This window comes from Hetaerina americana, unplaced genomic scaffold (assembly GCF_022747635.1).
Source record: "Hetaerina americana unplaced genomic scaffold, ioHetAmer1.1.p SCAF_10, whole genome shotgun sequence".
NCBI classification, from domain to species: Eukaryota; Metazoa; Arthropoda; class Insecta; order Odonata; family Calopterygidae; genus Hetaerina; species Hetaerina americana.
In genome coordinates this window covers 73,151,004-73,295,182 of record NW_027286070.1, presented here as the reverse complement: position 1 = coordinate 73,295,182, position 144,179 = coordinate 73,151,004, and the positions used below count along the sequence as shown (strand labels likewise).

At 40.8% G+C, this 144,179-nt stretch overlaps 1 protein-coding gene across 1 annotated transcript; it reads right to left on the bottom strand.

The window, feature by feature from the left end:
• Positions 1-33,495: 33,495 nt before the first annotated feature.
• On the bottom strand, positions 33,496-123,571 carry LOC139699204 (ATP-binding cassette sub-family G member 1-like). The gene is made up of 12 exons (XM_071598166.1): positions 123,266-123,571; positions 64,365-64,482; positions 61,503-61,692; positions 59,634-59,779; positions 57,893-58,131; positions 55,536-55,751; positions 53,599-53,786; positions 49,866-50,034; positions 49,566-49,666; positions 41,559-41,714; positions 35,847-35,990; positions 33,496-34,508 (listed from the first exon to the last, which is right to left on the bottom strand). Exons 1-12 carry the CDS (start codon positions 123,345-123,347, stop codon positions 34,308-34,310), a joined length of 1,950 nt encoding a protein of 649 aa, XP_071454267.1. The 5' UTR covers positions 123,348-123,571; the 3' UTR covers positions 33,496-34,307.
• Positions 123,572-144,179: the final 20,608 nt, after the last annotated feature.

The window sequence follows — 144,179 nt, the reverse complement described above, 5'->3', positions numbered from 1 at the left end:
TTTGTATTTGACTTTCGCGTCTTTGGCCACAAGTTGTTCATGACTTCGTTTCTTAGACAAAGCTTGTTATTTAAATATATAATATGCTCCCAACTCAAAATGTTCCTACATAATCATTGAGCACTCTTTAGAATAAACTTTCAGTTAACTATCGAATGTCGCAATTACACGAAACAGTTTTCTCTGACCCATTGTATTTAATTAAATCTCTGTCAGAAAATAGGCTTAACAAGAGACCCACTGAAACCCTCAGGGAATCGATTGGATTTGGGAGGCTCACGCACGGGTTATTCTGTGGCTCCGGAGCTAGCGGAAGAAAACACCTTCAGCCTCCCGACCTAATTTTATGACTAATTCCTCGGAAGAAAAGAGCTACCAAGTAAGCTCAAACATCTTGTCAGGTACTTCTGGCTCCCAAACCTATGCTGTAAGAGCCACAAAGTATGCCGTAGTCGGTTCTTCAATTACATACCAGCCTCCCGCAGTTTTCTTCGGTGGATCTCATGTCCATTGGGGGAATAATTACTTCATTTTTTTCTGAAATTACGATCTTATTTATTTTCATGGAGTTGATGTAAAATATTTAACTTATTATTGCGTGTGGTTTCATGCAATGAGACGTTTCTAATGTGGAACTATTTACTGCCACGTTAAGGTTGACCTCAGGTGTACTGCGAGTCCAACGATCGGGAAAGACAAAAGGTGAAAAAAACCGGGAAAAGTCAAGGAGCGAGTCTAATTTAGAATCAAATCGACGAAGTGGTGTAGAGAGCCTATACTTAAAATATTCATTGCAAAAAACTAAAGATCAGTTCCGGGAGTGAGACAATAGAACAAATTATAGGCATAATTCACAACGCATTGCTTCTTCTCATTGGAATTAATGTGTTAATCACGATTTTATGTGCTCGAACACGGTGCTGAGAAAATTTATGATTAAAATTTGAGCATAATGGTTTATATGTTGTCTCTATTAACGTTAGGTTTGTAAATTATGATCTTGTCCTGATTCCACCCCACTAAAAGATTCAGCATTTCGCGAATGTTCTTATTTCAGCGCATTTGCACCAAAGAAATAATGCGAATCCTTAGAACTGATGTTAGTGATTAAATAACGTTGAAAACTACTTCATTTGATGAAATGCTGTCATCTTCTAAAATAAACTATCAACTATTATTGCATCCAGTCCCCGCGGTAATTCCATCAACGGCGCTCATTGCAATAATTGCATTTGTTATCAGAGGCATCAAAATGTTTAAGTTCAGAGTGGATATGGTCGCCTCGGTAACTGAGTTGGCTAAAGCACTCGGCCGGACATCCGAGGGCTGCGGCTCAAGGTTTTGTGATTAGTACAACTCTAAACGATTGCATTGCATCGCTCAGGAACGGATGACTCCGTCAAAGTTATTTTCAGGGCATGCATTGCAGTTTCATTGAATTATATTATTAAGTACTCATTATTTACCTATGATAAATATTAATGAACAGCTCAAGGAATTTGTTAGTCCGACGTTGGTAAATTAGGATAGTGGAAAGTAATGACTCCAACATATAAGGCAACATTACCGATGGACAAATTAATAATATCAGTAAAATTTGCAATTAAATGCGAGTGAAAACATGCAAAATTCACTGAAATATATTCCGGTAGCTAACTGTTGTGGTGACGGACGGGGATGACTTCGACAGTGGCGGTGGTCAGTGCTTGACCTCATTTGGATTGCTTTTAGTTTTCCCTTCTTGTTGAGAGAACTCATGACTTTAATTCGGTCGATTATGATTGTGCATGTGTTTATGCCTGTTGGTTAATTACGTATTGCATCTTTTGATTTCTCACGCTGTGCAGAGATCACAGAAAGGTTGAATTTTTAAAGCTTACGTTCTTTCCTACTTACGAGATGTAACTATAATGAAGCCTGGCCACGAATCCCGGACAAAATGTGCAAGGATCCAAAGGGTGTCAAGTAAATCGCATATTACTACAATAATAAAACTTTAAATGATCCATGTCAAAATTTTGGTAAAGGATCAAAACGGCATAATCCCTGTATTGTCGAAACTTGCCTGCTCTTCCCGCAACTGCGTGCCCGGAGTACGAAGTGCAGAAAGAAGCGAAGAATTTTACGGTCTTCCATCTTGCTCATGGAATTCACCATAGTCTCCCGGAGGGGATTCAACATTTTTACAATCTGGTTCGAAGGAGTGAGTAAGTGAGAATACGGTTAGTGACACAAGTATTATAATAATTAGTAAAGTACTTCGTTTTGTAGTTAATTATGGGAGAGAGCTGAAGCTCAACGAATTTATCATAGTATAACACCCTGGTGTGTTTCATTCTTGGCACCTAAAATGTCCGGGCACCATCGAGGGATCGAATACAGTGAGCCGAGGACGTCGCGGCGTCTGTTCTGACTTCAGGCGATATATATCGAATGAATTGATCTCCACATTATGCAATTCCACCATATAAATTTAAAGTCATGCGGGCATTGCGCACATGCGTGGCAGTCCAGTGGGCAGATCACAGGGATACTGATGGGTTGTAAGGGACGGGTAAGGGACGGGTTGTATTCCATCTGGGCACCCACTCTGTGTGATGTTGCGGGCACCAGACCTTCCTGCTCTACCCTCACCATTCAAACCAGCCTCCAGGTTGATCTTCATGGTAATGGTACCCTAGAAATTTTCTCTTCGTCTCGTGTCAAAGGTCAGGAAGTACGGAATCCGAAAACAATGGACCCCAAACCATAAACCATAAACACAGTAATCAACCCGAAGGTCGGTTTGGTAGGTGATGGCAGAGTTCACCCAGTACTAAGCCCGACGGCGTGTAAAATTCAAACATCAGGGTAGGGGGGCCAGTTCCTTTCCCTGTGTCGGTTATGGTTGCCCAGGAAGACCTGGTACTCGAAAAGTCACATAGATTGGGTGGAGCTGTAGGTGCCCAGAGTGCCTTGCCCGGGAATCGAACCCGGGACCCTCCGGTCAGCAGTCCAACGCTCTACCCCCTGGACTACCGAGACCCACCAATGGACACCGTTTCACAAGAATCTGAGAGAATTCCCAGTGAAATGCCCCACTATTTAATCGCCCAAATAGAATTATTCCTCACATATGAGGAGGAGTTATTCTGTAGAATCATGTAAAATGTAATTTTTGTGCAAAAATATTTCCAAAGAATTCTCGCGAATAAATTTTGGCGCTTCCTGTGATGATTAATCATTTTTTATCGCCAATAGTTATTTCGTGCTCCAAACAAAGCTAACTAAACCGAGGTACACCTGAAAATAAACCTTGCTCAAAGCTTTACTTCAATCAATGATGCGTAATTCCTAAATTTTTCTGATCATATTTTCCACCACATGCCAAACATCACATAATAAGTTTGAAATAGTGATTGGGCCTGAAATTTCGATATAGTTCATATTATAATCGAGCACTTTGGATGCAACTCATGTTAAAATACTTCGGGGTGCCGTAATCATGTGAAGTTCGGTAAAAAGTACTCTCTTCTCCATTAATTGCACGATAGAGGAATTGAGATGTCAGGCAAATGCCAGGACTGCATGGAGATGGAGCTGCTCCACCAGCGACGGTAATGATGAGAATTCCATTCGATGCGAATAAACTAGTCCAGAACTTTGAAATTTATACTTCAAAGGCACACATTTTACAAACCAATTCACCCAGAATAAATAAATTTAGCATGGGAACAATGCTAAAACTCATAAAAAGTGAAAAAGTCTAAGTTTATACAGAAGAGTATGGAATATGGGATGACTTGAATTGCAAAGAATGGGCTAAAATGACTCAGAATGATTCCAGTGCTCATTGCGTTAAGGGGAATGATGCCTCGTTTCCTCTTGTCTTTCGATAGGCTCTAAATACAGTCACTGAAACCCAGTGGCACAATAAAGCTTATCGAGTGTAAAATTGTTGCTAATCATTCTTTATTATGTTCGATTTCCACGACACCAGGCCTGAATCTGCTCAATTTGTTCGTTTAAAAGGACTTGCTCACATGCAATCCAGTCTCTAATTATCAGGTTGCATTTTTTTCATGTACGATTGGCTATTGACAAATATGTACATAATCTCTACAACCTTATTTTCTCGACACACTGCACTAAGGCGCGTGGCAGGGGTTGGCGCTAGGACACCAACCAAACAGATACGAAATAAAGCGGCCGCAATAAGGTCGCAATTGGCACCGATTATCCGACAAAACGCCACCCCTAAGGAAATAAAAATTCTAATATACTCGGCAATAATAAGACCAACATTGACCTACGCAGCCCCTGCGTGGATGGGACTACTCAGTAGATCCCTAATGGACAAATTAAATAGCACAGAAAGGAAGACCCTGAGGCTGGCTTTTGGGCTCCCCCCCCTGGGAAGAAAATGAGAATGTATACCAAAAAACAGGCATAGAAAAACTCTCAGATCTCCTACTAACAAGGTGTAAATCATACTATGATAAGTTAAAAGAAAACCCAAATAGGGCTATGACATACACAAAAATAAATAAAATAGGCCCCTATGATAAATATAAGAGACCTAATAATATCACACTCCAATAATAATACGGAAAATAATTAAAAAAATATAAAAAGGGCAAAACAACGATGCTGGTGGTGCTCCAGAAAGAAAAAGGAATTATATACTGAGACACAGAGCATAAGCCCAACTAGGCGACCTCTGATAAACAAAGCCGCCTAAAAACGGCAAGGCAAGTCGTACGTGAAGTGAGATGAGGAGGAATGTATAACTTTTACGCTCCCAACCATGTTCACTTGCACTCACCCCTTTCTGTCTCCATTGTTTCTCCCTTGAGTGGCTGTCGCGAGTAGAGCACGGAAAAAACGAATGCTTGATTCTCTCCGCTCGGCAGTCCATCTCTCTTGTTTTGTGATAATTGCGCATCCAATCTATGTAACTGGGAGGCTGAATTACTTCTTGCATGTTGGATGCAAAGCCACACGATTCCTATCTACGCAAAAGGTTTAATTTGCTTTGAGTGTTCGATGACTCAGAAGTTCTCGTCACAGATATTGCGGAATATGTGTTCTTTCGTACGATTTTTTCACGAATGTGGTGTACTTTCTCTGTACCATGCTCAATTCTGCCATCATATTATTTTTTTAAAGATGGATGCATGCTCTCCGCATACTCTTCCGTGTGGGTGTCTAAATAAAGAAAACTAGTTCGTCTCCTTCACTTTTTCATCGCTACAATTTCCAAATCTATCCTTTCGGCCCCTCCGCAAATTGTGCCTTTGTGTTTTCTCCATCTTAGATCCGATGCGATGGTGGCTCCCTAGTATTTTACGTGGCCTTCCCGTGTATTTCCTAACTTAACATGTACATTACGGTACATTATTTAGGATTTCATTCCAAACCCCATCTGGACAACGTTTTTGAATGTCGCTTAAGTCATCGTTGAGTATTTGATGATCGATCGCTCTTTCCCTGCGAATGACAGCGTCGTCAGCAAAGCGTCATTCGTTGCTTTTTAATATCATTATTATAAGTGAGAAAGTGTAACGGCCTGAGTATGACTAATGGCCTGAGACGCCGGACGCCGGATGTTACTTGTACAGAATCAAAACTTGATAAATCTATTGTTACCTTTTGTATGAGGCTGTTAAGGGAGCCCTGAATACAGTTCATTTCTTATTCCGTGCCCTTGAAACCGGTGCATATATTAAATGGTGGGTTGAACTATATTAAAGGCCTTTCCTAAATCCAATAAAATTACATCCACTTTTTGGCTTTATATAACGCCATTATAGTTATAGTTATAACGCCATTTGTCTGTCCGCAGGGTCTGGCAGGGCCTTCACCGGACATGATTGTGTCGTAAGTATAGACGCTTCGAAAGAAATTATTAAGAAGATTCGCTTTTTGTGTGCTGTCTCTAAATATGAAAGGGACTCTTTTATATGCTTCGACGTTTTCCTTGCAATTCCCTAAAGTACTAGAATGACCAGGAAGCCTTTGGGTAATCCTCAAAGTAATTGCAAAAACATTTTCTTTTTAAGTTCGTTAGAGTCGCTTTCGAGATTCTTTTTGTTTCCTTACAACTTGTTACGTATATTTGCCTTGTACTTGGCGTTTATTAGTTGCCGGTTATTAACGTATTTTTGCATTTCCAATGCAATTTTATTTGTTGCGCAAAAGCTATTCTAACTTCACCGTTGTACCTATAGGGTTCATTGCTTTCGTCGTCTATTTTGCTAGGAATATTATTATTATTATTAGGTAATCTACTGGTTAAGGAAGGCTTTTGGATGGACGCAACTGCCAAATAAATATTTTGGTCCAAACAAAACAAAACACAATCCAGCGACCTACTCTACATCAGGCCCCTCTTCATCCCTGAGTACTTTCTTCCTCCCTTCATCCCATCCAGCATCCCTATCCTGTTCCTGCCCTTTCCTCGTTTGCCCAACATTCTTCCCTCTATTACAGTCTTCAGCATCACACTACCGATCCCTTCATCCATTTTTCCTGTCTTCTTCTGATTTCTCCCACCAAACCCCTCTCCTCGCTCTTATAATGTGGCTATTTAAACGCATGAAATACTTCCATTTGGTTTCGGTCCCAGCGTTGCGCGTTTTCGTAATGAATAGGTTTTTCTTAGGAGAGTCATCGAAATCCTTGAAGATCCCTTTCTCGATATTGCATTCCCCCCGAGCATTGTTTCATGTCTCCGGAAGTGCATTCCTTCCTCGTTCAGCAGCCTGCGATTGTTCGCTGTTGCTTTGGACCCGTCAGGTTGCACCCCGGGGGAGGGTGACGGGACCCGCACGGTTTCTTCGATACATCGCGCCGTGCGACATGGGGGACCAATCCCGTCCAGGGGCGTCGCGTCGGCTTTTTCAACAGCCTCCGGCCGCGCTTCCGAGGGACCTTTGCTTCCGAGAACGTAATCCTAATCACCTCTCCCTCCCCGATCCCCCCGCCCTAATTCACGGCAAAGCCGCTTCCTTAGAAATAAATCATCGAGCTTCCATTTCCAGGGACGAGGGGACCTTTCTGTCGGACTCGCGGGGTTGATCGTGCAGTTGGCCTTGCGTCACCAAGAGCGACGTGTCGTCACAAATTGAATGCGGGTGCGCGAACAAAACACAAGGTTCTCATTTCCTGTCGCAGGCTTTTGGACTTCGGCATCATCAAAACATGAAGATGACTCCGAACCGCGGTCTGGTGGGTTGATTAAATATTTTTCAAGATAAATCTTCCAACTCAGTCAAACAGTTGCCCAGTGGGCTGAATCAGATTCTCGTATGTACGGTCGGAATGGCTCCAGAGAGTGAGTGATTAGTGTCAGATGTGTATCAGAGATTGAAAGGAAAGATTGAGAGAGACTCGGCGGAGTAGCCTCAGGGTTTCTCTCGATCCATTCCATGGGAAACGGTTCTCCACGTGATAATTTGAATCCTAATCATCACAGAAGTGATCTACCATCTCGATCTTGATCTCTTGCTGTTGGCCGATGAAGTCGAGTTTAATACTTCAAACCCTGGCGAAGATGTATTAATTTATCTAGGAAACGATCACATGCTGTTCCTCAATTTTCTTCGGCGATTCATGGCGTTCGCATTTTTGCGAGTGGGAAGCGTTCGTATGTGCACCAGTTGAGTCGAGGACTGCGTGACAGGCTGGTCAACTTCAATACAACACCAGCATCTTTTGTGAAAATGCCAGAATAGAGTCAGCAGCCCTGACTCAGGGGCGTTATTCGAGGTGGAGTGTGGGGAAGGGGAGGCGTTGCTACACATAAAAGGGGATATTAGACTGTCATATTAACCGTTTTGATATGTAAAACATTTTAGTTAAACTGTTTTTTGGTATTTTTATGTGTTGTTATGACCACGACTGATGTCTTTCACTTGTCTATCACTGTCATACAATAATTGTAATATTTATTTAATGACTTTATTGGGGCGAGATTTTGACTTCATAGTCCCTTCTTCCACCCAATCCCTGTACACTACATTGAGGACAATAACGAACACCCAAGACCTAGGTGGAGGATAACCTCCCTAGGCGGGATTCGAACCCACGATTTCTGGGTTGATAGGCGAGGACGTTATATCCGCCGCCACCGGAGCCGGCGGAGATGACATTTCCTTAAATTGTACTACGATAATTATGTGATTCAATGAACTCCTTCGTGTTGGCATCAGAGTTAAGGTTGTCAGAGGTTGTTCTGTGAGAAAAAGGTCCCGCAGGAGTCCTTGAGCAATCTATATCTAGTAACCGGTTGTGGCCCACGTGTACCTCAATTACGAGCAATGCAAAATTAATGAATAAAGAAACAAACTAACAAATACTCGATCACTAGAGTGTGTAATAATCTTTCTCGTGAATCGCAATCACACACCCGCGCTCAAGGTTTGCAAGGATATCTCCTATGCCAGGGACCCATTGTACTCACTCAGGAATGAAAAACAAATTTAAATAAAAATAAAAAAAAGGCCCAAGTTAACGCTCGCAACGACTCAATCACCTAGGTGGTAAGTTAGACCTTTTTAATCCCACTCACTCACTTGTTCAGGGTTTGCAAGGAATCCTCCGAGGCCAGTGACCCGTCAATCACACAGATGAACAAACATTGATTGAGGTGAGGAAACACACCCAAGTGATCCATTGTGTGTGTGTGTGTGTTTCCTATCCTCCCCTTCCTTACTTGTAACTTTGTTTTAACCTCTTCCTCCCATCTTTCGACAAACCTAGTGCAAATCAAGTTTAACGTCTCGGCTATTACGTTTTCCGTTGCCTCACGACTGTGGGTACATTCATTTTAAATTAACACAATAAGTGATTAACCAAGTAATTTTATTGATCCGTCATATGTGCACTGCGCCAACACCTGGCATTCACGTTTTGGTGATTACCTTTACAGAAGCTATTCCATTAATTAATCATAGGAAGGCCATTTTAGCGATCCCGCCTTGCAATGTGAACTCATTTGCGCGGAGTATATTTCACGAACTTGAATAGTCACCACACACATCTCCCAGTTTGTCCGTGGCATTTCCATACACTGTGTGCATGGAGGAACCACTACGCTAAGTCAACTACACTACAATTCAATACTTTTAACATACGATCGTATCTTTCATATCCTCCTTTGAAAACTTCAGGGTGAGGAAAATAATTACTATGCGCACCACTCGGTGGTGGACCTCTTATGAGTGCGAGCCCTCCCTTGCCTTACTTACCCGCCTTCCTGCTCCGCTGATCCGTCAAACCCCGAAGAGTAGATGCTGGGCATCAACGGTTCCTTCCTCTGCCATCATCATGAAGCCTATAAAACATGGTCATATTAACGTAATAAGCGTGTAATCTAAGGGTGGAGAGTCATCATTCATACCCGTTGGTTCGTGCCTTTGCTACGTGCAACTTCTGAACAAAGAACTCAAAGGAAGTACCTTTTTACGTTCACAATTAGTGAAAAATAAATTTAACATATAACCTACGTTTACCTAGTGCCCATCTAGCCAACATGGCGACGAGTGGCTGTTAGGGAATCATTGTTGATGTTAATAGGATGGAATGTCAATTGCTAATAATAGAAATGGATGACATTTAGGTTCTTCGACTTTTGTTGCAGGTCCACTAAGCCTTGCTTTTGATGTGGTAGCAAATCGTGCTCTGGAGAAAGCGTACGAATTATCATAGAGATGTGGCCAATTGAAAATTCCTGCTGTATCCCCTGCTGTTCATGCTCCTTCTATGCTATAATCTTCCATAATTTCCAATTCGATGAGCTCCGTGGCACACGTGTCTATCCTTTGATAAATGTCTTGTTTCTTGCTCAAGAAAGCCGGTGTGTAGGTAGCATACAAAGTCAGAGGATTGATTTGGTCCATAGGAGCAGTCATCAGCCATCCTTATTGAATTCTTGCTGACAAAACATTTATCCTTAGAGATTCGTTGGATAATCACCAAAGATTTCAAGCCGAAAGATTTCATCAACTGTCCATATGTTCGATCCCATGAATTTAAATTGATTTTTGATGTTGCGTTCTACAAGCGTTCGCCTCAGTCTATTTTTTCATATCATTAATGCCACCTCACTAATACTTTTTCAGTAAAATTGATTGGTAATAGACTTTTTGTTCACTGAAGTCCTTGGTGCCATTTCGTAATATTTCGTCATCTCTTCGTGCGTTCAACATGTGTTTTGAAGAGGACGGCTCCGATCGGCATTCCATTGTTTTGGCCTTTTGCCGGGAGAACGAGTACCCGATCAATTGAAAGTTTGGTCGCAGCGTCGGCAATGATAGATTCTGGCGTTGTAAAAAGCCGCTTAAAGCATCGCTTTTTTTATGAAATGGACCCCAAGTCGTACAATGCTTTGTTCTCCCAGGTATCAAAGATACATCATTCGAAAAGAGGCATGGCGTCCTTTGTCCAATTCTGACCTTGAACTTGGTCACTCTCTCTCTCTCTTGCGACTTCGCGCCGTGGGCAATGTCCTTGATTCCGACGAAACTCTTCGTCTTTCATAACAACGAACCATCTTTGTGATTTCCCATCCAGCAAAGCGTCTCTGCGAAATTCAAAGTGTGAGCAAAGTTGAGGAGGGGAAACCTCGGAGTAAAAGAACGACAAAAATTCAGCGACTTCGATTATGAGGGATGAGTGAATTTCTTCAATTTTATTGAGTAACGCCAAATACGAAAATCAAGTCTTTTCTAGTCAATTTTAGCCATCTTATGATGTGGATCAAAGTGAATAGCATGAACACGCTCACGATTCAATAACTCACTTGCCCATATGAATTAGTATGTTGAGTTGGATGGAGAACCAATATATACTTTGAGATGCACGTTCAATCTCTCACGATTCAATAACTCACTTGCCCATATGAATTAGTATGTTGAGTTGGATGGAGAACCAATATATACTTTGAGATGCACGTCATCTCAAAGTATATATTGGTATAAGCTATGGATCGCAACAAACCAATTTGTACTTTGGGCGTCGGCTTGAGCACGAAGCCGACGCCCAAAGTGTATCCCAGAGAATAAATATCGAGCTGCGAAACAAGTACTTATATCCAGGAATCGCATTAGTAAACTAATGGACCGAAACGTTCTTCCAAGTCTTCGTAATTTAAATACAAACTCCATCTATTATTATTCGACACATCTCAAGTTTATTTTCGTTATTTCCTTGACACAAAGCTCCGGCGAGAGCAGAATGCAGTCGGCGTGTTTTATCCCGAAAAAATGATGCCGCTTCGCACCGGAAGCATATACAAATGCTATTCCAGTGCAACACAGTGCTTATCTGTGTTGGGATCCGAACTCGGCACCTTCGTTCTGCGTCCACCGACCGGACTGAGAGTGTCCGGGCTCCCTAACTGGGGGTTGGCCCAATTAGTTAAAAATAGATTTTATTCAAAAGAAAATAAGTCGCCAACCCTCTCACATCCTCATTCAGGAAGAGACGAATCGCACATTTTATGCAAAAATATTGATTTCGGAATTTAGTGTCGTACATAGGCAACATCAGAGAATGGGGGAAATAAATTTGAGATCCCCTTGGCATTGCCATCTAGCACCGGTACTGGCGCTTCGGCCCTCGTGAACTGCACCTTGGGAAACCCGCGTTCCCGCTCGATGAGTCGCGGGTTTTCCTTTTTCCATGACTCCGTCACCTTGATTTGACTCGAGTGGCCTTGGATGTTTTTTATCGAATTCCCGCACAAGCTGGAGAGTTACTCCTTGGCTAATCTCGAGTTTCTCGCCAGCATCTTTAAATTTTACTGATTTTTAACGAGTGGCTTACGATAGTTTCATTTCACATTCGGACTAATCTGCAATATATTTCATCTCCTTGGGGAGGAATTTTTTATAATTGACAGGATTGAAATCTACAACTTCTGGGTAACTAAGCTTCCCCATTGACTAATATTCCAGCCCGTTTGGTCACAAATGTGAAATTTTACGTTTAGGATACGATCAACGATTAGGATTGCATTAGAAATAGTAAAATGAGGATGTGAAATTTCTTATTGCGAAATACTGTTGAGAATCAGAAGCGGACCCCGTGAAATATTTGCAATGGCTCGATATTCTTGTATTAGATTGACATGCCATTTAGGTTTTATTCAAATCTCACTTCGGGAATCCGTTTCTGCATAAACTGCAAAAAACCTACTCGGGGGTGTGTGGCAGGAGGTGGCAATTCATCAGACGTCAGGGTAATCGGTGATTTTTTAACGTTGGTAAACATTTTGTTCTCGGGCATTTCGTATTGTCACGCGTTGTTTTCCGTTATTGTTATTCCACGCAGGCTGGTGGGTGACCTCCCACGATTTAGGTCATAGTTACTCCAAACGTCGACTTCAAAAATCTCTGTATCCAGGCGACTTCATAAGTCAAAGAAACGAAGGGTTGGCATGGTCACCGCCTGCCAAACATGCCTCCCGCCCCACTCGCGAACTTTGATGAGATCATTGGCCTCGCAGTCCGTTCGTTTCTTGTGTGTGTCGGTAGATGACTGCATCTTCAAATCAACCTGTAGTTGTCGATTGTTTAAGAATTAATGCCATTGATGTAAATGGATGAGTGTACCGATCACACTTCCCAGGGATGACGTCAGAGGTTACTTTCATGTAATGTAACTGGATCTATTTAAATATAGACGTTTCAGGCGTGACATGTCGGAATGCCATTTTCAATTAAAAATTGGCAATTTTCCACAAAATAAATTAATTGGAAAATTGCCAATTTACTAATTGAAAATGGATCTAATTTCGTCAATTATTATTTTCCGTTTGCGCCCCTAGAGAAAATATAGAAAGTAGTTTACTTCTTGTCACTAATTCCATATAATGGCAGTTAACCATCTTATGTAGTAGCTAGATAGAATTCTTTTTTTAAGTCCAAGATTAGAGTCTACTTCATTTCCCGGATTTTAGCATTTATCGTTGACGAGTTCTCTCTCGCAAGTTGCACTATTCCGTAACACATGTCTCTTTCTTGTGAATAAACTTGTCCATCTAAGAAGTCCATCACGTTACCCATAGTTGTATTCTCAGGAAATGTTATGATACCGACGCATGTTATTGGTATCGGTTGTTTAATGCTCCCATAAATAAGAGTGGCGTGGTCTTAGATTCCAACATTGCGACCTTCCGGCTAGAATTTATTGGTTATGTTTTCTGAGAATTCATCTTTTTTGTGATTTATCCTGTTTTACTTCGGCTATTCAAACCATCATATTCGGTGGCAGCAGAATGAACTCCCGGACAAATTATAATTATTAGGTAATCTACCGGTTAAGGTAGGTTTTTGGATGGACACAACTACTAAATAAATATTTTGTGACTCCTAGCAAAACATCTACATCAGGTCCCTATTCAGCTCTGAGTACTTTCTTCCTCCCTTCATCCCGTCCAACATCCCTATCCTGTTCCTTCCCTTTCCTCGTTTGCCTAACATTCTCCCCTCAATTACAGTCTTCTATATCCCGCTGCCGGTCAATACCCCCTTCATCCACTTTTCCTGCCTCCATAGGATTGCTCCCAACAAACCCCTCTATTCGCCCACCATACCAAGTACTTCCTCATTTGTTTTCTTCTCTGTCCATTTCACCTTCTCCATTCTTCTCCACACCCACATTTCAAAAGCCTCCAATCTACGTCTATTCTCCTCCTTCAGTGGCCACGTTTCCGCACCGTACATAGCTACGCTCCATATCAAAGTTTTTACGAGTCTCTTCTAAACATCCTTACTCAACGTCCCTGTCATCAACTCCCTCCTCCTTGTGAAAGCCTCTTTGCCTAGCGCAATTCTTCTCCTTACGTCCCTACTACTTTGACCGCATTTCCCGACCAAATAAATAGTATCAAATCTATGTAAACGTTATTTTCGCAAAAAAATGATAGGATATACCTCTTTATCTAGTTTTTGTGTGTCATTTCGGTTTATGTATAAAGTGCCTGAAAAGCTTGCACACATTAGGATGTTAGGAACACCAGATCCCACCCTTCTGGGCCATGGATGTTCTTAACACGGATCCTACCTGACTGGACCCATTGCACGGCCTCCGAAATTAAACCCGGGTTAACGCAAGGAAGTTGATATGGTGGATCGCATCAAGCATACGCTTATATTATTAATAATTCATTTTTATGGAGACTTAAAGTTTTTATATTACCTGGATAAATTATCTGAAATGATGTATCAATATCGGTGTAAAAATTGAAAAGTATGGCCGTGAAATTCACTATATAGGTCTGGAAAGTCTTGTAACAGTTGGGGAATCCTGTGTGTCAGGCTGAGTGGCCATTGTGGTACGAGGCTTTAGATTTAGATGAAGAAATCGCCTCTCTTCATTTACTGCTGACTCATTGAAGCGAGCCATGCTGTTGAATATTCACTTAGTTTCTAGGCAGGGGATGGATGCATTTCGCATCAACCGGATTTTATCAAGCGGAAAGGATTGAACGCTCTGCAAGAATAATCATATATTCTCCGTAATGGAGACCGCGTCTTACTTAACCTTACCTTGACCTCTTTGCGTTCTTGTTGACGAGTGGAAATGGCTAAATCAGGGGATTCATATAGATGTGTCTTCAAAGAACTGGCTCTTTCTCTTGCTAACCAATTTGCTGTTAGGAAAACTAGTTAATTTTTCGATGATACGTTCATGAATATTTAAAAAAACTTTGCCTGTTGTATAGATATGATAGGAGGCATTGATTAATTTAGCTCGGCTGTTCATTCGCACAAGTTATTATTTATCTGCCGAAATCGTGACAAAATTACGGTTTACTTTGTGGCTTTGAACATTTCATTTTGTTCTTAGCCACAGAATACCGTAATACCAATATTTAACTGAGATTGACGCCTCTAAGTATTTTGCACGTAATAGGCACGTTTACTTTTTTTAAACCATAAGATAAGAGATAGGAGGAAGTAGAAGTGAGTCCTATGACGTAAAATTCCAGCCCAAACCCGTATGCTATATGACGTTAATGACTATGCAAAAACAATAGTGTTTATATAAAGACAGTGGCCATCTGTGGCAATGGTTTCATAGATAGATAGAGGTCTTTATTTGGGCGAAATTGAGACCAAATGGTCCCTTCTTCCATTTAACCCACCGTCGTAAACATATTATATTAGGCATTAAACTTATAGTTACATTCATATGTACACATAAATACACATAGACAGACATAAATTCATTTAGCACAGATTTTCGTATCGAAAAGAAAAAAGTATATTTCTATATATATACACACACACACACATACATACACATACATACATACACACACATATACATACATATATGCATACACATACCTACACATATACATACATATCCACACACACATACATATACACATAAACATACATGCATGCATACACATACATAAATACATACATAATTACACACATATACACCCATACATACATAAATATACATATTTAATTAAGAATACACCTACATATACTCAAATTAAATGACAGTTAAGATAGAGTACAATATAATGAGGAAAGTCTAAGCAAAGAATGAGGTTTGTGGGAAAAGCTAGGGAGAGCGTGGCATTTCTCAACTAGTAAGTAGTATTCATATGTATTGAATGAATGAAGGTTTTTTTTTAAATGTGGAATTCATTGGGACATATTCGAGATGGTACTGGCATATGAATCCTGAAACCACTTCCTGTCTTACGAGGTGCTGCGCATAGCTGATCTTAGACGGCGATACGTCTTTCCTCAGTGTGCATTGATTCTTAATTTTTAACATTCCTCCTTGTTCATTCTATGGCCGCAGAATTGAAATGCGAATCCATCACCGGTTGGTACATGTGAATATGTCCTGCTTAAGTGAGGAGTTTAACCACTTGAGGACATTTTCAATATTTGAGGAGGTAATGAAGACTTTGGTTTGTCGCTTTAATTATCGTTTCTTGTCATAAACAGAGAACGGTGAGGTCTGTGATTAAACCAGTACATCGACCCTTCGACACAGAAAAATAATCAATTCCATGATTCCGCGCCGCCCTATAATATAGTACAGGCAATTACGCAAAGAATAGTCAAGCTTAACATAATAGAAGGACTGTTTTGGACGTTGGTGATCGGATTCGAGGCAGGTCACTCGCCGATGGCGTGCATAGGAAGAGGAGCGTTTAAAAAAGCACTTGCCGGCTTATTCGAAGGTTCGACTCTCCCTTCAGATATAGATTTTGGGTAATTAGGAGAGGGAGGGCTTCAAATCGAGTTTATATTGCAATGGTCCATCGCAGTTTGAGAGCCAAAAATGTTCAAATGACAGTATTCGTTTCAAAAACAGAATTCAGAAGCATTAGTCCCGTTTCAATGTTGCCATTAATCTCTCGAAGCCATTACCGCTATGGGATATCATTTCCCAGAAGGGTTACAGCTCATTTCATATAAATCATTATACTAATTCATTAAAAGTTCCATGAGTGAGTAATTCCAAGATTAATACCAACGATCGCCGAGTGGAAGTTGCCGCTTACCCCGCGAGCCTTCCTCCACTTTTCTTTTTCTCAGGGGTCTTCTCTGGAGCATCTCTGCCTTAATGTCTTGGAATTATCGCCCGTCCAGGCATTGTGAGACAATTTGTCCACCCCAATTACCCCCAAACACCGATGCAATCCTGGCCGTTTCCATGACGATTAGCAATTTTTGTTTGTTTATCCCGCTCAGCCAGTTGCCAAAGGTATGATAATAGGTCAGTGATTTTTATGAGTGTTTTTCTCCCCGTTCTTTCGAAGAAATCTTTTTATTTCGCAGTTTCCTCCCAACCGTGAAAGTGTGGAAGGAGAAATATGGACTATGCGCCTTGTATCCTGATGCCTTTTCTCTTTTTAATTCATTAAAAGTTTGTTCTTCAGACGACAATATTTTGCCTCAAATATTTTTTATTCGAGCCAATTGTCTTATTTAGATTGGTGACATATTTTTGTTATGTTATTCTCATTATAAATACGTCAAAAAACCCTTAAGATTATATTAATAGTTTTCGTGTAAACATTGCCCTTTCCCATAGGATCAATAACTTTTTTCAAAGCCGTAACTCTTCTGTAACTACGCTTTCACTTCGGGCTGAAATTATCTTTTTGCAATCAATAGTTGTGTCTGTGTGGATTAACGATTCTAATGAAGAGGCAGGTATGAAAACCGCCTTCTGAATAATATGTCAACTGGTACTTGCTACTAAATATTGCAATTATTCACAGGAAAAGCCACAACTCAAATTTTAGGGAATGATCCAATTATATTTTTTATGTGATTCAATTATGCATACGTAAATACTCGCATTCGGTTGTGAATGATAAAATATAAATATTCAGTTCAATTATGCCTCGATTCTTATAATAGAATATTAAATAAACGTAGCCAGAAATAGATACAACTTAGGAATAATACTCACAGAAAACCTTAAAAACGCCAAAATTTCTATCGCCGGAGCCAAGGAATGCCTTCGTTAATCGACATTGGGAGGAGAAACCATGGAGCAATCCAATTTTTATTTTAAATGTTTTCTTTTCTTTACTTTTAAATATTTATTCCATTTTTTACGACACGCAGAGCTCGTATCTAGTTATCTTTTGAAATATTTAAGGTTAAATATGAAGGTGAAGTCCCATATTATTTGCATAATATAGTAGAAGAAGTTTGTAGTAATTGAGTCCGGCCTGGAAGGCTCAATTGCCAAATCCCGTCAAGCACACGAAGAAATAGAAATCGTTGAATAATCATCGAGGGAACGTCACACAAATAGAATGGCATCATTGATATCAGTGCCCCCTCTCCTGTAGTTAGGCTTACTTGTAGTACTGAAGACTGCGAATGTTGCCTCCAAGCGACACCATTCCGGTGATATACCGCAATTAATGATAGTTTACGAGGAATAGTTCTGAATAACTGACCTTGCAAAATTTCCGCTCAAGTAAATAGCTATCATCTGTCCACGTGCATCACATTATTATAATTTAGTTTACTCTCGACATTCGATTAACTTTTAACCCTTTCATCATTATCCGTATTTGGACGTTGCTGGAAAACCTGTGCATTTCTCGAAAACCACCGGCAGGGTGCAACCGAAAATAGAAGCCGTTATTGTGATTCGATATCAGCCTTCGCCCCCTCCAAATGCATTATCATTTTCGCCATGGTGGGACGCCGACAGGTGATTTCGCCACAACACTCGTGGTCAGGCGGAGGTCGAACCATATCTCTCGCGGCCCTCCCAGCGCTCGCAGGAAGCGAGCAAAATGAACAGTCCTGGTGTGGTGTGCTTCGATGGAGACTAGCGGACCCAGCGACCGTGGCGCTCCGGCCTCGCCGTGCTCCGGAGTCACGAACGCTTTGGCGGACACATCTCTCGCATCGGCAGATGTCTTCGGGCCAAAAGAGGCGCCTCCCCCACGCCCTCCCCACCCGCACCGCGCGCACGCAAGGCCGCGTACGCTCCTCCGGTGGCGCACGCGTTGGATTATGAGAGAGAGAGTGGGGGGGGTCCCTCCCCGTGAATGGGGAGCGCGGTTGGCGCGGAGGGTGGCTCCCCCCACCCCCACCCCAACCACAACGCCGAGTCGCTTTGCAAAACACATTCTGTCCGTGGCCGACATTCCCATTGCGGGGAGCGTGATTCCCCGTGACATGCCCTGCGGTCACGTATGCGTGTACCGTCTTTGCTTACCTACGCGTCCCTAAAAAAAACTTAGGTGCGAACATTCGCGTTTTCCAAGATATAATTTTTCGCAGGTGTAGGCCTTAATGAAGGTGAATACGCACGAGCTATTTAGAATGGGTCAGCCTAATTACCAAATCCACCAGGGCATGAGTTATTCATTGATGTGGGTATTTCCCCCGTTATGAAGATTAACCTGCTTCGGAAAAAATATGTTTCTATTGGACCGATAGGTTTTTAAAGACTTTTTGACCTCCGGCAAAATAACAAATTGGCATGTTTGGCTTCTTTTGCTAACAAAATTATTGAGGTTGGCGAATATTTTCAAACTACGCTCCCTACATAGCCTTAGTGAAATAAAAAACCATAAAACGCAGGACTCAATCCCGAAGGTCGGTTTGGTAGGTGATGGTAGAGATCACCCAGTACTAAGCCCTAAACGGCGTGTGACATCCACACACTAGCAGGGTAATAAGGGGGGCCAGTTCCTTTCCCTGTGCCGGTTATGGGTTTCCCAGGAAGATCTGGTACCCGAAAAATCACATTCTTTGGGTGGAGCTGCAGGTGCCCAGAGTGCCTTGCCTGGGAATCGAATCCTGGATCCTCCAGTCAGTAGTCCAACTCTCTTACCCCCTGGACTACCGCGACCCACCTTGGTGAAGTACCCGCCATACTTTGGCCGCGCTAATTTACGGTGGGTAGCTAAATAATAAAATGTTCAAAGGGTAGTAATGCTTGACCCATTCCGATGTTAAAAGGACGAACACATTGCCATCGTTGTCGCATGGCTAAGTCCCCTTTGGGTGAGAGGATAAATGCTCAAAGTGGTAAGGAGAAGAATAGCGCTGGGAAAAGAGGATTTCACAAGGATGATGAGAGGGAGGTTGAGTGAGGATTTAGCATCCTAAGAGAAAAGACTCGTAAAAACTTTGATATGGAGCGTAGCTAGGTACGGCGCGGAAACGTGGTTATTGAAGCAGGAGGATAGACGTAGACTGGAGGCTTTTGAAATGTGGGTGTGGAGAAGAATGGAGAAGGTGAAATGGACAGAGAAGAAAACAAACGAGGAAGTACTTGGTATGGTGGGCGAAGAGAGGGGTTTGTTGGAAGAAATCCTATAGAGGTAGGAAAAGTGGATGAAGGGGGTATTGACCGACAGTGTGACGTTGAAGACTGTAATAGAGGGGAGAATGTTGGGCAAACGAGGAAAGGGCAGGAACAGGATAGGGATGTTGGATGGGATGAAGGGAGGAAGAAAGTACTCAGAGAGGAAGAGGGACCTGATGTAGAGTAGGTTGCTAGATTTTGTGTTTTGTCTGGAGTCACAAAATATTTATTTGGTAGTTGTGTCCATCCAAAAACCTACTTTAACCGGTAGATTGCCTAATAATAATAATAATAATAATTGCTCTTCGACACATTAGTATGTAATGCAATTATCTCTCAAAATAAGCTGGAGCACATAAATGAGTGAAATTTCCATTGGAAATTAAATTAAATTCTGTCCGATCAAACAATACTAATTTAAAATGAAAAAAGTTTTCTTTGTGTATTTGACCAAGATTCGGGTTCATCCTAATTTCTTATCACTTAAGGTAAGACAGAGGCGAAATTTCAACTGAATATTGTTTTATTGCGAGTCGGTTTTATGTTGTATGTTTTTTTTAAAATGAGATCTTATTCTTTGAAGATTTTGCATAGGTAGAGTGAAGAGTTTCGGGTGAACTTAACGCATCATTTTAGATTCGAGTATCCCCGCGAGACCTAAAGTGAATTTGCCGTCGCGTCGACTTAACGCGACGCCACTTTTCCCGACGTGATCTGCGCTCTTTTTTTTGCTATAGCGTTCACTCCGATCGACCGACCAAATCCTAAATTAGGGTCTTCCGTTCTCCTTTATTTAAGGGTCCGATGAACCCATCCAAATAAATACGAACAGGACGACAGTTTGACGACGGTAACGCGTCGCGAGTTTTACCAGAAGAGCGATGGAGTCATGGATCGAGGAGTTCTGGGTAGAAAATCATGCATGCAATATCATTCAATCCATCAAAACATCGTCCCTGACTAATCTTTCTAACAATTCTGGATTCTTGAAAAGTGGCTTTCTTGAGAGAATTAAGCGTGTTCATTTCCATGGAAAATCAAATGGTGTTAATTCTTCGTTTGCACCAAAGGCTTTATGGTGGTTTTGTGGGTGTCAGTAGTTACCCCATCATTCTAAATACAAATGCAGACGGTTTGTAGGATATTGATGGTCCAAAGTGTCAAAGAATTGAGAGCCACTAGTTACCGCATGAACGCGACAGCAACCACAGAGTCGAAATCAGCGAGTGCACTATCCGCATTAGATAGTATGGGCGCATGCCTCCTCTTCAACTGTTCGTTAATATCTTGAAGTACCTACCTACACCTGTTGTACTCAATTTGTCGTCTCCGTTAATTATACTTACCATCGTTGAATCTGCAACGAAGTGTTTCATTTACATATATTATTGCTACGGTGGAAATTTAAAATTGATAGTTTTAAATTGTAGTTTCATTTCATTTTAATGTTAGCTTCAATGGTGGCTTTTGATACATTTCGTTCGTTTAACTTTCCCGTTGGAAAACATTACTTATCAGTTTTCGCAATAGAATTTGTTATATTCTTCAATTATTCGTAGTTTGTGGGTAATTCTCTTGAGATTGTTCCAATTAGCTTGTGCACGCGGGGTAAAGGATAAACTTCATGCGGCTGTGTATTTAAGTCTCGACACAAAACGATTCTCAATTGTCGTCGATTCGATTCTTCGAGTATGAAGAAGGTAGAGGCGTCCTTGAGCGGATCATAACTCGTAAAATCACTTGGTGACCCGTCTCCATTAATGCAAAATCGGCTTGGACGCCGGGAACGTCTAATTGAAATTCACTCAACGTTTAATTTTGGCATCAACATTATTTTGTCACCTGCATTCCTTTAGAAGTCCTGGCGCTTACATCGCCTGCTTCTCATAATTCATCCTTGGCCTTCCACTATAATTCTTCCTCTCCTTCAATTGGGGCCTTCAGTAAAACTCTCTTAACCGAGGATGCATCCAATTAGTTTATTGGCTTAATTATATAAGCGAAGAGGAATGATGATAGCGGCGTGATGCCACGAGCTAGCAAACGGGGGACCTAATTTCGTGGCAGCCGAGGCCGACTGGTGGCTCAGGGCAGCTGGCGCCCTCTCTATTTCGGGCTGGAAGGTACATGATCGATTCCTATCGCCTGGGCACTTTATGCTGGCTATTAGAATTGCCATGGGGCCTTGGAAACTTCGTGTGTGCGATACTATTAGGTCCTGCGCCACTCCGCTGGCGGTACCACTTGTCACGATCGTAATTGATCGTAAAACTTTATCGTAAAAAACATATTTGACGCCCGTGAGCCAGAGTTAATGAGAAGGAGGCTGTTTGAGGTTGAGGCTTTTTGACTCTGTCGAAAAGGGGAACGGACGGTACAGGTTAATCACAGAACGGCGGGTGAATTATGGTGTGAATGCGAAAACCTAAACGGGAAATAAGACGTTAGCGGAGATTGGTGTGGCATGAAGAGCACCTGCGGGTGTTACGCCCCCTGTGTTGAAGTCGTTAAACCTCGTGAAAGATCCAAGAAAAAAGTTAAACAAAAGTGTACCGCAAATATCCCAACTCAAGTATACCCCAAAGATAATCTTTGCTGCTGTGTTAGTTAATTTTTAGGTTTCCAGTTTTAAAACCTTCTGACGCATGACATTACTTAAGCAGTGACCTTTTCCTATCAGTGGGCCACACCGATGATCTTTTCCGAACTTGCGGCCCACATTAGGAAAGCTGCAGTGAATATAGAAATTGATTCGTGAATTTGAAATATTTGATTGCATCATTAGGTCCATGAGGTAAGCGAAAAAAAGGTATTTTTATTTAAATTAAAAAATTTAAAATTACAGGAACTTAACGGCATTGTAATGTGAAATTTCGAGTCTCGTTAGATTTAAAAGGAATCCACATCTGCGTCTGAAGGCTGTTTTGTCGACCACTAATTTAAACTACCGTAAAAATGTGAAAGTATAGATGAGATACTACATTTTTCGTAGATAGATTTAGATACTTATAGCGTTTTTTTTGCGCCTTTTCTACCATTGCCAAGTGCCTGCTTTCCCCGGCTGGTATTTACTTTGCCTCTATTCCGGCTTAATTCGCAGATTGGAAAATATAACATTTAACACATTGTCAATCGGTCAGCGTCATTTTTTTCCTTTCCAAATAATAATTTTAAATAAAAACAACAGAGCTTACTTATATTTATTTCGTGCACAATTAAAATTGCCCGTAATTAATATTTTACAGATTGAAAATATTTTACAGATTGAAAATATTTTACAGATTGAAGCTCTTGGATAAATTTGAAGGGCGTCTCTTTGGCGGCGATGTTGAAGATGTATTATTGCTCCCATCGTACGACGGTAGGAGAGATTATGTTAAAAAAGTAAGAGAGATTAGGTGTATAACGGATATATTTAAGATGTTATTTTTTCCACGAACAGTAGGGGATCATAATAACAGTGTCCGACCGTGGTAGGGTCATGTCCGGGTGAAAATTAGTCTGGGGTGTATTCACCCCCTGACACACACCCTAGCGGTGGCTTGAAGGTTACATACATAAATAAATATTTGTCATTTATCGTAATCAACAGAGAGCACTCCAGCAGAAAATGAACAGTCCCAAAGAGAGCTTGCGTACAAAAAACAATGTATGATCTAAAAAAAAGTGTTGTCTCAGGCGTAACTTTATGGATCTTGCATAACATATTGAAATGAAATGAAATAATTTACTCTGTGATTCCACGCACTTTATTTTAAAAAAAAACACGACCCAGGTTTCGACGTTGACCGTCATCGTTGAACGTCGACGTTGAGCAATATATACCAAGTTTGCTTCTTTGAGGAGCCACTGAAGATGACGTTCAACGTCGAAACCTCAGTCGCGTTTTTTAAAATAAACTGTGTGGATTTACAAAGTAAATTATTTCATTTCATTTCAAGATATATGATCTGTTTAATGACGAGCGGCGAAATTGCTGCGGAAAAGTAATCCCAGAATTGCCTACCGTGATGCTGATGATGAGGTGATCCAAGGCGTGACACCCGTATCATTGCAAACCCGGAAAACCATGAATAAAGCGGGAATTTCGTACATACCGTTACTATTATTACTAGTACTACGTTACCGGTATTAACACCTTTACCACCTGTGGGAAACTGGAAATGCGGATAATTTTCGCCAATATTTCTGTATTTGAAGGTCGCATAGACTCAACTGTGATGAGTCTCGTTCCAGATTCCAAACGAGTAGTGTAGGAAGTATATTTTCAAAATTATCGCCCGACTGCGATGGGTTTACTAGGAAAACCTAAAGAAATTGTCGTTCTTGAAACACGCCATCTTGCTTATGTGGAATGATGTATTGGTTGACATCGTTGCCATGGATACAGCTCGTACCTCCTTCCATGGGCCCATTTCTCAATGCTACAAGTCTTTGCAGGGCTCATAATCTTGAAATGCGACTACATTCCCAACCGGCTTGCGTCTAATTTTAACTGCGAACGGTATGAAAATAAAATAAGCCATTTAATTTTAATCTACTTCCAACATTAATATTTGAGAATAGAGACATGGCGCTGAGTAGTTGAAATGTTTTAAATATCACTAAAAACCTACTTTTCTCGGCATACTATATGTGGTTTTTAACGTATTTTTCACTCATAATCTCTCGCCTCTTAGAGGACTCCTCTGAGGTTTCAAAACTTTAGGAAATGGGCTTCCAGATATTAAGAATTATTAAAAGTTGTTTATCTGAAAATCAAAGAAATGAGGAAGATAATATTTGGCGAGAGAGAAAGTGACAAATGCTTCTTTATGGCGTAGAAAACGGTGGCCACAGGAAATTCCATCGCTCTGATACCTCTCTTAATTAGCTTTTTATTTCACTCACTGCTTTAGCCTTTTCTCCTCTGTGCATTTGGGATACTTCACTTTTATCTTTTCATCGGTTTTTGGAAGCAGCAAGGAAATGGAATTCAAGGGAAACGTCCAACGACCGATTGAAATCTTAGGGGATATTACGGTTGGTGTCATTGACAGCGCAATAATGTTTGTCATAAGTTTCAACAGACACTTGGAGAGTCCAATTACGTAAATCTCTGGGTGACATGACGGCATTCAAATTTCGCACTTTCATTCAACGCGGACGTTTGGAATTTCGCGGTAAATTTGTAAGTGCGATTAGTCTCTTATTGGGAAGGGATGTTGCAGAAAAATACTAAGAATATGACTAACTTCTTGCAGTCGTTTTAGGTTCAACATTTTTGGACTTGGCGTCTAAGAAATTTGCCTCGAGTGACAAAAGCATTAGACTTTCTTAAACAAGTTTTTCTGCGTTGAAAGGAGAACGTTAGAAAAAAACGGGCTCAACTCGTCTAATCTTTTGCTCGGTTCCACCAAAAAATGGCATCAACCCTAATTACATGGGCCTTTTGATTTTGCAGATTTGAGCCGAGGAAAAAACAGGAATTGGTGCCAAATGGTGCACTCTGTTCACCAGAACTTACCCACTTCTCTCTACTCTTCCGTTTCATCCTCCAGGAACGAAATGAATTGAAAAGGACGGGATTGCGATGACATTGGCAACGTCACTAAGAATGCGCTAATTTTCAAACAGTAATTAATAGGCCAATATGCCGGAAGTTACGTTTCCCAAAACAAGTGAGACATTGCTACGAATAAGCGATTATTATCGGCGGAGAAATACTCGGGGAGAGAGTACACTTGGTATCCGTGTGTAATTGAATTTTCCCCGTCATGAATTCCGAATATCTATCATCGGCCACCGTATAAGGGGTCTGTCTCCCTCGGTGGTGTGGGCATTCGATTCCCGCGGCCCCACGCACTTCCGCCGCTGCTTCGTTCGCTGCAACGCCGACCTCCCGCCCTCGCTTGCCCGCCCTTCTTCCCCGTCGCGCCGAGAGCGGGTCGGCGCCGGACGAAGCCTGCCTTTCCGGCAAAGAGCGGTGAAAGCAGGTGCGTGGTGAGGGTTGTTGCGATGGCGGAGATAAAGCAGCCAAGATGGTGGAGATAGAGGAAGGTCATTTTTCCTTAGGAAACAATCCGAGATCGGGCGAGGAACAAGAAAATTAGCGGGATACGTACAGTCAGAGATCTCCGGTCATTGTTCCGAATGCGTGGCAGTGTTCGTATCAGGTCATTGTAGATCTAGTAGCCCCGCACCATCCGATGCTATTTTCCCTTCGTGGCCTAAGGTGGAAGTTATTATTCCCTGCACTCTTCTCATGCTTTCGTTTTTCTATATTTATCGACACTTGCCCTCAGTCTGTACTGACTGCACGTAGCCATTTCAGGTACTGAAGCATTTCCGGAAAGATATTTTATTCTATCACTTGTTGTGCAGACTGTATGGAGAACAGCGATGTTTTTAATATTAAAAAAAATAAAACTTCAATAATAATAATAAGGATATTTCGATTAATCAATCATATTTTCACTCTTCGACGGTTTTAGCAGTCTATATAAGCGCTCCTAGAAGGCATCTGCGAAATATTTACGTAATGCTATAATTCAAACTGAGGAACCTAATGCCTTTCTTAGCGCGCGAAGTGAAACTTTCTATTCGCAAAACCATTAGAGGGAAAAATATATCATGGAGTGAAAAGCATAAGAAATTTCACCAAGGTTTAATCTGTGCAATCTTTAAGTCTTAAGCTGTAGATTTATGATTTTACTTTTCTCGATGATTGCAGTTTGGGAGAATGAAGAAATAGTCGAGGGACACGCTCAAATTGGTTACTGAACGTGAATGCACTTTGCATAATGAAGCGCTTTGTCAAACATATAAATATATTATTATATATTATGCAATATTGTTTCCTCTCAATGAATTTGTTCAATGACTATCCTACTTATCAAGAATATTAGAATGAAATCATGGAAGTGTGCAGGTCGCTGAAAATCCTTTGTTTGTGTGATAACCCTTTGAGAATATTGCAAGCTATCTCCTAAAACATATTTATTTATTATTTACGCAATTACGTTGCAATTAGGCAAATTTCCTGGTGGCAACGGTCAGGTTAGGTCAAAGATAACTACTAACAACGAAAATTACATACGAACACATAAAAACAGATTAGAGACAAAATATTTTTACATAATGACATTTCCACATCACATACAAACAAACTTCCACATCACATACAAACAAACTTCCACATCACATACAAAATGCCGTCCACATCACATTCAAACAATATTTTCATGACTACAATGAAGTTTATTACCCAGTGGCTGCTTTACATTTCAACTTAAAACTTCTAAAATTGGATGGAAAGGGCTCAAACAAACCTCCACCATACCAGACCAACAAACCTCCATATGCCAGACTAAAAATAGTCCGTATGGAGGGTTTCGACGGCGTGGTGACGGACTCATAATATTTGAATATTTTCCGATGATGCTTGACCTTGCATGTATTTATGTAAATAGCATTATAGGGCGCGATAACAAAAGTAATTTAGGTGTCCCGAGTCAAATTTTCAACATTAACGCCGACCCCGGTGGCGGCGAGGTAACGTCCTCGGCTGCTATTCCAAGGGTCGCGGGTTCGATTCCCGCCTGGGTGAGTTTTCCTCCACCTAGGGCTTGGGTGTTTGTAAATGTGACCATTGTTATCGTTGTTAATAGTTCGATGTAAAGGCCAGAATGTGCTGTTTTCGGACTTATACTGAATAAATAAATAAAATAAAATAAATAACAAGAGTATAAGTGATTTTGGGTAGAAAGCAACCAACAAGGAGTTACATTACGCCGACTGAAATGTCCCCGTGAATACCTTACATTAATTAATGCAAAACCTGAAAAAGATTTATTCGTGATTTACATCATTATTATTTTATTTGAATGTCGTAAACACATAGGAAGTATACACTGACATTAAATGACTGTCAATGACGTATGACATTGCGTTGCTCGACGGTGCGCTCCATGCTGGCGAGACGACACCACAAACAATCACACGTCACAAAAATCCACCTCCTGTCTCAACGCATGCCCGGAGGCGACTGAACTAAAGTGCGTCTGAGTGGTGGGGGACCCCTTTACCGAGCCGACCGGTCGGACCCCCATCCACCGCTCCGTTGAGGCTACAGCGACCCAGTCACGATACGTATTGTACGGACCCTGTATTGTGTGCAACGTGTACTGCTTCCTCCCTATGACTGCATGTTCTCTTAAATTACTACTAGATTGACCGGGCCTGCTTTTCATTTCCACTAATAAGATTCTATCACTCACCTTTCCCACATTCACAACCACTCGCCCCAGTTTCCCATTCAGTGTTATGGCTGTTCCAATGTTGACTCTCTTCCCTCCGCTCCAAATGAACCAACGGTCTTTCCAACGATCTCCGGTATCTTTCCACGTCACATCATGAGGCCTAACATGTCTAAATTTCCTCTCTTCATCTCTCGCTTGACGTTTGCTAACTTCCCAGAGCTCCAAATCGTCGCGACATCCCAAGTCCTTAATTTCACTTTGCTTGTACTTCTCCGTCCTCCGTTCTGCTACTGTCCACTCGGCTGTGCAAGTCTTGTCTATCCTGTGCTGACGGCCGCTGAGACCACCTTCCTCTTCCATTGCAGGCCCCTAGTTGTCAGTACCTACTTTCTCATATGTATTTCGGTTCACTATTGCTTCTTGGGATAAATAATTGAAGTAGTCTCCCGTTGACTTCATCATTGATGTTTTCAACGTGGCAACATCATTCAAGTGTCAGCCCCACTTGGGTCAGACGCCTTTACGGACACCTCAAATGAGGAATAGACACTACCTTATGGTCTCGCGAAAACCCTTCTGCCCCTCTGGCATGGGTGACCCCGCCAGAAGCATTGCCGCTGCCTGTGCAGCTGTAGGGGTCAGCGGAACTCCAAAAAGCCCTCCCACCACGTCTAGCTCATGGTTCAGGGTCATAGTAAGCGGATGTAACTTGGTTGAAGATTGCCTGCACCCACAATCACGCCCTGCACGAATGCCGAGTGGTCACGAAGATGAATGCCGCTGGCGTGCTTTCCCCGGTGCAGTCGAAACGCCGCGGCGTGGATATCAGACGGGTGGAGGAAACCAGCGTCATCTCCAATGCTTCCCTTCACTTTAGTTTTCCCCGCTTCTCATTGAAGTGTGGAGGACGGGCATATCTGCAAGGAGAATTTGGCTGCGGATTCCTGGTCGGCATGTTTAATGTCTTGGCAATGGCTTCCATTTTGTCTCATCCGCCCGCCACCACTGTTGCTCCTCCTCCAAACTTGATTTCAAGTCGCCATGTCTGCTTCATTTTACATTTCCGTTTTGCCATTTTCTACAAATGAGACATTTCTTGAGATATTCATGTGATTTTTTAACTAAACAATTACTATCCCATCCGATTAATTTGTCATCGAATACCTCTTCTCGTTTCGTGCCATGAAGACCGAGTGTTTATTTGATTCGAATTGTTTCCCGATCTTATAAATCCATAACAAAAGTTATGTGCGATAAAGATGTGACAAAGAGATTGTTAGACTTTTTAAGAACTTCAAAACTTAAATTACTTGAGACTCATTTTGACCTTTCAACAAACTTGCTTTTATGCCTTTCGTTTCATTTAAAATTGATTATTTACTGAGTCGTTTGTGCATCATTTTATGAAAACCCTTTTCTCTACAGGACAAATTGTATTTCATATTTACATTTCCTTGACCGGTACTCGAACGGCGGACCTTCGACGTGCCGGGCCGATCCTCCCTCTTTATTTACATCCATAAACTGGCGCTTATGCCGGGAATAGCCGAATTACATCTGCACGGACCAATTCATCCGTAGAGCTGTAATTGGAATCATTCGTATTATAGGCTTCTTTATTACGTGTGCAAGGTAAAATATAATTCTTGATAAAGTAATTGATTTTGTTAATATTCAACATAATTCTGATATACTGTTTTGTAAACAAATATCAATGTATGCAACTTGATAGTCATTTTATCCAGTTGTATATGCTATGTTATTTGATCAGGAATTCTGGCATAGTAGCTAATACTGATCTGACGAAGTCTTCTGGCTTAATTACTCCCTCATTATTGCTACGAGTTAGTCCACAAAAATTCTATCTCCCACGTTTTCCTAAACCCTCGATTAGGCCCGCGGGAATGTTATTCTCCATCACTGCCTCATTTCATTTAAATTTCCAATATGTTCTTCCGTGATCTCGCTATCAAGTATGCCTGGACCTAAGCTAGCCCCTTTCCCATCATATTATCTTTCTATATCGAATCTTGCTGGCCTTAAACAATATCACCTATATATCATTATAGGCCTCTATATATCACGACCTCGTGTTTCCATCTCTGTTGAATTTTTTCTGGCTCAGTTAATAAAATAATGTTCTGATGTAACTTTGATCTTTATGGATTTCTCTTCCTTACATTGACTGTGCTTCACCTTTCTGAATATATTTTTTTGCACTCGTGATTTGCTTGATTCCGCCTTCCCCACCACTCCTATGTTCCTCCTTTATGTGTGTTCTTATCCCTTTTCCTTGCATCTATTGTCATGCGAATGAATATTTTTTCGCCATACGGCGGGTTTTTTCGTATTTGAATGTGTTTTGGCCAATGCGGCTCATCTCTTTCTTCTGGCTATGCTTGCCACGAGACGCACTGTTCCTATCCTTTATGATGTGCATGATTGCTTTACCTACTCTCCTTTCTCCTTTGTTCGTCCATCTCTCCTTTGGTGAGTGAAATAGCTCCCTAACGCCATCTCTTGGCCAAGGAATCGGGGCACTTGGTTAAATAACCTTCCCGCAGATTTCAGTGTAATTTACGTTTCCTCGATACCTAGGACGTGCGTGTTTCTACCGAGTGTCTATTTTCGCCCGAGACCGAGGCATCGGCCGCCGGGATTTGGAGGGCGGCACTGCCGGACTCTCTTGGAGAGCGAGGTTCCGATCCTGTTTATTTCGAGCAGCGGTTGACCATCTTGATCTTCTAGAAGTTTTGAGGTTTCACGCTTGTCTTTCTCCCTCCGGGCACAGGCCTTGCTTTCGCTTTGCTTGCCGGTTCAAGATTGACGTTATCTCCTGGTTTAGATCCTAGGCTACTTTTTGTTTGCGGCCGCCGGGTGCGTGTGGTAAGTAGGAGGAGTGAAAGCGAGTGTGTTTTCTCTCTCTCTCTCTTTGAAGTGCTCGCTCTCTTGATACGCCTTTCCTCGTCACGCAGGCGTGCTCAATTTGATTTTTTCAAAATGGTTTTACGTCGCGTGAACACGATCGCCTTGCAAGTTGACGAGAAGGCGAAGTCCCTTATCCCGTTGGAGGTCCACCTCTTCACGCTAGAGTCACTGGGCCTCACACCCGAAGAGAAAGTGGCGATCCAATTTGGATGCAATCGCAATTTGGAATTCTTGCAGTTGCCGACCGAAGCTACAATGAATAGGATTGAAGATAATATTCCGCCAAAATTACCGTATCCGTCCATAAGTGACCCTTGGACGACAATTACTGTCGGCGAGGCTTCCGGCAGCCCTTGTAATGTCAGGGTTCTTTGTCTCCCCGTGGAGACCCCGTTGCAAGACAGCAGAAGAGCTTCAACGGTTTGGAAAAATCCATCGCTCGTGGGAGAAGAGGCGGGAGGGAGACAAGGTGGCGCTTGCGGGATAAATAATGCCACCTCGCCGCCCATTCCCGTCGGTAGGAACTCCGTTGGGCAGGGTTTCCCGCTGTCAATGCTGCTGTTCGCCATTGCTTTTGACCCCCTACTCAGACGACTGCAGAGCAGTGGAATCGGGGTACGCCGTCACGGCGCAGTTTTCCTGGGCGTCGCATACGCTGACAGCATAACCCTCTTCATAGACGACCCATCCCACATGGCTGTAGCCCACGACATCCTGACGTCATATGAGCAGGGTGGTCTCTTCCTCAACAACAGGAAGGTTGGTCAGGCCCTCACAATCTTAGGGTTCTGATGGGAGAAGGGGTTGGCTCCCACGATTGAGCGAAACTGGGGAATTATAGAGCACCACGTAAAATGGAGTGTTGGAAAATGTTCACTCCCTTCCCTCCCGATCGTGACCCACGTCCGTCTCCTCAACCAGGTTGTTTTCTGTGGCCTTTACCCGCAAAATGTAATGCTTATTTTGTTAGAGCGACCAACCAAATGATCTGGAGCGGCTACGTGGAGAAAGTGTCTCCGCATTTGAAGAGACGAAAAAGGTCGCCTCTCTCCTGCGGGATAGAGAAACAATTAGGGTCAAGACCCTGTAGGGTCTCAGAATGCTTGCCGAGTAGCGTGAAAAGGCATCTCTCCCGCGAGGGACGACGTCTTGGAAAAACTGGGTGACCGGCAGGGCGAAATATGAGGCAGGTAGTCGCATGTTCGACGTAATCGCGAACACGGCCATGCCGAGGGAAGTGAAGGCTAGCCGATTCGCCCCTCTGTCCGGCACGCGGTCAAATAGACGTCGCGCATCTGATTCTTGGCTGCGACGATAACCTGGGAAGCTCTGACAAAAAGAGCTATTAAACCTGGGACGTGTTCGGTGGTGGTGCCATTACAGACATAAATCTGATCACTCTGAACTTTCGGCTCTCTCAGAGCTTCAAGTCTCTCGTAATGCCCACCCTAATCGTGGATTTCATGCAATTAAGAACTGCGAATAAACATTCTGCTAAAGGCATGAAAGCATTGGTGGAACGGATGTGGCTGCCCCCGGTGCCGGACACACTTCGCCCGCGGTTGAAGAGTTGTTTTGCAGAATGACTTTGCTTCAAACCTATCGATAATTCTTATCATATGTAATGTTCCGTTTCTGATCCAAATTTTCTTACTGTATCTTGTGAACCCTGCCTTCATATGAATGTATGCGTATGTACATATGTATGTCTATGTATATTTATATGCATATGTATGTATATGTTCATGTATGTGTACGTATATACACACACACATATATTTATAAAAGAAAAAATATGCTGAAACATTAATCTGTAAGCTGGCATTATGTATGATGTAAACACTAGCAGTAGTATTTAAGGGAGGCGACCGACTGCTGAGGTCATTTGCGCCATTGGGGATAGACAGGAAAGGATGAAGGGCGGAGAGAAACCCGGCGTCGGCATTAACCCAGTCTTATCGAAAGGCGACTAGGGGTCACACAGTTAAACGCCCCTTTCGACGGACAGCGTACTCACTCAAAGTGCCCTCCACAAAGCACCAAGTATGGATCGAGATACCTCTGAAAAATGTTCAACACCGCCGGGATTTGAACCCGCACCCTCTGGTGGATATGCGACAGAGATAGGTTTTTCGGGTAATGTGGGAAGGGTGGAGAGAAATCCGCAAGATCCTGCCCCAAACGAAAGGCGTCGAGGGGTCCACAATTCGCCGTGCCATTCGAAGAACGGTGCACCCCATTTCAAGTGTTCATTCCATGTATGACCCCAAGGAGGGGTCGTGATACCACAGAAAAATCCTGCCACCCTCGGATTTCGAACACGGGTCCTCGGGGTGGAAAGCCAGTTACCATTACTCATCGCGCCAACCCGATCCTCCGGTGCGATTGGCTGGTCCAGGTTAGACGTGATCACCCATTCAAATTCGTAATTTGAATGAACAGGAGTGCTGTTTCAATTTTATGAAATAATTTAATTCGCAGGATTTGAATACAAGTTTTTTTATTGATGCGAAAATATATCATATTTAAGTATATTTACACATATACACAAGTATATACAAGTACCAACGTAAACTATTTAACCTTACAGCAAGTTTACATGCACGTTCCCAATGTCTGTAAATGAGGAACTTGACAGGTAAAAGGTAAAAAAAACATTTAAAATGGGAATGTTGAGACAATCTTTGAATCATACATTTACTCACTGATAAAAATAAATCGACTCAATGATGAGAGAGGAAAAATCAATCTGGAAATGGCGGGTGACTGGCTGGACCAAAAATATAATACCAGTGCTGGCTAAGTTTAGGGCGCAAGAAGAGCTATACGAGGACATTTTCCCCGAGTCCAGATTTCCACATTTTGATGATCCTTTAGAGCTGAATTGACCTTGGGGACATCGCTGTTCTAGAACGAGCGAAACGAAATCTCACGATTTTCCGACGAAGTCGTTGCCTTGAAAAGGAAAAAAAAACCGCCACAGGAAGAGACACTGCACAAGAGATGACGCAGCACCTTTAAATGCTCACCGAAGGGAATACACTTTCGCTCATGAAATACCAGCGACTCTGTCATCCACGAAATATTGTTTTGTGCACAGTATTCCGTCCGTCTTCCGTACATATGTATCGTGAGAGAGAATCACACGATATACTTTAATATCATAAAATGTACAAATCATTTATTTTGAAAAAAAATACAACGAGTGGAAAAGACCAATGGCGACACCAGTGCCAGAAAATGACCACTTTGGGGTTCAGTGGGGAAGGCGTGCCTTCAGGCTAGCTTGTGGACACTTTCGCGAGGTCAAAGGAATGGAAGAGCAGGTCATTGCTTCATGGACACCTTCCACCGAAGAATAAAATAGAGTACTGCTTTGATGACGAACACGAAGGCGACGATGGCTCCGAGATCCACCCAGTAGCTCACTTCGCCCATGTTCATGTCGTTGAGCAGTTTCTCCGGATGCCTGAAGTGACAGTATGGTTCGGTGCACGTCAGAGCGGACCTGTTGAATCCATATATGGACTGTTTCGGGAGAAATGGAACGAGGAACAAACTGCGATTTAGCGTACAATAGAGAAGGAAATCGGAGGAGAAATACTTAGTGCTCTTACTTATTTTCACGCGGACAAAATAGAAAATTTGACCCGATATTTTTCATGTCTAACGCGAGACTCCGGATAGGGGATATATTGACTTAATCCGTAAAAATGATATTTGTAAGTTTTTGAGGCCAGAAATATTTCATTTTACCATCGAGCGTCCGAACAACCTGGTTTTGCATGCATTCTCGAAGCAACACTGTCTAAAGGGAAAATGTTATTGCGTCTTTGTCTTATCACTTATCAAAATGTTCAAGGCTCTTCCTCAAAGGCTCTTTCTTAATCGCTAACCGTTTCATTAAATTCGAAGCGAAATGGGTTCAGGCACGTAATGTGGGAGAAATCTAAGATCTGTTTCAGATCAAAAGAAGTTGGAAAAATAAAGACACAAAAAGGGTTTCAGAAATGTTGTAAACGAAGAATTTTTTTAACATATTAAACTTCAGAAATTTAACTAAATTTAATGAAGCGCATAGAATCTTGACGCATCATAGATATTTATTTCTTCCTTGACCGCTTATTCTTCATTGAATACAGCATAAGGTTTTTAAGTTCAAAACATGATTGGCCAATGGTAAATGATTTTTTTATTGCGTGTATTCAGCATTCAAGGTCGTTAGTCGATTGTAGTGGAGTCAGAATGCTGCTGCTGTTATGGGTCGACCTTTTCGAGCATTATATATTATGAGCTTGTTTAAGGAATTCGGGATCGTACAGGCTCATAATAAATAAACATTTAATGAAGAATTACATTTATAAACACTTTACGTGCATATATTGCAATTTCCAATGTCTCTGCTGTGAATGGGTGTCTCGTCAAAATTTCCTATCGAGATTAAAAGTCTTTTACAACACTTCGGCAACATTAGCTGGATACTCTCGCTGTGCATACCTTAGAGTTTCATTGTTAAACACGGAGGTGTTTTCATCAATTCATATTTTCTTAAATCGTGCTCCGGATCTTATGTTTCATATTAACTCCATTTAGCTACTCATTTGTAATTTTCCAAACGGTGGAGATTCACTTGGATTGAATCCATCCATGGTCTTAGACGAACGTGCCAATGCACCGTCTACTATGGTATTTCAACAAGGATTCCGCAATTCACAAGAATCACGTGTTTTCATTGAAGTTGCCCACTCACAACCTTTCTATTGGCCAGGAGTGAAATTATCAGTGCTTTATTTGAAATCATTTGAAACACTGAAAAAGTAAATTTGCCCAGACATATGTAGTTCCAGGCCGCGAAGCGTTTCTTACCTGCATCATGCCCTCGTACATGTAACGGGCGTGACTGACGTATGAAATGGCGGACACGTAGGTGGAAACATCGCCCAGGTGAACGAAGAACCCGGAGAAGAGCAGCATGGGGATGGTGGTCAGCGGGACAAGGAACACGGCGAACTGAAAGTCAAAAAGCGGAGGGGAGGAAACGTTTTAAAAATAGTTTCAATCGCAAGACATATGTGCATTGTGCTTTGAGGAATGAAATGGACCTCAATTTGCGGGCATGCCTTGAAAAACCATCTCTCAACATACAATCGCAAGGTTCTTCCTCGTATTTTTGGAGTCCGCTCTTTCATTGAGGGCTGGGCGATACGAAGGACGACATCGCACTCGAAATATACCATAAAATTCCAATGACGTCGCATTTACCTACTACACACATCTATGCGATGTCATGTATCTATGCAATCTTATGACATTTTACGCTTATTTATTAGGAATCCCTCGAATTCGTTCGGGTACACAGATTTCTGCACGCAGGATGCTTTTGATATCAAAACATCACGATATCCGCGTTCTAAGTCAACCTCGATATCTTATTTCTGGGGTAGAGATTGGAAACAGGTGATATGCAACCGAAATCCAGATCCCATTAGTTAGCCAATCTATTTCGCAGTAGGTTATCACATTGATCGACGCAAGTATTAACATATTCAACGCCAATTTCCAACACGCGAATCCATCTTAATCTTGCCGTAATATTTACCCTCACCGCGGAAAAAAACAGTGAAATGAATCAATTTCAATTGACCTCTTGATGATAATTCCTACTGCTGATCATTTTCCCCCCCAGATGTAAACGGTAACTATGTTTTTTTTCGTTCAAGCGTCCATATTCCTCCATTTTTTACCAATTTGATTACGCAAAGTATCAGATATTGATATTTTTAATTTTTATTTCGATTTACAATTTCTTAAACGCATGTTTTCTTTCTAAAAATATTTTATGTGACATTAGGTAAGAGATATTTTATAAATCATATACAAAATCAAAATTATCTATAAAATAGATTTTTTCCACGATAAAAAAGTTATTGTTCCACGAGCCGTTAATGTGCAATCCAAGGTTGTCAGAAGGTGAGCAGCTTCGCATGGCCGTGTTGATGACCCATGGTTCAAATAATGGTGCAACGTGATTTTTGGGCGTAAAATTAATGAGAGAGATGTTCCCAACATTGATCGCAATCAAATAACGTATGCTGATTGTAGGACGTAAAACAGAACTCAAGAATACCATTCATCTGTAATAATTGCACGAATGTTGACTCTGGATCGAAATGAGAACATGTACACGTGTATTTACTTTAAAGCGCTCCTTTTTTCGTGTTTTTCACAGTCGAAAATATTTCCAACCGTATGCCATTCCTAATCTGTATGAGCATATACAGACTTGGTCTCCAACGTGAATTCTTGGTCTCCTTATCAGTAATTAATTTTCTAACGAACTATCCACACCCTAGAAAATGTGCAAAAGGTTTAGACCTTTCTTTATTACGGGTGTCATTTGTTTAAAAACACCTGACGTAGGCTTGTGTGCGCAAGCAGTATTTCTTGATTCCTCGCAAATTAAGAGAACTGATAATAAAATGGAATACAGTTCATAAGGGTCGTAATAAATAGATGAACAAATATATATATTCACTGATATTGAAAACCAATTATTAATTACGTGTATCGAGAAGAAAAAAAATTGTAAACGGGCTTATTGGAGGTAGTGAAAAATCTCTTATGTCAAATTTGTCGATGCAGTTTGGGCGTATTTTAGTTTATGTATTTTAAATATTTCTTTTACTTTTAATATTTAATATTGGAAGAAATGCATGACGTGAATAGGAACCATAAAAAACTAATTTCATTAAAAGTACAAAATAATTCCTATTAAATGAATACCTCATTGGATTTATCATTTTTAATTTCCCAATGAAATTTCAAGTTTTTCAGTATTTGATCAGTTATTGATTATTTTATAAATTACTCACTAGTTTACTTAACCGACTAGTCAAATAATCCCAGTTTGTTGTAATTATCCTTGGCTAAGCCTGATGGCTAACAAGTCTACCATATCTGAACTCGCGTGAAACTCGCGGAAATCATGGGAGACTATGAAATCATCTCGCCGAGCGCGTCAAGAGCAGTGATTAAAATGATTGAAATCACTTTCCTTAAATTATTTTGCTGCGCGGTCACGTCCACATACATCTCTGAAGGGAGTGGGGTCAATGCCCCGTGGCGTACATTTAGCCGTGACGAGGCATTCCATCAAATTTGCCGGAGTGAAATATTATTCCGGAGCAACATTCAAAACAATTATTCATTCAAAGAATTTGAAATAGAGCACCAAGGGCAGTGAAATCTTCGAGTGAGAGGGACAAAGTGCGCTCTTGCTTGACGATCAATTATGATATCAAGCGACACAGTGCAATAAAAGGATAACTCACAATGAGAACAGCGGAACATTTAACTGCGCATTTTCTTCACCATCGCATGACAAGATAATTTTTCCTTTTGAGCCTGCCAATTCCGTAATTCTCTCTGGTCTCCCTTAGCTCCGAGGCTAAATTACAATGCTTTTAAGGGGGTGGGTGACCTTCGGAGAGGGGCTTCGCGTGCCTCGATCTACGTCCAATGGAATGCTGCCTGCCGTCGAACCTGCAATTCAATCTTCCTTTTTGCCAGAGGCGAATTTAAAGATTCATCTTTCTTCATTGTTTTTTACTCCGAAGATTGGTTGGTGAAACTTTTTTCCAAATCCCCTCCTTATTGCAACTTTCCCCCTTGGTTTTTTTTATATTCTGTTCTCGATCACCGTTTTCAGATACTGTCTTGATTTTGTGATAGTGCTTCAAATATTACGCCAAAGTAATGTCTCCATTTTTAATGGTTTGCTTTGTGAATTATAATGGCCCATTAGAAGAGGAGCGGGTTGGAATGCAGTATCTAGCAACACTTGGGGAGTCAACTGGTCGCTGCGAGGACCACAAGGAGTCGAGGTTGTATCCCAAGGTAGTGGAGGGTAGCTCTGTCAGGGTTTGCATTTGTGCCGTGATCTTCCTATTGTAATGTTTTTCTTTAATATTGCATTTATTACACATCCCATTATGCATGTTATATGATAACGTTTTATTTAAAAAAAATAAAGTAAGGATATTCAGCGCTCCGGATTACACCTTAAACCTCTGTCTAGATATAACTAAACTACATCCTCTCCAGGTGAAACGTGACCGTTTTAATTATTACTGCGAAGAATAAATAGCACATAACCCACCAATAAATCGCCAAAAAGGTAGTTTTTCTTTCTCACGATCCGCACATTTGATAAAATTGAAAGATTCTCTTGAAAAGATAAACTTCAGAACTAGTGTCCCGACTCAAAACACCGCCAGTTCCCCTTTCGTATCCTTTCCGTTACCGCATTTCATTAATTTATCGTCCCATGATTATGGAATGAAGGCATCTGGCGTCTTTCTTACTAAAAAAAACTTTCTTTAGCTCCGTATGCGTCTTGTCTAATATTCTTTTGATGCAGTTTATAATAGATCGAATTGCATCAGATTGCGATTGCACGAATGCGGTGGTATTGCTTCCATTGCAGATTCATTCCCTCCTTCAGTGAACCCGATTTTCTCTCTGATCGTGCGTGAGCATAACATTTTAGAAGTTTGTGCCGAGTGTAGATTGTTTCGACGCATTGGTGGTATACTCGTATGAGTACACGAGGCTTGGTATTATCCCTGAAATATTTAAAACTTTGCTCTTTTCCTCTCCCCAGAAAGTGTCAAATTCTGCGTCCCTGTTCGACGATATCCCTTCCGACTTTCAAAGTACAACTTCATAGCTTCCTCAAGATTCTCGCAGGAATTCATTTCAAGCTTAGGATTGAACTCTCTTCAATTCTGGAAGTATAGCGTCGCTACCCGTGACAAACAAAGACAAACTTGTGAGACGAATGTATTCCGCATTTAAAACAATTTGTGGAGACGCGCATTGGCAGTCAACATAACTCGTTAGCTCATTAGTTTGATCCTAAATGAACGCTATTGATTATGACCCTTAACGTTACCAATTTTCTCTTCTGTGGCGTATTTTCGATGACTTACAAGAGACCCCCTTCCCTCTAGATTTAAATTCGAGAAATGCACTGGAATGCTTCATTTTATATCAATTTAACGCTGATTACCTCCGACTGACTAGTTTTCCAGAATTTCACCCCGCGCGTGAAATTCCTCCTTTGTTTTTTATTCTTCCCAGTCGGATAACAATGGCGAAATAATACTTGTCCGTCAGAGGTCGTGATTTTTATTTCATATCCTCTATTGTGGTATAGCCGGCATACCGTGAACCAGTCTCTGGCACCAATGCCAACTTAAGAAGCAATTTTGCGAGTGTGATCAATGTATTTGAATCAAGAGAACCGACATTTTGAACGCATTAGTGATGACGAACTGGCAAAGTTAGAATAAAATTTCACCTTTAATTTTATTATTCTTTAAAAACACACTATCATTTTCCAAGCATTTCTTTAGCTGTCGATAAAGAAAGGAAAATAGACCCGCAACAATCGTGAACGATCAATTATTATTTGCAACCCGAGGGTACAACAGACACAGAGATGACGAGGGGACGTTTCGCACACCTTTCCAGCAAGCCAAATTTAATTTCGGTGGTCCAGCAGTTCTGACTAGTTCTCACACTGTTGCAGGCTCGAAGTTGAAGACCGCCTGAGGCGGGTCACCTTCCCTCCGATGGAATAATGTGGTTTTTGAACCCGCTAAAGGCCTTGGGACGAGCGTCTCGCATCATTTTTTTTATCACACATGTACATGCACGTGGAAACATATCGTCGTGATACACGAGGAGGCGTGCGTGAGAATCCTCAAACTGCAAAGGACATCATTTTACGTCCAAAATAGCGGCGAATAATCGTCTTGTAAATTCTTCAGTTTATGCTCCAATTGTTCCCAAAGTATGCTTAACTCGCTCAAATAAGTATTTGTTCCCTACCATCCATCGATGTTGTTATTTTCAGGACTACAAATTCATTGCTGAGGAATTGCCGTATTTTTACTCGTACCCTATACAGTGTACTCTTCTAATCAATGAATAAGAGCGATTAAAAAGGTTAAATGTCCATAAAAGGTTTCGTGGCCTTCAAGTGTGCCCAAGCTACGCACTCCTTAGCACGAGCATAGACGAAACATACTGCTGCCGTAAATTTGAAATTTACCTGAATGAGTCCGATTTACTTGTCTTAAATGCTAACGGGAGTGTTGCTAAGTACTTACAGAATAGGAAGTCTCATCGTGAGCGATTAAAACTACCTACTCTAAATTCATGATAATCTTTCTTTTCCGACCCACATTCCGCTTTCACATTGACAGAATACGCATTCATTTTACTGTGATTATTTGGTAGTGTTTGTATTTTTTAAACGTTCTTCTGTGTTTCAGATCGGTTAAACTATTGCCGTACAGAAAACTCAGAATGATATGGGTATTGTTCATGCACCCTTGGCTAGTTAAGGAACCATTGTCCACTGTTTGACCAGAGAGAGCGTCAAATGCTTCCAAACCATTCTCCGGTCGAGCTGGAGAATGATTTGCAGGCATTTGGTTTGAGCATGTCCAGGTGTTTCGGCTCCGCGGGTGATGGACGTAGGTAGAGTGTGAGGCGTTGGAATGCACTCACGTCCACTTGGAAGGCGGCTCCGAAGACGAGGCCGACGCCTTGGGCCATCACCGTGTAGGAGACGCAGATAGCCCACATCATGGCGACGCGGAACCACTCGGAGGGCTGACCAGTCAGGTAGTAGGCGACCAGCAGGAACAGGGTGGGGGTGATCAGCTGCTCGGGGGGAATGTAAGGAGATTAATTAGGCACACGAAGATCGTGTGGGAATCGAGGATGAGGAGGCGTTTTAACAGGGGGGAAGGTTTCGTGATGATATCTCAGCACTTCCCTGTGATTAAGACGAGAATTCATTGTATTTTTTAGAGCGGGGAAAAACCAGTCCGGCGTTCTTTCCCTCCACAACTGCTTCGGGTCATAGGCCTAAGAGGTATTCCAACTTTTGAAAAAAATCATATCCGCCCAGATTTCAGGGATTCCGGGTATTTCAATCAATCCTCGGAAGCGATGCAGTTAATTTCACCGCACCACAATGAATATGACTTTTTTTTCGACAGTTCGATGAACATTTTGATTTTTTCGGGGAACGAAAACTTGACTTGGGGAAGGAAATTATAAAATCGAGGAAATAAAATCGTTAGAACTATCTCTCTCCTTTGTTTTGCGAACCCATCACCTGACTCGGCCCATGTGACCGAAGCCATGGCTTACCCGAAGGGCCTCTTCGTGGAACTTCACTTGGTCGAATCGAACTACAATCGGAGCTTACACAACACCTTGAGTGAGGCGGAACTCAAGCCCGCGACCTTTCATTACTAGGCGGGAGATTTTCTCATCAGTCTACTTGGCCTGCGTTCATGCCAACATTTGAAGACCTTAGTGGAAGAGTTGAATGACGAGCAAAAGTAACGCCGTGAAAAAATATTTTCCCGTCCAACTCTTGCAGACAGGAGGGGCCACTGAATATTACATGCCATCTTATGACAAAGATCACAGTTAATTAGGTGAAATGAAATTTGTATGAAATACAGAAGAAGTCTGCGAGCGCATTGCAAACCATGCCTTAATCTGTTTGGGTTTGACGACGTTACCCAGGGAAATTTTAACACGACGCTGCTTCCAACCAAATAAGTCAATTACATGTTTTTATATTCTCTCGATTTGCCGTCTATAAATGCCACAGCAGTTAGTAATCAGCCCGAAATTGCCGCTTGTGGCTTACCAGGAAGATCTCGTTGCCAACACATCACAGATCTTGGGTGAAGCTTAGGGTGCCCATGGGCGTCACTAGGTATCGAACCCGGGCCCGCTGGTCAGTAGCCCAGCGCTCTACCTGCTGAAATGCCATGCCTCCCTTATTAGCACACGACCTGAAGATAAATTTGTTCAGTCTAATTAGTAGTAAACTGTGTGTATAAAATTGGATACCAGAGGATCTGGGTTCGATTCCCGGTCAAGCCTCTCAGGGCATCTACAGCTCCACCTCCAGCTGTGTGATTTTTCCGGTGCTGGATCTTCCTGGGAAACCATAATGGGGAAAGGAACTGGCCCCCCTTAACACCCTGTTAATGTGCGAATTTCACGCACAGTCAGATTTAGTTTTGGGTGAACTCTACCATCACCTACCAAACCAATCTTCTTGAAGGTTGATTATTGTGTTTATGGTTCATTCATTTTAATGAATTCCGAGCTTCTATTGCCTCTTAAGTTGTACCTTTATTCTCTTTAGGTTATTTTCAGTATATTTTTTGTCTTTAATTACGCACATCTAAAAAAACACTAAACTTATTCTCGCCCTCTTCCCTCTTAATACGTTTCTTGACCTTTCTCTGCATTGACATTGTATTTTTTGGAACATCTACTTAGGAAATAGTCCCATTTCCACCCAATCATTCATTTTGTTCTTTCGATAAATTCATCTTTCCATGATTCTGTCATTATTTTTTCTCATCGAGTTTTAGTAAATGAAAGGAGAGGTAGGCTACCTCATGAACTACCAGAGGACATTTTCTTCCAAAATAGTGCCCAAATTCTATAATATTTTGACATATTCTTAAGGTCAAAAAATATATTCTAAGCATATGGTGGTGCAATGGGTGTGACTTCAACATTTAAATAAAAATTTATTTCTGAGGTGGTTAGCAGAATTTTTAGCATCTCAATTCTGTGCTTTCAAAAATTTTTGAGCCATGATGTTTTCAGCAACATCAGGGCACCGACTGTCAAACTGAGTGCATGGGTAGGAGGATAGTTTTGTAACAGTCATTCCTTGTTGACCTTCATACATTGTTCCCTGCTTCAATATTTAGTTCTATCACACTCCTCGGACACTTCTGTCTATCATGTGAACGAACACATAGCCTTTCTCTTCTTCAATATAGTGTTATGATCAGAAGTCCCTATGAAAGACACAATAGTGTCTTCCACAGTCAGCAGAAAGATTTTTACACTTTAAAACACTCCATTCTGTTATTATCTTCATTCTGCTTTGGTACCTCATTTCCATCATTTATAATGTTCTCTCTTCAGACACACCACAGTCCATGTCTCACAGATACTGAAAAGTTGACTTTATAAGTAGATTTTAATGAACCATTTCTTAATGGCCAAGCCACTTGGTATTTTATTCCATTAATATGTAATAACTTCACAGTACTACTTCTTACCATACATTGAGATGGTAATTTAGCCAGAGTTGTGAAGAAGTACTAGCACCATTTAAAAAATAAGCTCTTAATGTGTATGTTACTGCAATGCATGTCGAAAGCTATCAAATAAATATGTTTCCTCGGGTGGTTTAGTTTGCGTTCATTGGCGTTTCTGTTTGGTATACCAAGTGTTGTGCCATGAAATTCTCATCGCATGTTTAGAGTAATGGTTTTTCCAATGAGAGGCTCTGTGAACAAAGCACATTATCTGAATATGATTTAATGGATAAGGCATTAGTACATCAAGCTGCACTCTCCACCATTTTTTTCTTGTCTTTATTTTCACCAATCAACTACGTGATATGCAACAATTTCAGAGTGTAAAAATCATTCGCCTTGACCGGGATTCGAACCCAGATCCCTCCTGTAAATAAATATACAGAAAAAAAAATAATGCCCAGTCAAGTGCTTTGGCCAGTTAAGCTATCAAGGCATCCTCTTAACCTCTGAAATTTTGGGGCCTTTAAAAAGGAACAATATGTTGTGACGAAATCCCGTGCAACATGCAATGCCACAGGCATTGGTAGTCGTGAGCGATGCACCACAGTCCACAGCGTTAAAGCCAACTTTTAAACTCTTATGGCGTTTATACCTTGGAAAAATTCCAAAGAAATTTCTTTGGAACTATGTGATATATGAATTTTCATGAAAATGAAATTAATATTACTTTCATGTAAATGTATATAATTGTCTTAAACATACAGAAAATATCTTGTGGATATTATATTATACTCATACCTAATTCTAATAGATTTTATAATAGATTCCAATAAATTTCTAAAATTCTTCAAAGTTATATGTAAAAATATGAAGATTTATACAGCCGGAAATGAATACTATTAATATAAATATAAAAATATATATAAAAATTTATAAAAAAATTATAAAAATAAATAAATAAATATATATATATAAATAAATATTATATTTAATACATATATTTATAAATATATACATTATATAACGATTATACGGAAAAACTCACGAGCGGCACAATAGAATACAAATAGAAAGCAACATTTAAAAGGACACTCACACGGTAAATAATTGTTCGAGCTCTGAGAGGGCCGAAAGCTCGAACAATTTACCGTGTGAGTGTCCTTTTAAATGTTGCTATTCTTTTCTATTTGTGTTATATTGTGTCAGTCCATTATTTTATATATATATATATATATTCAAAATGGTACACTCTTCGGCGACGCACAAATATATAAAAACACAGATGTAGATTTTTAAACCATAGAAACACAAAGAAAGGACACTCACAATATGTTGTTTTGACGTTTTGACAGCTTGGCCATCATCTTCAGAATATGGTTTAAAAATCTACATCTGTGTTTATTTTATATATATATGCTCCCTCCCCGGACTACAACCTTGACGTGGTGGAAGGGCTTGTGCGTTCCGATGACCCCTAGAGCTGTACTGGCGGGAGTAATAAAAATTGCTCCTGGTAGGGTCACCCATGCCAGATAGGTCGAAGGTTAGGAGCCAGACGAAAGGTAGTCCACGCAGCGTCTGTTCCTCAGTGAGGCGGCTGCAATGGCGTCTGACCCCAGTGGGGCGGCCAGTAAGTGATGGTGTCACGTTAAAAACACTATTGAGGAAGGCAACGGGAAACCACCTCAATTATCATTCCCTAGAAAAATATGATGGACAATAGAGATATTTTGAGTCCTGGCAACCACGGGGCTCGGCTCAATTGGCCGTGTGTCATGCCCGGCAGCGGGGGAGGCAAGGCTTCCGCGGTCGTCATCCCACGAAACCCTTGCAAGGGAAAACCAGCAGCAGCAGGACAGAAGACGCAGGAGAAGAAGACCAAATTAGTTAAAATAGGAACGTGGAATGTTAGGACAATGATGAGGACGGGGAAATTGGAGAATGTTAAGCGGGAGATGGAAAGGGGAAATATAGATATTTTAGGTCTATGCGAGGTGAGATGGAAAGATAGCGGGGATTACTGGAGTGATAACTATAGAATAATATACAGCGTTGGGGACGAGAGCCAACGAGGGGTTGCCATAGTATTAAATGAAGAGGTAGGAAGAAGCGTAGTCAACATAGAGCAGGTAACGGATAGAATACTACTAGTGGAGATAAAAGCAGAACCGACGAACTTAGTTATTATCCAGGTATACATGCCACCGAGCAACCATAAGGAAGAAGAGGTCGATAGGATATACGATCAGTTAGAGGACATGATTGCATGTGTTCCTGCAGGGAAACATTTGATAGTGATGGGGGATTGGAATGCGACAGTAGGCGAAGGAAGAGATGGTGATGAGGTGGGGGACTACGGTTTAGGCACAAGGAAGGACCGCGAGGAGAAAGCAGTTGAGTTCTGCAGGAGACAAGGCTTAGTTATCACCAACACTTGGTTCAGACACCACAAAAGACGCAGGTATACATGGAAAATGCCAGGTGACTCGGGAAGATATCAGCTAGATTATATCCTGGTTAGACACAGGTTTAGGAACAGTGTGATAAATTCCCACAGCTTCCCGGGAGCGGATGCGGACTCAGACCACAATTTAGTTGTTATGAAATGTAGCGTACGTTTCAAAAAGATAAGGCAGGGGCGGCGAGTTAGAAAATGGAATGTAGAAGCATTAAATGGGTTGAAAAGAAAGGAATACAAACAGGCGGTAGAGAAAATCATGGAGGACGGTAAAGAGCTAAGTACTATCGAAGAAAAGTGGGAATGTATCAAAAAAGGGTTGTCTAAAGCGGCAAAAGACACTATTGGAACCGTTAACGCTAAAAGGACTCGTAAACCATGGATCACGGACGAGATGATTACAAAAATGGATGAGCGGCGAAAATGGAAGAATATAAATACAGAATTAGGCAAAATGAAGTACAAAGAATTGAACAATAAATTAAGGCGGGCAACAAATAAAGCAAAGGAAGCATGGTGGAAGACGCAGTGCGAGGATATGGAAAGTCTGCAGAGGAAGGGGGAAATCGGTGCGCTTTACAGCAAAGTTAAATCTTTATCGGGAAGTAAGAAAGGGAGATCAACGATAGCAGTTAGAGATAAGGCCGGTAAGATAATAGTTGACGCAGGAAAGATCCAAGAGAGATGGAAGGAATATGTAGAAGAACTGTATAGTAGAGAGCTTAGACCAACAAAGTTAGACATTGAAAAGGAACATGACGTAGAAGAAGATAGCTTAGGTCCAGGCATACTAGACAATGAGATAGAAAGGACATTAAGGGAGATGAAACTAAATAAGGCCGTGGGGGTAGATAACATTCCCGTGGAACTTTTAAAATGCTTAGGAAAATGTGGGAGGAAGAGGCTATATGGGCTGATCCGTAGTATTTATGAGGAGGGAATCTGGGCGGAAGACTTTGTGAGATCAGTTTTAGTTCCTATTCCGAAAAAGGTAAAGGCCACGTCATGTGAGGACTATAGGACAATTAGTTTGATATCCCACGCAGCTAAGGTTGTTCTCAGGATCATAAACAAAAGGATAGAGAGTAGGGCAAACGATTACTTAGGGGATGATCAGTTTGGGTTTAGGAAGGGGAGAGGTACGCGTGATGCCATTGCAGTAATGAGATTATTAATCGAGAGGAATATAGAACACAACCAGGAGGTATTTGCCTGTTTCGTAGATTTCGAAAAATCGTTTGATAGAGTAAATTGGGAAAAACTAATGAGTGTATTGCAGAAAATAGGAATAGACTGGAGGGAAAGGAGGCTAATCCGCAACCTGTACATGTCTCAGACTGCTCAGGTACGGGTGGGAAACGGGGAGTCAGAATGGGCAGTGTTAGGAAGGGGTGTAAGGCAGGGTTGCCCATTATCACCGTTGCTGTTCAACCTGTACGCAGAAGAAATGATCAAAGAGGCATGGGAAGAACTCGAGGTAGGAATGAAAGTGGGCGGGGAATTCGTAAAATCAGTTAGGTTTGCTGATGACCAAGCTTTAGTTTGTCAGTCAGCCAAGGGGCTGCAAGCATTGCTTAGTGAATTGGAAATTCAGTGCGACAGGTATGGGATGAGAATTAATATTAATAAAACAAAGGTTATGCGATTTTCTAGAAAGAAAAAGGCCAAGCTTAACATTAAAATAGGAGGGCAAAAGCTAGAGCAGGTAGAACACTTTACGTATCTCGGTAGTGTTTTGGACCAACACGGTCAAAGCAGTAGGGACGTAAGGAGAAGAATTGCGCTAGGCAAAGAGGCTTTCACCAGGAGGAGGGAGTTGATGACAGGGACGTTGAGTAAGGATGTTAAGAAAAGACTCGTAAAAACTTTGATATGGAGTGTAGCTATGTACGGTGCGGAAACGTGGTCATTGAAGCTGGAGGATAGACGTAGACTGGAGGCTTCTGAAATGTGGGTGTGGAGAAGAATGGAGAAGGTGAAATGGACAGAGAAGAAAACAAATGAGGAAGTACTTGGTATGGTGGGCGAAGAGAGGGGTTTGTTGGGAGCAATCCTATGGAGGCAGGAAAAGTGGATGAAGGGTGTTTTGACCGGCAGTGGGATGTTGAAGACTGTGATAGAGGGTAGAATGTTGGGCAAAAGAGGAAAGGGAAGGAACAGGATAGGGATGTTGGATGGGATGAAGGGAGGAAGAAAGTACTCAGAGATGAAGAGGGACCTGATATAGAGTAGGATGATGGATTTTGTGTTTAGTTAGGAGTAATAAAATATTTGTTGGTAGTTGTGTTCATCCAAAAACCTACCTTAATCGGTAGATTACCTAAAAAAAAAAAAAAATATATATGCTACTCGATATATATTATTCTCAATTTCACTACAGCAATGAAATTCCCAATTATTACTATCTGGTCACTATTTGCTCATAATGTATTAGTTATAGCAATGACCATGGGTGTGATCATGAAGGATCTTTTTCTGAGAGTCAGTGCTTTCATTATCTATTACTTGATTTTATAAGTAGCTCAGTGGTGGCCATGGATCTTGAAACCCTACTACAATGATTGGTGATGGTGCTACGAATTAAATGAGTTAGTAGTGTAAATTTAGAGGAATATTGATAGTAAGAGGTACATTCAAGTTCAAATTTCGCCTAATTTGTTACTGATGAACTTGGCACTTGCACCAGAAAATAGAAACTTCTTTTACTTCTCAACTTAATCTCACTGTAGACGAACACATCTTTTGACAGGTGAATATGCAAAGTGGAGAAAACAGATGTTTTCTGACAGAAAGAGGAATTTGTCATTATTGAAAGAGTTTAGAGTTATAAGAGGCTAATAGATACATATTAATTTTCTCCATGGAAACTCATCCTAATTAGGGACTATTTTTAGTATGCCAAAAGTACTTATTAATTGTGGGAGGAAAAGCTGGTAATTTAAGGACACAGTGAATACTCACTTGCATGGGAACATCAGCAATGCACTTGGCAATAAAATAGGATTTCAGAGAAAACCATCCATTTCGATATTGACGTATAACAACTGGCATTTCAACAGGGTCTGCCTCAGCGAGCATGTAAATAAACCAAAGAAAGTGATAGATAAAGAAACAGAAGTGGTGGTACAATTTTGAATTCATACAGCAAGCCTAAAATTTTGCAAAATTAATTGGAAAACCATTTTGCAAGACTAATAAGATGCACAGTGAAATATCACGGCAGAATCATGTATGATAAGAAAGCGTGTGCGTTGTACTCACATGTCTGAACAGTTGGCATCGCATTTGCAAAAAACAGGAACAGAAGAAAAAAGAAAAGACAGCCAGCATTGCTGGGAGCTTTGGCGGCATCACCACCAATATCATAAAAAATGCCACCAAGAAGAAGTCCAACAAATAGGTTACCGAATATTGTCAGCTGGGTCAGGTACTGCAATGATAAATAACCATGAGCTAGTTATTAAAGAAACAAAGTGCTTACATCAAAGGAGTCATTCTTGTCAATCAGAGGCCATCTGCTTCAATACCAGTCTGATGCTCCGGTAAAGCTATGTCGAACTATAAAATAGCTCAATAATTATTATATTAGATATGACAATAAACTATATGGGCTCATGTTATCGTGAGCATGATGGCAATACTGAGAGATTGACAGCAATTGTTGGTATTTCACCCAATCATGCAATTGTTTTCAGTTCTCTCAACAATATTGTGCTGAGTGTAGCTCTGGTTTTGTTCTCGTGCATTTTGCTATTTATTGGTATTCTACCCTTTAAGGCAGCCTTGAAGGAAGGACACAGCCTATACCTATAGTAATACATTTCCTTTTTTCCCCTATGATACCAACTCACATCTGAAGCTACAATGAGCCCGTGTTCATTTCCAACATACTTTCTTGCTCCAATCATTCCATCCAACAGCCCTGTCCTATTCTTACCCCTCTGCTGAGTTATGAAGAAATAAAACTATTTAGCATTAGGGTATCATGATTCTATTCAAACATAAAATAATATTAAATTATATGCTACCATTAAATACCTGTTAAAGAATGAACTTGAATAATAAACTAAAGTTATCAACCTCTTACTTTAAGAGGTGACAACAGAGCCCAATTTCATTAATAAATAACTGTGATAAACAGGATTTCCCAGCTATATTCTATGAACAAAGGGGATAAATTGTATATTTACTACTTCCTTCCCATGGTAAATGTTGGTGCCTATATTTTTAAGTACTTAAATATTAGCCTGAAATAGTGTTGAATGTAAGATTCAGGTTTTTGTAAGGTTTAAGCTTGAAGCCTTTGTAGGTTTTCCACCGTGTCGAGTGCCTAAATTGCAATGACCATCTCTGCTATACTCCTTAGGGAATTGGCTCTTCTCCTCTCGACTCATTGCTTTGAGGAAGGAGGCAGAATCAGCCATTAAAGCATTACTGGACCTGGTGAAAGACCTTTGAAGAATTTTCACATAACATCTGTCTACAATTTTTGGGCTTCCATATTAGAAAAAATCTTTCATTGCCCTTTGCATCAACAGTATTAGTTCTAAGGCATTAATTCTACAGAGGATGCAATCCAAATTGTTATGAATTTCACAAGAGTGTTTATTTAATAAATGCCATGGGTCTGATATTTAGAAACAATACTACTTTTATGGAGTTTAGGAACTTTACAGTTACCAACAGGAGCATATGAGGAGAGTTTAGCATATTTGGTAGATTAGACAATAGGTCAACTGGTGGAAATTTACTTAAACATTACATGGGTCATTCACAAAATATCTGCAACAAGAATCACGGCATATGCAATGAAATATTAGGCTTAGCACATGAGAATGAGCAGGTAAATATAACTCCTAGAGTAAGTAGCATCAAAAAAGGAAATCCCAATTAATTGATCTAGAATATACTTATATCCATAGTGACAATCAACTGCTTAAGTTTGAAAAACAAATTAGCCGAATTTTACCTCATGATTAGAAGTATCAAAGCCGATCTAACCGTAGGAACTTAGAGCTGGTTATCTCAAGGCATTGCAGATGGGGAGATTTTTCCTAGGAACTATAGAATTTACAGAAGGGACAGAAAAAATAGGATTGGGGGGAGGAGTGTCCATAGCTGTTAAAGATATTCGCAAAAGTAGAAGTGAGGCTTTCCCTAATAGTAGTTTGGAAGGGTTTGGTGTTCCATAAAATGCCCTCGGTCAAAAAGGGTCTACATTTGTGCATACTACAGACCCCCCTGATTCTGGAGAAACATCAATTTTAGAAGTAGAAAGAGAGGTCACTAGTTTTAATACCCATTTATAAAATGAAAAAACTATAATCAGAGGGGAATACAATCTTCCATCCATTTTACTGGACTGTAAAAACTAGTTTCATAGCAGTGGACAAGGAGTCATGCCAGTCATTGTTTCGTGTTTTCACATCACATTCGTAAAAACCAATTACTACTGGCACCCACCAGATTGACTAAATTGATCTAGAAGCCATAAGTTTATCTGAAGTTGTCCTAAATACAGCCACATTTGATGGACTTAATGACCACAGAATAGTGTTAGTTAAAATTAACTTGATAACTATGAAAAACCACAAACCCAAATGAAAACTTTACTTGTTTGACCAGGCTGATTACAAAGGATTAAGGCAATCTTATGGAACATTTAATAAAAGTAGTAGAAGCAGAGAAATTGTGAGTTTGTGGATTGCTTTTCTCACTAATAAAAAGTGAGGATTCATAAAATGAATACTTGGGAATTGTAATACGTGAAAGAGTCAAGGAGCTTTGTTATTATACAGTTAGATTAGGCCCCACCTTGAGTATGCTGCAAGTGAGTGGGATCCTCATGAAGTAGGATTAATTTTTGGAACTAGAGTGAGTGCAACGAAGAGCAGCTAAGTTTGTGAAAAGTTGTTCTGAACAAGGTAGCAGTCACGACACTATTGGAAGAATTAGGATGGGAGCTACTAGTTGACCACAGGCTTAAATACAGGTTAAATTTACCGCTTAAATTTGATGCAGGTTATTTATCAGAGGATGTTAAGGACATATTACAGACCCCCTCTTGCTATGGTAGATGAGATAACCAATGTAAAATCAGGGAGATTCATTGTGGAACGAATAGATTTGAAATGTCAGTTTTTCCTCGAGCCATTAGGGATCATATATGACAGCCATCGCATAGGAGATAATTATTACTGATAGTGTATATATTTGTCGCTATCTTGCATGTTTCTTCCTGAATGTTACTCTTTTTATTTAATAGATCCATCTATTTAATAGTGCCACAGCATGGTTTGAATGCATGCATCCTGTTATTAAATATTGTTTCATGTAAGCACTTTTTTTCATGTGATTAAGGTTTGTCGAGTGAATGAGCAAACTAATATTTGTGTAGAGGTGACATGATTTGGTTTTGTAGGTGGTTTGATTCTAGTTTATGGGTGGTTACCTAATACCTCTCACCATGTGGTGGCTTGTGGGGTATTGTGTAGATGTAGATACAGTTTGGCTGACTAATCTATTCATCAACAGAATTAAGAGTTATCCAATGTTAAATATACATTGACTTTTAATCAACTTCATAATTGACAGAATTGTCTTTCACCTGTGAGGAAATGTCATATTTTCTAATCAGGGATAACTTTATATGATGTTTGTTCAGTATGGTTTATGCTAAGAGCTTTTTGTGATAGTTTTGGCCTTAGGATAAATGCATGACTGAGTGCTTCATACATATTAAGCCTAGAATAGCTTATCTAAAAACTTTACCAGCACATCACACAATTTACATGGCTGTGAGGGCTGTGTTTGGGGTTTGGATTTTGCAAATAAGACCAGCTCTTTTTAATTCATCTAATTTGGGAAAACCTTTCCTTTTTACAGAGCCAATTGAATATGAAATGATTTATCTCAATGCTTTCTTAAAATTGGCTGAATACCTGCTACAATAGTTTTATGAGGACATTTAACTCGACAAATCAATTATTCTCACCAAATTTCTGTAAGTACAAATTGATGATCTCCACAATAAGATACTCATCTGGGTTGCCATTGTAGGAGGCAGAGACTCCAATTGATTTTCCTCACTGCTATAGCCATGGATTAATAATCCATTACTTTGGGAACCCTTCAGTGGCTTCAAACAGATTTGATCATCTGATATAGTAACTGCTGTTGAATCTGTAAGAACAATATTAACATGGAATGAAGATGTCTTTACAGCAAAATAATTGACAACTCATAATGTTCTCCAAATGGACTGTGCAATTCATTCATTTTAAAATCTTCATATTATTTAAATATAAATTCACTTGATATCAAAGAAAGAGAGCAATATTCACTAAGAAACATACAATTCAAAAACACTTAGTATAGGTTCATTTGAAAAATATAATAAGGTATTTTCAATTAAATTTATTTCAGAATAGGAAAAAGTTTGATGACCAAGAATTCTTGTTTCCTCACTCTCTATGTGAAAGATGCCATGCCCTTATTAAAATTTTCATATGCATTTTTGAAAAGGAAGTCCATAATATTATTGCCATAGGACTTAAAAGGGCAATAAATGAGACCATTAGGAGCACCATAAAATCTTTGAGCATCCATAGCAAACCCCCAACCATTCCCCAGAAAAATTACCCTTTTAGAGACATATGACTTTAGAGAATTCTGATATGCTTTGGATTACATGGTGGCAGATATCTCTGTCCAAAATTCTGACACATTTGTCTCACCCATATGAAAATAAATAATTTTTTAAACAATTTTTTCTATTTTAAAAAATATTACGTCTTCAGCATTATGAGTAGTAAGCATTTTTTTATGTAAGAGTTTAAGAATAGATTTATTTAATAATGGATTGAAACTTTAATTAATTTACACAAAGAACTATTCTGGATAGATTCCTGCTTTAGAAATGTTTCTGTAATATACATGTATAACCACTTACAATGGGTTACAACCCAAAACCATGCTTTACCATTGATTTCTGAGATACATAAAGACAGGACCAAATCCTCACATAGGATGCCTTTAAACATTTTATTAGTAATTCCATATCCTTCATTTTATTGAATTTAAAGGGAATGCTTTGACTTATACTGAGTTCTTTATTTTTCCATCCCCTATGAATCAAGGTTCTTCTATATGTAGTTGCTTTACAAAATTGTGATCATTTGTTTCATTAAAAACAACAGATTAGAAGATTTCAAATTTTATCACCTTCATGACTTCACTTCTTCTGGTAAAAATATTTTGTTCTTAAGAAATTCCAGTTAAAAAAGTGAAAATATAAATTATTCATCAATAAAATGAAGATGTAGTTTTTATTATTATGATTTCCATTTCATTGATAGTGTCCCATCTTTTGCCCAGATTGAAAATTCCTCATTGTGACTATTACTGCGATATAACTTATAAAATGATGCCTACACCTACTGATTCTTCTTTTTAGCATTTTTATAAACTAATATTATCTTTAAATGAACAGGTCACTCTGGAAAGTATTAAGGGAGCCATGTATTCTGTAAATTGAGTCCAGATTTTGGCAAGAGCAGTGATTTTTGATCACAAAATGGACATCTTATTCTTTGATCATTTTTATTTATGCATTGGAATAGAGATTCCAATACTAACTTCTGGTCAAAGAATGTCTCAGAAACAATTTGGGACTTTGATTTGCTAGAGTAGGAAGTAGTGCTTATGGGGTAGATTTTTCCTAGAGAGTTAGTGAGGAGACCCAAAATCTCTTTTGGGCAAGTGCCTCACAGATTTGCAGAGATTTTTCAAGATATCTGAGGAGAGAGATTTATTTTTGCCATCATTTTACAAGCTTATTGTCAAATTACGGTTGGGAAATGCAAATTTCTGTTTAGGAGTGGTTGCATCTATCATGTCAGCTAGGAATTTCTGTGGAAATATTTTTCTTACCATTTCTTTTTGTCAAGAGAAGTGATTCTGTCATTTCTCCTCCTTCCTCTTCCATGTTGTCATCTTCACTGTTGTTGCTTGAAATGGCTGGAGCAGTGCCATTTGGGTTAGCAATTTCTTTAGATGGCTTCTCAAGCTCTTTCTCTAACTGCATTTTCACGCTACGCACCAACTCTTCCATTTTGCCCCCATGCTCACCACAAGCCACTTCAATTGCTGAAAATACATTTCTTAGTTTTGTGGATATAACTATTACATTTTAATAAAGATGTCGAGAAGTTACTTTTTCCAGTATTTCTAAGAGGTTTGCATTCAAATTGTGATACCCATTTAATTAAAGATGGCAAGGACATCATCAGTAAAATGAATTCTATGTATTTTATCATGCCATATGAAACACAGCAAAATCTGACTGTTTCAGTCCCATCTCAATACTTTCAGCATAAAATTTTAAGTGAGCACCTGTATGAAATATTTATTCCATGCAATGAATGTGACTATCAGCAGTCATGTTAGTTAATGCAATTGTTAATAATCTCTTCAGCACTTTTTCTGAGATCCACGGAGATAAATTAATATTGAGCCAAATGAAAAACTAAAAGGAAATATTTTTGGATGCATAAATATTTTGAAGGACATTAGCTACTTCTATACTATTTAAATCTAATAGCTATTATAGCTTAAGATAGCTACTTCTAGTAGCCTATATTTGTGAGGTATTTGAGAACATGCAAGCATGATCTCATATCCACTTACAAGAGCAAATTAGGAGAGACTCATCTCAAAAATTAAATTTCCAAATATCCTTATTCATATAAGTTTCCATAAAATGTATTTTAGATGCTAATATAATGTTATCAAATGGTCACCCTTCAATTTCTATTAAATTTTCAAAGAGCATTATTATCGGACATTTTTCAAATTGTCCAAATTCAATAATGTTTGAATGATAAATAGATATTACTTTGCTGGTCGGTTGGAGGCCTTTGAGATATGATTGCATCTAGAAATGGTAGAAAGTGAAATGAACAGATAAAACAAAAACAAACGTGTTGAAGGCATGGTAGAACAGGAGAGAAGGTTGTAGGGAGAATTTAAAGTTTTGTGGAAATAAATGGAATTATGGCAATTCAATATCAAAGGCTGTTGAAGGATAGAAGGGAGAATGTTTGCATAAGGAAGATGGACGCAGGAAAACACCCTGCATCCCAATAAACACTTCTTCACAACCCCATACCAACTCTACATCCTATTTCCCACCAGTAAATCCTAAATTCCTGCATTTCAAGAGCCTCCAATCTAGGTCAATCATCTTGCTTCAATGACCAAGTTTCCAAGCTGTACAACACCATGCTTAATATCACTGTTTTCATAAAACTTTTTTAAACATCCTTACTCAACGTTTGAGTCATCAGCTGCCACTTCCTTATGAAAGCTTCTTTGCCAAATGCAATTCTTCTTCTGACTTCCCTTCTACTATGACCATGTTGGTCAAAAACAGTTCCAAGATAGTTTAACTATTCTATCTCTCTATTTTTTGCCCTCTGATTTTAACATTTACTGAGCTTTCATCCTCCCAGAAACCTCAAAACTTTTGTTCGGTTTATGTTGATGTTACTCCAACATCTATCACACTGATTTTCTATTGCACTCATAAATGTTTGTCTCCCCTTATCTGACAGGACTGCTAATCACCCACAAATCTGATTTTATGGATTCTCTACCTACTTTCATTCCTGCTGGAAGCCCTTTCCATGTCTTCCTTAGCACTACTTTTGTGTATATATTGAAAAGAACAGGTGATATTGGACATTCTGGTGCTGCCCATGTAGGTTGCAGATAAATCACCTCTTCCAACTTTCCTCCCTTGCTGATTAGGAATTCTACTCTTACAAGTTCAACCAATCTTTCCAACTGTTCACCTCTTCCAATTAGCATACAACACTTGGCTGAAAATCAATATACATTGTATTCAGGTGCCGAATTGACTATATTATCAAAATAAAAGTAATTATCTTATGCCTTATACACAAGTGTTAACAATTTAAAAAAATGATTTCTAGAATTTAAAGCTCTTATAGTAAGTCCATGAGATGCATCCTAAAATGGCCAACCTTAGGGATGTGAAGAAAGAAAGATATCCAGGGATTTATAGTGGCTTACTACCTGCTTTGACTTTACTTGCAGAAGGGAGGGACCCTCTCCATCACCTTCCCTCGGGTGCAAGATAAGACTACCCTAGCTAAAGGACTAAGCTTAGAAAATAAGTGAATAAATTATTTTCTAAATCAATCAATGAACTACCCCCTATATTATTGGTTTCAAAAGGACATCATCATTAGGCAATTATTTCTTACCAAAATCACTTGGGTTGTAGAAATCAGGACAGTTGAGCCCATGTGATTTGAGGAACTGAATAAGTCTGGTGATGCCTCCATGATAAATGACTTCTCCATGGGAGAGTACCAACAAATCATCAAACATGGAAAAGAGTTTCGAGGAGGGCTGGTGTACAACACAGATGACCACCCTTCCACTATCTGCTAGGCACCGCAAATGACGTAGAATGGTGTGCGAGGCCACACTGTCCAAATTACTATAAAGTGAGTAAGTATTCAAGTCAATGCATTACAAACTATGAAGTCTATAAAGAAATAATATGATAAATGCACACTTAACTTAAATGAATATTATTGTAATGATAGCATCCACACTCAAAAATGTATCATTCTTATTATTGGTAGAATATAGCCATTGCATTCAAATAAATTAATTTCAAAATGATATATTGACCAGCAATCTAAAGACATGATATTTCTGAATAGAATATGAATAATGTTGAATAATAAAAAAAATTTCAAATCAATATTCATAATAGGTATACTTTTGAAAATAATTTCAACAGCTGACATGCTTTTACATAATTAAAAAAAAATAATTAATTATATTAGCCTAATTTGCCTTGCTAAAATAATATCAGTAATTTTATTTTAATGGTTCGCCCTCAACACTGAATCATAGAAATGTTTCTTGTAGATTCCTGTTCTAAGAAGGTCTCTAACACAATAGAGTGGGATCATGTGATTTTCCATTGATATGCACAGTGAGATCAAATCTGTACATATTTTTGAATGAATTTTTGGCTCTATGAATACTCTTATCTAAACTCATACCATGGAAAATTTCACAATTGGCCTGCTTAACATTTTTAATCACCAAAGAATAAATCAAATGAAAACCCATATATTTCCCACCAATTTCCCACCCAAAACCCACCAATTTCACAAACAATAATCATTAATTTAAAGGGCGTTGGCTAAAATCAGAAACAATGGAATTAAGTTGAATTTGAAAGAAGTACTGGAAATATGATGGATCTCAGTCTGCTAACACAGAAATCATTGAAATTATAAGTAATGGACAGATAATAAGAAACTTTATACTTAATGAAAGTACTCTTTGGTGACATGAAAGATACAGCCTCATTTCAGTGGGGCGCAAGCTGGAAAAATTTTTAATAGTCTGTGCAAAAGTATGGGCAATTTATTGGGGTAATTTAAAAGGGTAAAATTTTTTGAACAAATTATTCCATGCCATGAGAAGAGCACATTGTAGAGATCAGTTGTGATAAAATATGATCAAGTTTGTTGGATATCTTGCTTACACCTCTTTTAACATCTCAGACGCAAGAAACATGTATAAGTAAATGTAATGGAGTCAAAATAAGTAATACTGACCATCTGTGGTAAAAATTACATTCAATATTGGACATTAACCCGAGGAATTCTTATCTTTACATGTAAGATGCGGTTGATTTCAAACCATAATTTTGGACAAAAGGTGTCTTATATACTGGCATATATGGGTTTTCATTTGATTTATTCTTTGGTGATTAAAAATGTTAAGCAGGCCAATTGGCACTATTTTCAAACTATGTATTTGCTCATGAATTATGTTCGATCATTCCCTTTTTAACATTTAATAAGTCATTTCATAAGCCTGACAGAAATATTTCTGTATTTATATGTTATAAAAGGTAACACTTCAAAAAAATGCATCAATCACATAGTAATAACAATAATAATAATTTCTAGTGACCTTGTTGGCTCATCAAAGAACATAATTGGCGGATTGGTGACCAATTCAACTGCAATGGACAATCTTTTCTTTTCTCCTCCAGATAGCTTGCATACTTTTGTTCCCAGACATTCCTCAAGGCTGAGCAGATCCACTATTTGCGCTACCTTGAAGATAATCATGGAAATTAACATTGTTGGATGACCACTTCCAGGCAAGTAAGCAAGAAATCCATCTGCATCCACTGGGAATACCATCAATAGGTATGCTCTCATATATACAAATATACCCTCAGAAGAAAGGAATTAATATGAATCACATTTATAACTCTGACATGCCAAAATACACAGAGAATTTGGAACAGTGGGCATGCACAGGTATAAAGAAAATGCAGGTATTTTCATTTTATTTAAAGAAATTAGCACTTTTGCAACACTTTATTGCTGACTAGTTGGAAACTCTTTCTACTACATCCCAAGGTAATATGAAGATTAGTATTTCAGTGCCCATACATGCTTGCATGCTATACATAGTGTTATTCATTTTGTGTATCACTTTAAATTAAGGTTCTAAAACCTTCAAATGTTTCCATCTAAAACTCATTCCGGGTTCATGCATTCAATTCTATAACTTGCTTTCAGAAAACTTTGCTTTGCTGGTAATTTATTCAAAGCCCTCTGCTGAGTTTGACCCTTAAAATCTCATACAATGTTATTTAGTGACTGCATAAAATTGTCTTATAGTTGGTATTTATTATCAAAGGAAAGGCATTAAATGGAATAAAACTCCTCATTTCAAGATTTCAATTGGGAAGTAGGAGTGCATTATTGATGTCATCAGCTCACTTTTTATGGAAGATACATAACTCTTTAAACTTCTTCTGTTACAAAATAGATAAGTACTTCATTGGATCTATAATTCAATATTTCAGACTCATAAGACAAAGCAAAAATTATCTCTGTTCCCAAATATCCATTTGAACATAGGGAATGGTTAACCGCTACTAGTTTGGCCAAAGGGTTACTCTGATAGAAATTTTGATGCATAAAGGCAGACTACAAAGTAAATACAACCCAAAAATCTTCCTTTTGGCTTCAACCATTGTCAATAAAGGTCATCATAGTAATTATGACATCACTGCTAAAATGTTATTAGTAAGAATGGGATACATTATACTTGTGATAACCTTTCAATGTTTGTTTATGAGACAAACTTTTACCATTGATTCCTTTACAAGATTTCGATTTGGAATTTTTAAAAGGAAAAAAATGACAATTTAGCTTTCTACATTTAGCTGAGAATGGAATATTTATTTCCTCTGGTATTTCCCTTATACTTTAGCAAGTATCTTTAGAAAGGATAGCTTTCTCCTCCTCATAAAGATGCTCCCTCCAAATCCGGAGACATTAAATTACAGATCCATAAAATATTCTGTTTATCCAATCGTGCTAGACTGTTATACTCCAGAGAGGGAACCGTAAGCAATGGACAGATATTGGAATCATTATATAGAAGAGAAATATATTCATAGATATAGATTATGAAGAGTTCATTCATGATTCATGAACTTGGGACATTAAAATATTGCATGCAGTATTTGTATTTTTTGTGCCTTCACTCAAGCAAACTCTGAATATTGGCATCATCCTTCAGGATCTCATAATATAATATCAACTATTAATTGTATACCCCGACAATATTCATTTATCATCAGTGTTGTCCAAATGGGAGACCAAAAGACCTTCTTAGTATCCATTTACTGCCGCCAAAATCTGCCTTATGTAATTTTTGAGGACTTATTGATAAGAGAGGAATATTATTGAATAAGTGAATTGTGTAAACAATTAGTTCGTATTTGGATATTGGTATTAATAGATTGCTATGCCTCACCGTGTTGTCCCTTTGCTCCTTTGACACATCTCTGGGCATCTTCAGTTGGCTGGCCACTTTCATAGTTTCACGTGCCGTCAACTCCGCCATCATGGCCACTTCCTGTTCAATGTAGGAGGAATGATGTCGGAAGTCATGAGGTACACACTCTTTTCCTCCAACGGTAATGCTTCCTTTCACACCACGAGTTCTAGATTAGTTCAGAGTCATCATCATAGAGAACATAAGAGTTAGTCATATTTCAGGCTCAAAATACATATTTCTTTTTATTTTAGCATTGTTGCATTACTTGTGCACATTCTAGATTAGCATTTATTTATTATTTTAATTGTTCTGATCTCTAATTGATGAAATGACTCCTTGGAAAGACTTATTTCAAAGAGATGAAATCAATTGAATGATTTTGGAGTTTGATTTTGGGGAGAGTGTTAAGTTTTCTAATCTGTGCATCAGGACTGCTCAGAAGGGAAGTTATCTGTAATGTTTCCGGTTGTTTTGACACCATGGAATTAGTATGTATTCATCATTAGAAGGTAGGAAAATTAGAGAGGGCATTAAAAGAAGAAAATTTTACGAAGCAGTGGTCGTAATGAGAGGCAACTTAAGCAAATACATAAAGAAAAGACTTGTGATAATCATAATGCAGAGTGTAGTTTTTAATAGCTTGATAACTTGGTCACTGAGGGGAGAGGACAAGTGTAGATCGGAGTCTTTTGAAAGGTGAGTTTGGAGAATAATGGAGAAAATAAAATGGGTGGAAAGGAAACCATATGATCATAGATGCTTGTTAATTTGGGGCTCCTTTGACAGGAGCCCCAGTTTTTGGTCAATTATGCCAACCCATAGTTAATGTCCTGGCTACCTGCGGACGTGGGGCAAGAGCATTGCATTATGCAGGTCACCCTTTCAATATTCGTCCGAGCACAGTATTGGTACCTTCAGGGATCTAATGGGAACTGGTGTATCAATGTGCGTAGACCCTTGCTCTCAGACAAATTATGAAGTTCTAGGCATGATAGGAGAAGTAAATGGCTTTTGGGATAAATTGAAAGAAGGCAGTGCTTGTGGATATACGTAGAGGCAATGGGATGCTGAAGACAGTGATGGAGGGGCAAATGCTGTGAAAGCAAGGTAGAGACAGGAAGAGAGTAGGTGTTTTGAATGAATTAGTAGAAGTAGAAAGTATGCAGTTTAAATTAATTAGTCATTATACTTTGTTAATACAGGGTTTATGGATATTTTGTGTCTTGTTAGTTTGAGCTTAGAGAAAGAGGTAGTGCCTAGTGCCACAGTCTATCAGAAACCTATCCTAATTTGAAATATTGCTGCTGAAGAAAAAGAAAAATCAATCCACTTCAAAGTATTATGAATTGAACATGTTCACTTTATATGAATTTTGTTTTGCTGATATTTATATACTTGGAATGCACCCAATTTGGTTTCAACTCTAAACTTTACTTATGTAGGTGAATAGATACTCTATAGAGTGCAAAAAATGTTTTACTTCTTTTAAATACAATATTGGCATAGGAGGGTTCCTGATAGATATGTAAAAGCTGGATTTTCTCGAGTTGAATGGCCCATGGTATTGATGGAGGTATGGGATTACTATATATGGTTAATTTTTGGTGTGAATAGGAAAATATAATCAAATTGTTTGTCACTGAGATTTTGGTTGGCTTTTGACAATCTAAAAATGAAACTGTTTAAGCTTTTTCACAACAACCTTAATTCATTACAACCATGAGGTTTGAAATAGAAAAAACCACATGGAAGGTTTTCATTTACGAAGATAAATATAAAAAAGTGACTCCTTTTGCTTAAGTTTGGAGCTACTGTGCATGCAGGGATCCAATCTTGTAAAAGTGTTTGCAAACCTGCCAGGGAAAGAAATAAAATCTGTAAATAAGAGATGGTCGTAAGTCCGAAGCATCCATAAAGAGGTTTTTCTTTATCTAATTTTGTTCAAACATAATGCACCTGTGTGACTGTTTCTTGGGATATTTAATTACTATATAAAATGTGAAAGAACATAATTACTCTATGATCAAAATTTAATAAACAAAATAGCACAAAAGACATGCTCATATGTTTAATATACATATGATTTGAAAAGGTCATATAATAGATTAGACAGTATTTCATTGGTCAAGGAAGGCTTTCGTTAGACCCAACGATTAAGTAATGCTAAGTTTCGAAACCATTCCTTTGCATCAGAATGCCTTAAAACAACATATAATGATATAGCATGTTCAACACCACATACTTCCTACCTCCTTCCGTTCCGTCTAACATGCCTAGTCTTTTTCTTCTGCTACTTTGCCTGGACAACATTCTCCTATCTATTACGGTACTTATCATACCTTTGTTTCTCAATATTTCCTGCATTCACTTTTGGTTGCACATAAATTGTTGTTCATTTATGGCGCTAAAATACATGGATGGGTGAGACTACAAGGGAGATATTTACATCCTATGTCATTTATACCATTAGAAATATGTAGATCAGTAATCCTGGGGCAGGTAGTAACCAAGTGATTCAAGTAATAGGGGGAGAAATATTCCTATATTACTAGAAGTAGTCTATTCTGAATAAAATGTAGCAAGAGTTTACACACTTTATTCCAATTTACAGACTTTCTCTAAAGTAGAAGGGCTCTCTGCACTCCTAAAAATTGGGATTCCGAACATACACCACTGAAATAATGATGACTCCCAGGATTTAAACCAAGGACCACTGGGTGATGGACCATGAATTTTTAAATACCCATATCTTGATGGCACAACATTAATATGAGGAAAACTATTTTAGTTTTCCATGAAAATAACTTAAAAGTAGGAACATAAGTTTAAAGCTCCCACCTGAATCCTGAGAGAATGTTCATGAGGGTAGTTTTCCCAGAACCAGATGGCCCTATAATTGCTGTGAGCTTCCCAGGCAAAAAACATCCGCTAACATCCTTCAGTATCTTCTTTTGTTCTGAAAATGAGTTAGCAAAAAATTTAGGAAAAAACTCTGTGGTAAAATATAAAGGAGGATTTCTGTAACCTTTATTTTAATTTATTTATCCTTAATCCAACAGCAGCCGTTATTTGGCCTTCTCATCGAATGTTTACAATTGAAAATAACAACAAGACAATTAAAAACACCAGGTACAGAAAAAACCCTCTTAAATGGAAATCGAACCCACAACCTCTGGAGTCGTACATGCTTTAGAATACACTTTTCAACTGCAATGATATTCTATTAATAATTGTCAGTAGATTAAAGAAATAGTCAAAACTAAGGAAAATACCTATAAATAGTTACTGCATGTTTTTATGACCTATGATACATTTTCCTTTGCAATATTTAATACTTTTATTCAAATATTCAGCCTTATGTTATGCCCAATGCTAATGTCCCAAAGTATTTTCAGGTGAACAATATGCTGTTCAAACTGTTGACACAATTTCATTAACTCTTTGAAATAAAATAAACTACATCTATGTGAACCAATATTTTAATACTTCTTTGGATGAAGCAAAATTTTCTAACTTTAAACTGTGACTAAAAAATAGAAAGTATTCATTAAGAGAATGCAAGCAAAATGGCTAATTGCACTCATTAAATAGGTTATAAATAATTGTAAATGTGAATAAAAATTACAAATTTTAGAAGGAAGTGTTCAAAATCTGTACCAGTCATCATCATTAGTTGGTGCAAGTCGAAGGATTACTATTGGCAAATATAATTTCTTTGCTCAATTACCCAACATGGTTCATACTAAACTGGCCATTGATACACATGACTAAACATCCAGAGTGGAACATTTAAGTACTATGACCATAAACCTACAGGAGTGTCTCCTCATTAGAAATTACTTTTAATTAGCAAGTTTCTATGAAGTAATACGGTAGATTTTGTGGTTTGTTCTAATCAGATATTGCCTCTTGATTGAAAAATCGAACTGGAATTTTCAATTAGGGTTTATGAAAAATTTAGTCAAACAATTACTTTGAATAGCATCAGTGGATCAAAGGGGTATTTCGTTCCGTAACCAAACTTTCCTCACCGAATCTAACAAAGCAAAATAAACTGATTTGTTCCCTTTTGCTGAATAGCGCTTGGGATGATAATATTTTTGCGCGGCTCATGCTGTCGGTAGTCGTGTACAGTCGGGAACAGCTCGAAATTATGGAAACTTTATTTTTACCCGGTATGATACGCGTATTTGTATCGATTGTACGACATCAGGACGTATAATATACTTCTGCTTGCTGCATCCTTGCCAAGCTGGAAGAAAACTCATCGTAGTCCATACCCAAAACCCTGTGTCAAAGGCATCGGAACTGTTTTCTAAATTGTAGGCGGGGTAAGCCATGCCGTTGTCACGTCTCTATGATTTGGGCATTCGCAAGAGACTGCCAGTGATTAAGAATCATTCTTGAAGTTGTTTCGTCCCGAGTTGGATACGACTTTTACCGCGGGATCAACGTTGAATGAGTCAAGATGTTATTAAATTAAAAATGCAGTCAATAGTTATCGCGTCACATAAAACACGCAGAATTCCGAGATTTTCTTGACAGGTTAAGATTTCCATTTTTTACAAAATAATTTATATTGCCATACGTTTTTTGGAAACGAATTCAACAAATTGCGAGCTTTGGAAAAAAAATATTCATCCGATGGCGTGTGGTATGGCGATATATAGGAAATTCGAAATGTGTTTTTCCTATGAAGTTGAAAGTTACAATTTCTTACAGAAAATAGTGAAGTCTTTTATATCCTCCGTCAAACTTCCACCCCTAAGTTGGGACCCTCATACTTCATTTTAAAGATGATCCTGGGTCTGCGGCTGGCAGGTACACAAACTGTTATCGAAGGAGGATGGATGATTGGAAATCTTTGGGGATGCACGTCATTCAGAAGTTCCGACGAGGTTCACGGGTCTGAGAGCGAGCGTGATATCTGTAGGTTTTCCCCCGGAGGCAAAATCCTCGAGAAAGAAGTTCATGCTTCTTACAATCGGACGTAGATGGCGGAGGAAAGTGGCAAAATTGATTAAAGCATTTCATTTCCAACATTATTGACAAACAACCTCACAATCGTTGGTCGTGTCCCATGATATATTAATATTAACTGCGGAAGGATAAGCCAAAAGCTAGATTTAATGTCACCCGAGACTTACGAACTTCATTGCCTGAATACATACGAGGGTCATCCGGAAAGTAGTACCCGTTCGTGAAATAAAGACACAAAAGTAAATATTAACAAACATAAAAAATTTTTTTTGAAAGAGGATACTTTAAACTACTTCTCAACATAATCTCCAAGCAAATTAAGGCATTTGTCATAACGTGTGACAAGTTTCTGTATTCCTGCTGCATAGTCCTTCGCCGCCAGCTCATTGAGATACGCGAGGGACCCATCTTGCACAAATTTTTGCATAATGCAGATGGTGTTTAACAATTTCATGAACAATTGTTCGAGAAACATTGGGAAAATGCTCACAGATGTCATCAATTGTGACGCGCCGATCGTTCCTCACGAATTCGTCAACTGAGCTCACCAGTTGGTCTGTAATGACAGACGGTCTCCCCGAACGCTCATCGTCGTGTGTGTTCCCCCTCCCCATGTTGAAGTTGCGACACCACCGCCGAACAGACGACTCGTCCATTACATTGTCTCCATACACCTCCTTTAATTGGCGATGAATATCACATGGGCGAACGTTTCTTGCATTGAGGAATTTAATCACTGCCCTCACTTCACAACTGGCGGCGTTCTCAATTTTTTTAAACATTGTAAACAATCACAGAAACAACACAGGCAATGCTAGCGTCACGCAACTTGGCTCAGAGAAGGCAGACAAGCCACTGAAGCTATCTGACCTCGTCCAGCGGCTACTCGCGTCGTCAGCACTTCATGCGGCACGAACGGGTACTACTTTCCGGATGACCCTCGTATTTTGTCTAAGTTTGAAGAACTGCCTTCTAAGTTTCAAACTTGACTAACGAGATTTAGCGTACAAAAATTAATACCATAACGTATTATTGTTTAAGATATTTTTAGCCCTAGGTCTATATTGCCTCTAAGATCCACCCGATGAACTCATTCTCAACAATTACCGCTCCAAGAAATTTCAGCGGCATCTTTCTTCTTCCCAGAGTTAATGACGATCAAGCATGTGGGGCAATAGTGCTGTCGATCTGACATGCACGCCATGGGACAACTTGCAAACAAACGTAACGGTCTAAGGTTAAATGGGGAGTTGGTGATAGTTTTTTTATGACACAGAGTGGAGGTGATTGACATCGATAATTGCCACTTTCCGTGTCATGCAATTTAGGTTCAAACTATTGCTCAAAATGCGAAAGTTAACAGTACAATTTCAGGTATATATTGTTTATCGTCTGCCAGAGAGGCGCAACAGACATTTGAACCATTGTAATCTAAACAACCAGGAATAATAGCGGTGGATCAACTCATTAAGCAAGTATTTACTGTTGAGTGTATTCTGGAAATCCTGAATCTGACGTCAAACTTCCGTGCTTTTCGGGAACAACTAGGAAATCATTCGAAATCTCCGCCGTATATTGCAGCTAAGTGCACGCTTTCACTTTTTTGGGACCACTTTTGCGGTCCAGTTAAGATGATGAACTAGACAAACCAAGTTGAACCAGACGAAAATAAAACGCTCAATCAAAATTATAAGATTTTTTAAAATCAATGGATCATTGATATTTTTCTGAAAAATTCATCGCATCTCCCGATCTGCAGCAGTGATGATTCAAAGGTCATAACTTGCATAAAAAGTCGGCAACTCGTCTTCATTCTTGTAATTTTCTCTCATTTATCCGTCAAGGTGTCTTACTATGTATCAGTTGGAAATACAAAGTCATCCGCGTGGTCGTTGACATATATTAAACCGATGGGTGGTCGCTCCGGCGGAGGATATTTTTATAAAGCTCTATCATGTTGCAATGCGGCGCACGAGAGTGTTGGCAAATCGCAAGCTCACACACTCCGCTACTCTCGGAGCACGTTCAACGTGCATGCATATATTTCCGAGGTCAGCATTGAGTTAAAGTTCATGAGGTTATCAGACAGCCTGGTTCAAGAGTCTCCGGGCCTCAATATTGGGGGCTGATAACATGACTGTTCCGTTCTAATTCATATGATACGCAAAGTCGAAATATTTATAACCTTCCTCGTGAGCTACAAACCCAAAAATACGTATTGCGATAAAATTATCCCACGCGCATTCCAAAAAGCCGACGCCTTGACCTTGCCTGCAGATGAAACCGTCTTCGCCTTCTTTGGAGCCGGTTCTCCCATTTGAATCAATTGTTTTGATTGTTCTTTTGTCTCGTGTGTGAAGTAATGGACCCATGTTTCATCCTTGGTTATGAAACGGCGCAAAAATTCTGCTTTGTTGATGTTAAACTTTGCTAAATACTCAATTAAAACATATCCACGACACTGGGTTTGCTCGAGTGTGAGCAAACGCAGCAACCATCTTGCACACAGCTTTCTCATGTCCAAATTTTCAGTTAATATGCGATGTACCGCACTTTTTGAAATGCCTACTATATCTGCTGCTAGCTTGTGCACTTTCAGTCGACGATCATCCTGTATCACTTTGTGGATTTTCTTCACCGTTTCTGGAGTCATCACCTCATTTGGTCGACCAATCCGATGCACGTCTTGACAGCTCGCACGGCCTCGTTTAAACTGTGCTACCCAATATTTTACTATTGTAAACGAAGGAGCAGACTCACCCAGAGTAGAATCCATGTCAGCTTTTATTTTGGTTGGGCTGAAGCCTTTCAAATGAAAGAATTGGATCACATAAAGATGATCTTTTTTTCTCCATTTTCACAAATTCACTCATAACGTTCACTATTGATGGCTGCCAAACAAATACTAAACAGCGTAGCGTCTTCAAACTTGAAACATATGCTTAATAGATTGCATAGTTTCTAATACAGTGATATTTTTCAAACAACTCCCGCCATCTCTAGGTCAGGCCGGGTACTTCTGGGCCTTCACATGCAGGCCTAACGCCATTCTTCCGGACAACTATTACGTAGACCTCACATCTAGGAATTGTTTTTCGGGCTCGTCCAGTTCAGTTTCTATGTGTCATGTGGCTTGACTAAAATTAATAATGAGCGAAATACTTGCTTGGTAATTGCGCTACCTTATGAAAAGCGAAATTGAGTGAAGATGGCCGAACTTCAAATTGGCTAAGTATGCTTCATCTACATCTACATCAATACCCTGCAAGCCACCAAAAAGGTGTGTGGCAGGGGGTGCAGTACCAGGAGGAAAGGGTAAGGGATGAGGGGATTAGGGTTTTATGCTTCATTCCCCATGAATGACCAAGCACAAACCACACTAAATATTATATATTTGAGTGATTTTTGTGAGAACATGCCGAAAGATTCGACAAGAATCGCAAGCAGATATTTTCCATCCATGCTCTCGAAGAGGAAGATAGAAAAATGATAAAAATACTTTATAGATGCTGCAAACGGAAAATGACATGTAACTTAGATGACGATTCAAAGCACCGATCCCTTAACTTATGTCGATATGCGTTTGTGTGCGAGTGTATGGCAATGACCAACTCTGTCAACTTGGTCGATAACTTCTCTTCGAAGAGGAGTTTAATTTGCGATGGAACGCTGACAAGGGGCGAACTTTTCCGAATGAATGCAAACTTTCCCTCGCTGAGTTGCCGGCGTCTTAATACAAATAGCCGAGCTTGAGCATTGCGCCTCCAGTGAAGAAAGCAAGGCTCGGCGTGTCTGAGTCGAGGGGTCGCGAGTAGGCTAGTACTAAACCAGAAAAATGAAAACAAAAAACTCTTCATTGTGAGCAATCAATCCGAGGATTGGCAATCAGGCGCTATCCGAGCGGGCGACTATCTTCAACTTTTTTGTAGTTTCCTGCGCTTCCGTCAAATTGTTTCTCGTAAATCGTTGCAGGCCTTCCTCTAATCTCCTTCCTTGCAGAGAGTTCATTCACTTATCTCTTCACGAGAGAGACACACTCCTTGCTCACTTCACGGGCAGACAACAACTGCTTCAAGTTCAAAAGATAATAGTCAGTTTATGGCCTTCCAACAATATAGGTCACCGTCTAAACCAATATTTTGTTCTCAAACAGTCCTAACTCTTCTCCATGAGTACGTATATGCTTTGCCTTTTATCTTATGCAAAAAGCTTTATATGAGTCCATTTTCTCATCATTACAACGATCATTCTTACGTTACAAGAACAGCAATCCGCATTGCTTGTCTATTAGATGGAAAATTATTAAAATTTGGGCCTTATGAGATGGTATGTGTACACACCCTTGTTCCCTCCGAGCTCATACTTGTCATTAGACTTGAAAATTCCATGAATATTTGTTTGAACGTCCAATTAAAAAACATTTTCCTCAAGAAAATGTACAACTCTATTCTAAAATTATGAGCAATGGCTCACTTATCTCTACTTTGCACATTACCCAATTCTTAAATCTGAATTACGTTTCTGTTTGCAGCATATGATTTTCTGTTAGATGTAACTGCTCTACATTTTGTATACATATATTTCGTAGAAACTAATTCAAGAAACTGCCGCAACAGTTACTTTTTAACGGAGTCATCCGCATTATAAGCATGTCATTGCAACAATATCAGAGTGTAAAAATCATTCGCCTTGACTGGGATGAGTCATTTCGGATGGGTTTCGTTCAGGAATCATTCGCCTGGACCGGGATGAATCCCAATCAAGGCGAATGATTTTTACACTCTGAAATCGTTGTTTTACAAGAGCTGTTTTTGATATTTGGACAAAGTAAACTATTGTTATGGTCATTACGTACGGCTTTTTTATATGTTTAATGTTGCTCAATTCAGTTATCAAATTTTCATCTTTTTTCTGCATAATAACATTGCCATCACTTTTATGTTTTATATTTTAATCACTCATGCCTCAGTATTGGCAAAGTAAGTTGACCTCAAAACATAAAGAGTGTCATTAACTACTTCATTAGACCTAGACTATGACTGATGGTTGAGGCCGAGACTTTGTGGAAATCCATTGCGAACAGGAGTTTCAGAAATAACTTTGCAGCTTCCACATAAAATAACTTATTTATTTTCTACTAGTTTCGCTACACTGTAGCATCTTCAGGAACGTACAAAGAAAATATTCTTTTTTCACACATATATGTACTAGTCCAAGTTGGTGTGGGTTGGGTGGGTGGAGGGGGGGAAACTGACGCGCTGCCTGGGTGGGGGCGGTCAGATCTACCCCCCTGCGAATAACCGTCCCTCATAATCCTTCCCTAGCCCCCGCTACTCACAGTCAACCACTCTCACCCACTCTGACCGCCCCCACCCAGGCAGCGCGTCAGTTTCCCCCCCCCCACCCACCCAACCCACACCAACTTGGACTAGTATATATATGTGTGAAAAAAGAATATTTTCTTTGTACGTTCCTGAAGATGCTACAGTGTAGCGAAACTAGTAGAAAATAAATAAGTTATTTTATGTGGAAGCTGCAAAGTTATTTCTGAAACTCCTGTTAGACCTAGACTAGTTGTTTCTTCTGATATAAATCCCCCCTTGGCCAACGCTATTCCGTTTTACTACCTCCCGCATGATACTTCCTCTTTGGTGATTTTTCCGTCTTAAATGAAAGGTTCGCTTCTTCAAAGGTGTTCTTTCTTAGGCTTAATTTGAAAATGATCTTCCCCAATACGACTGTAAATCAATCATTAGTTTTATTCTCGCGTATCTTGAAGTTGTATTATTTAATTATCGTGTTTTTATCCTCTGCACATATGTCTTTCTTGTTCGCAAACTTCAACATGTTTATCCTTTGTCCGCCTATTTGTGCGCCACCTTTTATCTTCCTTCGACTTGATCTTTCTGTGTTGCCTTGACGATGCACACAATTAAGTTCAATGAAGTTGGTGAGAATCCCTAGCATTGCCTCCACACAAAGCAGAAAGTAATGACTTACTAAACACTGTAAAAATGACGGAAGCACATCATTGTCAAGTATTCGTGATAATCACTGTTTTATGGAGATGCGATTGCTAACGAAATCAAGATTCCCTCTCATCGGGACTCGAACCACGAACCTTTCAATTGACAAATCGACAACACAGCATTACGTATAGTATCAACCCGGCCAGGATATAACGTCTTACGAAAATAACTTTAGATTTTTAATTCCAGCACTTTCGACTTATGTTATGAACGATTGGTACATTATGATCATGTTTACTAGTAGCATCACGGAGTATTTCTTTAGTCAATGGCAGCATCCAGTGACCGAGGTCATCGGTTTCATTGTGTATGATAATATTTTTTGAGAGCGGCAAATAGAAATCTGGCGTCTAATCTCCTTCGGAGTTTCCTCATCCAAGGATCCAGAGTAACCTTCATCGTCGATCACCACACGGAGGAAGTACTGCGCTTGCTTGGGATTACTCTTCACAAACCACCCACCCGAGTGAGTACAACGGAGAGATCCGTCACCAAAGGTGTCAAAAATAAGAACAGAACTTTTTCATGGCCCATCACATGAGGGGCAAAGAGAGTTCTCGGGTCACGAGCCGGCTGGAGAAACGAATACCATCGCTTCGTCAGCTGACGCCGTCTTCATCGGCGAAGCGTCAGCCTACTCTCGGGTTGGAATCGAACACGCATAATAAATCCCCTTAATCATTTCCCTAAACCATTCCTATCAAGCGTGTTATCTTCACAAGTGCTACTAAAGCCCGTGGTCCCGCTGCAGACTGCGAGAAGAATTGCTTGCCTCGCGGAGAGAGAGAGAGAGAAGTTCGCATCGGAAGGAAAGTGAAAGTTTGGCGTTGGCGTCTCTTACACATCGCTTGTGCTCCGCAAGAAATCTTTGGAACGGAAGGAATTTAGTCGGTGGTGAAGGGTGGGCTGGAGCCAGAAAATAAGTGCGATTTCAAAGTCGCTCGCCTGGGGAGAGAAACCCAATCGATCTGACCAGAAAGAAAATGAGATTTCTGGTTAAAAAGTTAAGGCCTTTTTGCCACCATCACGGGGGCCGATTTCCTTTATTCATTCGAGTGGCGATTGTTGACATCAGCGTTGTACATTTGGGATGTTACTTTATTCAGATCAATTACTGACTTTTCGGCTCAGTTTTCTATATAACTCTAATTATCTCCTCTGTCTCGGAAGAAGTGCATAAACTCCATTAGATTGCAAAATTTGAATGTTTTCGAGTTCAAGGACTGGTTGTCTTACCTCATGGATGACTGCGGGTTGACGATAGAGTTTTAGTCAAAAATTAGAAATACCCGTGAGAATTCATCATAAACTAAGATGGCTCTAATTTCCAGCTTTCCATTTTATGTCCAAGCAAAGCTGCTTAGTTTGGCCTTTTTTTTTAACTTGTTCGGAGCGAGAAATCAGACATACGCTGAGTGGAAAACGTGATGGCATCGGGCGAGTTTTTGTCGCAGTGAAACGCAGTAATAAAATATACTGCACATATTCATTACCGTACTTTATGCCCCTCGTGGAAATGAAAGAAGCATCATTTTTAGTCGGTACATTCATTCGAAAACCGTTAGTGGGCTGGTCCGTTTCGATTTTAAGTAATTTGTTGAGAAATTCTAAAGAAACTGCGGGAGATGCCTCAACAGTGACTTTTAATGGAGTCATCCGCTAATATGAATTTCAATGTAACAATTTTAGAGAGTAAAAAAATCATTCCCCATGACCGGGATTCGAACCCGTATCACTAAATGTCCAGTTGAGTGCTTCAGCCAGTTAAGCTATCGAGGCGTCCTCTTACGCACTGAAATTTTGGGGGCTTTAAAGGAACAAGATGTTGTGACGAAATACCGCGCAACATACAATGTCACAGGCATTGGTAGTCGTGCGCGACGCACCGCAGTTTCTTTAGAATTTGTCAAAGGTATAAACAGCCTAAGTATTTAAACGTTGGCTTCAGGCTCGCGGACTGGTAAGAAACTCGAATCCACTGTGCTGTAGTAATATAATTTTGGATTCCAGGACGACTGAGGTAAAAAAAATCGAATTTACACTCTGGATGATTTTTAAGCCATCGAGTGCCAAGAGGTTAGAACAATATATCTCGATCTCTCGACGTTATACGTAGATGTTAGGTCTGCAGTCGAAGTGTGAAACATACTCTCCAATAAGGTCAGGGAAAGACACCTTTGAACAGGTGGATGGGTTTCGTTATTCAAAGAGAAAAATCACGAGCCATTGAAAAGTTAGGCTGTACATAATATGTGCAAAAAAACGATTAAAAAAAGGCAAAGTCTTCTTCTAGTCTACGAAAGTGAATGGCGAAGAGTGCATTGAGGACAGGAGCACGAAAATTCGTTAGTCATGAAATCTTTTTTGGACAGGAACAATGAATGCTTTCCCACGTAATGGATGGGAATGACTTTCATGTTTGATTTTCATGTCATGCCAAATTTTTTCAGGAGAGTTCATTCACCCGAATCTCTACAGTATATTTGAAGAGCATTCTCAGGACGCCTAGCGCTCGATTTCAAGAGCTTTCTTTTCCCTGAGATACATTAAATTTTTTCCTACTTCCTACTTAACCATCTCCAGCCCTTAAACCATATTCTTCACACCCATTTGTCTTCCAGATTCAAATCATTCCATCATCCTTGTTATTAAAATAGAGCTCTAGGATGTATTCCATTTAAATCTTTTTGTTTTTTTTCTATACCAGCAGTGATTTGCCTACTTATCGTAATAAAATTCACTTAAACCATTTACTTCGGCTCTCTTTTTTATTTTTGGAAAATATTTGCTGCTATCTATGTTTATGGGTTTTTATATCTTCCGAATGTTGGCCTATGCAGTATCCCTGTTCCCTTTTCTTTACCTCTTTGTGTATGGTTTCGTAATTCCCAGCTCCCAACTAAAGTTTATCGTACCAACCTCCTACACCCAAGCCTACGTGTGCGCTTGCTGTATCATTACTGTTTGTATTATGTTTCGTTGCTGCATCCTCCCACATCTGTCAGCATATTTTTATGCATTGACATAACAGTTCATAAATAAAGTACCTAAACTTTAAAATGGTGCCATGAGTGGATGAAATAACACATTGCATACTTCCGTGCAATTTATAATTTTTATTCCCGCACTCAACTCAATATCAATACAGACACGAGCTATTTATAATATTAAAATTTCTCTCTCTCTCTCTACTAAAACTAATTCGATATTTAATCTTCATGATTGACGCGAGATAAATTATGCTTGTAGTTGATGTAGATGTAGTTGATATATATATATATATATATATATATATATATATATATATATATATATATATATATATATATATATATACAAATTATGCTTGTAGTTGATGTAGATGTAGTTGGTATATATATACTCATATATACAGAAACAGATATAAGGAAAAGGGATAGGAACACACATAAAAGGACGAACACAATAGAGGTGGGGAAGGCGGAATCGAACGGATCACAAGAGTAAAAATATTTCCTTGACCGGGACTCGAACCTCGGATCTTTCCACTTGCCGGGCGGATGCTCTTAACCGCTTGAGCTATCGAGGAAACGTAATTTATGAGTATTCATTCGCCGTTTGGCGGGATTTCGTGTTTGAATGTATATATATATATATATATATATATATATATATATATATATATATATATATATATATATATATATATATATATATGACTACATCTTCATCAACTACAAGCATAAATTATCTCGCGTCAATCATGAAGATTGAATATCGATTCTATAGTTTCATTTATCAATTGGATTGCGATTCGCCGTCGGCATATTGCAATACTCCTCCTATTCCCCAAGTCGTTGACTGGTGTGATCAGTCTCTGCCCATTCCTGACTAAATTGCGCGAAGCCTGAGGCAAATGGATATCCAACCCGAATGTGGTGACCTCCCAACACAAGTTAACACATTCGATTCCGAAGGTGTGCTTTTACGCTCCGGTTTCTGCATACTCGTATATATTTGAAATGCACTACATCAGCACTAATTACGTGGTAATATCCCACACCCAAAGATCGACATTTTCTGATCACGGCGTCCTTGTCATCGGATCACTTACACTTGTCATCGTCGCCGTTCGTCGTTTGCCACTTCTGGCCTCCGGATTCTCCCCACACTTCAGCCACATCTGAGCTCCTGAGACACCTTTATGCAGGGGGCGTCCCCAAAGTCATTCACTTATTTTTTTGAAAGTAATTTATTGAAGATATTTGCACAAACTCCTAAAATTCTTCATAGTACTGACCTTGGGCCTCTACACACGTTTCTTTTTTGATGTTTTTCAAATGCATCATAACTTATTCAAATGGGATCCTAGTTTTATTTGAATTTCGAAAATATTATATAAATTTGGGGAACATGGGAGAGTTCCGAAAGTGAATATTTTATCATGATGATTGATAGAGCAGGTTAATATTGCGCTCGAAATTGTCCCAATGATTGTCAACTATCCTCACACCTATTCGAAGACCGTAAGTGGGCTGGTCCGTTCTGATTTTAAGTAATTGTTGAGGTCCATCATTTTCAAGGTATAGTTCGGCATGTCTGAATTATTGGATTTATGCTTGATTACCCCGCTGCTCCTTTGAATCATCGCACGTAAGACGTTTTCTTAACCACTCGATTACGAGTAGATAAAAATAAAGTTAACATTATCGCTAATGGAAAATGTATTAATTATCTCAATGAAATATTCGTTATGGTAATTTACAACGTACTGCAGCCTTAACCTTCAAATAGCTTGCTCATATTCTGAGAGTTGCCGCGTGTAATGGTTTTTTATGAATCAAGGGACACCCGTCTTCTGCTTTGTAAATGTAAATCTGTAAATCGCCCGAAAAGAGAGTCGAATTAAAGTATCTTCTGCCATAATTTTTGGGATTTGCTTACTTTAATAGCGGTTTTGGTTTGTTTAACATTTATTGTCTTTCGCGATCAAAACAATTATCAAATTACGTACTTCTCCACTACCAGATACCTCCCCGGAAAAACAAAGGCCGGGACATATAAACTGCCCGCGTCCCCCCCCCCTCCCCCCCACTCGCCCTGAATGTGTGAGCTTAGCATGTCGTAGAATTCGTACTTAAATTGCACAAGACCATTTTCGGCTTTTTTTCCTTTACCCCGCCACTCCTTTGCAAGATTTCGGTAGAGACGAACTTCTCCGCCTCTCTCTTACGCAATTATCGCTTCTATCATTAGCACATCAAACAGTCAGCTTCTCCAAAAAAGTGCTTTTCACCACGATCATCCTCTGATAATTATAAATACGTATTTGTGCTGAAAAAAACACACTAACAGGAATGAAAATTCATTTCTTTTCTTACAGTGGAACCGTAATACATACAATAAAATGAAGCAAGCATTTAGAAGTTCTTATACTCGTAGATTGATAAATACTTAAATAGTTCTAAAGCAGTACTCGTGAGATTTCCAAATTTTTTTATCTAGCAATCAGCGGATACATTTAAATGTTTTTTTTGCATGAAAAATGGCTGAAATTTGAAAGCAAAGCTTTCGTAAGATTCCTCCTAAACTTCCCCCTTTCTCCAAAGTTCAACGTAATTCAAGGAGAACCTTTTTTTGGATTCCCGCATGAAATGAGCGTCTAGAACAAACTTTGGGTTGTTTACTGCGATTTGAATCGCCTCCATCCTCGATGGAGCACGATTCGGGGAAGATGAACACTTCTTCTTTTTCTCTATCCCAGGCGATAAGGAGTTGAACCTCGCACTCGGAGTCGGGTTGCGGAAGTGCGTGAGAGCGATACGGCCTGTTGAGTCATCCCATCCAACGTCCTTGCCTCCCCACCCCACCAACACCACCACCACCACTGGTGTCCCTCCGACCGCCGCTTCGCCCGAAATTCCGAAGTCTGCAATTCGAACGATCGCGGCAAATAGTCGTTGCCGAAGCATCCTCCTCTCCTCCGAGATAAACATTCTCTCGCACGTCATGAGAAATTCGTCCCTTAATTCCCGCAGGGTGGACTCGTGGACCGGAGATTCGATAAGGAGATCTGACAGGCTGTCTTCAACTCTCTCTCGGGAACACAATGGGGGCGGTCCAGTTTCACAAGAGTCTCCACGGGAGAGATTAGCGAAGCACGGCGCTGCCTCGCGCGCCCGAGACAGCGGTCCGAAAGACATATCACGCGATCGTGGCAACCAGGGAGCGATTCGACGGCGGGAATACAGCAACGCACGGCCAATACAGTAGCGGCTGCTAGTGGCGGTGGCCTTTTGACCCATGGCAAGGGGGCAGAGGGGGTCAGAGTTCCAGTAGTCCTCTCTCGATATCCCCACGTGTCGCATCCAAGATTTGCACGACTCCAGAGGCATCGGAATCGCTCGGGAAATACAGCGACGCATGCAGAAACATGCGCGCACCGAAGGGTCCACGAATGAACGGGACCCTCGTTGCTAAGCGCCACTGGTGTGACCAAATTGGGAGTCGCGTGGAAACGCATCCGGGAAATTCAATTAAACTTGTGAACTTCATATCCTCCATTGGCGGTTACCCACTTATTGTTCAAAATGAGGTCTAAAACTGAAGATAATCACCACCGTAAAAAGAGTTAAATCAAAGCTGCGTCCCAACTCGTAATTTAGGCGCCTAAATCGCTCGATTTGGGGAGGACGCCATTTTATTGGGTGTCCAACGTTGCCTTCACTATCCACGCCTCGTTTGTGTTCTTGCTAAATCTTATTTTGGCACATAAACATCACGGAAAATACTCTTCAAGCGTAATGTCATGTTTGGAGAGTATAAACATTTAGCCAAAAGCCCTTTTTAAAAAAATAGCTGCCTCCGGGAATCCCGCTGGGTAATCCCACAGGTCGTTCGCCAAACGAGTCACTACGCAGGCCAGCGAAGGAATAAAACCAACAAAAATGCCAAATTGTCGGCAAAGACCAATGGTAGGATTAACATTGAATTGATACTACGCTTAATTTAAAAATATGAAAAATTTAGCAAGAAAAGTACACATACATATAAATGGACTACACACGACACAAAGTATATCTTCAAACAATTACTGACAAGAATTAACGACCGAAAAATGACCTCGGGGTAAAATACTATATAATCAGAAACAAAATTTAAAATTGTTAAAATCTAATGATAAATAAAATAATTAAAAACCTAATAATTAAAACAAAATATAAAAAAACGGATAATCTATAAAATGTTCAATATAGCCCCGATAAGGGAAAATGAACACGAAGCTAGCATCAAAAATCGCCCAAGTTAATAAATTAAAACAAAGAAATGGAAATCTTACATAAAAGACTTCCGAATAAATTTTAAAGTGAACCCGGGATTATGCATAAACCATTACGCGGTCTTGCAACAGCACACAAAAATTTACACATGCTATCTCCTCAATCAAAATATTTGCATTCGAAAATCATCTGTTCATTCTTTATTCTTGTCTACATAGATGGCAGTTCTACAGCTTAGGGTGTTCAAACTCACTCAAACTGTCTTCTTTTCAGGGACCAAGAAGCACGCCCCCCGATACCAGTGTGGACGTAGCTTAAATTTGCTAAATGTGCGCGCGCGCGATATATTCGAAGAGATGTGCTACGAGTACATATGTGATAGCTGTCATTTGATCGTGACTGGAGAATTTACAAGGTTTTTATGAAAAGTATCGGAAAGAATTTTCTACTCAAGTGTCTGTACGTTGAAGCGCGCAAGCTCAGTGTTGGGGGATCTGACCTTCAACACGCGCCAATCGCCAATCGCCTGCGAGAGCTCGTTTAAGCTGCTAGATGGTGTTTTTGCTGGTCCCCTGTCGAGTGACTATGTGTAAGCGCAAAATGCAGAGAACCATTGAACAGCGGTAGGCCATCAAATTTTGTGTTGGACCGAGTAAATCTGGTACGGAGACGTTGAACATGATTTTCTAAGTTTTTAAGTTAGAACGGAAGTCACCAACTGCAGTTTTTAAGAGTGACAAAAGCTGTTCAAAAATTGCCGAGAGTGTGCGAGGGTGGACGAGGTGGACGCGCTGGACGATCGTCGACGTGAAACGTGTGCGTGTCAAGTGCTGAATTAAGACCGTCGCGTCGGTGTAAGTGTGCGCATGATCGCAGATTGTATTGGCATTGATAATAGATTGACAGTGTACACACCACCATATCACTGAAAATTCGGCAATGCGAAAGATCAGCGCTAAACTCCGTCCGAAAGTTTTGATTGGACGACCAAGAGCAGAGTCGAGTATCCGCTTACCTTCTGCAACGACATCGCGACGATTTCCCTACCCCCTCACAGTCCTGACTTGGCACCAGCAGACTATCTTCTAATCTCAAAAGTGAAATCCTTCAAAAGACACCACCGTGGGATCCTACGTGCCGTCAAAGAAGCTTGTATCCTCTTATGGACCTCCTGCCTACCTACCAGGGAGCCTTCGGGTCGCGGAAAAGCCCCTGGCTACAGTGTGTCGACGCTCTAGGCAGACATCTACTGATTGAAGAATATTGAGACATTCTGACAATATCTGAAGTAAATGTATTTTTCCGTATCGTTTCCCGTTAATTTTGATACAAACCTAGTATAGTCGACTGTAGTCAAACCTTGAATACTCCAGGATTGTTCTGTTCCGTCACTTGAAATCTGCATTGCAAGTTGGGAGACACTGTGGACCTCACATGCATCGGTTGAAAGAATCGTGGCAAATTCTCGATGAAAGACTTCGGAAACCGGCATTAATGAAAGTGCCATTGCCATGACGTGTAATATAGATCAGATAGCAGTTATATTATTATCCTTGTGCGTTCTAACTTGTGTGAGAAGCAGGAATAACAGGAAGTTTTGTGGGTGTAAGCAGAAGTAACAGGGCAGTGTGAGGAAACTAGGACTTAACTGAATCTGTAAGAAATGGAGTGTAAAGTAAGGATAAAAGAAGGCAACAGCCGGACGGAATGGTTTCAAGTCTCGAGGGAGAGAGAGAGAGAGAGAATTCAGGATACTGTCTATATTTACTATTATCATCTACATCTACATCAATACCCTGCAAGCCACCAAAAATGTGTGTGGCAGGGGGTGCAGCACCAGGAGGAAAGGGTAAGAAATGAGGGGATTAGGGTTTTTCAAATGGATGGGGAAAGGTAAGGGGAACCTGCAAAAAATATATATATATAAAAAATATAAATATAAGCGTATAACCCTGCGCAGTCGCTACCTTGTAGGTTAATACTTATTATGTCGAGCCGGATCCTGGGCGATTTCGATTAAAAGAATTCTGGTCTCTTATTGTTCTCGGAAAAAATGACCATTTAAATCTGTCTGTCCTGCAGTCAATCTCTCTAATCTTACATTCGTGATCCCTCCGCCCGTAATACGTTGGGGTTCGTATTATGTTCTTGATGTCATCGGAAAAGGACCCATCTTTAAATGTTTTTAATAAGTTTAATCTATATTGTAAACGCCGCTGTGTAAGGGAATCCCAGCCTAAATTTTCTAGCAAAGTAGTTACGCTACTGCGTTGGTCATAGCAATTTTTGACAAATCTATCATCATCCCCACTGTGTTTAGACGGTGCAGCTGTTACGGAGAAGCTAAGGAGATGCTGGAAAGGGTTGAGGATAGTGAGCACACGTGGGGACATATGCGAAACACTCCACCCAGCCCGGGGATGACTCTGTCTTATTTGCAGGAAGGGTTAAACATTGAAAAGAAATGCTAAATCATCTGGGGTGGGTGAAAGGTGAACATGCTTTGAAGAAACCAGAGTGGATCAAAAGAAGTGAAAGCTATGTGCAGGAAAAACTTAAATGGAATGCATTACATGATTTGTATGAGTGGAGAAAATTTAAAAAAAAAGCATACATCTAGGTTTCAAAGTTCAAGAAGAGAGGTTTTTATAATGAAAATAATGGATAATAATAATAAAAAGAAATATGTGCGTTAAAAAGGGGCAGGTAAAAGTTAAAGAGGGGTGGATTAATAAAATAATTAATACGAAGAAGAAGGATCGCTCATACTATAGATTAAGTTCACGATGCTTAAGAGTGCTTGAGTGATGAAAATAATTAGTTATAATAAATGCATAAATAAAAGTAAAACAAAATCGAAAACTTGCATGGAAAAATGAAATTTTGTAAATGGAAGTGGATGCCTTGGTAATGACATGGGAAGAGGATCGATCGACGGACCCTTCGTTTGTAATGTTTTGCCTTCCTTATGAATTTGAAATTTGGTCACAGCTGAAAAGACATTTGTTGGGATGGACAGTGTGGTGAAGTGAACTTAAGAGAAGAACGTCGGGCGCCAAGTGGAAGCATATGCACGCAGGTGAAAATAAAATCTCTGAGAGTATAAGGGTTGAGGGGGGGAAAACGAATACGACTCAAGACCGGAGAAGATTAAGTGTGCGGAGGATGCAATGAGAAGGATGCACCTGTCACTCTTCCCCTCAACGCAACTGAGAAACAAAGAGGAAGAAGAGGCCATTGGTTGATTCGAAAGAGAAGATGGCAATGGCAAAAGGATTCAAAGGACTGCGGGAAATGCCGCATTCAATTCATTCAACGTACTTGGGTCTGCCCAATAAATACGCGAACTGGTGCAATCTGGCGGCCATGACGCGAACTGTGCAGTCCCTTAGCCCACTATAGCGGCGCTAGTTGCCTGAGACCCATTGAGCCGCATGTGCTTGGCGGATCGTAAAGCTGTGCGCATGGCGTTATGGTTACGTTAGTCTCTGATGTCTTTGTTTTTACTGCTTGTTGAGAATGGAAATTGACGAAATCAGGGAACAACGAATCAACATGAAGTATTTTATTGAAGTGCGGTAAAAGTTATTAAGAAATAACTGAAATGTTGACAGCTGTTCACGGTGTTAATGGTCTGAAGAAATCATCCGTTCTCAAGTGGATTGAGCATTTTAAAGATGGCCGACAAGGCGCCACGGACGATGCAAGGCCGGGACGACCTTCAACCACCTGCGTTGACGACAACATTGATCGTGTGCGGTCCCTTGTCCTTACCGATCGTCGAAAAACTTTCCAAGTGATAACTGATGAACTGAATTTAGGAAAATCAACAGTGTATACTATTTTAACCGAAAATTTGCGTTTAAAAAAAAAGTGTGCAAAAATCGTGCACATTCAGCATTGATTGTTCGCCAGTTTCTGACAAAAAATTCAATCATCTCGATCCTTGATCATCCCCCTTATAAATCGTCAGATCTCGCCCCCCACGATTCTTTCCTATTCCCAAAATGCAAAAATGTGATGAGGGGACATCACTGGGAAAAAGTGGACACAATTAAAAAAGAAACGACGAGACAATAACTGCTCCTTGAGGACTTCCAAGGGTGCTTTACTGAACAGCGTATGAAAAGAAGAAGATGGAATAAGTTCATAGCAACAACGAATGGAGAGTACTTTGAAGAAGGGGACAAAATCGATGTATAGACTAAATTTTGCAAAATAAAGTTTTCATTACCTCATTTCGCGTATTTATTGGATAGACCCCGTATTCATCCGCCGACGTTCGCCGAAATGCGGGAATTCTACTTAGTAGAAATCATTCGCCTAAACCGGGATTCGTACCAGAATCTCTCAAATACCGGATCACTCGGCAGGATATTAACGGAACCGGGTTAGAATCCCGGCCAAGAGAAAGGATTTTTACGTCGTAGCATTTGCGCATTCAAAATAACAGATAATCGATGATGATTATAGTATGGCTAATGCGGTCGTAATATCACTTCGAACGGCCATAGGCAGCTCATTTCGGACTTCGAATGAGCGAATAATATGAAAATCAAGGCATGCGATTGATTAACACACTTACAAGGAACTTCTTTTTCATAACCTCTTTTATTATGAACGCTTTCTTCACAACCGGAAACATTAACTTTTACATTTCCAATGCGCCCCCGCTGTGCGAACGTCAACTTTTACTTGAAATTCGGAGGCGTGGACTTGGTTTGAGTTTGAACAACAATTAACGAATCCAGCTATTCCAAAGAAACTGCGGGAGATGCTGCAACAGTAACTTTTAACGGAGTCATCCGATAATGTGCATTTCAATGCAACAATTTCAGAGTGTAAAAATCATTCGCCTCGCCCGGGATCCCGGTCAAGGCGAATGATTTTTACACTCTGAAATTGTTGCATTGAATATAGCTATTTTTATGAAACTTTGTTGTCGTGCAAAATTCCATTCTTATTGACTTCTGCTTCAGAGATCCCGCATTTTGTGTTTAACTGAGGCCTGTTGAGGGGAATCCAGGGAAGATTTATGTTGTGTTAAATTATTTTTTACTATGCCCAACGCCATTCTGCGACTCTTCCCGAAGTAATGAATCCTTCAGTGAAGTACAAAGGCGTCCAAACAGGTGCCAACGGAAACGGCCAATGTTGGTTTTCAAGAAGAAAATTATTCGGCCATAAAGAAAACCCTTCTTAAAACTAGAGTTATGATAGATTCAGCGTGAAAACACTGCGGTGTTCAGCATATTAACTCCTGAGGATTATCGGAAATTTTAAACATTATTCAAAAGACAAGCCCTAGAGTTACGGCAACAAAATAAATTAAAGTAATGAATTTATGTTTTCTTTGGTTGTCTTAAATCCCCGTCAGACGCGTCTCCTTCCCTCATCCCCTTGATCAACTTGGTCCAATTTCCAGATCAGTTACACCCTAGCTCGCGGGCAGTGGTCACTTGTGCCCATCGTTACGAAACAGGCTAGGCGGGTCGGCGACGCAGGAACCGCGGAGGGGGAGGATTGTGCATTGTCCCACCATTGGACGGTGGCCCGGGTCGTGAGAAAATAAGAGTAACTAATCGAGGGCAAATAGTAACCACTGAAATATCCGTGGAGGGGTGTTTTTTACGCAACCAAGTGCTTCGATTCTTTGGCCAAGAGATGGCGCTCGGGATCTGTTTCCCCAACTAGAGAAATGGACGAACACGCAAGAGGAAAGGATACTTGGGAAAGAAAACGTACAACATCTGAAAGATTAGGAAGAGTTGTGCTTCGCACACTATTCATTTTCCTGCAATAGGTTTTGCAGGGTAATCATACCCGTAACAATGCAGCGTAATCTTAAGTACATTGCCCGATTTGAACTCACCCTCCATCTCCTCCATCGACATCATCGAAATCCGCTTCCCCCTCGTGTGAAGTTAAAGTGGTAGCCACTCCTTAATCAGTGCGGCTTCCGCTTCGTGTCCTTCGACAGCAATCATTGCTGGAAGTTTAATTTCAGGAGCAAAGAGGGAAGCTGTACAGGGGAAAGTGCTCTCTTTCCAAGACATTTTCCTTCACTTTAGGCCAAAAAGTAACCTCAGTCTCAAAGTTGTGACCTTTCCGTTATTTTGAGAGTACAATGGAGGATAAAATTTTACACGTATTATAACAATCACCAATATACTTGTAGTTTCAAATAATGTCTTTGTTGAATAATTATGCAAATTAGATCCCTGAGGGGCTCCTAAAGTTTAAGATAAATGATATCGGGGAAAGAAACATCTTATTTCTCTGGCTTTCTTCAGTGCAAAAATGAATATTGTCTTGAGAGCGTACTCGCCACTTTTTGCCGTATTTCATGAAATATTATTATAATTATTGCACTTTCAAGAATAAGTGTCGGGGAGGGATTTTAAATATTGAGGGTATGTAAATTAAAGATATCCTCTGGTCATTCATTGCATGGGGTGACTTTTTATGGACGTCAATTGGGGGGAAGTCGAAAGGAGCGGAGATATACGGGCTACTCATCCGCCCCGGACACGTGAGCGGGGTACACTTCCGCTCGGTAGTCCTTGTCTCCGGGGAAGGACATCGAAGTTCACTTGATATAATTCACACAACTTCCCCTTATCGGTGAGCGAAGAGGATAATGATTGTTAAACATATCTGTAACTTGCAAACTTCACAGCGGGACAACATTTTTATCACAATGCGCTTTTTCCATTGTTCGATTCTACGGCGGTCCGGTCTTTACGTATATGGTGGAGAGCGCTATTAATCCTGATTAAGGCGACAATCCCAATTAATACGCCATCAGCGAGATAAGATACAATTATTACCTTACTTATACTCTGCATGAAGCCCAAAAGAAAAATAAAAAATAGCTTTAGGTCACTTTTACCTTATGTAACATAACACTCATATATATAATTTCCATTAATAGCTTGTTTAGCTTGCAGTTCATTAGATCGAGCGTAAAACACGTAGATTATTGAAATATCGTCATACATATTGTCATATGCAGGCATCAAAATTCGAGGGGTGAAACTAGAGTAAGTGGAATCCTTCATCTTCTTAGGCAACAGCACAACCTGAGATGGAGGAAGTTCGACTGATACCAAGCGGAGAATAGCCCAAGCAAAGAAGGCGTTCATTGAGAAGAGACAACTATCATGTTCAAAGAGCATAAGATTGCAAACATGGAAACAATTCGTCAAGACTTTCTTGAGGAGCATGACACTACGGATCGGAGACATGGAATGTTGGAAAAGTGGACCAACGAAGAATAGAAGCCGCCTTTGAAACATGGTGCTGGAGGAGAATGCTGAAGATTAAATGGATACACAAAGTGAGGTACGATGAAGTATAAATGTAGAAGAGAAGAAAAAGAAAGGACCATATGGAGAGCTCTACGACTAAAAAGAAGAAATAGATGGATTGGGCATACCTTGAGGCACAATGGATTAGTTGGAAACATAATGGAAGGAAAAAAAGAAGGAAAGATCCCGCGAGGAAGGCCATGAGACAAGTACATAGAGCGAATTAAGAAGGACGTAAAACAGGGAGCCCATCCAAGGGTGAGGGAATTAACACTTAATAGGGAAGACTTGAGGGCTGCGGTAAACCAATCTTATGACTGAAATACTGGCGATGATGGTGACATTTTCCATATTAATATCGTGCACAGCTTACCAAGTATTAGTGGGCTGACTGTAGTTACGTTAATTACAATGATTCTGGTTTCATCGGGCGGAGTTTAGATCAGTGGCAGTCCCTTCGTCGATTAGTAGTAGTATATAGGGGAGGCGACCGACAGCTTGACGCAGTCATTTGCGACTTTAGGGATGGATGGGAAAGAATGACGGGTGGAGAGAAACCCGGCGTCGGCATTAGCTTAGTCTTAACGAAAAAAAAAACAGATTAACGTCCCATCCCATCAAGTATCTCAAGTAGGGATCGAGATACCACTGTAAAATATTCGACGCCCCTGGGATTCAAACCCGGGCCCTCTGGGTGGGCCCTTCTTCCAAATACGACCTAAATGGTATACGAGGTGTGTTTTTGTAATTTCTCATAGTGCACGGAGTAGTGTATCGTGAGTTTTTGCCACAAGGTCAAACGATCAACTGGAGGTTCCTGAACCTCTAATATTTAATGAAATACCTAAAGATTTAAGAATATTACAGTCAGTGAATACTGTGAAAGAGAGAACAAAAGACTGGCCATTACACCGAATGGGTTAGGGCTTGGAACAGAACTTGACTCAGATTATATGTAAGTTTATAATTGCATTCGTTTTAAGCTATGTTTTTTATGTGGCACCTGCTGTCAATCCAGAACTGACTGGCTCGGCAGGACCAGAATGAGAACTTTCCATTTTTAAACTTTCAATTCATACAACTATTGTATATAATTAATATAATCACTATTAAATGTGATGAAGATTGCCTGTGATTTTATGTTGTACTATTGTCTGTAATTCATTTTTTATTATATACCTGTATGATGAAGATCATACTCCAATTGTAAACGCGTTAATTAGAAAAAAATAATTCTATAAATAAAAAGAATTCTTTCGATAAAAAGTATTTATAATCAATAATAAGAAAACGCAAAAGCTATTTCATTTACAAGGACCTCGCGGAACTGGACATCCAAGATAGAAATCATAATCCTCGAAGAAGACACAAAATGCATTTAATATGTCCTGTGCACTCACGACGGATACCGGGAGCAAATTTCAGCACGAAAATACACGTGTTTTAGCCAAGTAAACCAACCCCGGAACCAGTTCCCGGCCACTGCTGCTCCTCCCGCTTTTTCGCCGGAATCCTCCAACAGCTTTGTACAGTGTGAACGTGGACACCATCATCGCGCCCACGGCTTGCTAATCTTCTCGGTCAAAGAGAGCGTCCTCGCATTCAAATGGCGAGGCGTATCAGATTGCCCGACGGGGTTTCCCAATTGTCATCCGTGACCACTCCTGCTATTATCGAAGGACACAGAGAGACAGAGGGCGTGATGGGCATTTTAAACTCGGACAGCGGTCTCTCCTGCATACGGAATCGCCCAGTATCCCATCATATGAAATCCTTCACTGCTCCTCTATACTCCTCTTGTTTCATCCGTGGTGGGGTTCGGTTCGGCTGGATATAAGATAAGAAGCAGGGCTTCTTTATAGCTTCAGGTCAAAGGCACGTCAATTGGTGACGAAAGGTCGGGCGGCGGTCCCGGTAAATTAAATTTTATAGGACACCTGGAAATAGTACGCAACCGTATTTATATATAGACTAAAGAAAACTTTTTTTTTTAAGATGGGCCGAAACGAAAAAAAATTACTTCAACACTTCGGCGGTCCAAGCCGCCTTCATCAGGCTGCGAGGAATCACACGAGTGCCTCATGTTCACAGCATTTTCGCGATTGCGTTTATCGGTTAACCAGTGGCATCGTCCAGTTTTAATCCCGAGAAGCTCCTGTCAACACCCAAACACCTTCAGATTTGAATTGATATTTCAGTGAGCACGAGACACTACATATAGTTATCGGCCCATGGCTATTCCAAAAACAGTTGTTTTTCTCTGGGAGTTCCGGAATTTTGATAGCAAATCATATCCGCTTGAATTAGAGTTCCAGTAAATTCCTACGTTCCATCATCCAATATCACCCAAGTCTTGAGCATTTAATTTCAATTAAAACGCCACACAGAAAAACCGATTGACATTTCTAGGGTGATCCCTTGAATTTTCATGTAGTGTAACTCTGCCTAACATCTTTAGCCATGAACAAAAATATGTAAAATAAGTTTCGGCTGATGACCAATCCCCTTCCGCCACGCTCCATTGCGGGATATTATGTAGATGTAGAAGGTAGAGAATATTTGTTTGTGGTAAATTTCTATTGTATATTTCATTGAAGGAAATCAATAATGAGAATATATTAATGGAACGTGATATGTTATTGAGGAATAAATTGTAAAGCAAATTGTGCTCTGGAAAATGAATTACTCAGTATTTCAAAATGTACGAGGCCTCTTTGGTACTTCATCACTCAATATTATTATTATTATTATTATTATTATAAGGCAATCTACCGGTTAAGGTAGCTTATGGATGGACACAGGTCTTAAATAAATATTTTGTGACTCCTAACAAAGCACAAAATCCATCATCCTACTCTATATCAGGTCCCTCTTCATCTCCGAGTACTTTCTTCCTCCCTTCATCCCGTCCAAAATTCCTATCCTGTTCCTTCCCTTTCCTTGTTTACTTAATATTCTCCCCTCTATTACATTCTTAAACATCCCGCTGCCGGTCAACACCCCCTTCATCCACTTTTCCTGCCTCCATAGGATTTCTCCAAACAAACCCCTTTCTTCGCCCACCATACCAAGTACTTCCTCATTTGTTTTCCTCTCTGTCCATTTCACCTTCTCCATTCTTCTCCACACCCACATTTCAAAAGCCTCGAGTCTACGTCTCTCCCCCTGCTTCAATGACCACGTTTCCGCGCCGTACATAGCTACGCTCCATATCAAAGTTTTTACGAGTCTTTTCTTAATATCCTTACTCAACGTCCCTCTCATCAACTCCCTCCTCCTTGGGTGAGCATCACATCATGTTTTGTTTTAATTCACAAAAAATACAATTGAAGCTGGGTCAATAAATCTATCGCAAAATCATATTTTTAATGCAACGTTTAAGTGCCACGGAAACCATGTTCGTGGGAAAGAAAAAGAAACTCCACATTTTGTTCATATCAATGCACAGAGCAAATTGAGTAGCCTCAGGCATGATGTGGTGGAAGTTGGACATAATGGATAGAAGTTAGTTGTACCAATTGATCAATGCTGCACTAAATACTACAGTGTGTAGTCCAAATCACTAGGTATTTTGTAGATTTCGTAAATAACATGTTCGGAACTCACTCGTGATTTCATGCGTTTTGGATTTTTTTTGCATAATTTCCATCTCATTTTTTTATAGAGATAGATGATTCTTTCGACCCGAAGCGAAATGCATATTTTGATCCCACCCGCCCACGAGGCGGACACCAACAGACGCGAAGAATACGAGGCCATCTCTGAATCTACTGACACGATTTGGAAATCCTCTTGTTTAAGAAGCATTTTGAAATATATGCACTTCAGTTTTCATTCCGTCCGAAGGCTTTGCCCCTGCTCTTTTTATTATCTCTCGCTAGCTAGAATTTCAAGGCCACGCGAAAAGCGAATCGATAGGACTTCCTAGAGTTGAGAAACCTCCCTCTCTTTCCTCTCGCTGACCTGTTTACGCCTAGACGAGGTGCATTGCAGAGTCAGGATTTCTCGCGACGGTAGTGCTGCTTTCACTCCCGAACAACTCAATAAATCGATGCTTGGGGTTGAAGTACGAGCAGCAACAAGTCCCTCTCACCTGGGAGACCTTTGATCATTTCGAAATTCACCGCGCCGACGGCCCATTATAAAAACACTGTTCGCCGGTTTAAGGAGAGGAAGGACTTGCGGGACATAAAAACGAACGATAAGAAAATATGTGAATCGATGCGAGTATCTGGGAGTTATAAATATCGAAATTCGGAAGGATTCAAGGAAAAAATTGGGGAGAGGGAGAAACATATTAAAGCAATAAGTCAATTCCCGTGTAATTATGGTTGGACACAAACAAATATCTGCAATATATAGTGCATAGATACACAGCAATATCTGGCGTATTATATCTGGAGTATCTCCTTCCTTTTCAAATCATTTAATGCTTCTACATTCCATTTTCTAGCTCGCCGTCCCTGCCTTATCTTTTTGAAATGGACGCTACATTTCATAACAACTAAAATGTGGTCAGAGTCCGCATCCGCTCCCGGGAAGCTGTGCGAATTTATCACACTGTTCCTAAACCTGTGTCTAACCAGGATATAATCTAGCTGATACCTTCCTGAGTCACCCGGCATTTTCCATGTATACCTGCGTCTTTTGTGGTGTCTAAACCAAGTGTTGGTGATGACTAACCCCCGTCTCCTGCAGAACTCAACTGCTTTCTCCCCGCAGTCATTCCTCGTGCCTAAACCGTAGTCCCCGACCTCGTCACCATCTCTTCCTTCGCCTACCGTCGCATTCCAATCCCCCATCACTATCAAATGTTTCCCTGCAGGAACACACGGAATTATGTCCTCTAACTGATCGTATATCTTATCGACCTCTTCTTCCTTATGGTTGCTCGGTGGCATGTATAGCGGAATAATAACTAAGTTCGTCGGTTCTGCTTTTATCTCCACTAGTAGTATTCTATCCGTTACCTGCTCTATGTTGACTACGCTTCTTCCTACCTCTTCATTTAATACTATGGCAACCCCTCGTTGACTCTCGTCCCCGCCGCTGTATATTATTCTATACTTATCACTCCAGTAATCCCCGCTATCCTTCCATCTCACCTCGCATAGACCTAAAATATCTATATTTCCCCTTTCCATCTCTCGCTTAACATTCTCCAATTTCCCTGTCTTCATCATTGTCCTAACATTCCACGTTCCTATTCTAACTAATTTGGTCTTCTTCTCCTGCGTCTTCTGTCCTGCTGCTGCTGGTTTTCCCCCGCAAGGGTTTCGTGGGATGACGACCGCGGAAGCCTTGCCTCCCCCGCTGCCGGGCACGACACACGGCCGATTGGGCCGAGCCCCGTGGTTGCCAGGACTCAAAATATCTGTATAGTCCATCATGTTAATGTTGGGAATGATAATTGAGGTGGTTTCCCGTTGCCTTCCTCAATAATGTTTTTAACGCGACACCATACTTACTGGCCGCCCCACTGGGGTCAGACGCCATTGCAGCCGCCTCACTGAGGACCAGACGCTGCGTGGACTACCTTTCGTCTGGCTCCTAACCTTCGACCTATCTGGGATGGGTGATCCCAACCAGGAGCCATTATTATTACTCCTGGTTGGAGTCAGCATAGCTCTATGGGTCATCGGAACGCACAAGCCCTTCCACCATGTCAAGTTTGAAGTCCGGGGAGGGATATATATGTATACACATATACATACATATATAAAATCATAAACCATTAACACAGTAATCAACTCGAAGGTCGGTTTGGTAGGTGATGGTAGAGTTCACCCAGTACTAAGCCCTATAAGGCGTGTGAAAATTCACACATCAGGGTAGGGAGGCCAGATCCTTTCCCTATTCCGGTTATGGTTTCCCAGGAAGACCTGGTACCCGAAAAATCACTTTAGTTTGGGTGGAGCTGCAGGTGCCCAGAGTGCCTTACCCAGGAATCGAACCCGGGACCCTCCAGTCAGCAGTCCAACGCTCTACCCACTGGACTACCGCGACCCATAATTGTATATATATATATATATATATATATATATATATATGTATATGTATATATGTATATATATGTATATGTATATATATATGTATATAGTATATATATATATGCTTTCGTAGACGTAACACGGAAGTGCCGAATAGTACAATGCACAGTAACATACAATATAGAAACACAAAAAAAGAAGAACACTCTCACGTATTTTGTGATATTTCGACGGAAACAATCTGTCTTCATCTGAAGATATAGAAGTAATGACTGAGTTAGCCATTACTTCTATATCTTCAGATGAAGACGGATTGTTTCCGTGGAAATATCAGAAAATACGTGTGAGTGTTCTTCTTTTTTTGTGTTTCTATATTGTGTGTTACTGTGTATTATATATATATATATATATATATATATATATATATATATATATATATATATGCATACACATATGTGTGTGCATCCCTCCCATGGATTGCTACCATGACGTGATGGAAAGACTTAAGTTTCTGCGGCGGAAGAAGGTTTGGAAATGTAAGAATATCTTAGGATTCTTTGGTTTAGGGGGGAATCAGGATTATCTTGTTTAAGGAAGGAATGGTGTAGGATAGAGAGGAATTTATAAAATGAATCAGGATACATTCTGTGTCCTCTTATGGTCAGGGATTAAGGAATGGAGCTTTAGGTGTGACATGGGTGGCAACTGTTGTTAGTATTACTCTTGATGTTTGTTGGTCGGTTTCATATGCACATTCGGTTTGAGTTTTCTCGTTTACTCGGCCTTTTATATCTTATTCTTCCGAGGGGCGACTCAAATAAATCCCCGAGCATCGGATTAGTGGTCCAAACAGTGTAACGTGGTTCGGTTGGCTACCTTGCCACTCGGAGAATGATGGGGGGAAGGGGGGGCTCCCTCCCATCTCCCTGCTAGATGGCGCGTCGGGGGAAGGGGTGGGGGGAAGGAGCGATTGAATCATATGAAGTGGACGCGGCGATGGCGAAACCTCTCCTCTCTCTCCCAGCCGACACATAATCCCCCGAGGACAATGACACACTCCAGCCGCCACGTCATCTTAATCTCGAGGGGTCAAGGGGGTGAGAGGAGCAAAGGAGAGGTGCCAGTCAGCTGGTCACTCGGAAGAGGTGGTCATCATGAGCCCTTGGTGTCCCTGGAGTAGGACACTTGGCATTCCGATCGCCTTCAAAACTTATCCTTCAGAAATCCAATACTCATTATTAGCATACAATATTTCCTGCCCTCATGTTTATGAACGCAATATAAAACGATTTAAATTACTGGTCTTGCACATTATTTGGAATTTAGACCTATAAATTCGTTGCAACATATTTTGTTCAAATACAAGACAAAATATTAATCATTGAGCAGAATAACTTGTGAATTCACTTGTATCACTGGGAGAAACACCTAATCCCGTTTCCTTAGACTGTTTCAAGACTCTGTCATTTATTTATTTCAATCAGCAGTAAAAACAATTGTTTTCAAGAAAACTCCATCATCAATTTTGTTGCGAAAACGTTTTCTAAATAACTAATTATTGAAAATTGAATTGAAATTAAATTTCCGGTTGTTGAGTACTTAATAAGCAAAATATATAACAATGACAGTTAGCTCACCCTTTAAGAGCATCCTGGCTGGTCTTACATAATTTTCTTGAAGTCGAAAGAATAGAAAAGATAATAGCACTTTCCGTGTATGGGAAACACCCATGGGAAAAATACACTCATCGAAAATGATTCGAAAGACGGAATGGAGGTAAGTCAATGAAGGATATGATCAGGGGAAATGATGTTGGGGTGAAAACAAGGAAGTTCAAGTGGAACTCGGAAGGTCACCCGTACCCGAGAGCTGCAAGATAGGTGACAGGAATCCAGGTAGAATGGGTTCCAAGTAAAAAATGAATAGAGCAGAAGAAAAGAGAAATTTATAAACTCAGATCTAAAGGGGTTTAGTCGTGGCCCGATCAAACGATGTACATAATTGGAGAAACTTAAGTCTAGTTTGCCGAATCACGGGGCTCTAAATACTGGTGGAAAGAAATTCGTGAAAATGAGAGTCGGGTGGCACCTTGCCCCGTCTTAAACTCTCCTCAAGAATAACCGCCACCAGAAAGCCTAATATCCGTGTCCGTCGCATAATATCGTCCGTTGCACGAGACTCAGGCTCGGGGACAAGCTTGCTTCCCACTCCACTGATTATTTTTCCGATATTTCAAAACGTAGTGTCATCTGCAGGGGTCTTCTTTAAGTTTTCCCAATCAGGTTTTGTGCTTTTTATCCCTCCCTCTTGTCAAATAACGGTCTCATTCCCATCGTCCACTCCTCTCGATTTAATGCCGCAATTGCCCGAATCTGCTTAGTTTTCAAAAGACGGAAAATCAATAATTTTCAATGAGAAACACAGCCTTCCGTACGGAAGCACATTCCATTGACCAATTGCATGGAGTGGTTAAAATTTATATTTTCAAAATCTTGAAATTATTTTTGCTGCTAACAAAATAAGAATTCTGTCTCCTTTAATCGTGGAATTTCTTAGCCCAAATTGCACGAGTAGAAACACGACGAGGAGATGAAAAAGAACAATTAAAGCGACTGAAAAACAACTGGGTCCCAGTGTGAAACGACTTTCATTAGGAAATATTGATACTAGCATCACCGGAATAAGGGCGACACCGATAAAGATGCAGGTTATTAAATGTCGCGTCGTGTGATTACAGAACATTATTAATCGTGTGGCATTTAACGAATTTCATATTTGTTGTGTGACGATTAGTAACGCGGAAGTGAGCTGCCTTTAGAGACCCAGACAGTAATCGTAAAGATGACCCGTCAACAGGTGTACCCTCCAAGCTGTGTTTCTCAATAGCTCCTAAGTGCTAGTGGAAAAAGAGGGTAGTCGGTCAGAGTTTTCAGGGATTGAGTCTTGGCTCGCATTACCGATTTAATGATTATCAATTAGTTTTAATTATTAACAAATGATATGTAGATTCAAGCTATGTGTACATGGACCCTTTGAGCAATTAATCGTACACACATGATTTGAACACAGGTTCACCTGAAGTAGGCTCGGCTTTACAGAGACTTAATGAAAGTTTCAATTACGATTTACAGGTAAATAATCAGTGCTATCAATATACCAATGCTCGGAAGAACAATATCAACTCTAATTATTGCACTGAGTGATGCTTGTACTCGTAAAATGATGTGTGGATGGGAATTGCATGGTGTTTGACAAATTGAGTCGGGAGGTTTCTAAAGAGTACTTTATTGGTGGATCATTTTTTCTCGATTGGACCCTCCAAATAGTTTATCATAACCTAACATGTACAGTTTACTCTCATAGCTAAATTTTTCTACGGCAAAGTCTACCTCGTTCGGTTTATCTCGCCTGTCACTGCGATAAGTGGAATAATCGGCTGGGAAGAAAGCTCTCATGTTATCAGGTAACCAATTTTCCATACGGTTTTTAATATCGATATAACTACTTTGTATCAAAATTTCAAAGTCTCTCATCTCGTTCAAATGCCTCTGCAGTTTATTATCACAAAAAACAACTCGAGTGTTGCTGTCAGAGCTACATACATACATAACGTTTGACGTGACTATCGGCAGGGCACTGATGCGGTCTACGTAGAATACGCTTCTGAAACAATCCATGCAACTATTTTTACCAGTATCCTGACTGAAATGATCTCCTGCATTGATAAATTGTGAGTTATTTGGAATAAAACTCAAAGTAATCAACCCAGAGGTTTGTTTGATGGCCGAGAGTAGCGCACATCTCATACTAAGACGTGAACACTTCACAAACCAGGATAGGGGACCAGTTTCTTGCCGTGATAGATGCTCTCCAGGAAGATTCGATCTGGGTATCCTCGGTTGGGCGAGACTTAGGGTGACAAGAGGCATCACCCGGAATCGAACCCGGAACCTCCCGGTCAATGAACCAGAGTTCTACGTCCTGGACTTCATGATAGCTGACCCCCTAAGCGAACTATGCTAGATAATAGAGGACCTGTAACCCAATTCTGTGCGTTTGAGCGTGGGGTGGGCCATGCGATAACATTCCAGTTTTGTGAAGTGTGCATAGAACAGGTGAACACGATTACCTCTCGTGTTTGAGAAAGGTCGAATTCCTTAAGGCACCTTGATCAATCACCTCTGACTCAATCATTTCACGTTTTAGATGTTGGCCTCAGGAAATCGTCATTTCTCGGAGTCGGATGTCTTATCCACTTCAACCCGCCAAGGCATTAATTACCACCTGTGAAACGGACAAATCCGTATTTTGTTTGAACTACTTAATCAGTTTTACATCGCATTCAAGTAATATAATGATTCAAGGCCTAACAGGTCAAAGTTGTGAAATACTGCTTTCAGGAGGTCTTTACCTCTGCCAGGAGAAAATGGTGATTCTACTACATGATTCTGGCGTTGAGAGTTTAGGGGTGGCGACCGACAGCTCAGGTCATTTGGGACGGAAAGGATGAAGGGTGGAGAGAAACCCGGAGATACTCTTAAAGAAAGACGTCAAGGGGTCCGAAGTTTAACGTCCCACCTGACGAACGGCGTACTCACTAAATCTACCCTCCACAAAGCACCTCAAGTAGGGATCGACATACCACAGAAAAATACTCGACGCCGGGCCATCTGGGTGGGTAGCCAGTACGATAGCCACCGCACCATCTCGATCCCTCAGTGGTGGGGGGGGCATATGTTACGTATATGCCCCTAGCACCATGGTACGTTGCACATATGTGCTGGCATACATATATTCAACGCAGACAAAAATTTTACATATAACATCGCAGTAAAAATTGCCCACGGCCCGGGTTCCAACGATTGGTCTTCACTGTCCTTGATTGTCACCGAATATGAAAGAGTTTTATTGATTTTTAGGTGTATGAATGTGAAAAATAGCAAACTATGCTCGCACATCAATTTATAACAGGGTCACATTTCTATTCATTCACGCAAACTTCTCAAATATGAAATTCAATTTTTATCGCTTTGTTTATTCATTAGATCGCTTTTGCTGAGGGAAAGAGGCAATCCATGAAATGTAATAAGGAATATTTCTGTCTATCTTACGCTAACCAGAGGAAGCTTTCCGTCAAGACTGCCTTGCTTGGTGCACCAAGCCGATGCGTAGGCATAATATTATTGTGGTCGCCTCCGGAAGGGAAGGCGTCGCCAAGGGGATAGCTATTTACGGAGACGCGTGCTTCAAATGTCTCCTGCCCTTGGATCTCTCGGCCCTTTGGCGAAGGCGGCGAATGTGTTTCGTGGGGATTAAAGGGAAATTGGCAATTCTCCGCCGGACACCGAACCGGCTAACCTCAATTAGTTTCGTCCACGATATATCAAGTGTACATTGTTTTCCCATGGAAGCACCCAGTGATACCACATACACTACCGTGAACTTATCATTTTAATTTTTACTGCCATGGCCTTTTTTCACTCGATAAAGCTTTTGAGAATAAAAAATTAAGGGAGAGGGGAAAGACTGGCCGGGCGGTATCTCCCCTTGCATAATATCGCCGCGCATTTCTTGCTTTTCGGCACCCATAAATTGGTGTATGGAATTGTATTAAAGTGACAGCAAAATGTGGCTACAGCTGTTAGGGCAGAGAAAAAATATGGGAGGTACGAGAGGAGAAAAGGTTCTTTAAGACTACCATTTTCCGTAGCCAAGTGGCCCCAGACTGTGTCAAGTGGCCATCGACTTCCGCCTGTGTCAAGTCCGCCTGAACCTGGTTCTTCCCCTAATTACTCTTAATATTTTAATTCCATGGGAGATTATCCTTGTACTCTAACGGTGCACGTTAGTGTATGAGAACGTGCAAGACCACAATTACTACGGATACAATAATAAAACTGACATAATCTCCTCTGGTTTGTCGCTTGTCTGGTTTGTGTCGACTGAGACCGGAAGAGAACTTGCTTTAATATACAACTGTGCTTTTGTATATGCACACATATATACATATATAAATATATATATATAAATATATATATATATATATATATTTATATATGTATTCATATATATGTATACATATGTATATATATATGATTATTATTATTATTATTATTACCAGGTAATCTACCGGTTAAGGTAGGTTTTTCGATGATCACAACTACTAAATAAATAATTTGTGACCCCTAGCAAAACACAACATCCCGCACTATATCAGGTCTACCCTCTTCATCTCTGAGTACTTTCTTCCTCCCTTCATCCCGTTCAACATCCCTATCCTGTCCATTCCCTTTTCTCTTTTGCCCAACATTCTCCCCTCTATTACAGTCTTCAACATCCCACTGCCGGTAAATACCCCCTTCATCCATTTCTCCTGACTCCATAGGATTTCTCCCAAAAAACACCTCTCTTCGCCCACCATACCAAGTACTTCCTCGTTTGTTTTCTTCTCTGTCCATTTCACCTTATCCATTCTTTATGAGTTCTCATTGATAATGGGTGCTACTACTGATTATGTGCACTTTAGGAAAAAATGTCATCTTTCTGAAAATGTCATTAGTTCATCAATTGTCCAATATTATATATTGTGACTGTGCCTTTGGTAAATCGATTGAAACAAAAATATGACGACTATTTGGACACACATCTACGATCAATATCAAAATATGACTCGACAAAATCGTTGAATGAAACATCAACTAGCAGTTTACGATGACATGTGAGCTTTAGACATGTACATTCAATCACGTTTACGTCCGCCATGTTAAATGGAGTCTAGAGGGCAAATTATTTGGAATCGACATTTTGTTTCACCAGGTCACCGTCGATTAGAAGAAGAACCAGGTTCAGAACTTGACACAGGCGGAAGTCAATGGCCACTTGACACAGTCTGGGGCCACTTGGCGACGGAAAATGGTAGTCTTAAAGAACCTTTTCTCATTCTCAAACAACGAGAGGTAATCGTTCACCTGTTCAATGCACACTTCACAAAACTGAAATGTTATCGCATGGCCCACCCCACGCTCAAACGCACAGAATTGGGTTACAGGTCCTCTATTATCTAGCATAGTTCGCTTAGGGGGTCAGCTATCATGAAGTCCAGGACGTAGAACTCTGGTTCATTGACCGGGAGGTTCCGGGTTCGATTCCGGGTGATGCCTCTTGTCACCCTAAGTCTCGCCCAACCGAGGATACCCAGATCGAATCTTCCTGGAGAGCATCTATCACGGCAAGAAACTGGTCCCCTATCCTGGTTTGTGAAGTGTTCACGTCTTAGTATGAGATGTGCGCAACTCTCGGCCATCAAACAAACCTCTGGGTTGATTACTTTGAGTTTTATTCCAAATAACTCACAATTTATCAATGCAGGAGATCATTTCAGTCAGGATACTGGTAAAAATAGTTGCATGGATTGTTTCAGAAGCGTATTCTACGTAGACCGCATCAGTGCCCTGCCGATAGTCACGTCAAACGTTATGTATGTATGTAGCTCTGACAGCAACACTCGAGTTGTTTTTTGTGATAATAAACTGCAGAGGCATTTGAACGAGATGAGAGACTTTGAAATTTTGATACAAAGTAGTTATATCGATATTAAAAACCGTATGGAAAATTGGTTACCTGATAACATGAGAGCTTTCTTCCCAGCCGATTATTCCACTTATCGCAGTGACAGGCGAGATAAACCGAACGAGGTAGACTTTGCCGTAGAAAAATTTAGCTATGAGAGTAAACTGTACATGTTAGGTTATGATAAACTATTTGGAGGGTCCAATCGAGAAAAAATGATCCACCAATAAAGTACTCTTTAGAAACCTCCCGACTCAATTTGTCAAACACCATGCAATTCCCATCCACACATCATTTTACGAGTACAAGCATCACTCAGTGCAATAATTAGAGTTGATATTGTTCTTCCGAGCATTGGTATATTGATAGCACTGATTATTTACCTGTAAATCGTAATTGAAACTTTCATTAAGTCACTGTAAAGCCGAGCCTACTCCAGGTGAACGTGTGTTCAAATCACGATTAATTGCTCAAGAGGTCCATGTACACATAGCTTGAATCTACATATCATTTGTTAATAATTAAAACTAATTGATGATCATTAAATCGGTAATGCGAGCCAAGACTGAATCCCTGAAAACTCTGACCGACTACCGTCTTTTTCCATTAGCCAAGCCGAAATAAGATCAAGAAACTACAAATTACATATATTTTATATGTATATATATGTATACAAATATGCATACATACCCTGTATACATATATACATACATAATGTATATATATAAAAATATGTATCCATTAAATATATATTAAAGAATCATAAACACAGTAATCAACCCGAAGGTCGGTTTGGTAGGTGATGGCAGAGTTAACCCGGTACTAAGCCCTATACGGCGTGTGAAATGCACACATCAGGGTAGGGGGGCCAGTTCCTTTCCTTGTGCCGGTTATGGTTTCCCAGGAAGACCTGGTACCCGAAAAATCACAAAGCTTGGGTGGAGCTGCGGGTGCCCAGGACTTACCCGGGAATCGAACCCGGGAATCGAACCCGGGCCCCTCCGGTCAGCAGTCCAGCGCTCCACCCTCTGGACTACCACGACCCACGTGTGTGTGTGTGTGTGTGTGTGTATATATATATATATATATATTTATATTTTAAGGTAATCTACCGGTTAAGGTAGGTTTTTGGATTGTCACAACTACGAGACAAACATTTTATTACTCCTAACAAAATCCACCATCCTACTCTATATCAGGTCCCTCTTCATCTCCGAGTACTTTCTTCCTCCCTTCATTCCGTCCAACGTCCTGTATCCTGTTCCTTCCCTTTCCTCTTTTGCCCAACATTCTCCCCTCTATCACAGTCTTCAACATCCCACTGCCGGTCAACACCCCCTTCATCCACTTTTCCTGCCTCCATAGGATTGCTCCCAACAAACCCCTCTCTTCGCCCACTATACCAAGTACTTCCTCATTTGTTTTCTTCTCTGTCCATTTCACCTTCTTCATTCTTCTGTTTCAATGACCACGTTTCCGCGCCGTACATAGTTACGCTCCATATCAAAGTTTTCACGAGTCTTTTCTTAACATCCTTGCTCAAAGTCCCTGTCATCAACTCCCTCCTACTTGTAAAAGCCTCTTTGCCTAGCGCAATTCTTCTCCTTACGTCCCTACTTCTTTGACCGTGTTGGTCCAAAACACTTCCGAGATACGTAAACTGTTATACCCGCTATAGTTTTTGCCCTCCTATTTTAATGTTTAGCTTAGACTTTTTCTTTCTAGAAAATCGCATAACTTTTGTGTTATTAATATTGGTTCTCATCCCATACCTGTCGCACTGAATTCCCAATTCACTCAGCAATGATTGCAACCCCTTGGCTGACTGACAGACTAAGGCTTGGTCATCAGCAAACCTAACTGATTTTACGAATTCCCCGCCCACTTTCATTCCTACCTCGAGTTTTTCCCATGCCTCTTTGATCATGTCCTCTACATGCAGGTTGAACAGCAACGGTGATAATGGGCAACCCTGCCTTACACCCCTTCCTAACACTGCCCATCCGGACCCCCGTTTCCCACCCGCACCTGAGCAGTCTGAGACATGTACAGATTTAGGATTAGCCTCCTTTCCCTCCAATCTATTCCTATTTTCTGCAATATACTCATTAGTTTTTCCCAATTCACTCTATCAAAAGCTTTTTCGGAATCTACGACACACACACACACAATAATCAATTCGAAGGTCTGTTTGGTAGGTGATGGTAGATGTCGCCCAGTACTAAGCCCGACGGCGTGTGAAATTCACTCTTCAGGGCAGGGTGTTGATGAAGGGAATACGAGAAGGGTTAAGGAGTTCAAAGGCATGCTGCTGACGGAGGAAAATGTCACACATATTTTCCAGCCAGATTAGGAGCATCAGGAAAGAAATATTCGAGGAGGAAGAGGTGCTTAAGACGGGCTGACCCTAATTATTTCCCATGGTGCAACCTTCTATCTCAAAGTAGTGGTCACCGTTGAAAGTTCATACGTGTGTATGATATTGGTGGGCCTAGAATGGAAGAGTGTTGTATCGTATGCTGGCGACTTGTGGAAGAGGGTGTTTTGCAAAAGAAGTGTCGGAGAGAGGAGAGGTTTTCTTCATGGGAAATCGAATTGTGAGTAAAGCTAAAATCAAATCTCGTCCTTTGTCTGAATTCAGGGAAAGATAATGTTTAAATATAACGGTAGGGATTGGACAAGGGGTTGAAGGTGGCGGTCAACTTAACCAGAAATACGCTTGCTTGAGAAGTCGCGGGAAGAAAGAATTGGTCGACAGGGATATTGGTTTCTCTTTTAAGATCAAGAGCATTTCTAGATGTAGCCAGCTCTGAGGGTTTCGGATGGTATTCGTGGGGTTAGAGTTGAGATATCTTTGTTTTAACCAACTTCAGGGAAACCCTTATGTTTTAGAAAGGAAATGATTTGTTTGTCTCAGAAAAGTTCGGTCCGGTTCAGATTAGTGGAAATGCGAAGGCGTCGGTGTTCGGTGGCCTCATTTGTGTAATCTGTGTTGTTGGGAAAAGTAACGGAGGAACCTTTGTCTGCTGAGGCGATGACGAGACTGGAATTGTTCAGGAGTTTTTTAGGGCAAAAGATTACGAAATTGGTCCGCAAAGACACGTAGGGCTTAGTACGAAGTGAGCTTTACCCTCTCCTATCAACGTAATCTTCGGATTGACTACTTTAGTATATCGCCCATATGTTGTAACTTGCGGGATGCTATTTATCTACGAGGAATTGAGTTATAATTAATTATCTACCCGTGGCAGTGCGTATCAGAGGAGTAATCAAGATAAGTGCCAGAGCATACAACATATTTTATGCCCATCGCAATATTTTTATATATATATTAAAATCCATATCTGCTATCAATCATTAGTTTTATCATTTTAGATAGTCTATCGATTGGAAGTATATTTTTAATGGATCCTGAAAACTTATGCACATATTTTTTAAAGTGGTGACAGGGAGGTCCCCAGGATTTGCAGATCCATATCACTTCACTTCCATCTGTTTCAAAATTTTATAGCACATAATTGTCAGTGCCATAATGAGATACCTTGAATACATTAACTTTTTAAGCAACAACCAACACGGGTTCAGGAAAACCCGCTCATGCGAGGCCCGATTAGGATTATTCGCACATGACTTTTATCATTTGAAAGTGGTAGGCAAGTGGATGCGATATTTTTAGATATTCAATAGGCAAATGCCTTTGATGAATGCCAAATGATAAGGTTCCACGTGGTAAACTCTTTCATAAATTAAAGTATTAACAAGGGTTGGGTTGAAGACTTTCTTTCAGAGCGGGAACAGAGGGTAGTCCTTGACTGCGCTAGTTCCGACAGCGTACGAGTGACCTCGGGGGTACCTCAGGGAAGTGTAATCGGGCCATTGCTTTTCTTGATTTTTGTTCGCGATTTGAACTGCTAGGTGAAAAGTAAGATTAGAATGTTCGCGGATGACACGGTGAATTATCGGAAGATATCTAGAGATGAGGATCGTTTAATTCTTGCACAGGATCTACATGCATTACTACATTGTATTCAAAATGTAGATTGTCATTAATCATAATAAATGTTCAGTGGTAAATAGATTTAAATTATTAACGAAATTTGTTTACAAATTAGCTGGCGTTGACCCATAAGTAGTTGATACGGTAAAATACTTAGGTGTTACGTTCACTGAAGACTTAACTTGGGGGACTCATATACGTAAAGTCTGCGGGCAAGCATATAAAAAATTAGGATTTCTTGGGCGCATTGTTGGCAAGAGTGACTTGAAGGCCAAAGAACGCTGTTACCTTCCTTCCGTCGTTACCTTCCCTTCTTTATTCTAAATGAGGCGAAAGGCCTCATTTAGAATATGTATGCAGCGCTTGGGATCCGATTGTAAAAGGCCTCATTCGGGAAATTGAGAAGGTTCAACGCCGGGCAGCCCGTTTCGTTAAAAATTCTTACGATAAAACGAAAAGCGTCAATTAAAAGGCTTCTGGAGTTGTGTTGGGAATCATTAGACGAAAGAAGATTAAATGCTAGGCTGAACTTACTAAATAAATTCAGATCCGCATGTTTCAGCACCGAGGTCTCGCAAATTATTCGCACTCCAACATGCATTGGTTGCATGGATCATGTATATTAAATTCGGGAAATATATGCCAGAACTAGCCGACTCAAGGACTCCTCCTTCCCACGGACAATACGGGATAGCAAATGCAGGGTTATAGATAGCAAAAATTCCACTCTCAGCGTCTAGGGAATAATTGGTTCTATTCAATTGCATGCACTTTCACTAACCTCGTGTGTTTTGTCGAAAACCTTCCGCATGGCCTCATTAGAAGGCCATTAAATAATGTAGTGCTCTTTACAGTATTGCATGATCTGTATTTTTTGAGTTCCGCCTTCTGTCCCTCGTCTCTCTCCGTGAAGGGGACCCTCCCGCTACCTGCAGCGTCGGGTCACATTCCCTACCCGTGATCATGGGTAGGAGACCGTCATATGTTGCAGGTCCATCTAATAGTGGAATTACACCTTCCTACTTTATAAATTGCCAGTCATGGGATACATTTCTTACTGCATCCTAAGGTGCCGTTGTTTGTTAGATGATAGTATATGTATTTGCATGCGTGTAGAATGAAAGGATTTTTGCAATAATTGATATGTCACTATATATTGATATGTCACTATAGTTTTGCGTGTATGTGTTGATTTTGCATGTGGTATTGTTCCTTTTTACGTCATGTGACCTAACACACGTCCTTGTGGCGGGTTGCGGGGTATTATGTAGATTTAAATAATCCTAACAGTGTTCATTACCGAAATACATTGATTCTAAAGCGTTACTATCACCGAACCATTTTCCCGCCTTACACAACTCTTTGGGTTTATTATAAAATTTGTAAAAAATGCACAAAGAGTTATAATAAATAATAAAATCACCCTATGGCTTATTGTTCGTGAATTTTAATTTGATATAGTATCAGCGTAGAGGTTTGAAAAGTTTCTTTACGTAAAATGAAGAAATTAGACAAGATCGCGGAATTTTTTGGATTCTCCAAAACGAGCAAGCGCAATTTATGAGTTGCATGAGGAAGCGTGTCGCAAAATGGGCGAGAGATGGTTTAGCCTCGCTGACGAGGGAAAGGGGGATAATGCCTACTCGAGATCATGGTTGGTTAGTTTAGATGTCCAGATTGAATTAATCCTCGAATACACGGGACACACTTCTTCAATTGACCGGCCTGCAAATGAAGCCATTACCCTGAAGAGGGGACAATCGCATCGATGCTCTGGCAAAAGGCTACAATACTGTGGGGTCAGTGGTCAGGCCCAACCCCATTTCACTCATTTCCTCTCTGTGCATTTTCATACTTAAATTTGTATTTCCTCAAATGGTGACAAGCAAATGTTTCAAAGTAACCATGTCGCCGACGAGAGAATCAAGGAAACTTGAGGCAATGCCCTTAAGGAAAGGGATTCCTGAAAATTTAAATAAAAAAACGCGAGAGAAACGCGATGTCATTTTGATTGGGTCTGCGCTTCAGCGATGAAGAGTACAGAACAGTTGAGAAGAACCTGATGTCATTTATGGATGGGACCATATTTATTTATTTTTTTGGAGGAACGATGGGTCAAATGCTTTGGATTCCTTTCTGCTTGGCAGCATTCCTACTTGATATACGCCTCAGTGAGCGACGATATTGCTTTTGCATGTTCAATTAGGCCGGGTGAACACTATCCCGCCAGCGGCCAGGGGGGAAGAAATAGAAAAAAAAGCAATGGAAGTTAGAACTCCGCGTGAATGGTAAGTTCTTCCTCCCAGAGGTTTGGCGCGACAATAAGCGACTGTTCTGAGCCATCGACGCGCCCGCCATTGGTCCATCCGGGCGCATGCGCTGTTCGTTGTGTATAACGAATTTCCGACGGGAGCAGTAAGAAACAGGATTTATCGCGAAACCAAAACACAGTGATGCCAATTATTTTCACTCGCTCCCAAGTGACATCTCTCAGGGATCGCCTTGGCCATTGGGTGCCATACGCGCAGCCTGGTACGCTTTATCGATTTCAGTTTATCTTTTGAAATGTAAGGCGCACGTTTAAACATAGCTTCCCACAGTTCGTGTGTGCAAGGTCTCCATCGATGCATACCTTGTTGATCAAGCATGCTAATCTCTCCGTCTTTCGTCGCTTGTGCTTCGGCAGTCGCTACGTCTGTCCACTTCCCTCCACCTCCCTCCCACCTCCAGCAGTCGAACGCACGACGGGATGGTGGGTGGACGACTTTTGATGGAAAGATACTACCGGTTTTGACAAAAGAGACTTCATGTCCATCGCTCTTTATCCCAGACCCAAATACCCAATGCAACTGGTTTGGATCATGCCCGTGTCCACTCTCGGACGTCAATCGGCCCACACATTTGGCTCGGGAGGTCTTTCGCTTCTTCATTTTGCTTTCCTTTTCACTGACATTTCGTAACATCCGAGTCCTATCTGGGCGGTGATTGTCCGACTTGGTTGTGTGAGTGGAAAGTGAAGAATTTTAATAAATTTCATCCCTCGATAATTATGGAACTAATATTGTGGAGTATAAGCGTCATGATATTGGATTATATTTTCCTAAAATATCAGCTCGACCAAATTGTTTACAATTTGGACCTCGTTGTCAAATGCGCTTCTTTCTACATCTACTTAATTCTCCTCAAGCCGCTGCAAGGGCGTGTGGCGGGGGGTGTTTGGACACCACCCGTAATTAAGAAAGAAAAAAAACCACATGCAAAAGCCACAAATTATACGATCCACAAACGAAACATGGCATAAATTCATGCAAAAACCCTTACTCCCCACACACACGCAAACACACTAATTACCAACTAACATACACATGCACCTACAAATATACCTGAAGTATTGGCAATGTTTAATTCTGTTCCGACTTTTAAATTCAATGTTTGTAATATTTCTAAAGTGACTTCGGTTTCTTACTATATTATGATTCCTGATTGTTCGGGGAAAGAATGAGTATTTGTATCTATCTGAACTGGAATCTATCAACGCCAACTTGAAAATAAATCACATTTAGAAGCTGGAGATATAGCATTCGCAGCCACACATCCTTTCGGTAGCTGCAGGCTGTGATGTCTATTTACAATAAAGTACTACACAATTAAAATTGTAACCATATATTATTATATCAACCACAAATTACTACATTGAAGGTCGTGCGTAAAAATATCTTCTTCTGCCATTTTTTTAATTGGCTACTTTAAATTGGCAGGTTGACAAATCAAGATTTCAGCCGGTATTAAGAAAAGTTTGGTTTATCCGCAGACTTCATCTCCTATGAAACACAATTTCTTACGACATTTCTAAGAAATTTTAAGAAATTCACATTGGATCGTGAATTTTTCCAATAACTCGATTCCATGTCGATTGGCGTGGCCTTTCTTGACATCTTTCCTGCTGCTCGCCTTGTTACTACATCTGCTCAATATCCTGCAAGCCTCCGCAAGGGTTTAAGGTGGGAGGTGTTAGGACACCACCCGTAATTAAGAAAGAGAAAGAAACCGCATGCGAAAGCCACAAATTTATACCGTCCACAAACAAAACATGGCATACATTCATGCAAAAACACTTACACCCCACACACATGCAAACACACGAAATACCAACTAACATACACATGCACCTACAAATATACCTGATATCTTTGCAATGTTTAATTTTGTTCCGACTTGTAAATTAAATGTTTTTCATATTTCTAAAAGGACTTCCGTTTCTTACTATAATGATTTCTGATTGTTCGGGGAAAGAGTGAGTATTTGTATCTATCTGTACTGTAAATCAATCTCCTTCTTTGAGGTCTGATCTATCCAATTAGTGCGGGGCCATTCTAATTCCTTTAGTGTCATTATTAAATTCGTTTGTTCTTAACCTTGCTAAAAGTCTAAGTTTCGCCTGCTCTCTTCGTATCTCAACTGACCCACGGCATAAATCCACTAAGAGACTCGTGCTCACTCCCATTTGTGTTCTTATCATAACAATTTTTAACGAATCTGGCGGATTCTCTGACATGATCTACTTCTTTTCGGCAAATTTTCTCCCAAGGATCCCAAAAACTTGCGGCATATTCCGATTGAGGTCTAACTAGAGCAAAATAACACCTCACTTAAACTTTCTCATTACAATGCCCCACAACACCCGTTTAATGACGCCGAGTTTCTTTAAAGCGAATCCGCATTAATCTGCATACTAAGTACATATCGGAGTATATACATCAGGGCCTAAACTTCGGCTAAGCCATGTCTCGCTCGTGTCAATCGAGTTACTCATTTGGAAAACGTCCAATTATTCCGAGGATGCAATTGGCAACTCTTGAGACGGGATAACATGTAGGAGAAGCGATAAATAGCGGAGGTGATGTCACTCCGCATCGTTCAACTGTTGTCGTCGATGGATCAAGCCGGAGTGCCCATGGTTTTGGTGTTTTCGCAATGGTTGACCTGTTGAATGCGACAGAAATAAGACAGCGGTGAGAAGGAAATATAAATTGCGCGCAAAGAAATCCCTCTGGTGCTTATTGAAAGCGAATCTCTTGGCATTGGTCGCATTGAGAAAATAATACTAATGTTTATTACTATTAGCTGCTCATGTAAAGTTTCTCGGCGATCTGATCGCATAATGATATAAAAGGATTAAATTTTAGTGATGGTGTCGGGGGAAAGTTTTCAGGGCGGGCTCTAATTGCGTGGCGCGACATCGAGTTGTCCGACCAACCGCAGAACTAGCGTTCGACGTATCTGCAAATATGGTGATCTAATCTTCTGTCTACGTCTTCATCGTATACTTAAACCTAAGCTCATCGGTAATCTGTGCTCTAAGGGAGAGGGAGCTGGGTGCTCCGACCTGAAGTCATAAATGATCTACGACCTAAGGTCGAAGGGCACGACGAAGGACTTAGACTGGCCAGGCTAGTTTTTCCACGACCTGCCTCAAATACCCAAGGAATGAGCTAATTCTCATTCCTTGAGCTGTTCCATCACGGCCAAGCTTTCCCAAAAAATATATTCTGGAAGTCGACGGACCGCATTCTTGGCAAAGGTGGTCAACGGTAGGCCTTTTAGACTAGAAATGATTTCTGCATCGTTATCTCCTCCCTTTACGGACCCTTTGGATTAAAATCGTGTCATACCCGCAGTCCTCTTCTGTCCAAGAACACGCTTCCTTTAAGTGAAATGGGAAGAAAGCCGACAATCATGCTCACCTACAAGACTGCTTGAAAGCCACTGCCAGGCTCCGTGGTTTGGGGGGTATATTACACCAGACATGTTGCATTGAAATTGAAGTTTGCTTAAATTTCAATTACCAATGAAAATATCAAAAAATTCAAATGGTCGAAATAACAGTTCACAACAACAACAATCTGATTAAAAAGGGCAGATCAAAAAACGGCTACCAACAAGGCTTCTTAGGGTGACTCCTGTCTTCGCGATGTCATTATTAGTTGTCCTGATCTCTTATAATTCATGGCTAATGACATCTTAAATAGTTTATTTCTGAAACTGATCTCCCTAATCTTACTTTCACGATTGCCGACCCCGGTGGCGGCGGGGTAACGTCTTCGTCTGCCATTCCAAGGGTCGTGGGTTCGATTCCCGCCTGGGTGAGTTTTCCTCCTCCTAGGGCTTGGGTGTTTGAAAATGTGTCCATTGTTATCGTTGTTAATAATTCGATGTGAAAGCCAAAATGTGCTGTTTTCGAACTAATACTGAATAAATGTATAAATAAATAGATATGCCATACCAAAGAGAAGGCATTAGAGAGAGAGAAATTTAAAGAGAGGTGTTATTTTGTTCTAGTTAGATCTCATTTGGAATATGCCGCAATATAATTTGGGATCCTTGGGAGAAAATTTGGCAAAAAGAATTAGATAAAGTCCAGAGAAAATCCGCCAGATTCGTTAAAAATTGTTATGATAAGAACACAAGTGTGACAGGTCTCTTAGGGGAATAAGGCTGGGAACCACTTGAAGTGCGGAGAGAATTAGCGAGACTTAGACTTTTAGAAAGGTCCAGAACAAACGAGTTTAACTATGACACTGAAGGAATTCTAATGGCCCCACACTACTTAGGTAGATCAGACCACAAAGATAAACTAAGGGAGATAGATTTCAGCACAGATAGACACAAATACTCATTCTTTCCACGAACAATCAGAAATCACAATAGTAAGAAACCCAAGTCACTTTAGAATTATTAAAAACATTTAATTTACAAGTCGGAACAAAATTAAATATTGTAAATATATCAGGTAAATTTGTTGGGACATGCGTATGTTAGTTGGTAGTTTGTGTTTTTGCATATTTGTGGGTTGTAAGTATTCTTGCATGAATGTATGCCAGCTTTGTTTGTGGACTGTACACATTTTTGGCTTTTGCATGCGGTTTCTTGTTCTTTCTTAATTACGGGTGGTGTCCTAATATACCCCGCCACACGCCCTTACGGCGGCTTGCGGGGTATTAAGTATATGTATTTATGTATTTATGGGTTAGTATTAAAGTTTAATATCACTGCAAAGTGACCTTCTAACGAATGCAAGACATGCACTCTGCATTCTAACCTTTGGTCCGTGAGCAATTCCCAACCTAGGCCCTCTAATACTCTAGGTATGCCGATAATTTCATCATATCATTGTGCGTAACTAGCTCCTCTTCGCTTGACACGATCCAATTCGGTAAGAAAACCGAATTCTACTTCTACGAGTATCGTCAGCATATTGCAAATGAGTCCTATCTGGATGAAGATGGCGTTACTCTCCTTTTCTATCTCTCTCGTCACATGCAGGCATGGGTAGAAATCCCAGAGATTGGATGAAATAGATGAATTGATAGGTTCGGAGGATCCCATTTAGGTTTTAGATCCTTCAACAGCATATAAGAGATTATATCGCAGCACCTTCTTAAGCAATTAATCCCATAACACGCACAATATTCTTTTCTGAGACGAGATTCGAGCACGCGGCCTTTCGACATCCAGGCCGGTACCAATCTAGTTGCTGCCAGTCGACTAAGGAATGCTCTTATCTAACTTGGATGAGTACTTATACTCAAATTTGGGACATCGTGCCTAATCGTGTTCCCGAGGAGAGTATGGGACCTCACTCTAATCACTAATTGACGGTATTATTTCAGATTTGGAGGAGGCAGATTTTACAACGCTCCCTGCGATTTATCAATCCGCGATCTTTAAGGCTAAATCCAAATCTTTAATTGTGAATCTTGGAGAATTAAATCGTAAAAATACCCGTTGAGTTAACTGATGACATTTAGCGAAAAACTATCTAGAATAGGAAATGCATGACCTATCTCGCGTTGATTGAACGCCAAAGGTGTATATGAGCTAATCGTAAATATAATTAACGCAAATGTTGTATCAGCAAGATTCATTCCATTGACTCCTTCATCGGCTGCCGTTTTCTGTTGAAACGTGTATGAGTTCCCGTACGTCTGCAGAGTATGTTCCGTATATCGTCTCTATCACCCTCTACCCTCAACTGTAAAACTCAAAACATGCGTCGATTTATGTTTCAAATAGTAAGTGAAATGCAAGGATGATGGAGTGGTGACCTACTTGTGCGGAGCGATCGGCCACTAACCAGGGGTCAATGGCACAGGGTCCCTCCAGATGCCTGAGAAATACCTTACATCTACATCTACTCAATAAACCGCAAGGCGCTACAAGGGCGTGTTGCGGGGGGTGTTAGGACAACACCCGTAATTAAGAAAGAAAAAAAACCGCATGCAAAAGCCACAAATTTATACAATCCACAAACAAAACATGGCATAAATTCATGCAAGAACACTTACACATGCAAACACTCAAACTACCAACTAACATACACATGCACCTGAAAGTATACCTGATATCTTTGCAATGTTTAATTTTGTTCCGACTAATAAATGAAATGTTTTCAATATTTCTAAAGTGACTTTTTGCTTTGGACCTAAGGGATGTATGATTTTCTGAGTGCTGGAATGTTACTCTTATCGGAAACCGCAAGTGACTCCGGTTAAGGAACTGTTCCCCCTCTCCAGAATGTTTCCCTGATCTCGGGACCTCGGTCGGGCGGTGTGCTCCAGCCTCGACTCTCGAAGTGATCTTAAGGTGGAGCGCCGTTTGGTTTATGAGCGGCTCTTCAATCGGTTGATACGAAGACGTAAGGCGGGTTTCCCTTTCGTGGGCTGTGACCTTGACGTGGTGGAAGGCCTCGCGCGTTCCATTGACCCCACGAGCTGTACTGGCGGGATCAACAACGATTGCCCCCGGCAGAGCCATCCATGCCAAAGGGGTCGAATATCTGAGCCAAGCGATGGGTAGTTCGCCCAGCCTCAGTTCCTCCGACGGCTTCAAAGGTTTACCACCCCAATGGTGCGACCGTTTGGGTGACGGTGTCACGTCAAGAACACTGTTGTGGAACGTAAAGCGGAGCCATGTCAAATACCTTACGTATGATAACTTCGGACGAACACAGGCTGAACGGGGAGGAAGACAAACGTTGAGATTTAGACGAGCTGGCCGAGGAGAGGGAGGTGTAGTGTGGAAATCCGAAAAAGGCAGAGAACGTGGATGGAGGCTATATTGAAAGGTATTGAGGTATACTTAAGGCCGTGATAGGAGGGAGAGAGTCGGGAAAGCGGGGTTTAGAGGAAGGACGAGAGTGGACTTCCTAGACAGCATGAAAGCAAAGTTACAACGTCATTAAGAAAGAAATAATATTGCTACGAAAGAGGAGATCCTCGATATACTTAGCATTAAATATTTAGATATTTGAGGCCGTGTTAAACCTAAGGAATGAACGTGTAAATAAGGAATGTTCCCTGCAAGTTATGCGCAATTTAAGCGAAGCAATCCGCGACAAACGCCTAGATTTGTGGAAGAACAAAAATTGGTTTTTGCACCATGACAACGCCCGTACTCACACATCGTTACTTGTGCGCGAATATTTGGCCAAAAGTAACACACCAATAATGCCGCAGACACCGTATTCCCCAGATCTGGCCCCCAGTGACTTCTTCTTGTTTCCGAAACTGAAGAGGCCCATGAAAGGACGACGCCACACGCTACTATTGACGAGATAAAAACTGCATCGAAGGAGGAACTGAACAAGGTCACAAGAAATGATTTTTTGAAGGTCTTCGAGGATAGGAATAAACGTTGGCACAAGTGAATAATATCTAATGGGGATTACTTTGAAGGGGACAAAATAGATATTCATGAATAAATAAATTATTTTTGAAACACGACACAAAAGTCGCGATACTTATTGAACAGACCTCGTAGTGTGCGGAATTTGACTGAAAGAGGCCTTATTCGGAAAATTGAGAAGGTTCATCTACGTATACATAATGCCCCGCAAGCCGTCGCAAGGAGGAGTAGCAGGGGGTGGTATGTCACTAGCCAATCTTAATACACTCCCCCTATTTCCTCCTGCAATAAGAATGCCCCTGATCCACCAAAAACGGCGTGGAAAGGGTACGACCCAACACCAATCATGCAACATGCCCACATATATTTACGAATATAACATGGTTAGCAGCTATATTCTACATAATGAGGGCAAGAAAATACGTCAAAAGAGGACAGGCACACATTTAATTCAGACACTTATTACCGGTTAGTAGTATTCTACGCATTCCGTATGGACAATTCACAAATGAAATTGACTTAATGTACATATTTTCATCGCCGGGCTGCCCATTTCGCTAATAACTCTCACGATAAAACGAAAAGCGTCACTGAAATGCTCATGGAGTTGGGGGTGGGAATCGTTAGAAGAAAGACGATTCAATGCTAGGCTGAACTTACTAAATAAATTTAGATCCGCATGTTTCAGCACCGAGGTCTCGCAAATTATTCGCACTCCTACATACATACATTGGTCCCTTGGATAATGCATATAAAATTCGGGAAATAGATGCCAGAACTAGCCAACTCAAGGACTCCTTCTTCCCACGGACAATACGGGATAGCAACTACAGGGTTATAGAAAGCAAAAATTCCACTTGCCACCCTCAGCGTCTAAAAAATAATTAGTTCTACTCAATTGGATGTACTCTCAATAACCTCGTGTGTTTGGTAGTCAAAACACTTTCTTTCCGCATGACCGCATTAGAATGCCATTAAATAATGTAGTACTCTTTACAGTATTGTTTGTTTGTTCGGCCTTTTATCTTTGTAAGATTTCCCTTCCATCCCTCGTCTCTCTCCGTGGGGGGGGGGGCCCTCCCGCTACCTGCAGCGTCGGGTCACATTCCCTACCTGTATCTGTGGGGGAGGGGACCATTGTAAGTTGCATGTCCATGTGGTAGTGAAATTTTGCTTCTTACTTCTCAAATTACTTGCACGTTATTGGATAATTTTTTTACCATATTCTAAGTTTCATTTGTTTGTTTGTTGACAGTTTATGAATTTGTAGGTAGTTGAATTGAAAGGTTTTTTGCTTGAATGTATGCGCCACCACGTGGCGTAGGTGTGCATGTATGTGTTGGTTTTGAATGTGGTTTCGTTCTCTCTTCTACGGGTGATGACCTAACATCCCCCGCCACACGCCCTTGCGGTGGGTTGCGGGGTATTACGTAGATTTTGACTTTTTCGGCTGTCTTCTATTCCGAACCTGGTTTTGTTAGATGTGGGGAGAGAGAGAGAGAGATGGGTGTACCATGGGCGGTGACCCATCACCTTCGAAGTTGCCACTCTTTTTTAAGTTGGTGGCATTTCACTTCGCCCTTGGTGTAGTGCAGCCTCTGATACCAATATCTTCTATTCACCACATTACACACGATTTCAACTTATCACTCCCCCTACGACCTATCAGGCAACCCTACTCCTCCATGATAGTCCCTATTTTATTTCTATGGTAAAATCAGGTCCGTCAACAATTATAAAACTAAATTTCGTCTTCGGCTGATGGAAGATTGCAAAAGAGGCTCGGGGTTTGTTGACGGGGGGGGGGGGGGGGGGGAAGGAGGGCAAATTATGTACCAAGCAATTTTCTTTCTGCTTCGGACATATCCCTGCTGTGGTCCTTCCGAGATAATTATTACCATCCACGACTGTGTTGCCATTATATTTCTACTTTTGAGTCGGTGTAAAAACTTTTCAAGGTCACTCGAAGCAATTCTTTTGCTCCTGATGCAGCAAAAGCGGTCGCGCCATATTTCATATTGGAGTGGTTGGGAAAACCGAGTTGTGACCGATAATTGGCGGTCGACTGTCCATGAAAAAAAATATATTCTTTTATTTCCAAAGAGATTGATTGTGTCAAATCCTCCACGTCAGCATTTTAAGAAAAAACGGAAAAAATATCATTGAAACCAAGAAGAATTATCAGTTGTTTAATTTGCATTGAAGTTTAGAGTGGTCGAAACAAAAAATTGTTTTATAAAAAAATATCGCCAGGACACATTGCCTGAAACACATAATGAGGAGAGAAAATAAGGAGAGAGAAATATACAACGGATAATTCTAAGAACAAAATTTGAGAATGGAAGTTGTGAAGCGACAAGAACCATTACGAGAAAAAGCAGGGATTAAATAGGCAATACAGAAGGGAAATATTATTCCCCCTCATGGGCGGCCGAAAAAAATGGGTAAGAATACGCCGATCAAAAGAATATATGACTTCTTTGATCAAAGGCCAAAACAGCTCAACTGACAGGAATCAAAGGAGACTCGCCGGATTGAAGCAGAATTGAACTAAGGAGAAGGAAGAGGAATTCTAAATGAACTCCTGGAAAAAATCACAACTTCCAGGGTTTCCAGGTGAAGATAAAAGAGGAAATAGGTCGGATATTGACAGAAGAAAAGAAGAGCGACGCAGAGAAAGAATGAAAATAATGGAAAGATATTCGTAGAAAGGAGAAAGGACGCGAATATAACGCGAATAAAAGAAAATAACTCTCCAAGTGGCCCATTGATGGCTAAATCTAAGAAAAATAAGCGAAATTTCTCATCCAAATCCTTAGGGTTCCAAAAGGACATGTGCTGGTATTATTATCATCGTTATTTCTAAAGGTGTGGTCCACTTCAAGGTCAGAGGCTCCACTCCACAGAGGGCCGGTCTGTTTCAGTCGCTCGCCCATAGGAGCGCTTCTATCGCGGCCCGATCCAACCAATTGTTGGACAGCGGGAGTTTAAACGGAAGTAGTTTCGGGTGCTAAGGAGTTGTCGAGAAAACAAAAAGCATTAGGCTGACATTAATTATTCGTCGGCCAATACTTGGACACATTTACATTTATTTATATACAGTGACTATTTGGCGTCAGGTTTTAGTCTTCCAGACTTCAATCAAAGGAAAAGATTTCATCCAACCTTTGATTTTGTTCTTCACACCCTCGACACAAGCATCATGGCACCTCATACCATTGGCTTCAACCAAGGCTTCTCGTATTAATTCATGATTAATGAGCGAAATCAAGATTTAGTAAAATAATCAATGCTTTGTCATCCTAACACCCCCCCGCCACACGCCCTTGCGGCGGCTTGCGGGGTATTATGTAGATGATATCTGAACGACCTTTACATGGAAAATAATTCCAGACCACAAAAATACTTAAAACACACACACTTTCAAAAATGGTATTGAGAATGAAGAATTACAGTCTCACGGAATTGAAGACGGCAACTGTAATTACCATTTCGCGTAAAAGTGTACGAAAATCTTCGTTTTGTTCACGCATTTCATTTAACCTTCCCGTTCAGCCATGCTATAAGAAGCAGGGGGCCTGGGAAGACCTGGGAGGACCTCTTGGGGCCCCACACCCTATAGGGAGGGCGGCGCCCTCTGATTAGGCCTCCTTTCCTCTCCTAATCCCTTCCTAGTTATAGTAACTGGTTCCATGTAAGTTTTATTGTAAATTACAAGTTTCCTGTTATTTGTATCGTAAGTATTATCGCAAATCAGGTTTCTGGTTCTGGTTACTATGGCAACATGACAACAACTAATCGCGGTTGGATCCATGCTTTCTTTTACTGGTTTCCATGTTTCCTCTTCATGATAAATGCCAGAATTTAACTGAAATAGTTAATTAGAAATCGTGAAATATTATCTCTCAATTATAAAATACCTGACAATTTAAATGTCGATGATGTACTTCTTGCAGTTAATTCTCCTTCGTGGGGAGATCTTAAGAGTACGTGCAGTTTACGACAAAGCACATCCGGGCTTGGTCTCGCACAAATCGCGGAGATGATGTTCCGTGGTGTTATTGAAAGTGACAACACCCAAATAATTACAACAGCCAGTTCCTCAGGATATGGCAGATGTCTTTGTCATGACAGAGCTGATCTCCGAAATTTGCATCGCATCTATGCTTTAATCGAGGGGGCGTGTGGCGGGGGAGTCAGTACCAACCTTCTTTGCGTTATTTAAGTAATGATGATCGTTACGTTCGTATGTTCGGAATATCGGATTATAATTAGGGTACTCGATCACATTGCTTGTAAGTATTCATTATTAGGAAAACGTTTAGTGCCCGCAATGAAAATAGAAGGTTTTGACAACAGATGCTGACGCGTTTAATATGCCGGGGTTGGTCCAGGTTGGTGCCTCGGCTAGTGCCCTTGCTTCCCTCCCCGAATTGGACCCAGGTTCGTATCCCGGCGAAGGAGTTAGGATTTCTCAGTTATATCCTGATCCCTACCAGGAATGTTATGTGGAGAGCTCACTTCAAGTGGAGTTCGCCGTCCGTCGTATGGGACGTTGTATTTGGTGGCCCCTCGGCGCCGCCCTTTAACACATGGCTAATGCCGGCACCAGGTTTCCTTTTTCCTCAAAATTCTACCTCTTCTGATTTTCCCAATTATCCATAATGTTCCAAATAGTTTCAGCTATCGGTCGGTTGTCTCCCCTATGTGCTATTTAACCTCAGTTGTGATCGTACGAGGAAATATCGAGCATTTACGTGCGTATGTGTCATATTGGAGTCTACGTCCCGTCTATTCACGAGGTGTGTCGATGCTATGAACCTCTAATGATTCCTGAGGCGTCAGCAGAAAACCTGAAAGCTCCGTACCTATTCTTCCGACAGCATGAGTCCTGTCTGCTCTCATATTGCGCGAATGCTAATTACCTCGGTCTTCTAAGACCCCTAAAAAATTAAATTCGTCCTAGAAGGGAATTTCTTTTACTTTCAGTTTCTCTTTCTTTATTTTCGACCTGAATAGTCGCAGCTCTATAGCGGATCAACCATGTCCTTTTCTATTCCTAGGGTCCTCCCTATTTTGAGGTATCAATTTTTTTAAACAGAAAGATATTGGTATTTTTATTAATTAGTGTACTATTTTAAAGCTTGAACATTCTCTATTTGTCCACGTAATTGGTGTTTCGATCGATGGATTTTCGTAGGCGCTGGGGCGGTTTTTGTATTCCCATGTCATTCCAGCTCGCCGTCATGCTGTGGAGAAAGCGTCGGACCGGCCAAACATCCACTTGTGATCCGCACATGATATGGTCGCGCAAAAATAAATCCCTCCTTTTCATTACAATTCTAATACATGAATTTTAATCATTCATCGGTAAATTTTTCCTCCATGATCATTGAAAAGTAAGCATTATCTATATTTCGCCATTACATAAAGCCCGACAAAACAGCGATGGTTGAAGGGCCTTTTGAGACATTTCGAAAGAGGGAGTGTTATTCAAATGGCTATGATCGCTCGGGTCGAGCTGTCCCGTTCAAGGTCGCTCGCCGTAAGTTCAACGCTTCCAGGATGCCTAGCCCGGTTCTTCAAGATGAGCGGGCAATGAGTGACAATAAAACTAAAAAGCGAAAGCAAGGAAAGTCAATAAACACATCACATGCGAACATTGCATCATTATGAAACTATCTTAAAGAAAAATTAATAGTAACAATATCCACTTGATTTCATTTTGTGTTCACTAATAACTTGAAATCAAAGCGTAGATGATTTAAGCAAAAGTTAGCGCTTTTAGTGTCAGTAGGATTCAAATTTTTGAAATCGATTGTTGTAGTTCCGATCATTATCGATTAATGTGGCCAAAAGAGGCATCGTCAATTTCAAGTTTCGTTATCTATCGCCCGACTTTTCCTCTCCGAGAAAAAGCGGTAAAGTAATCTTAATCTTCAAGACTTGGAAATGACCCTACTATCTGCGGGAAGTATTTTTCCCGCTCGCACTCCGATGCGTGTATCCTCTCGATAGTATTCGAGCGCCGCCATGTCCTTACTCAACTCTGGTCCAGCGTTCACGCCTATGAAGTTAACCCCTTGGAACAACAGACTGGATGGTGATGACGACGCCGGCCCGACGCCCAAGTCACCCACCCCGACTCGACACGAAAAGTCAGCCGCAGGCTTAATTGTCTCCCAACAAATGATTATATTTTCGGCCTCGGTGGCGGCGGGGTAACGTCCTCGCCTACCAACCCAAAGGTCGTGGGTTCGATTCCCACCTAGGTGGTTTCCCTCCATCTAGGGCTTGGTTGTATGTGATTGTCGTCAAATGTCTATAATGTAGGGTTAGGTGGAAGAAGGGACTATTAGTCCCAACCTCGCCCAATTAAGTCGATAAATATATTTAAGTCGATAAATATATATTTCGGAAAGGCTTTCGAATAAACATGGGAAATTGCCTTAACTGCAAAATTCAAATGTTGGAATATAAAAATATAAATTAACTGCTTTTTGTGGCGATTTTTAGTCTATGTGGGCGACCGTACTCTTTCATCTCATGTCCCGCATTGTTTTTTTTTTACCTCCTATGACCCACACGTCGTGAAGTTAAGGACTTATGCGCTCGGTTCGGCACGCACCAAGGGGAGGAGAGGGTCGGCGATCGTGGCACACCCCACAGACGCCAGCCTCGGGAAAACGTTCAAAAGCAGCTTCGCGCCTCAGACATATAAATAGACCAAAACCCGGAGGTGTGCAAATAAACAAACAAACACACACACACACCCCCCTCCCGGAAAGCACAAACGAGTACACTTGGAACGAAAGCACAAACACTGCCTCACTCTCTCCTCCGCACGTAAACAAAAATGAATCCAAAGGCCGCGCATCTGTGGGCGGCTTCGTTCAAGACTCAGAGCTGACATGACACGACGACCTCACGCGACGGCGCCGATACGAAATGGTTACCAGCGCCACATTACGGTCTCATTCCGCCATCAACTCACCCCTCCAAAATCGCAACCGATATGTCCCCACACATGAACATTAATCGCCCTACATTCACTAAAAATTAAATGCTCATTTTTTTCTCTAATTAAAATCAGAACCGACCTCAGTGATCCAGCCGAAGATTAGTTTGATCGTTATAGCGGACCATCCTATTTCATGTCGAGTTATTTCCCTGTGGTGTCTGCGGTTTCCCTTGAATAACCGCCGCCCGTATTGTCACACAGTTTGGGAGAAGTTGGGTGTGTTTAAAAGCCACCGTGAATCGAACCCGGGTCCTAAGGCTAACAATCGAACTGTCACTGCATCCTACCACTGGGCTGCCGCCACGCCCCTTTTGAAAAGTATATTCGCGTCGAAATAGAATATTCCAAAAATAAGCCGACTCTTGAACTCTCCTGCGTCAAGTGGTGTATGTATACTCAAAGGAGTCGACGCCACGCCCCATCTCTCGCGCACCGATGAAAATATGGGGATCGAGATGGTGCGGGGGCTAACGTACTGGCTTCCCACCCTGAGGGCGCGGGTTCAAATCCCGGCGGTGTTGAATATTTTTCAGAGGTATCTCGATCCCTACTTGAGGTGCTTTGTGGAGGGCACTTTGAGTGAGTACGGCGTCCGTCGGATGGGACGTTAAGCTGCGGACCCCTTGGCGCCTTTCGTAAAGAGTAGGCTAATGCCGACGCCGGGTTTCTCTCCACCCTTCATCCTTTCCTGTCCATCCCCTATGGCGCAAATGACCTTAGCTGTCGGTCGCCTCCCCTAAAAACTACTACTACCCGATGAAAATATGTTCGCGCCAATTTGCACGCCACCGAAGCAGTTTCCTAGAGACACGCCTGGGACTACGCCTGCCTGACGACTGCTGCATATTAACTTCGTGAACATCACTCGCCCGTTATTCTATCCTTTTCTCTCAGTCGTTCATTATTTATGGAAAATAATATAATAGGAATTTCATGCAGTGAATTAATTCCTAATCATTGTTCCCTCCAGAAATGTCTTTAAAAAAATAGACGAAAATAGTAACCATTCACTTTTCTAACATCACATGCGTTATTCGACTGAATTTAACAATAAACAGGAAAACCATACCAACTGCATTAATTGAAAACATAATCAACACATAAACAAGAAATAAGATTCTATAGATAATTTTTCGATATCAAAAGAGTACACCCATTAGTTTGGCTATTTCGTCCAAACCAAATAGCCCAAAGGGAATTAATATCAGTCCATATGCATTCCTTTTCCCAAAACGCGCAGCTCTCCTATTAAAAGCTTTACCGACTCCACATAACTCTTATACCGTCCAATATCGTGTTTTTCAAACAGAAAAATAATACCATCATTGGACATGGAAAACCCATCAACTTAATATTATTCTCATTTCGCCAACATTCGGGGGCCTTATATCAACTAAAAGAAATAAAGAAGATGCCCATTGAACTATGGAATGCAGTTTTGCATCATGGATTGAGGTTAGCACAAAAGCTTCAATTGAAGGCAACGAGCTCATTTGAACCCCACGGCATCATGCCTTCTTCCATTGTGTTCGCTCGCTGTCAATTGAGCGCTCGTCTCGGTGGACCCCCGCCCGCCAGAACGGCTCCGCGCACCAGTCATTGACGCGGAACAACACGATTGCACTTCCGGCTAAACGCCGTCAGCGGGTTGCGGGATATTACGCCGATGGCGAAGCGCAAGTCGTAACCTTCACATCTTGACGCAAAACATTGGGGGAATCGCACTAACTAGAGAGGTGCTATTTTCAGAGCCGGATACAAAAATTCTCTGAAAAGTTCCGAAAGTTAAAAATAAATCCCGAGTTGCCGGTGCGAATCCCACCGGATCCAGAAGGAAACACTCGCGATGGTCATCCGTCACTCCGGGCGGAGTCTTTCGAGAGCCACCCAAAACACTCACCGCGCGTCTCCGTGTCGCGGACCGTGCACGTGACATCGCGGAACACCAGCGGACCCTCCAGGGGCCGGCTTCGTGAGCGCATGGCTGCCGTCCGACGTCCCGCGACGGAAGTTTAGAAGGGAAACTGCACTGGCTTTGTGACGATCGAGGACTCAAAAACCCCGTCCGATCGGCGGCGATTGACGGGGCGTGAACCGACGGCGCTCCCTGGTGGTGTGGGCGGCTTCGCCCGCAAGCGGTTCCGTCCCTCGGTCGGGGAGAGTGGCGTCGGAGCGGGCGGGAGCTGTGGGGGCGAGCGACGACCGCGGACTGCCGAAGCCATATGGACGCACTTATCTCCTTTCCCTCCCACCGCACGACTCGAGCCAACCCCTCTCCTCCCCTCATCCGCCGAGGGAGGCGTCGGATGCCTCAAACCTATCTCCCTTCCCCTCCGCCCGCCCTGCCGTTCCCATCGCTCGGCCATCTCTTCCCCCTTCCTCCTTGGTTCCATTTTTCCCTCGCTCTCACGGTCCCCTTCCCGCCCACGAAAGGGCTTCCCGCCTCCCTTCCTCCTCTCCACACCCTTGCCCGCGGTCGTAGAAGCCGGCCGTCATTAATGATGGTCCCTCCGCTGCCCGGGACAACGCTAGAAAACAGTCGCTCGCATGGTCCAGGGTGACGTGCCATGCCTAGGAATTCGGATTGGCCTCAGTCGTGGATACTGTCAAACAGGGATCAGCTGGTCGATGATTTGCCATGCGACCTGACCTCATCCGTCGGATCAACTGAAATCAAAATGTGACTGGTCGGGAGAAAGGGGGCCCGAACTGCGGAAGGTGAAATTATTGCATGGACCAAGAGCAAGGATTTCAGGATTTAAGATCTTCGCCTTCAGGATACTGCATCGTGCCAAGTCACGTTTTAAGGAGAATTTTAATTCATTCGAAGTATCTGTTCAATTGCTCATTCATCATACCACTTTCTCAGACAGGGGCTATTTTATTTTCCCGAAAGTATACTTGATTTGTGAAATCACGTTATTTTGATATCTGACTCAAATTGACCACAATTCATCATCATTGGTCGTTCAATCGTAAGATTGGTTGACACTGCAGCCCTCCATCCCACCCTATCTTAGGCTGATTGGCTTACTTCCTGAGATTCTTTGCAGTGTAATTTCTTCTTTCTTTGTCCCATGCATTTATCCCTTGGCCTTCCTCTTGGGACTTTACTCTTTATTTGTCCTTCTATTATGTTCTTCACGACTCCATTGTGCCCCAGGGTGTGGCCAATCTATCTGGTTCTTCTTTTCTTTATATTGTGATATATATATATATATATATATATATATATATATATATATATATATATATATATACTCATATATACAGAAACATATATAAGGAAAAGGGATAGGAACACGTATAAAGGCGAACAAATACTCATTTATATAGAAACAGATATAAGGAAAAGGGATAGGAACACACACAAAGGACGATATATATATATATATATATATATATATATATATTGCGGTTTAGCCTCCTGTCCATCCTTTCTATTCATATTTTCTTCAATATACTCATTAGTTTTTCCCAATTCACTCTATCAAATACTTTTTCGAAATCTACGAAACAGGCAAATACCTCCTGGTTGTGTTCTATATTCCTGTCGATTAATAATCTCATTACTGCAATGGCATCACGCGTACATCTCCCCTTCCCAAACCCAAACTGATCATCCCCTAAGTAATCACTTGCCCTACTCTCTATCCTTTTGTTTATGATCCTGAGAACAACTTTAGCTGCGTGGGCTATCAAACTTATTGTCCCGTAGTCCTCACATGATGTAGCCTTTACCTTTTTCGGAATAGGGACTAAAAATTATCTCACTAAGTCTTCCGGCCAAATTCCTTCCTCATAAATACTACGAATCAGCCCATATAGCCTCGTCCTCCCACATTTTCCTAAACATTTCAATAGTTACGCGGGAATGTTATCCACCCCCACGGCCTCATTTAGTTTCATCTCCCTTAATGCCATTTCTATCTCATTGTCTAGTATGCCTGGACCTAAGCTATCTTCCTCTACGTCATATTCTTTTTCAATGTCTAACTTTGTTGGCCTAAGTTCTTTACCATACAGTTCTTCTATATATTCCTTCCATCTCTCTTGGATCTTTCCTGCGTCAACTATTACCTTACCGGCCTTATCTCTAACTGTTAGCATAGATCTTCCTTTCTTACTTCCCGATAAAGATTTAACTTTGCTGTACAGCGCACCGATTTCACCCTTCCTCTGCAGACTTTCCATATCCTCGCACTGCGTCTTCCACCATGCTTGTTTTGCTTTATTTGTTGCCCGCCTCAATTTATTGTTTAATTCTTTGTACTTCATTTTTCCTAACTCTGTATTTACATTCTTCCATTTTCTCCTATCATCCATCTTTTTAATCGTCTCATCCGTGATCCATGGTTTCCTAGTTCTTTTAGCGTTAACGGTTCCAATAGTATCTTTTGCGGCTTTCGATAACCCTTTCTTGATCCTTTCCCATTTTTCTTCGATAGTACTTAGCTCTGTACCATCCTCCATGATTTCCTCTACCGCCTGTTTGTATTCCTTCCTTTTCAAACCATTTAATGCTTCTACATTCCATTTTCTGACTCGCCGCCCCTGCCTTATCCTTTTGAAACGGACGCTACATTTCATAACAACTAAATTGTGGTCAGAGTCCGCATCCGCTCCCGGGAAGCTGTGGGATTTTATCACACTGTTCCTAAACCTGTGTCTAACCCGGATATAATCTAGCTGATATCTTCCTGAGTCTCCTGGCATTTTCCATGTATACCTGCGTCTTTTGTGGTGTCTAAACCAAGTGTTGGTAATGACTAAGCCCTGTCTCCTGCAGAACTCAACTGCTTTCTCCCCGCGGTCATTCCTCGTGCCTAAACCGTGGTCCCCCACCTCATCACCATCTCTTCCTTCGCCTACCGTCGCATTCCAATCCCCCATCACTATCAAATGTTTCCCTACAGGAACACACACGATTGTGCCCTCTAACTTATCGTATATCCTATCGACCTCTTCTTCCTTATGGTTGCTCGGTGGCATGTATACCTGAATAATAAAAAAGTTCGTCGGTTCTGCTTTCATCTCTACTAGTAATAATCTATCCTTTACCTGCGCTATCTTGACTACGCTTCTTTCTACATCTTCATTTAATTCTATGGCAACCCCTGGTTGGCTCTCGTCCCCGCCGCTGTATATTTTTCTATAATTATCACTCCAGTAATCCCCGCTATCCTTCCATCTCACCTCGCATAGGTCTAAAATATCTATGCTTCCCCTTTCCATCTCTCGCTTAACATTCTCCAATTTCCCTGTCCTCATCATTTTCCTAACATTCCACATTCCTATTCTAACTAATTTGGTCTTCTTCTCCTGCGTCTTCTGTCCTGCTGCTGCTGGTTTTCCCTTGCAAGGGTTTCGTAGGATGACGACCTCGGAAGCCTTGCCTCCCCCGCTGCCAGGCAAGACACACGGCCGATTGGGCCGAGCCCCGTAGTTGCCAAGACTCAAAATCTCAGTATTGTCCATCTTTTTAAATCTTGGGAATGATAATTGAGGTGGTTTCCCGTTGCCTTCCTCAATAGTGTTTTTAACGTGACACCATCACTTACTGGCCGCACCACTGGGATCAGACGCCATTGCAGCCGCCTCACTGAGGAACAGACGCTGCGTGGACTACCTTTCGTCAGGCTCCTAACCTTCGACCTATCTGGCATGGGTGACCCCACCAGGAGCAATTCGTTATATGTATAGATATATATATATATATATATATATATATATATATATATATATATATATGTATATGTATAAGGTCGTTCTTCATCTTTTCTTCTGTATACTTCTTCTTTTATTATTTTATCCACCCATTTGATCTTGAGCACTCTCCTCCAGTACCAGGTTTCGAAGGCATCTACTCCTGTCCGTTCTACTCTTCCTATGGTCCATATTTCTGATCCACAGAATGTTTTCATCATCCATAGTAAAGTTTCGACGGATTGTTTCCTCGTTACCATTCATTTGTTTTTTGAATATTTTTGTCGGAACAGAAATCATGTAAATTCTGTAACACTTTAGGGAAACGGGTTGGTGCGGTGACTAATGCAATGTCTTTCTCCCTGGATGGTCGGGTTCGAATCCCAAAGGTTTCATGGTTTTTCTGTGCTATCCAGACCCCTACTCAAGAGTGCAATGTGGAAAACTCTTCAAGTGAATTGCATCGTTCGTCGGATGGGGCTTTGAAATGTGGAACACGGAACCTTTCGTTAAGAGGACGAACCTGGGTTTTTCTTCACCCCTCCTCCTCCATTTCCTCGATGTCCTATCGCTACCAAATCGTTCACACATCCCTAATCTAGCAAATGGCCTCAGCTGTTGTATGCTTCCACGAATACCAGCGTCGATATGTGCTACCATTTTGTGTGTTCAAAAGCACATAATGATATCAATGCCACTTTAATCTTGGGAATTCCATCTCCCCTTCTCTTGTCTTTCAAAATTGGGCGCTGCGCACTACACAGATATTGTTCTTTCCATGGAAAAACTGTTGGGATGCAATTCTGTGGCATTCACATGCTATTTTTTCTTTAAACCCTATCATTGAATTCTTTCAATGGCTACATCCTTTGGACAAATTATCATTCTTGGCAAGCTCCAATTTGAATCTTAAAATATTAATGAAAGTTTTTGTAACAAACCTACTGTCAAATTACGTACCCAATATTTCTTAGCGAGGCAGTATCCATGATGACAGATGTTTTATTAGTCTACCGTTTGAGGATGGTATTGGATTGACACATATTGAACACGGCTCTAATCCTGGCCTATAGCAAGGCATGACTTGACGCCCTGCGATACGAGAAAACCTTCGACTCCACATATTTTCGCCCCCATTCACTCCATCCTACGCACCCATTTTCCCCTTCCCATTCCTCCATACCATGCTAACGCCCTCCTCTCTTTCCTAGCCTCCAACATTCTACAGCCAATCAAAACGCCCCTTCTCCCAACAACCCTCCCTCTTTCTCCAACATTGCTAGCACGTCTTCATTTGTTTTCCTTTCCGTTCATTTGACCTCTTCTATCGTTCTCCACATCTGAAAATATTCTGATCTACGTCTATCGTCTCGCTTCAACGACCAAGTTTGCGCGTCACGCTCCTAATTGCCATTAATATTTTCTTAACAAAAAAAGGGTTTTTGAAAAACTTTTGAAAAGAAATTTTTTTGTCTCGCGAGCGAAAGTATAAGAGCAGTTTGGTGAATTCAAATCTATTTGAAGAATATTTTAATAGATAATATTTTAAGCGATAGAGGAATTTAATCCAGCAAAATGCATAGATAAAAATAGATCATTATGCCGCGGGGTAGATAACATTCCCACGGAGGTACCCAAGGGTTCGGGAAAGCGTGGGAGGCAGAGGAAGTTTTATGGTCTGAATCGTAGAATTTCTGAGGGAGGAATTGGGCCGGAATGTTTCGTCAGATGAGCGTTGATTCCCATCCCAAAAAAGGGAAGTGCAGCCATATGTGAGGGCATCAGAACAATTAGTTTGATTTCGCACGCAGCTGAAGTGGTTCATAAAGAGAATGGAGAGGAGGGGGGGAAATGGTTACTTGGGGGATGATCAGTTTGGTTTCAGAATGGGAAGATGCACGCGTGAAACCATAACACTAATGAGGGAGGGACGCAAAATGTAATTGGGATGTATTTTTGTGTTTCTTAGATTTCAGAAGGAATTCGAATTATTAAATCGATTAGAGTAAATGAATTTATAACCGAAGATAGGAGTAGACTTGGGGGATAGACAACTTATCCGCAGCATGTACGTGCGCGTGTCAGATTGCAGAGGTGCGTACGGTGGATGGATAGTTGGGATGGAGAGTGCTGGGAAGGGGTGTGAGGCAGGGATGGGAAAGGGGAGGCAGGGGAAGTGCTAGAGGTAGGAAGGAAAGTAAGTGGGGAGTCCATGAAATCAGATATGTGTCGATGATAAGGATTAGCTGGCCAAACAGACAAGGGGTTTCAAGCATTGCTGAGGGTATTGGAAAGTCAGCGCGTAGCTATGGAGGGAGAATCAATGTAAACAAAACAAAGATAATGCGGTTTTCGAGGAGGGGGAGTTAATAAACTGGAGCTTTGTGGAACTTTGCCCGCATTGGAAGTGTTTAGGACCAAGATGGCCACAGTAGCAGAGAAGTTAGAAGAGAAATACATGTGCATCCACACATTACTCCGCAAGGCGCCGCAAGAGCGTGTGGCGGGGGGTATTAGGTCACTACTCGTAAACTAGAATAAAACCACGTCAAAACCAAATCATGTTATCTCTACACATATTAGTTTGCTCATGCTCTTGACAAAACCTTAATCACACGAAATAGAGTAATTAAATGCAAAAATATTTAATAACAGGATACGTGCATTTAAATCATGCTGTAGAACTACAGGGTCCGTACAATAAGTATCGAAACTGGTTCCAAAAATCAAAATTTATTGCAGTTGTCATTACAATCACTTAATAATCTTCAAAATACATTCCTTCCTCCTGCATCGATATACACTTATTTCGGCGCGTCTACCACTCGTAAAAAGCCCGCTGGAAGTCGGTTTCCGGAATACTGTTGAGAGCCTTTGTCGTCGCCGCTTGAACAGTCTCGATGTAGTCGAACCGATTTGCTTTGAGCTCCCTTTCTATTCGCGGAAGCAAGAAAAAGTCTGGTGGAGCCAGGTCGGGGCTGTAGGGGGGGGGGGTGAGGCATAGTTTCCGCGCCGAATTTCGTCAGCAGCTGCTCTCTGTTTTTGTTCCTCGCTCAAGACTTTCGGCACCAGCTTCGCGCCCACTTTCCTCATCGCAACATCCACTGTTACAATGGAGTGGACGGATCCGACTGAAAGGCTGGTCTCCTCACTGACAAGGGCGATGGTTAAACGCCTGTCAGAGTCCAAAACATTTTTCACTTTGGCCACCTGAGCATCGGTTCGAGCGATCGTCGGGCGTCCGACGCGGTGCTCGTCTTAGACGAGCTCCCGGCCTTCCTTAAACATTTTTTACCACTCAAAAACTCATCTGCGGCTTAAGGCATCATCCCCATAAGCCTGTTTAATGCGTTCAAGGGTCTCCGACGCGGATTTCCCGAGTTTAACGCAAAACTTCACAGCGTACCGTTGCTCGACGGTGCGCTCCAAGTTGGCGCGACGACACCACAAACAATCACACGTCACGAAAATCCACCTGCTGTCTCAACGCATGCCCGGAGGCGACTGAACTAAAGTGCGCCTGAGTGGTGGGGGACCCCTCTACCGAGCCGACAGGTCGGACTCCCATCCACCGCTCCGTTGAGGCTAAAGCGAACCAGTCACGATACGTATTGTACGAACCCTGTATTAAAAAGATGGGACTATTGAATGAAAATAATAACACGCAGGAAGAAACATGCGGAATACCGACATGGACTCCCAATTCTAATGATCTACTACCCGATTGCTGTCGTATCTATTTTTATCACTAATACAGGTTTGAGGAAAAAATGGTATTTTAAATTTATCTAATCTATAATAAATCTACCTGATTTGACATAGGTTTGATTACTGTTCCCAAGTATTCTTTTGGTGAATCCGAACTTTTTATAAGCTATTCCGCAAAATGCACGAATGTGTTTTCCCCGGAAAATATCCGTAATTATCGTTACTGCCATGTATTTTACCGATTCCGCCTGTGTAATGATGGTTCCCTGTCTATGATGTTTTTCTGTTCAAGTACCGTTTCTCCTCAAATTTATCGAAACACATTAATTCAAATTTAATTCTAGCTCCCATGTTTCGCACCACTTTGGAATTGCATTTAGGTCGTTAGCTATTGATAATTAGCTTTATGACTGGATATTGCTCTATACTTATAACATTGCATTTCTATCTAATAACAGTTCCTTTTGGGACACAAGTTGTTACGCTTTGTGTTCGATGATACGTACCCCATCTATTACGGCCCTTTGCTCGCGTCCTGTCAAAAAGTTAATAATCCAATCTCTGACACATTTATCAATCCCGTACCTTCCCAAATTTTGGAGCAACTTTTAATGAGGGACGTTGTCGAATGTTTTATTTAAAATCTTGAAATAATGTATCGACCCGAACGTTATTTTCTCCCGAGACGAAATTATCCCGAACGAGAAGTCCCAGTTGGGTCTCGCAAGATCCACCCTTTCGTAGACCGAGTCGGTTTTTTGCAAGTGAATTCTGAGAATCGAGATATTTCATGATTGAACTTACAAGTGTGAGCTCTAAAATTTTGTGTGAGATGGGTTTGAGAGAGATTGGTCGGTAGTTACTCGGTTCTCCTCTCACGCCGTTTTTAAATGTGGGGGGACATGACTATTTTCCAGGCTTTGGGTACTTCTCGCTCATTTAGGGATTGATCAAGTATTATTTTCAGGAAAGGAGCTATTTCTGAGGCCATCGTTTAGTTAACAGAAGTAGGAATTTGATCAGGGCCTGGCGATTTGTATGGAGTGATGTCTCCAAGTTGGCATTCAATTCCAAGAGAAGATATTGCAGTTTCAGGCATGGGTTCAATGGAGCGATCGGGTAGTGACTCTCATTTTTCCCGTGAATGATTATTGAAAATGCTTTGAAAATAGTGGTTTAATGTTTTAGCTTTTTCTAAACTGGTGCTGAGTTTTTGCCGGTTGTCATTTAGGGTCTAGGCACTACCGACTTTGTCTCCCTGAACCTCCCGCACGTATGACCAAAACACTTTTGGATTATTGTCCAAATATTCACCCAATCTTTCATTTTTAAGTTCTATTGACCCCTGCCGTCATATTTTTCTTGCAAAGGCTTTAGCAGTTTAATGTATTATATCATCTTGTTCATTTTTAGACTCGTCCTTTTGTGATCTGATACCGTGCTCCTTCGTGTTTTAATGCTTCACGTACTTCTGCGTTGTGCCATCTAGGATCCCTCCTCTCACTTTTCAATTTACTAGGTATTTGTTTTTTTTATTGAAGCCCGTGTGACGTCGAGAACAGCACTCCACTAACTCTCAATGTCTCTGTTTCTATTACTTTTTTTAAATTTTCCATAAGACTGCCTTAATCCTTCGTTATCCACTCGGTCGAACAAATACGTCTTTCCTTCGAGCTTCTGATTTCTCATAGTCATTAAGTTAATTTTAACTGAAGTAAGATCTGGTGCTTTCCCGGCGTATTTGCTTCGTGAAGGATTCTCGGGTCTTCCACCGGGTCAAGGGTTCCATATTGGCCGACGTTTCGATGCCCGACTCGTGCATCGTCTTCAGGGTTGATGGCTGCCATTCCGTATTTGGCCGTCTTATATACCTGAGCTCACGCCTCAGGTAAAATGTGTCACCTGGTAAAATGGTTCGGCATCTGGAAAAAGCCTCCGAGGGAAGAGTAGGCACGGTGAGATCGAAATATTTTCAGAATAAACATTTAAAATCTAAAGGAAAGCCTATTTTGCCAGGAAGTGAGCAGTTGCCTTGCATGGACTCTCTTCATTTTGGAGTGTTATCAATCAAACCAGCAGTGTATGGTACGTGAACGTGAGAATGGCGCACTTTGCCTGTTTCATTTTATTTAATTGTCAGCCAGTGGTTGTTTTGACGATTGGGACTGCAACTCACCGTCTTCCCAAAGGATTACACACTCGAATTAATGGGAAGTAGGCTTCAATTTTCCGCTAAAGCTTGCTCTATTTTTGCGGAATTCACTGAGAGTAATTTAGACGCAGCCTTGTAACTATTCATCAAGTTTCAATTTTAAGAGGCACTATCATGGAATAAATAAGTTAACATCCATTCCCACTGGTTTTTTTTTAAATTTGGCTCAACCAGTTTCGGCGTTTCATCAGGTATTATTCTCAGCGCCAGTTATTCTCTACAGCCGGATTGTGGAGTGAGGAGAGGAGACAGAGAAAGGGAGGAGGGCGCACGGCAGCTCTTCTGAGTACACGAGGAAAAGTTATCAATTTCTAAGATTCATTATTTTCCCAATAAGACGTCCGCGTATACTCAGTTCTACTATTAGGGATAATTTTAGGTCCTTAGTTAAGGTAAAGCATAGTCACGTTTAAGTTACAGTCAAACATAATCTTGTAAACCAATCATAGCCATTTTAACACGAAAATATGGATTCGGAGACTGGGATTCGCACTCTATGCCGGTGGATCGTGGAAGTGGATCCTTATTCAATGAGAAAAGATGGTACCAATATTCTCGTGGACCTGTTAATTATGTATGTATATTAGTGGCGCACTATTGCCTCCGGGAAATAGACTGTTTCCAATCTATGGCCACTCTTCAACCAATCGCTCCCATTCGCACCAAATATGGCGCGCTAAACCAGGGAATCACTATGATTTTCTGGCATCCAGGATTATTGCTAGTTCATTAGCTTTTCTCAGAATGCATCAAGTGGAAGTAAACCAGCTCTGCGCCCCTTACATTTTATTTAATATTTAATTCTCTCAAGGGAATCGGGAAGGTGCGGTGGCCAACGTACAGGCTTCTCACACAGGGGGTCCTGGAGACATATTTTTTTAGTGGTATCCCGATCCCTGCTTGAGGTGCTTTGAGGAGAGTGGCCACGACGTACGTCGGATGGGACGTTAAGCTACGGACCCCATGGCGCTTTTCGACAAGATGGGGCTGATGGATAAAGTCGCAGTGGATTTTCATTCGTGTTGCTGCCTTTTGCTCTTCGTCTTTTGTTTCCTCTCATGATGCCTCGCAGCTGGGACCAGCGTCGGAGCCAGGAAGACGATCGGACCATGATTTCCTCCCCTCCCAATAAGCCTCTCGAGATATCACGTATCTTACTATACTCGATTTCAGTTTTAATTGTCTAAAATGTCCAAGTGCGAAACATCGAATAACATTGATTTTACCAAAACTGTTAAATATCAGTTGTTGCTGACTTCAGTCTTATCCCTTCCACCCCGAACCCACACCACTGTGGTCGAGTTGACCTCGCTAGAAGTCGACCCTGTGTCTGCCCATGGCTCGGACTCCTTCTCCATCTCACTCGTCTTCCACATTATGAGCCAACGAAGCTCTTGGCTTCACTCCCACTCAGAGCGAACCAAGCTCAGCTGGTGTCCCATGCGTGACTCTTTTGAATTCATCCTTCTCCTTCCATACTCCGCGCCTGTAGTCTTCTCTTCCTCAAGAAGTTGTTCACTTCTTGAGGAACTCAATGCTGGCGAGGAAGGAGCAGCTCCATGGGGAGGGAGGCGCTTCGCGACCGCACTTCTTTTTTAACTGGAGGGCGTCGCCGCCACCGCGAGCTGTCTCATGGCTTCATTGCTTATCACCAAACTACTTCTCCTCCTTCCAGTCTTCTCGCTCATTCGCAATCCCTCGCGCTCGCGTCTTTTCAATCTTCATCTTGTCCCCCCTTCCGTGCTCCCCCCACTTCACCCGTGACCTCCCTCCCTCTTCAATTCTTCCCCTCTACCGTGCCAACTCCAAACGACTCCAATTCGCTTCCTCCTTCTTCATTTTAATATTGTCCTTCGTACTACTCTTTCCTCTTCACCCCGCTCCTCCAAATACTGTTTTTCGTTTTTTCATTCTTTCAATCCGTTTCATTTTCATCATTCTTTCTCAGCATTGAATTTTCATCGCCTCCTATCTCCTTTTCTCCGTTGCTCCTCCTATCGCCTCCGTCTCACCTCCGTAGATAACAAGGGCCATCCATATGCAAGGATTGAGCACTGCCTCATATCTTGACCCGTGCCAATCGCTGGTTGTTTGATCCTCTGCCACGCCTTCCGTGCCATCCCCGTTCTGCCTGATTTCGGCCCCTCATGCGTCTTCCAACGCCGGTGATATTATTTCTACTTTAGCTGGCCAGGAAATTATTCCTCTCGTTCCACTGCACATGGCCATAATCTCATATGAAATCAGACTCCTCACTTTGATTGTAGATCGTTATCTCAGTTTTTTCTACTTATTTATATTGAGATCGTTCATACCCTTATTCATACATTCTTTTATCCTCGCTTCAATCTTTCGTCCCTGCCCGTTGAAGTATGTCGTCCGAAAATGTCAGTGAACTTATCTTATCTCCATCTTTGGCAATTTATTTTCCACGTTGTGATTAATTTCCTTCTCAATGTGCGCGGAAGCGATCGTCGAGGATAATAAGAAAGACTGCTTCACTCCTTCAATTTACCTCCTTTCTTTTCTTCATCCCGTTCGCCCACGTAGTTTTATATTCCAGTCCACATTGCCAAACGCTTTCTCTAGACGAACAAATGCCATAAAAATCATTTGGTCTTGCCGTATCCTCTTCTCAAATGATGAGACAATGAGGTCAGTTTTATTGGCTTCAGTTACTTTTCCAGATTCAAATAGATCCTCACTCGAATGCCCATCCGCCTCCCTCTCGGTCCGTCTTGATTATTTTCGTCATAATCTTGGCGCACGTGTCGTCATGATGTCATTCTTACTGACACAGACAGAATATCTGAAATGAAAAATCAGGTGTTGCATTCTTTATTCATAGATGAAAGTGGATTGGGTGGAAAGAATTAAACAAAAAGATTGTGCCGACTAATTTAAATGATCGAAAACATAATTTTATTGTCGGAAAACTAATCGATTATGAACGTAATAAAAAAGGTTTGGTTTTGTTTTTTTCTCAGGTTGGTCCAGAAGTTGCACAACCCTGTATTTTTGCAAACAATTATCCCCGAGGAACTCTCATTCTGGCATTGCCGATTACGTGAGGGTTTACAATGACATTGCGGCTAAACGATGCCTTGTTATCCCGAAGTAACAATGGCAGGTGCTCATTAGAGTTGCAATGCATGTATTTAAATAGCTTGGGTAGGATGCACGTCAACTCATGAGGATAATTCATGTTTGCACACGGATTATCAGTGAAAAAACCTTTGCGAGGAGAGTATTGCAAAAACAGTCCAATCAACTGTTCGCCGCGTGTACTGTATGGAATAGCTTAAGGGAATAATTACGACTTATAGAAGATGAATTACTTCATCTCCTATTTGGGAGACGGATGTTGGGCTCCTAAGCATGGTGGCTTGTGCATCCCACGAGCGAAGGCCGTTTTCATTTCGATCAGACGCTTTGCTCTGGGGATAGCAATATTAACGAGGGTAGGCTGAAAACTAATGCAAACACATGCTTGTGGAGCGCAAACAGAATGACTTTCAAAAGAACTCCTGGTGGCCAGTGGAAGTAACAGTCACCCTCAACACACATGCGCAGGTTTGAGGTCGTTACGTCCATCCAGTGTATTTTGAGAAGCGGAAGTATGGAGACGGGTTCTATGTCAGCGCCAGTTAAACAGTGTGCTGTTGTTGAATTTTTAACTGCTAAAAAAGTGACTCCTACTGAGATTTATCATCATTTAAAGGCTGTGTATCGTGACCATGCTATTGATAGGTCCACCATAAATTGATAGGTTGTAAAATGTCGTGGTTGCAAGCCTGGAAAAGCCATTATTGTCGATGAAACACGCAGCGGACGTCCGATCACTGCCACAGGCGATAAACATCCTCAACTCCCCCGCCACACGCCCTTGCGGCGGCTTGCGGGGTATTATGTAGATGTAGATGAACTCGAAACGAAGATTTGATTCAAACTGACCAGCGAATCACTCAAAAGCGTATCGCAAGCCATATTGGAATATCCAAGGATGAGTTTTAGGTGCTAAAGGCAGCCAAAAATCTTGCAACATGGCAACACTCGTCCACACTCCTCGCGCGAAACTGGAGAGACTCTGCGAAACCTGAAATTTGAATCGATTCCACACCCTCCTTATTCCCCCGATCGTGCACCTTGCGATTTTTATTTTTTTCGAGAGAGACAGCTCAAGGGTAATCATTACACCTCGGACGATGAGGCGAAGGCAGCTGTCAATAACAGCACGCTATTTAACTCACGTTGACATAGCACTAGAACACGTCTCCATACTTCCGCTTCTCAAAATACACTGGATGGATGTAACGACCTTAAACCTGCGCATGCATGCTGAGGGGGGATGTTACTTCCACATGCCACCAGGAGAGATTCTGGAGGTCATTTTGTTTGTATTCTATAATCATGTGTGCATTACTTTTCAGCCTACCCTCGCATTAGGAGAAAATTAGCATTCAGAAGAAATCATAAAATATATCTTTCTTGGAAAAAAAGAAGTTTCAGTGGACTCCATGCACAGATGGTTTCATTTCAATGTATCGCTATCGTATTGGAGATGGGAATATTTCTACGAGGTCTGTTCAGAAATTATCACGACTTTTGTGTTCTTTCAAATATTATTCATTTATTCATGAATGTCTATTTTGTCCCCTTCAAAGTAATCCCCATTAGATATTATACACTTGTGCCAACGTTTTTCTCCAATCCTCGAAGCACTTCAAAAAATCATTTCTTGTGATCTTGTTCAGCTCCTCCTTCGATGCAGTCTTTATCTCGTCTATCGCAGCGTAGCGTCGTCCTTTCATGGGCCTCTTCAGTTTCGGGAAAAAGAAAAAGTGACCGGGGGCCAGATCTGGGGAATACGGTGTCTGCGGCATCATGAGTGTGTCGTTTTTGCCCGACACTTCTCGCACAAGTAACGATGTGAGAGCAGGGGCGTTGTCATGGTGGAAATGCCAATTTTGTGTTCTTCCACAATATCTGATGCCATTTCTTATCATACCATTAGGAAGCCATTGCTGTGTTTTCCTTGATTGTGTATTCATTGTTTACCTTATTTTAAAGTCATTGATATATAACTATTGTAAACCCCTTCAAAAAGTACCCCGACGTTGAGTACTGCAAGCAATTATTGTGATTCTCACAAAATATTTTTAGATAATGGGTAACATATTGACATAATTATCAACTCTTCGGTCGATGATGGACGGTGTGTTGTCTGCGGCAATATTCTTGTATCTGTGAAAGAAACTTATGCTGTTGAAATTGATAGTTTTTTTCATTTTCCAACTTTTCGTGGAGCTAATTTTAACGCTACACTTCATTTTAAGAGCACAAAAAATTATTCAGTAATCAGGTGTGATACTATGATCATTCAAACAGAGATATTTTGAAGTTCATGATCTACAAGGTATACGGTAATCTCTCTCTCTCTCTAATGGCTGGTACGTGTACTTCCAGTCAAATCCACCAATAATTGCAGCGCTATGCCAACAGAAGCTTAGAAAAGTCTACTTCCATTTATCTTTCAAAACTTTTTTATTACAAAATGAGCACATAATATATGAACCCGAGCCCTGCTTCGTCCTTTCTTATTACCTACGTCCTTGGTCAGTAGAATATTGTCCTTGGTCAGTAGAATATTGCCCTTGGTTATAACCAGTCCTTAAAATTATCGACCAATTAAAATTTTCTGGTCCGAATATGATCATGACTTGAGATAATGAACAGATGACAGCAATTATGAAATGCGTATCATTTAGAGATAATTGTTTAAAATCGTTTTTCAGATCGTTGCTTTCTTTATGACTAGAAATTAGCTTGCAGATATTACACGTATCCTTTAAGCAGGCGCTTTGTAAAAATCAGTAGCTATGGAGCAATATCTCCCATCCATTTCATTTCACGCCTTTTGGCGCGTAAATGTCGATTATGCGTATGAAGAGAACCGTGATTAGATAAATAAAAATCAGCACTGATTCCGATATTACTTGGTTGATGGAGCCATCTCTGAGCGTAACTGAGAGGGATCTTGAGAAAATAATTTATACGCTTTACAAATGCGGTTTACTCTATTGTGCAATAGGTACCTCAGTAGAGTTGGGCCAGGTGTGCCGATGTGAAATGTGCATTTCAGATAACAGATGGTGCACTAATGCAGTTTGTTGAATAAAGATTTGACGCTTGTGCCATTTAATTTTGCCATCAACAAGCGTCAGACGAGCACGGGTGACGAATTGAAAAATGTTTCCATAGTGTTGTGTGTTGCTATGTTCGATGTGTAGTAATGTATACCAAACCAAGAGCATTCGCGGACAGCATTTATTTTTTGTTTCCGTTTAAAGAAAACTGCTGCAGAGTCATAGCGATTACTTCGAGAAGCTTATGGCCAACAATATGCTCAATAACAACATACGTGTGGACGATGGTCTCGTCTTTTTTTTTTTAAAGTGGTGACTTCGATGTTTGCAGACAAGGAACGCGGAAAATCGCCAAAAAAACGTGAAAAAATGGCTCGATGAATAGTTCTTGGCAAAAAAGGGAAATATTTACAATGGAGTAATATCCACAAATTGCCCGAAAGCTAGAAAAATGTCTAATTAGCAATGAAGTTTACCTTCAATTGAGCTCTTTTTTAAATCATTCTTCCGAATTTTGTTTATTTCAAAATCCACATTTCTTACTTCTACACCTGGTAAACTTTGAATATACCTTTAAAGACACTGCATTTACTTGTTCATTGCTTTAATTTATATATATATATATATATATATATATATATATATATATATATATATATATATATATGCTTTCGTAGACGTAACACGGAAGTGCCGAATACCTGTAGTACAATACACAGTAACACACAATATAGAAACACAAAAGAAGAAGAACATTAACACGTTATTTCTTGATATTTCGACGGAAACAATCCGTCTTCATCTGAAGATATAGAAGTAATCATTACTTCTATATCTTCAGATGAAGACGGATTGTTTCCGTCGAAATATCAAGAAATAACGTGTGAGTGTTCTTATTTTTTGTGTTTCTATATTGTGTGTTATTATATATATATATATATATATATATATATATATATATAAACACAGATGAGATGTAGATTTTTAAAACATAGAAACACAAAGAATGGAAACTCACATATGTCGTCAAAACTACATATGTGAGTGTCCTTTCTTTGTGTTTTAAAAATCTACATCTGTGTTTTTATATATTCGTGCGTCGCCGAAGAGCGTTTCATTTCCCTGGCCTGGAATCTCTGCGATTAATCCTGAAAGACATCTACCCTATCCCCAAAAACCATGATTATACCGCCAACCCTTTTCACAAATGTCCCTCTATTAATTTCAAACTTCGCCCCGCCTACATCAGATCTCCGCAAATCAACCAATCCATTCCTTAAATCCCCGCCCCGCCCCAAGGCCACTCCCATGCCCTGTAATGAACCTAGATGCCAACATGTCCTGTTATCAAAACCAGAATCCCATCCCTCTCCCACCCGCTATTTGACTCTCTCCCACCAATTCCCTACTCCTCATGTACTTCCAGCAATGTTATTTACCTTCTGAAGTGCAAACTATGCCATACATTTTATATTGGACAGTGTACCACAACCCTAAATATTAAAATTAATAACCACCGGGCCTCATGCCAAAATTTTTTCCCTGATTGGTATATTCCCAATCCCCCAACACGCCTCCGAACACAACACTCCTTTGTTCAGATTTGTTCAGGAGGGCGTTCCTATCCTCAATTATATCGATATTCTCAGCGTTATGCGTCTCGCTGAAACTGAAATTTGTTTTGCATGCTGGGATTTATTTGAAGGCGTGTTGCATCCACCGCTCAAACACGAAGTCGGAGCAAATTTACATTGAAACAAAAGTGAGGGGAGGGCCAATTGAGAGACTTGTGCGAAATTTATATTTTTAAGTCAAAGGGTGTGTATTTTTCCAAATCCCAGGCAAGTTGCATAGGATTGCTTTTTTGAATTGTTCTTTAAATGTTTCATTTTTCAACGTCTTTTTATTTCAATGTATCCTGCTTAAGATGCTCGTAAGTTAATTCGTTTTCTTCTGAATAAACTAGAATACACTCCATGCTCAAACCTTGCAGCTTTGAATGCATCCTAGATCACAGTTTCTGGGACGCTATAATTTGGCTTGATCTCACCTATTTTCCATTGGTGGCTCACTCGCGATTGCAAAGAAATGAGTCGGCGTTCGCCTTCGATATTTATGTGAATACAGCGTGAATACGGCGTTCTCCTTCGATACTTATGGATCGCCTTGCTTGGAGGCACAGTGAAATTCTTTCGAAATGTGATCCCATATCAATATTTAGAAAAGGAAGAGTGATTTCGATTCCTAATTATTCAGCGAAAGCCTTCCTTTGCTTGATTCAGTCTCTTTCAAATAAATGTTCACTCTCCAACTTATTCATTAAGATGACATCAAGGGTCACAGCCAAATTAATGCCTTGACGCTTGTAATGATCCCTTTGCGTCCAACTTGAATGCTCAGCGTTCCACTAACTTTTTAGCAGTCAACGCAATCGATGCTGAAATACTTGATCTGGTTCATCCGAGCCCTCGGAAGTACCAGCAGCCTACCAACGGTTTCCTGCATGTGTTGTATGAACCTACGGTTTGTCGAAGGCGAAGTAAGTACATAGGTCTGTGCTATACCACCATTTCATTGCCACGACACGACATCGGTACAATATCGACCCCTCCTCTATGTGTCGCCGTCGAAGATATCAAAGACCGCATCAGTATCGGTGTTGCAAATGTCCGTAACGTCGAGGTCGATATCGAATGTCGCGTCGACATCCAGTGACGCGTCGGCACTGTTTAATCTCTCTGTCTCTCTTCTGTCAAATCGGCCCGTCGAAACCATCTCGGAAGAGTCTTCGAACTGTAAACTTGTCGGAAACCATCCCGAATTGATTCCCGGTGGATGAGATCGGACCGGAAGGATGACTCCTTAAAACCTGCTTCCTTTGCCTTTGACTCTGTGGTTTGCAGATCAATCATCAGGCGCTCATTACTGACGCACCTCGACTCCCTCTAGCCTACGGCAAAATGCATAAATATATAGTCAATGTGACTTCAAAACCTATGGAGCGTTCGTTTCTTCCTCGCATTGATGAAATGTTTTGCAACAGAAGATGACCACGTCGATAACCACTTTGTTTTCAACCTCAAAATTAAAATCACCCTCAACATCAACGTCGACATCAGTTCGCCTCCGAATTGTCGACACCAGCTAGAGTCAGTGTCAGCAGGTCGAAATCAAAGTTCATATCGACACCCACTCGACATATTACTCAATTAATTCAACTCCCTTAAATAGAGTAACAACCATTAAAGACCTTGGCGTTTTAATTGACCAGAAACTAAATTACTCCGACCACATACAGACTTTAAAAAATAAAGCAATGCCCCTACTAGGCCTTCTTTACCGCTTCACAGAAATTAAAGATCCAATTGCACTCCATTCATACTTATCAATAATTGTCCTTCCCAGCATATCATATTGCTCCCCCATTTGGTCCACCTCATCCCCAACTAATCTTAAATCCCTTGATTGCATCTCTCACTTCTTTGCCAAAATAGTCAAACACCGAGTCCCACATTACCGCAATATGTCCTCAAATGCTGTTCTGTCTTCTTTATACATTTCTAGTCCCCAAAGCTGCAGACTAAAAGCTGATTTAAAACTCCTCTACAACACCCTAAACTCGGCTATTGATTGCCCTGAACTGCTATCATTCTTCAACTTCAGGATACCAACCCGATCCACCCGCACCCACTCCCTACTTCATCTGCCTACTATTCCTGGGATATCTCTCACCAAGCGCTCACTGTTATTTCGCCTCTCCTCCCTTCTAAATTCACTCCCTCACACTGTCGACCCCTTTAACCTATCATGCAAAAACTTCACCACCCAAGCTTTATCCCACCTTTCAGTAAATTAAAATTTTCCCCGGTCCATGCTTGGTTCTCGTTGTTATTGTTATGTTGTTATTGTCTTTTGTCCTCTTTCGTGTTTGTTATATTTTTCACTGTAAAATGGCGCCACTGCTGTATGTGAACAATGTTTTAAAATAAAATGAATGAAATGAATGAAATGAATGAAATGAATGAAATGAATGAAATGAATGAAATGAATGAAATGAATGAAATGAATGAAATGAATGAAATGAATGAAATGAATGAAATGAATGAAATGAATGAAATGAATGAAATGAATGAAATGAATGAAATGAATGAAATGAATGAAATGAATGAAATGAATGAAATGAATGAAATGAATGAAATGAATGAAATGAATGAAATGAATGAAATGAATGAAATGAATGAAATATACGGAAGTGCCGCAGAGCACTAAGGAGAAGTAAATCATTAGTTATTAAGAAGTAGAATAGAAGTAAATCAATAGGAGTTAAATCATTAGTTATTAAGATGGATTAACATTGCACAATGTCTTGGCATGCTATATGAAATACTTAAGATTTAAATTTATATTTTATATCAATGAATACTTAAAAAAATGATCAGAAATATGAGCAATTGTAAAGTACGATATCCCTTGATTTAATTCCTTTTGTGATAAATATGTTCAAAAGGCCTATTGCTTTATTGTCAGTGCAGGAATACGCCTTACAGAAAATCAAAAATTTTAAACACAGAATGAGAAAAGTGTTGTCGAATCAGATGTGAGATTGGAGGAAATAGGACTTCCAAAAATGAGAAATGAAAAGGAGGGATGCAATACTACTTTAAGATGCCGATTTAGAAAGAAGATACAGTCGTCACCAAAGATATCAAAAACACTTTGGAAAATATCACTTCGACCTATATCGGTATGCAGTGGTATCGATAAGTTGGAGCAAAATAATTCAGAGTATTTGCAGGCTTTGGACAAGCACTCTCACTGTTTACGCTTGCTTCTAAAGGTGTTCTTTTGGGATTGTTCTAACGTGCGACTAATATATGCCGATATCGCTATCCGTGGACTTTTGTACTCTCATTTGATGTTCCTAGAGAATTATATTGATCAGAGGAGATAAAGGTCACCACAATCGAATAAACACGACAAGTGGATTCGAAAAGCCCTATGCATTGGATATTGGTCATCCAAATATTAATCGTAGAAATCTT

Excerpts from the sequence above, each read along its gene's own strand:
- LOC139699204 (XM_071598166.1), bottom strand. The coding sequence starts at position 123,347 with ATGCGCTCACGAAGCCGGCCCCTGGAGGGTCCGCTGGTGTTCCGCGAT. Across the intron at positions 58,132-59,633 it reads TTCTTTGATGAGCCAACAAG|TAATTTGGACAGTGTGGCCT; the intron begins GTCACTAGAAAT and ends CTCACTTTATAG. Across the intron at positions 35,991-41,558 it reads GAGCCGCCTTCCAAGTGGAC|TTCGCCGTGTTCCTTGTCCC; the intron begins GTGAGTGCATTC and ends TTTGACTTTCAG.